This window comes from Ixodes scapularis, unplaced genomic scaffold (genome assembly GCF_016920785.2).
Source record: "Ixodes scapularis isolate PalLabHiFi unplaced genomic scaffold, ASM1692078v2 PGA_scaffold1__304_contigs__length_218370807, whole genome shotgun sequence".
Taxonomy (NCBI): domain Eukaryota; kingdom Metazoa; phylum Arthropoda; class Arachnida; order Ixodida; family Ixodidae; genus Ixodes; species Ixodes scapularis.
Window position 1 is genome coordinate 106,983,087 of NW_024609846.1, and position 144,179 is coordinate 107,127,265.

At 48.0% G+C, this 144,179-nt stretch overlaps 1 protein-coding gene across 1 annotated transcript; it reads right to left on the bottom strand.

Moving 5' to 3' along the window:
• Window positions 1–2,040: 2,040 nt before the first annotated feature.
• Window positions 2,041–75,566, bottom strand: LOC121047015 (sodium-dependent low-affinity dicarboxylate transporter 1-like). The gene is made up of 8 exons (XM_040501820.1): window positions 75,438–75,566; window positions 75,074–75,362; window positions 73,952–73,988; window positions 53,841–53,960; window positions 47,449–47,565; window positions 17,489–17,563; window positions 14,059–14,166; window positions 2,041–2,371 (listed from the first exon to the last, which is right to left on the bottom strand). Exons 1-8 carry the CDS (start codon window positions 75,564–75,566, stop codon window positions 2,044–2,046), a joined length of 1,203 nt encoding a protein of 400 aa, XP_040357754.1. The 3' UTR covers window positions 2,041–2,043.
• Between the last annotated feature and the right edge of the window lie 68,613 nt (window positions 75,567–144,179).

Sequence of the window (144,179 nt, forward strand, 5' to 3'; positions counted from 1 at the left end):
AGGATTTTTATCGTGCTGATATATTTGGAGAGATGAAAGGGAAGCTGGCTTTGGTACCGTTTCAAACTCAGCCTTGACTTTTAGTCAGCACTTCTTCTGGTGACCTTAAGCTGACAAATAGAGTTTTTAAAGGGGTAGTGAAACGAAATTTTAGCGCCGATCTTGTTGCATAAATATGGGCTAGGGACAGGCACCACATCGGAAATATAAATATTGCGCTGTAAAACACAGGAGAACTAATTTTAAACATAATTAAACGATTTCAAATTCTCATCTGGTGGATGGGGGGAAGTTCTCGTGACATCACTTGTGCCAAAATAGCAGCGCCGTTCTGCGGCAATACGGCGTGCCGGCAGAATTCGCCTGGGCCTGAACGCGTTTGCAAAGCCTTGGCGGAGAAAACCAAAGCGTAGTTGGCCACAGTGAGCTCGTTCTCGTTGCGGCTCTTTGCACGACACGGCCCGAGCATGCTTCTGGCACGGCCTGTATTAGTTGCTGCGAGTCGCGAGCTGCAAGCCGACGTTAAAAAGGATATGTTTGAACTACGAGGGTGTCAGCAAGAGCCACGCAAATGCCAAATACCTGTTCACACTCGGAGCGGACACCAGCTAGCCTGCACCCTCACCATTGCTTCAGGACACGCGCGTTTGATCGAAGTGCTGGATTCGCTCTGTTAGACCGCGTTTCGGTAAGCGCTTCTGGACCGATCTTTTACGATTGCAACTCGATACTGACATGACACTCGGCAAAGAAAGGTTAGACCGACATCGCGTAGCTCCCACAAACTGCTATAGCTCGACACTGACGTAGCGTCGAGTCAGAATAAAAATGGCATACTAATAACAGAGTGTACATACCGAGTTGCCAAGGTAATCCGTATGGCGTTTATTTGAGCTCTATATCACACAAAACAAGGAGATAGAATCAATGAGAGTCCCTTTTCGACGACAGCGTTCGTCACCGCTGTCTCGGAAAACAAGGAGATCGAGATGACAAGGGGAAAATATTGACCTCTGAAATTTAGTTCAGGGATCAAACTACTCATCCGGTAAGGGTCCACAAGGGTCGAGCGGGCATATTCCATTCAGCAGGCCAGCCGGTCATGGACAGACGGTCTTGGCCAAGGACCGCCGGAGCAACGGTGCGCCGAGTCGATGTTGCTGCTAGGCCTACTATATTCTGCCGAGCTCGTTCGGTCGGCAGAATCGTGGCTGTTGTAGCTCTTCTCGTGTGTTTGTGGATCCTGCGTTCTTCATCGTCGTGGTCTGTTTTGAGTACTCCTTCCTTTTTTTCTTGCTGGTTGAAGTCGGGACGCACGAGAAGAGCACGAAGAAAAATAAATGTCCGTTGGTGGCCGATACCAAGTAACTGAGCGACGCTGTCGGCCTTGTTGATTTGATCGTAAAAAGTGCGTAAGACAGCTTCGGAGCTGTCGTAGGATTCTGTCGTAACCTGTGCAAAGGTTACGACAATTTCGTTTCGAGAGCACGGGTTTTCTCTCAAATTTGTCGTACGCACCTTTTTCGTCGTGAATTCGCTTTGAGAATCCGGCCTCAGAGCTGGTTTTTGTCAGTGCTGCCGTGGTTGCCGACTTGCCGTGGTCCCGTGGTGCAGCGTGCGTGCAGCGCTTGCACATCTCAAACGGCCACGTTGTCACAGGTCGTAAATCGTCGACGCGCCACCAAGTGGCAACGCTCGTAACCACAACATTCACGCCGTAGCCTTTCCCGACTGGCACAAGTGACGTCACGAATGCGCCCAATATCCCAAGACGCATCGCGCTCTCCGATGGCCGATTTTTGAGCGCGCGCCCAATCGGACCCATTAGGGTGAAAAATATAGCCATCCGTTCAAAATACAAACGCGCGATTATGATTTATGAATATCATTGATCATATTGAACCTATTTCTGACCATAATAGGTGTATTTCAAGTTTCGCTTCAGTATCCCTTTAATATAGAGGTATCGTAGCTCATTGCTCAAGGGTGACAGACTTGACTGTCTTACACTCCGTTTCACCTTACAGTGGGCCACGGAAGACGCTAAGAGCCATCGAAGCCGATCACGTGACCTTCGGGCCTCCGGGAGGGGCGGAGCAATGCACAGGGAACGTCGTCACGTGATACGTTCTCAGCGCTGGATATGTTGCGATGGTTCGTAGCGTCCGTCATGAGGAAGAAACTCACCCTCACGATTTCGGTGAGTGTGGAGCCTCCGCCGACGATGAAGATGATCGCCCAGGGCATGTTCTTATGTATGAACTTCCACTCCATGAGCCTGTGCTCCAGCGAGAAGTTGTATCCCTTCGCGGGCATCATGAAGGCGATGAAGGTGATCAAGAAACCCACGGATGAGTCGGTCACGTAGTTCCTGGATGGCCGTGCAGTTTCATACTCTCATTGCACCGTACAAGTTACTGGCTCCAAGCTAAAAGGGATACTCAAAACATGCCTGGAAAGGTGCGTCAGCAATTAGCTCGGAGACGCCTGTTCAATAAAAATAAAATAAAAATATGGTATTTGCTTGCACGGAGGAAATAATAAGTGAAGGGAAAACACGTGGCTTCCTGTACCGTGAAACCTGTCGCGACCGTTTATAACGAAGTCAGTTATAGCGAAGTAGCGGCTCTAGCGAAGCGATCACGATTTCCCATTTCCTTTAGCACTTTTTCAATGTATTTGTGCTTTTAGTGAAAAAAAGAATTGAGCGGCTCCCGTGAATATGGCGAAGCAAAATTCTCTGATCATAATAAAAAAATAATTCTGAAAGTTTATCGAGTCGCAGATTGCCGCTCCTTATCTGGGAAGCGGGTTTCAGCATCGCACGCGGAGAACGCGGAGACGTGGCGTGTCGATAGGGTCGTTCGGAGCACCAGCGACAACGTACCCATGACGTTTTAATAGAGACGACGGGAAGAACCTAGATTTAATGGCGGACGTTTCCTGGCAGATCTTCTCAAGTGCATCTGCATTCGGTTCTCTCGTGGCCAGCGTGGCGAGGAAACCGAGCGGAGAAGCGGACACGTTTGCAGACGGTGAGCGCCTTTGACTCCTTGCAGGCTACAGCTCGTTTTGCAAACGCGGCCTACAAACCACGTGACCCCAATTGAGCGGTGTCCCTCTTCCTTATTTCTAGACACTTTATAACGACGAAGCTCGAACTTTAGCCCGAACTCGGTGCCTTGCGCGCTTTGTCTGCTTCGTGTTCTGTGTCGGCGTCGCTAGTCGGTGTGGTCACTCTACCGATTCGGCGACTGATCGCCACTCAACTATGGCGAGTCCCGGCACCGTCGGCACCTTGACGGATAGACGAAGGCAATCTTCTTGAAACAAGCGTGCCGCCATCCTCGATGAAGTGCGCGTCAACGTAAAGAATGCCGTCCGCCGCCGGCGTCCTCCGTACCGGCCGTCGCAGCTTTCAATAGGGCTCTGGACGCGGTCCGTAGGTAGCTTGCAGGAGTTCGCTTCGATCAGAGCTTCTCGCAGTTGGCCAGAAGTGGCTACGATCTAGCAGAGATCGCGTGCAGGGAAGCCTCGACCGCTTTCTGCAGGCACGATGAACATGTGCCCGTGACTCTTTATGTTATCTTTTTTTCTTTTTTTGTCGTTTTTGTGTGTTACCTTTATCGAGTCTAGATATAACGAAGAAGCGGATGTAGCGAAATAACTTCAGATTCCAGTCGACTTCGTTAAAACTGGTTTTCAAAAGAATACATTTTTCTGTAAATTTAGTTTGACTTCTTAATTTCAGGATTGTATATTTTTTCCCTTTATAATTATGCTGAAGCCAAAGCGAAATTTATCGTTGCTCAAATATTTAACTAATAGCATTCAACCTATGCTCAATTGAATCGAATAAAACTTAATAAAAAAATGAAGGCGGTATAACTGTGGAGCTTTACGTTTTTCTGAAAACGAGCACTTTGAGCAAGCCCCGTAAAAAATGAGTCCGTGGCTTCTTTTTTTGTGATCAGTTTTTATATGAGTTTCGATACTCACCTTCACCTAAAGTCCATACGCAGTCTACGCTGCTAGCTGACGGAACCAATCAAACAGCGTCAAAAGCGTACCATCATGTTGTTTCTCATGTTTCTGTACGTGTTTCATCATCGCTGAACCAATGATAAACAGAAAATGCCCAGTGAATTGTGCTTTTGACGCTGCTTGCTTGGTCCCATCGCCTCCTAGCATTGACCGCGTCTGGCGCCCCCTGCATGCAAGCACGTGCAGCATGCACGTCAAGATAGCCTTCGCAAACCCGGAAGTGCACGTGCTTGCTCAGACGAAGAGCAGCATGGTGGCCGCCAGATGCCCTGTTTGCAATCGTCTATATACTAAGTACCCTATGAGAATTCCGTTTAAAGAATGATCCACCCGCTTAATTTTCCGCACTTCGAAATATAAACGTCACCCAAAAGACCAATCCAGATATACACTGAATACAAACGTATTATTCTTACACAGTTGGGTGTAGTCGCAATGCGTACACTCTAAAAAAAAAAGGGTATCACCATACACCCTTTTGTCCCATATAATACACCCCAAAACTTCATTTTGACGTACAGCGCCCTATAGTCGAACAGACGGCACCAAATTTTACCAGGGGCTTGATAACGGTGCGATATAATTTATTAAATTGCTAAAGTACGTATCAAAGACCAAAGAAAGAAAACACGGAGCTTTTGCAGTACGGCCAAGAAAACTCCGATAATCTTTTTTGTAGTCAATAATATGGACATCAGCTATCTTAATAAGTTGTACCACACGGCTATCAAGCCCCTCGAAAACTTTGGGGCCGCCTGTTCGATTACGGGGAGCTGTACGTCGAATTGAAGTTTTGGGGTGTATTATATGGGACAAGGGGTGTAATAATACACCTTTTTTTCTGAGAGTGTATGAAGGTGAGCACGCGATCGTCAACCGCTTCGTTCTGGCAGCGTCACTAATAGCCGATTTAGACTACGGACTGATCCGCGGACGGATTGATCAAGTGACGACTAGTCCGCGGTTCGCCCGTCTCCCAAGCTCATCCACAGGAGGGAGCAGACGCCAGCGAGGACAAACCGAATACCCCCTCATACAATGCGTTTCATTTAAAATGCCTTTGAGGTACAATGAACTAAACAATAAACACTAAACCTGCTTGCCACCGCAAAATGCCGCGAAACTCTAACACCGCACCGTGGCAACGTTGTTCAAATGAGAAATCAACGTACGCTTCCCTTTTGTATCGGATGATCAAAGAAACTTTGGATTCTGGATCTAGTCAGCGGTCACCTCTCCCACTTCCCCTTTCGGTGCCTCTTCCGTCTGCGTCTGCTGTTGTGCGACTCGAGCACGTTCCACCGTGCGTTCCGCTTCCCGTTGCCGTGTCCTGCCACCATAATTCCTATCTCGTGTTCGTCACCTCCACCGCCGAGCGAGTGTTCTCCCGCCGCGCTCTGGTCGTCCCCCCTGTTCCTCCAGTACCTCAGGCTTTTCCTGATCCTCACCGCCGCTCCGGCGTAAACCTAGGCCGAAAAACACTGTACCGTTTCCAGACTAAACGACTTTCAAGTCAGTCTCTCGCTGAAACTCCGCGAGTGAAAAGGCGCTCGACTTTATCAGCCCGGCCGTTGGCGGACGAAGGTCGGTCCGTCGTGTGAATCGGCTATAAGCGGCAGCCGTGGCGGCTTCCGCGCCTCGCATCTTGACACGCTTGGTTCGTAAAAACTCGCATGCCACCTTGGCAGCAGCTTAATGACGCTGCCGGTACGGAGGGGTCGACAATCGCGTGTTACCTTCAAATAAATCGCTTCTAATACTTCCCGTTTTCCTCAAGGTTCAGACGTTTTTGGTGTAAATTATGAAGGCGATATTGTTTTTAGTTATTTAAATCAAATCGGTAAGACTAAAAAATTCCAGCAAAAATTATCACAAACGGTTTCTTAGCTTTATTCTGCTGCGTCCAGAATAAAGTACATAAAGCAATGGGGCAGCTAGTTTTTGTCTGCATGCGCTGGTTTTATAAAAAAAGAAAAAAAAAAACACTTCTGTGGAGGAGAGTTTTATATATTCCTCAGCTACGTGTTCTCCACAAACGGAGGATCATGCCCCTCATCAAAACAAAAATTATAAAAAAAAAATTTTTTTTCGTAATTTTCTTAGATGAGTTCGCGAGAGCTAGTGGGAAAACAGAAATAGAAAGTAGACAGAATTACCGCACTGAATTATCGCTTCGAAACCATAGACGCAACAGAAAAGTATCGATGACGTCTAAATAGAAAGTTTTAGCAGACCGTTTCGATACCTGTGATACCCCCGATAACGATACCCGAGAACTATATACGAGGCATGCACAAAGACGGCGTCGGAGTATCGGCTATCTCTATCGGCTATTGCTAAAACTCTCAAGTGAGATAATCGTCCCAGTTGGAAAAGGATCGTCCTGTTCTCCATTGCCAACTTTTTTTTTTTAATTGTCCCTTTAAACTAAAATCTGGGGGATTTCACTAAGGCCTGGTGTCTCTCACAAAAACAAGGAAAAATAAAACACCACTTCTCGATCTAGGTCATGATAAAAAATAATACATTAAAGGGGCACTCAAGTCAATTCTGAGATCGGTGGTGACAACTAAATCTAGACACTCTAAGCATCCCAACCAACCCGAAACCGCAACCGTGCGTAGTTTATTTCATCGTTAAAAGCGTGTTCAAAGATCGCGACACGCCCCTTTTGGGAAGAATTTTCTTCCAAGTGAATTGGTCGACGAAGGGCTCTTATCAACGAGTTGCAAGCGATGGCGTCGCCCACGTAGAAAAAGAGGAGTCTTATCTGAATGTGTACCTATCAGACTTCCTTTGAAACGAGTTATACTAAAATCATTCGAAATCTGCGCGTATTGTAGGGCTTTCATTGGTCCGCACAATGTAGTCCGCGAGAGAAGAGAGTCGACATGTATTTCCCTTGCCTTAAGATGCATAGGCGTTTTTTTTTTTTAATATAGGACTTGGTATATGGGGGAACTAACACATTTAAAACAATATAAGATCAAAAACGACCTTTTTTAAAAAAAATTACTTCAGTGCCCCTTTAAAAGCCGCTATTTCGCTCTATGAAACACTATACCAATTATATTAAAACTATATTGTTTAGTATACAAATAGTGTATTGAATGTGTTTACTTAGTATATTGTCACGAATGACAAATGATGAGGCGAAGAATAACGAAAGAAACTAAACGTTTAATGAGGCGAACTTGTGCCCAAATAACAGAACAGAAAAAGGATAGCGTCACAGAAGTCGATGGCAGCAAAACAGCAGGATCGAACGCTAAGGCGAGACTGACTCCGGCTTGGCACGCGGAACAGCTTTTGTAAACGCGTGTGCTTCTGGAGCATTCGGCGTAAAGGTTCGGCGCGTAGAACATTCTAACCTCGAATCAACAAGACGGTTCTCGAATTTACCAGAACCTAGTGTCAACAAAAATGTGTAACCGCGGCCGGGACTCGAACCCCGGCCTTCTACGTGAAAGGCAAGCGCGATAACCCTTAGGCCACGGGCGCGCTGTCTTTTCGGCCAGCTGCGCTCGTGGCATTATCCCCGTCTTTAAAAAAGAAGTGCATCGTCCCGATGCTGCATAACACAATAATAAAAAAAAAAAAAAATCCACAACAAAAGGACAGCAGAATCGCGAGCCGCAGTTCACAGTTCACTCGTCGACAAGAGTGGCAAGTTCTATCGTTCGTAATACGGCTTCAGCCGGACGACGTGCGCCACCTCGGGTCGCGGCTGACGTCTTGCGGATGGGCGTGTTCCGTCGGGAAGGACTTCGTAGTTCAGATCGCCGAGGCGTCAGATGATCTTGTAGGGTCCGAAGTAGCGTTTCAGGAGCTTCTCGCTGAGTGCGCGGCGCCGTATTGGTGTCCAAACCCATACCCGGTCTCCGGGTTGAAAGTGGATGTCCCGGCGACGAAGGTTATACCGGCGTGCGTCGACTCGCTGTTGGTCTTGAATCTTGACTCTTGCCAGTTGATGAGCTTCCTCCGCGCGCTGGGAGATCAGTTGGGCGCCGTCGTTGCCATCACCGGTTGGCACGTGAGGCAGCATGGCGTCGAGCATCGTGGTAACCGTATGGCCGTGCACCAGTTGGAACGGTTTCATTCCCGTGGTTTCTTGAACCGCTGTGTTGTACGCAAACGTGACGTACGGCAACAGCTCGGCCCATGTCTTGTGCTCTACGTCGACGTACATGGAAATCATGTCGGCGATCGTCTTGTTGAGCCGCTCCGTTAGCCCGTTGGTCTGCGGATGATAAGCGGTTGTTCGTCGATGTCTGGTATGACTGAGCCGAAGAACTTCTTGACTCAGCTGTGCCATCAAGGATGACCCGCGATCTGTAATCAGCTCTTCAGGTGCGCCGTGTCGAGGGAGATTGGACTCGACGAAAAATTTAGCGACTTCCACGGCTGTTCCCGATGGCAGGGCTTTCGTCTCGGCGTATCGTGTAAGATAATCGGTCGCGACGATAATCCACCGATTTCCTTGCGTCGATGTTGGGAACGGCCCAATCAAATCCATTCCGACTTGCTGGAAAGGCCTAGTCGGGGCAGGTATCGGCTGCAGGAGTCCTGCTGGCTTCGTCGGAGGCCTCTTACGTCGTTGGCACTCATGGCACGACCTTGTGTACAGATGGACTGTTTTCGGGAGTCTCGGCCAGTAGTACTTGTCACGAATCCGGGCGAGCGTCCGGCTGTAGCCAAGGTGTCCAGCCGTCGGGTCGTCGTGGCATGCTTGAAAGATTTCTTCTCGCAGGCTGGCCGGAACAACCAGCAGTCAAGCAGGGTTGCTCGTTCCGAAGTTCTTCTTGAAGAGTACACCTCGCCGCAGAACGAAGCTTTACAAGTCTGGGGCCAAGACTCGCGGAACTGAACTTCCTTGGCCTTCGAGGTGTTCGATCACGGCGCGAAGTTCCGGGTCGTCTCGTTGAAATGCTCCCATGTCGGCATCTGTCACTGCACCGAGAAAACGGGCGTCGTCGTCGTCGTCAGTGCTTTCGGGAGGAGATTCGACTGGGGCCCTAGACAAACAGTCGGCGTCGTTATGCTTGCGGCCAGACTTATGCACAATGGCCACGTCGAATTCTTGCAGTCGCAGACTCCAGCGAGCGAGGCGTCCTGACGGGTCCTTGAGGTTGGCGAGCCAACAGAGAGCGTGGTGGTCCGTGACAACGCGAAACGGGATCCCGTACAGGTACGGGCGGAACTTGGTTAACGCCCAGATGACAGCGAGACATTCCTTGTCGGTCGTCGAGTAATTTTTCTCTGCCTTAGACAGTGCCCGGCTTGCGTAAGCGATCACCCTCTCTGCTCCGTCTTGTCTTTGGACGAGTACCGCGCCGAGTCCGGCGTTGCTGGCGTCCGTGTGAACTTCCGTTTCCGCTGATGAATCGAAGTGTCCGAGGATAGGGGGCGACTGGAGTCTTTCCCTCAGTTCGTTGAACGCTTGTTCTTGCTCCTCCCCCCACTGGAAGTTCACGTCGTCCTTGGTCAGATGCGTGAGCGGGGCAGAAATCTTGGCAAAATCGCGAACAAAACGCCTGTAGTAAGCGCACAGTGCAAGAAATCTTCTTACGGCTTTCTTGTCTGATGGCTTGGGAAATTCTGCAACAGCAGATGTCTTGGAAGGATCAGGGCTTACACCCTGAGCACTCACGACATGGCCCAGGAATTTGAGCTCGCCGTAAGCGAACCGACATTTTGACGGCTTTAGTGTCAGTCCAGCATTCTGGATAGCCTGTAGTACGGCTCGCAAACGTCCCAGGTGCTCGTCGAAGTCGCTTGCGAATACCACGACGTCGTTGAGATAGACGAGGCAGCTTTGCCATTTCAAGCCGGAAAGAACGGTGTCCATTGCACGCTGGAACGTCGCCGGTGCTGTGCACAGACCGAACGGCATCACTTTAAATTCGTACACTCCGTCCGGCGTAACGAAGGCAGTCTTCTCACGATCCTGTTCGTCGTCCTCGATCTGCCAGTACCCATACTTCAGGTCCGTTGACGAAAAGTATCGGGCATGGCGCAGCCGGTCCAGGGTGTCGTCGATGCGTGGCAGCGGGTAGACGTCCTTTTAGAGCGCAGCTCTTAGGGGCCCGTTTCCGGCTTGAGCGGCGTCGGCGTCGCCGTCGCCGTCGGCGTAACCGCGCGGTGCATTATGGGTAAATTTCTCCGCTAAATCTAGATAGATTTAGCGGAAAAAATTCCCCGCTAGATCTAGCGGAAAAATTTCTCCGCTAGATCTAGTGGAAAAATCTAGCGGGAAAAATTCCCCGCTAAATCTAGCGGAAAAATTCCCCCGCTAAATCTAGCGGAAAAATTTTCCCCGCTATATTTAGCGGAAGAAATTCCCCGCAAAATCTAGCGAAAAAATTTTCCCGCTAAATCTAGCGGAAAAATTTCTCCGCTAAATTTAGCGGAAAAATTTCTCCGCTAAATCTAGCGGGAAAAATGCCCCGCTAAATCTAGCGGAAAAATTAACCCGCTAAATCTAGCGGAAAAAATTCCGCGCTAAATCTAGCGGAAAAATTTCCCCGCTAGATTTAGCGGAAAAACTTCCACGCTAAATCTAGCGGAAAAATTTCCCCGCTAGATTTAGCGGAAAAAATTCCCCGCTAAGTCTAGGGGAAAAAATTTTCCCGTTAAACCTAGCGGAAAAATTTTCCTGAAGGGTCCCCCTCCCCCCCCCCCCTCCCTCCCCCCCCCCCCCTCCCCCCCCCGCCCCGAGAACAGGTAACCCTCAGTACCGTTCCCTTCTCCTCAAGAGCTGCGCTCCAAATCGGTGTTACAGGGAGTTGTAAACGGCTTTCATTTTTTGATTGCGGCATTTAGTCGGCGAGAGTCCACGCAGAACTGAAGAGTCCCGTCTTTCTTCTTCACCAGGACTACCGGTGAAGCCCACGGACTGCTTGAGGGCTAGACGATATCGTCATCGAGCATTTCTTGGACCTGCTTCTGTATGACTTCGCTTTCTTTGACAGAGACACGGTACGGCGACAGATGGACAGGAAGCGCGTTGTCTTCAGTGACAATTCGGTGTTTCGCAACGGTCGTTTGGCGTACCTTTGACGACGTGGAGAAACACTCATTGAACTCGGCGAGAAGGTCACTGAGTTGTCGTCGTTGTGGGGTAGGCAGGGTTGGGTCGATGTCAAACTGCGAAGGCGCCGTTGTCTTGGGTGGCCACGAAGAGAGGTCTTCTGATATTCCCGTGATTGCGGCTGAGCCCGGGAGTTCCTCGGCGTGACCCACGGCGGTGCCTTTCGTGAGGTGCTGGGCCTCCTGTCGGAAGTTCGTTACGAGTGCGACAGTGTGTCCGTCTTGCAGCTCCGCGACGCCTCTTGTGATGCCGATCCCTCTTCCTAGAAGCAACTGGAGGCTTCCTTCGAGCAAAACGTCGCCGCAGAAAGTCTCATCGACCCCGACGGGTACGAAAACACTTGACCGCGGCGGTAGGTTCACGTGGTTTTCGAGGACTCGTACCGCGGATGACGTCGCTTTGGAGTCCTCCTGTGGTGGAGCAGGTTTTTGAAGCGTCAGCCGGTTTGCTCCGAGATCGATAACGGCGCCATACTTGCAGAGAAAGTCCATTCCGAAGATAACGTCCCTCAAACAGTCTTGCAGAACGACGAACTTGACAGGGCACGTCTCACCGTGGATGTTGACGCGAGCAGTGCATCTCCCGACCGGTGTGATGAGGTGCCCTCCGGCGGTTGGTATTTGAAGTCCATCCTACAGCGTCGTGACTTTTCGAAGGCGGCGGGAGAGCCTCCCACTCAAGACTGAATCGTCTGCCCCGGTGTCCACGAGCGCTGATGCGTCGTGGCCGTCGATGACGACGTTTAGGTTATTGGACACCGGGCGTCGTTTCGATCTCTGGTAGCGTTCGAGTGGGGGCCCTCCGACGTTCGTGGAGGATCTTGGCGTCGGTCGTCTTCGGCAACTCCACCTCCAGGGGTTGCCGCGCCTAGTTTCCCTGGCGAGGAGCGAAGGGTGACAGGCTTTCACGTCGGGGTCGGCGCATCGGCGAAGCTGGACGTCGTGGCGACGGCGATCGGAACTCTCTGCGGGACGCAGGCTCGGGGGACTGAGGTCGTCGCAGGTACTCGTCGATCTCCCGAGGTCGTTCACCATAGCGGGGCCGCGGGTCGTTCGGGTGGAACCCGCGCACCCCAAGTCGTCGGTATAGGTATCGGCGGTAGGTGTGGTCTGCTTCCCCGCATTGGAAGCTCAGAGGGCGTCGGTCGGGCGTTCGCCACACGTCGGTTTTCCGGGGTGCGCGAGGCTCCGGGCGGGCGTACTGCACCGGGTCGTCGTGGTGTCTGTCGTGTTGCGGCGGAGGAGACTGACGTCGGGGCGGCGCGACGTAGGTGCGAGGAGGAGGCGGTGGCCGTCGGGCCACTGCGGCGTAAGTCAACGTGGGCTCCTCGGTGGCTGCCACGACGACGGGAGCCTCTGGTTGGATGGCTCTCTGAACTTCTTCCCGCACGACCTCGGCGATGGAGAGCGAGGCCGGGCGTGCGGCAGCGGGCAGCAGCTTTTTCAATTCCTCCAGGACGACATCACGGATAATGTCACGGATGCCGGGGAGGGTGGTGCCCAGGTCGGATCCAGATGTCACCTGAGTAGTTACGCCAGGGTGTCGTTGGTAGTGTCTGGCGCGTGCTAGCAGGGCCCGTTCCATATTTGTCGCCTCCGTGACGAACTCGTCGACTGTTGTCGGTGGATTGCGGATGAGACCGCCGAATATCTCGCTTTTGACACCCCTCATCAAGTGGTGCAGCTTCTTCTCCTCGGTAGCCTGAGGATCGGCGCGGACACTCAGGCGGAGAACATCCTCGACGAAGCTGGTGATGCTCTCATTTAGGCCTTGGGTTCTTGTTCGCAGGAGATCTGCCCTCTCATGTCGGTGTTGGCAGGCAAACGTCTTCTTCAGTTCTTGCTTGCACAGCTCCCACGACGTCAAAGAAGCCTCGTGGTTTTCCAGCCAGTGCCTCGCAGTTCCTTCCACCGAAAAGTAAACGTTCTGCAAGCAGTGCTCAGCTGACCACCCGTTATGGCGGGCCACTCGTTCATAATGTTGCAGCCAGTCCTCGATGTCCTCGTGGGCTTCTCCGTGGAAAGGCGTCGGAGTTTTGGGAGCGACAGGCAGGTATACGACGGCAGAAGCGGCTGGGGTCTGCGCCTGGTTGGCCATTGTCGTCTTCTTCGGCTTGGGCTTGTCCAGCAGCAAACCGTATTCAGGATCCTCTAACTTGGTTCGGCGGCTGGTCCGAGTTTCAGGTTCCGCGTAGAGTGGTCTTCTCACCGGGTTTGGAATCGGACTGGCACTGCGGGCTCTTGGAGGGGAACGCTGCACGGGCATACTGTACCCAGCACCTCCACCAAAATGTCACGAATGACAAATGATGAGGCGAAGAATAACTAAAGAAACTAAATGTTTAATGAGGCGAACTTGTGCCCAAATAACAGAACAGAAAAAGGATAGCGTCGCAGGCGTCGATGGCAGCAAAACAGCAGGATCGAACGCTAAGGCGAGACTGACTCCGGCTTGGCACGCGGAGCAGCTTTGTACACGCGTGTGCTTCTGGAGCATTCGGCGTAAAGGTTCGGCGCGTAGAACATTCTAACCTCGAATCAACAAGACGGTTCTCGAATTTACCAGAACATCACATTCTAGTGTCAACAAAAATGTGTAGCCGCGGCCGGGACTCGAACTCTGGCCTTTTACGTGAAAGGCAAGCGCGATAACCGTTAGGCCACGGACGCGCTGTCTTTTCGGTCAGCTGCGCTCGCGGCAATATGGACGCCTTTTGTTCGCAGATAGGTGGACCGCCGCGGTAAAGTACGAAGTAAAATATAATAAAAGTATATTTCAAATTTTAAAAGAATACTAAAACACACTTTAAGTGCACTAGTTTTAATAGAAGTCTGGACTTAGTGTACTTTATCTAAATGCGTCTTGTTAAATTTTTATTAACGGAGTATTTTTTAAAGGAAAACGGTCATGAGAGAAGGACTGACTCGTTCAGGCCCAGGAGGTCAGACCATCCATGTATGAAGACTGGCCTTCTGGTCGCCCACAGCAGAAGACAGAGACCGAAAAGGAACGTGGACAGGACTTCGGCATGCCTGCGACAGTAAAGAAAAATTTACACTAGTAGAATTGCAGGACCAGGCATGCAGGCAGATGAATCAGTACAAACGAGACTCTACATTAAACCCAACGCTCCCCCCTCCCGCCCTTTAAAACACAACAACAACACGGATACTGGTCTTTAAAAAAAAAAGCAACAACAAAAAGACTACGAGATATCGATTGCTGGTTTGAATCGCATGTCGTTCAGAAAGAAAGGTTATTGTAATATGTCTGGTACATGCATCACAAGAATTCAAGTGAGTCTGATCTGAAATTTGTATAGGGTGTATTCACTAGCGGTCATAGCTGAGCTCGCTGCTGCTGTCGTGCCACGGGGGAAGAGAGAGAGGGGAAAGCTGCTTTTGTACGAATTTTGAGTGAAAGTTAATCTTCTATAATCTTTTAGAGGGAGAATAGCGACGTCTGGGGAAGGCCTGGGACATACAAAGGAAAGTACCGGTGAGAAGAGAATTTCTCCCCCCCCCTCCTTCCCTTGTGATTGCCCGAGAGCTGACGGGAAACTCCTCCCGAGCATGCGCTGTCAGCAGTTACCTCAAATATGGCGTCCAGTGAATACTCTCTATAGGCTACTCCATATAAATGCCTTTTTTCGTGTCTGGCTTAGCTCAAAGACATTATAGACGGATATGACTTTTGTAGACGAAATGTATCTGCACCTTTCAACGTTTATCAAATGCCAACATTTCCTTTCTAATTTGAGGGGTCATAAACTTCCAGACTTGAGGCCATCCTAAATAACTGCTGTACGGGCCAGAGAGCGGATCATCTTACTGGTCTCCGCTGACACGCTCGTTCAACTGTCCGTCCCCGCTTTTGTTATGTTACACTCCCGCGGTGCTTCTGAATCGTAACGAAACCGCAGCGGGACTTCAGGCAATGACAAACGTGAGAAGAACTAAGTTGTAGCCGATAGAACAAATAAACACATGTTTTTATAACCACGAAAACGGAAGCCCCAATCCCATAATTTGTTCCCTCCGACTATCCGTCCGTGCATTTTGCACAAAATTATGCGGGGAAATTGACGTCTCGTGACCCATGCATCGGTTCACTTCTTCGCTAAATTTAGCGGAAAAATTGACGTCTTGTGGCCTAAACACCAATTCAGTTTCCCATCTAAATTTAGCGGAGAAATGGACGTCACGTGACATATACAGCATATCACTTTCTCCGCTAAATATAGCCGGAAAATTGACGTCAGGTGACCTATACACCAATTTAGTTACGCCGCTAAATTTAACGGGGAAGTATACTTCACGTGACACCAAATCCCTTTTGACGTCATGATGGCGCTTAAGACGAGGACAAAAGGAAGACAGACAACACGGAGCGCTACTTCAACTGTTTATTTTTGAACAATAGGGGGGGGGGGGGGCATATATACACTCACACCGCTTCACCTCAGCCAATCCCGGGCCTCACCGTCGCTCGCAAAAACGCTATCTCTTTGTCTAACAGCTCAACGGAGGCAACGCTGACACATTGTGCTCCAGACTGTTTTATCAGGTCTGCTTCTATTATTTCCCTGAGCGTCTTATCCTTGTGTCTGGCTAGAATCGCGCAGGTGTTGAACAAGGGCCTGCATCCACAATCGTGACAATGAACTGAAATATGACCGTCACGGTGGTTATTAAGATTCAAACTGTGCTCCCGTAACCTATCATTTAGGCATCTGCCTGTTTGCCCGATGTACTTTTTACCGCAGGACAACTGAATCACGTACACGACTCCCTTTGCGCACGTGATTCCGCGTGCGCAGAGGGATCGAGTCGTACACGTGCGTGTACGTGATTCAGTTGTCCTGCGGTAAAAAGTACATCGGGCAAACAGGCAGATGCCTAAATGATAGGTTACGGGAGCACAATTTGAATGTTAATAACCACCGTGGCGGTCATCTTGCAGTTCATTGTCACGATTGTGGATGCAGGCCCTTGTTCAACACGTGCGCGATTCTAGCCAGGACGGTCAGGGAAATAATAGAAGCAGACTTGATAAAACAGTCTGGAGCACAGTGTGTCAGCGTTGCCTCCATTGACCTGTTAGACAAAGAGATAGCGTTTTTGCGAGCGACGGTGAGGCCCGGGATTGGCTGAGGTGAAGCGGTGTGAGTGTATATATGTCCACCCTAATGGTCAAAAATAAACAGTTGAAGTAGCGCTCCGTGTTGTCTGTCTCCCTTTTGTCCTCGTCTTAAGCGCCATCATGAGGTCAAATTCCCAGTACCAACTAGCCCAACAATCTGCATTTACCAAATCCCTCTTCCCCATTTCCTCTCCTCCCTTCTCCCTCCTATGTTATCCTACCCATTTTTCCCCTTTTCCTTCCTCTCACTCCCACTCTATTTCCATATTTCTCCCTCCCTCCTACTGTACCCTTCCTCCCCGCTTCCTCTCCCTGCCCCTTCCTTGGTCATGTTACACCAATTCAGTTTCTCCATTCCTTTCTCCTCCCTTCCCTCTCCCTTCTTCTCTAAATCCTCCCCTCAGCTTCCAACAGTGCCCTCGCCCTCCCTGGTTCCACAAGTGATAAAAAATATTGGGTCTTGTTACATTTCCGGTGATTCGACGACGGAACGGTTGTCGAGGAAACAGAGTCTCGGCTGCTATATACAGACGTGGGCTCCCCCCAAAGCAAAAATAATTATAAGAAGGGTACAACCGAGGGTGCGCAACAACCTTATTAGGATGCCGAAATGTATCCCGATAACACGTGCCACAGAAACGTTACAGACTTCACTGACGCAACGACTGTTAAATGTCTACCAAACAATTGAAACGATTGCTGCTAACACTGCATTCCATGCATTGAAAGTAAAGGTTGCTGCCATTTCTTTTTACGAAAAAAGAAAGAAGACATTACGTTGTTACGGGAACAGTAACTTCGTAATTGTGTAACTTGGGAGTTTAAGGGCTACGCAAAGGTGTCGATTGAAGCTAGATGTAGCTTAAAAGGACAATAAGGTGGATTTCTAGATCGTACTTTTATGGCGCGATCTCAATGCACCATCCTAAGTATCGTAAAAAAAACCAAAACGACAATCACGCATGGCCTTATTCGGCCTTAAAAACGCCACCAAACACCGCGACACGCTTTTTTCTTTGAGATATCTAAGAAAAACGAGTGTGCCGCGGTGTTTGATCGCCTTTTTAAGTGCCAAAAAGGTCACGCGTGATATGTATTTTGGGTTTTCTAGAATGCTTGTGGTGGCATGGGTTGAGTTCGCGCTAAAAAATATGATCTCAAAACCCACCTTATTGGCCCTTGAGTTGTGCTACGAATTTTGGTCATACTTACGTTCGGGGCATATTTTCAAGCTTCGTCTTTACCTTTTCCTTCACCTCTCTCACGTCCACTCTTAATTGATTTTCACTGCATTGACAAAACAAAAAAAAAGGATTAACAAAAAAAAAAGACACTCGTCAAACTTAACAAGAGGAAAACCGATGTTCCTAGTAGGAGTGGATAGCGGCACCGTCAAAACGTCTTGTTCCGGAAAAGACAGTGCCATTGCCGAAACGTCGTCATCAGCTCGTTTCGGATGTCCACATTTTATTTCCATCAATTTTTGCATTAACGTCTCGTGATTAATTAATATTTCTTTATTTTTTCAGTACTTTCTGGACAACAGTCGCTTTGAGAACTTGCGGGACGAGTTAGGAAGACATGTTCAACAATCCCGTGGCTGTTATTTTGCTAATACGCTGAGTAATTACGATCCTCAGAAGTATTGGAGCTATTGGAGGAAAGAGGAAAACAAAACCCGAATTCATGTTGACATTACGGCGGTTGCTGATGACTCAGCGATCGCACGTCATTTTATTGGTTACTTTCAGTCTGTATTTTCCGACACTGAAACATGAACCTGAAACCTGTATGTGGTCATTCCTGAACACTGATTTTATATCTAACTCAATGCTATTAAATTAAAAAAGAAATCCTCTTGGTCTTGATAGGTTACAAAATACCTTTTGCGTCGTTTCGTCAAGTGCGTAGTTCACTTTTTAACAGTGATTTTCCGTGCCTCATTTCTGCCCGGTGTTCCGCCGAATGATTGGCTCCTCGCACGAGTTGTGCTGCTGTTCACAAAGGGTGACCGCTTGTCTCTAAGCAGCTACAGGTCAATTTCGCTGACAAGTACATACGTCGTCTAAGCTGTTGGAACATGTTATTTCTATCATGATCAGTTAATTTCTCAGTAAAATAATTTAAACACAGAGTTTCAACATGAATTTCGGAAAGGATATTCGACAGTGACTCAGCTAGTTACCGCAGTACATGAAAACTCCGCCTGTTTTGGATAAATCCGGCCAGATAGATTGTATTTCTCGACTTAATTCTGGCTTTCGATAGAGTACCACACGGGAGGTTGCTATATAAATAGAAAATTATTGGTCTTGACCTAGCCATATTAAGATGGATCGACTCGTATTTGCATATCTGCTCACAGATGCTAGATGTGAATCTCTGGTACCTCAGGGAAGTGCCCGGGGGCCGCTATTGCTTTTAATCGACGTGATATTACTTTTATTGATGTCCCGAGCGTAAGCATGCGACTCTTTGCGGGCGATTTCGTATTATTTAAGGATATAACATGTACTGACGATGAAATTGAACTGTATACGAGTTTACATTATATACAGGATTGGTGCGGCCATTGGAAGGTGCCCTTAGATCTCGAAAAAACTCCCTCTTAGATTCACGAATACAAAAAAGCCTCTATCTTTTCAGTGTGATACTAGGAATTATAATTTCGCTGAGTTAGGTCACTACAAGTATCTTGCGCTGACAATCGACAAGCGTTTAAACTGGTCAAGACACATAGATAACATTACATCTGCTGCTTTAAGAAAGCTTGGTTATGTTAGGCACAAACTAAAGAATGCACCCATTAACGAATTATTAGCAATACCCCTGTGAGACCTAAACTATACAAGCATACTGTGGGATCCTTTTATTAAAAAAAGACTCAGATAAGCTTGAAAGTGTTCAAAGGCGGGCAGTTAGATTTATTCACAGTAAATTCTAGCGGTCCGTCTCTCTTTCTTCCCTGATGCAAATGAATAACATTGCGTTGCTGCAGGAAGGAAGGAATATAGCAAGGCTTAAGTTTCTGTTTGTTCTTGCAAATGACAAGCTCTCTACTAATCGCAACGCTTATCTGAAACCCATCACCACTCGACAGACGAGATATCACCAGCCACATTTACTCACTCCTTACTTTTGTCGCACCAACCTTTTTTAATTTTCCTATTTTCCAAAGAATAATGTCTGGAATTTCCTTTGTATTGAGGAACAAACGTTCTCTTCTCATTTGTTTTTGTTGCATTTTTGTCTAAGATTGCGTGGTGTATTTTTTTTGTAAGGCGGACAATATATTTTGTTTCATAACTTCTGTTTGGATTGTCATGGTCTGCAGTATGTTATAAATAAATAAAAAAAACGTCTGTTAAATTTGCTTTGTTTATTTGGTTCTTATAGTGTCCGCAACTTGCAAATGGTTCTTTGAATAACTTTAATTTTATACTTGATATGTGTGCTCTATACCCTTTTTCACCTTGCTTAGGTGAACAGATTTCAGTTTGTTTTAGTTACTCAGCCGCCGTGTATGTGCTCCAATATTTACTCATGTGTAGCGTTACATATAATTATTTTTTTTGTCTATGATTTGTTTAAAAAAAAGTGAAAGCCGTTTACAACTCCCTGTAACATCGAATTAGAGCGCATTTCTTGAGGAGGAGGAGGGAAGGGTACTGGGGGGGGGGGGTCAAGTGATCTGGGGGGGGTCACGTGAGATTGGGGGGTCACGTGACGATGCCGATGATGCCAGCAGTGACGTCACTAATGACGTCATCAGTGACGATTCCGATGCGGATTCCGATGACGTCATCAGTGACGTCACTGATGACGTCATCCGTGATGATGACGATGCGGATGCCGGTGACGTCATCAGTGACGATGACGTCATCGGGGAGGTCACGTGACCTGGGAGGGTGTCACGTGACTTCGGGGGGGTCACGTGACCTCGGGGGGAGGGGTCACGTGACCTTAGGGTGACCTTGGGATGACCTTGGGGGGTCACGTGACCTTGGGATGACCTTGGTTACGCCGACGCCGACACCGCTCAAGCCGGGAACGGGCCCCTAAGAGCTGCGCTCTAAAAATACAGGAGGACACTCAAGACTGCTTAAGAACGCGTAATACAGCGGGTGAAATGTTTTCGAGTAATGTAGTGCAGTACTGCAGGGCCTGGGGCGAAGTGGGCTACCGACAGGACGTCTGCCCGCACCCGGACACAAACCAGTGTCCATGATGCGGGGAAAAGGTGACCCCGGAGGGCCACGAATGTCAACCCAGGTGCAAGATATGTGACCAGTCATATGAGACGGCGAGCAAGGAGTGTAGAAGAAGGCTCAAGCTTGACCCCCTCCTCTACACGTGAGAGAGAAGAACGCCAGTGGAAACCGACAAGTGACGTGGAACGCCGACACCGGGCAAAAGGCGCATGAAGCAGGGGCATCAACGCTGGAGAGGGGTCGAGGAAGCCGGCTGCGATGGGTTGACCACACGACTGGAAGAAAAGACGATTTCCCACAGCTGGAGAGAGGGCGAGGGAACAAATGCGATAAGAACTGTGAGAAAATGATTGAGAAACTCAAAAGACAGGATGGGGAATTACTTAGGCGGTTGGATGAGATCGAGAGAAGAGCTGAGGCGAGAGAGCAGGAATTAGAGAGGAAGCTGCAGTAACTGATAGATAAGATGCCCGGACAGTCGGTCCAAGGCCAGCCAATGCAGCAGAAATAGCAGGATGCACGAGTATAGGTTGTGCACGGACCGGAGGAGACGATCTCCGCGGGGTCTGGCGATAGTGAGTCGGCATCACCACCACTGAAGCGGAGGGCGCGCGTCACGGCGCGAGCGAGAAGAGAGGCACGCGAGGCAAAACCCGTTAGCGGGGACGAAGAGAGCTTCGTGAAGAAAAACATGTTAAAGAGCGCGATCACGGTGTGCATGGAGAGGATGCTGACCGTGTTGCAGAGCCGCTGCTCTAGACTGGCACAAAGCACGCCAGACCCGTTCGACCACTCCTGTAAAGTACTTAGGGGTGCCCCTTGAGTATTATCGTGTGAGTGAGGAATATTGGCGCAGTCAATCAGTAGTCCTTCGCGAGAAAGCCGAAAAATGGAGGGGTAATGGGTTTTCGATGTTTGCGCGTGCCACAGTTTGCAATTTATTTCTTGTGAGTAAACTGTGGTACGTTTTGCAGGTGTTACACTGTTCGCGTGTTAACGTACAGAAACTGCATCGTGTTTTTGCGGTGTTCATCTGGGGCTCCTCTTGGGAGCGAACAAGCAGAATGAACCTTTTCCGAAGAGTTCGCGAGGGAGGACTAGGCTTATCGCACCTGTTTTTGCGCCAATTAGTAAACCGTTACTGTTATTTTCGCGATGTTAGTGATCCGTTTTTGCGTACGGTTTGTCAAGTAAGATTAGGTCGATGTTTGCCTGAGTTTGTTGTTTCCTCGTCCAGTGTGCCCGGCGGTATTCATGGGTACCTCAAAGAAGTAGTCGCATCATGCCGCTTTTTGGCGGCCCGTTTCTCTTTGGAATATTTGAGTGTAGTACCCCGTAAGCGGTTGTATAAGGATGTTTGCGATGCTGTTTTTCCTGTTCCATTGTACAGGACCATGTACTCTACAGGCCCAGGACAGGACGTCTTGAAACGTGTGAAAAAGATGTTAGTTCCACCCGGGGTCAAGTCCTTTTTCTTTAAATTGCATACCGGTACATTACCGGTTAAAACGTGGATGGAAGAGAGGGGCTTGTTTGTCCCGTGGGGTGTTCATTGTTTCCTATGTAAAAAACCAGAGACTATTGAACACGTCTTCTTGGAGTGTTGGGATGGCGTCTTTCTTTGGGATGTCCTACAGCGCACCTTGAAGAAAGACTTTCCACTTGACTCTCACGGGATTAGGTACCTGCCGGTAGAAAACGAGGGTGGCGCCCCATTCGATCTTGTTATGTTGCTGGGCCTGCATGGTATCTGGAGGTCTCGGATGGCTGTCCGCCATGCAGACCGTGATATGCGTGAAGCTAAGGAGTATTTCCGTGAAAGTATTATTTCATTTATTGAAGTTCATAAGGCTCAGAAATGCGCGCCTGAGTGGCTTCCTTGCATTGAAAAGCTGGTCAACATGAGCAAATTTTAACCCCGCACTGCTAGCCGCAAGCCGGCTGGCAATTTTAGCATTACCTCTTGTATGCGTACTGTCTGTGACTTTAGTTACTGTGTACAGTCCAAGTCCGGCAACAAAGGAAAAAAAAAAAAAAAAAAAAAAAAAACTCCTTGTTCAGTTGGCGCAGGGGTAGAACATCGCGCTACTGACCAAGTGGTCAACGGTTCGATCCCCAGGAAAGTGGTTTTTTTTTTTTTGTATTTTTTTTTTGTAAAGTTTTTTTTTTTTTTTTTTTTGTTTACCAAAACACACATAAACAAACCCAGACCGATGAAAGGAACATTAAAGTCCTTATTATTCTCCGAGACGTTTTCCTCCTCCAGGCAGACCGGAGAAAGCTTTCGCCCTCCCGACCCATCTTCTTTCGGTTTCGTTTTTCGAGCACATCGCGCACGTTGTTTAATAAATTAATGTTGAGTTGATTGAGCTTCAGCGGCAGCGAAGGCCGCCTGTAATTCCGTCTTCTAGTCCAAACGTGCAGAACATTTCGGTTGCATTGACGTTTTTACCACTAATTTTATCAAATGAGCTAACGAAGCCGCTAGAAACAGCGAAGTTCCAGAGCAGTGCCAGCAGTGCTACATACACTGGGTAAGACGGCCGCGGCCGTCTCCAATTTGCGGGACACACGCGGAACTACAGCAGCGAAACCACGAGGAACTGTGTCGACGTTTTCGACGTTATGGAAATCGCGGGAACTGCGTCCAAGGAAGGCAGGTTTTCCTGCCGGCTGCCTGGGTGCCTTCCGTGCTGAGTTCGGTTCCGTTGTCCCGTGCCGAGTGCCAACCGGCGTTCAACGTGATTCTTCTGCGTGTCAGCAACATCGTCAACGTGGTTCTGTATTTCTTCGTGTCAGCGACATCGTGATGGCAGTGTTGTGGGTTGTGAACAGAAGACTGGAATTATCGCCGATGTGACCGTGTGTTCGCGTATCAGTGGTGTAACAACAAGATGAGATGACGTAAACTGTCGGGCATTGATGCCGCTGGTCGGGCCGTTATCGGAGGGGCCGGGGTGTCGCAGGATGACATTCCGCTTTACATTAAAGAGTTTAAAACCACTTGAGGGATTAGGTGCAGTCGATCGACGTGTGGATAGTCATGTTGGAACGCTAGTCTGAACGGTAAGCTCCTATCGTACAGTGGCCAATGTGACTGTCGGTCCCCGAGAGCGATTGCGCTCTGGGGAAAAGACAACACTACGAAAGTATTACGGAAAGTACGTATATTTATAATGGAAGTTTAGCATAAAAAAAAAGACAGGCAAAATCGAAAAAAAAAAAAAACGCTATCCTTTATTTTACTGTTTAAATATATTACGGTTCCTGTAGAAACTGCCCTCTAAGTGGCGCGCTGGGATGAGCGCTAGAAGTTTTCGAGCTCGCAACGGCGCAGCTCCGTACACTTAACAGTTGTCGGAAGTCGCGGCTTTGACTGCATTCAAGTTGATCGAAAAGCGATTTCTGTGCCCGTGAAGCATCACTTCCAGCTGAGTGGATATCCGCTCTACAGAGATTAATTCAAGACGGCAATTGCAGCTTTGCGCGAACAGCACAAATAGGGAAACGAACACTACAATATAAATACTGGCTACGAAGGGCCATGCGGGAAAACAAACTCATGGCTTGGAACCACATTGGAGCGGCTCGATTTATTGGCTTTCAAATAATTATGGCATGATTGAGCATCTTCTTTTTAATAAGAGATTCATCCCCTGAGCCATTAAAAATAGCCTCAGATGTATGACATTGCTGGAAAAAAATTAACATGTTCGGAATATTTTTTTTTGCTTAGGGAGTCACCGAAAAATTCCGCCCGTTCGAAACGACCACTATAAAAGACGGAAACGCAGGGCTCGCTAGTAGTGATCGGGGTAGTGTGCTGTTGTATTGATGTTTGTATGTGCGATGCCTGTGTATGCGTTCAATATATGTTGACCTGTTGTTTGTAGTGTGCACAACGTGTCTACATGTGTTAGAGATTCCGAAGAAAAGGAAACGCATTTGTGGCGTAAAAAAAATAAATATATTTTTTTGTAAAACATGAATTGGGCGGTACCTAGCGCCACCTAGCCTAGCTACGTGCGATTACTCTGCTTGACCCTGCCATCTAGTGGCAAGCGATTTAACATCCTTTTACGCTACGCGGCTACGCCATAATTTCGTGTTACCGTGCTGAGATAAGCCAAGAGGTTGCTTCGGATTTGCTTTTTTTTGAGAGCGGCTTTTGGGTTTGCGGGCGGATGATTTTCACTCCTCCGTGATGTGCGGTTGACGCTACGGTTGACGAAGGAATTGTGGCTCGAGGAATAGCAAAGGTAGGACATAAAGTGCGCGAACTGAGTGCCGGTTGTCTCCGTTGAACATCGCAGTGCTGACGATGAGAAGACTGAGTGACTGCATGCTTTCGAAACGTAAGTTTCTTTACCTGCAGGGGTAAAGAAACTTCGGAAATAAATACAGTTCGCGGAAAGCTCGTGTTACGTTTTTATTTCCTGCTTTTCTCGCTTCGTGCAATAGACTTAGTGTTCCCGTTAAGCCTTACCGAGCTCGATTTGCTCGATTCGTGGCCGCCATAATGAGATGCAGTCGACGGAGGAACTTTTCCTCCCCTGCTTAAGGGACGAAAGTTTCTCCCTTTCTGAAGGAACATATGTGTCAAGAGCGTTCCTCCCTTTAGGGAGGACTATACTGACCCTTTTTTCTAAGAGTGTGGGGCATGGCCAAGCTCTCCGGCCACAGGGCATACGGCAAGGATGCCAAGGAGAAGACACGGGTCGTGACGCTAGTCAGAACAAACCTACCCGTCATCGAGCACGACACCGGGATCTGGACGGTGGACCAGGTGTTGATCGAGATCATGTCTAACACGAAGAGGGACGGGCGCAGCGTCTTTGCGCTCAACGTCTACAGCAGCCCCGCCAAGCGTCACAGGTTCGCCGGACTTTTCCGGGCGACTCTGGAGATCACAAAGCAGCAGGCCCTCGTGGTGGTCGGCGACTTCAACGCGCCGCACCCGGACTGGGGGTACCTGACGTAGACTGTGAAAGGCAGGAACCTCTGGCATGACGCCCATGACGGTGGACTGACTCTGATTACTGACCCGGATCAACCCACCAGGGCCCGTTTTCTCGAACGCGAACCGTGGTTTAAAGTTAACTATGGTCCCTAGAAGGGGGAATTCTAGGTCACGTGACTGGGAGAGCAGGGGCGCCGAGGGAGAAGCAGTACCTAGAAGCAAAATGGCCGCGGCGTCGCTTAATGAGGGCTAATAGTTCTGTTTGGTTCTGCTGAACATTAATTTCGATCCGGCTGTTATATTAATGACGCACCATCAACCTATTAGCACGTCAAGCAAAGCGATAGTTCAGAGGGACTACTAAACTAACCGACGGCAGCATTCCGCGAACGCATCACTCTTCAGCAGTCTGGGATCCAAGACATATGACGGTACATAAGCCTTGCAAGTGTTTTTATGGTGAGTAAAAAAATGTTTTGCGAACGAGTGTTGGTATATATTTATACTAACACGTTTAATTTGTTACACTATGCACGCCCACTCGTGAGCAGCGATTACTTTGCGGAGAAAGGGGGTTATCCTCAATAAAGTCTTCGTTTCGGGTGAACAGCTGAGACATTGTACTGTTTTTTTTGTTCACGGTGCGCCGACAGTATGCCGACAGCATCGAGGTTTCTACATATCCCCGGTGGCCAGCAATTCAACGGTGACTAGAAGCTTAGCTTCTTGTCACCGGTGGATCGGTTGGGCAAACGGAAGAGAGGGCAAACAGTTGAGATCAGCAGGAAGAATCGCAGAAACGTGCGTCGCAAGGAACAAAAACGAGACTACAGCACCGGCGTTGCCAGACTGGAAGGAACACGGGAAAGGTATGTGTTGTTTATGGCGAAACATATTCAAGGGAATGTTTCTTACATTTTCGAATATTCGTCGACAAACTGTAGCATAGTAGCTAAAATTTCTTCGTACCATCGGGAGCAAATAAATTGGTATTCAAGTACAACATTACTATATTTTGACTTAAAATACCATACTAGATCGATGACAACCAGCGGAAAAAAGAGGATAAACAAAATGACTGGCTTGTTTCACCGATAGATGGCGCATCTTATTGCCCAATCAAAAATAATTATTGTTGTTCTATATTGCCGCGCGCAAGGCTGAGAAAGAAACGCTCGGTCACGGTCCTCCAGAAAGTTCCCGTTTATTCATGTACCGCACGTAACTTCTATCATTTATCCCTGCTTTTGTTTTCTAGAAAGTACGTGTTCATTCTCGCCCCGATCACGCGACGCTCGAACCGCTTTCGCCGAATCTTCGAGATAGCGGCGCACTCTAGATAAGAGGCCGCCCGCGACCTTGTCGAGTCAGTCTCGCCCTAGCGCTCGATTCTGCTGACACGCCGACTTCGACGCCCGCGACGCTCTGCTTTCTTCTGCCTCCTTCTTTATTTTTGGCACAAGTTCGCCACATTAAACGTTTATTTATTCCTGTCTATTTCTTGTTTATTAGTCACCACCCGTGACATTTTGGTGGAGGTGCGGGGTACCGCATGTTCGTGCAGCGCAGCCCCCCAAGTTCCCGCACTGCAAGTCCGAACCCAAGCTCCCGAAAACCCAACGAAGACCAGATCGAGACTCGATCAAGTCGCGGAACCCAAGGGCTACACCCGGAATACGGACCTTTACCACCCAGGACCAGGCAGCCGACGATGGCCAACTAGTCGCAGACCCCCGCCGCTCCTGCCGTCGTCTACCTACCCGTCGCTCCTCGGACACCGGCTCCATTCCACGGCGAGCAGTACGAAGACGTCGAAGACTGGATTGACCAGTATGAACGCGTTGCCCGCCACAATTGCTGGACAGACGAGCAGCGCCTACACAATGTCTATTTTTCGCTTGAGGGGACTGCCAAGCACTGGTACGAGAATCATGAGTCCTCCCTGACGTCGTGGGACATTTTCAAGAACGATCTCAAGGCTACCTTCATCAACCACCACCGCCGAGAGAGAGCCGAGGACCTACTGCGAACCAGAACCCAGGGCCCCAACGAGAGTGTCACCGGCTTCGTAGAGGACGTCCTGCGCCTGAGCGCCCGCGCCGACCCTCGGGCTACAGAGGAGAAGAAGCTACGAATCCTCATGCGGGGCGTGAGAGAAAACATCTTTGGTGGCCTTGTCCGCATCCCTCCGACAACTGTCGAAGACTTTGTCGCCGAGGCAACGAACATCGAGCGTGCCCTGCAAGCCCGAGCCAGCCACTACCAGAGGCTACCCGGCGTCAGCGCGGTTCCGCCGTCCGCTTGCGACCTTGGGTCCAGCATCCCAAGCATTCGCGAGATCATTCGCGACGTCGTCCGGGAGGAGCTGCGAAAGCTACTACCCGCCGCGGACCGACCAGCTTCGCTCTCCGTCGCTGAGGTCGTGCGGGAAGAGGTGCAGAGAGCCATTCAACCAGAGGCTCCCATCAGCGCAGCAGTCTCCGAAGAACCCGCGCTAACTTACGCCGCAATGGCCCGACGGCCACCGCCTCCTCCTCGCGCCTATGTCGCGCCGCCCCGACGCCAGTCTCCTGCGCCGCAGCACGACCGACGCCACGACGACCAGCCCCAGTACGCCAGCCAGGAGCCCCGTGCACCCCGGAAGACCGATGTGTGGCGAACGCCCGACCGACGCCCTCTGTGCTTCCACTGCGGGGAGGCAGACCACACCTACCGCCGATGCCCATACCGTCGACTCGGGCTGCGCGGATTCCACCCAAGCGACCCGCGCCCCCGGTATGGTGAACGCCCTCGGGAGATCGACGAGTACCTGCGACGACCCCAGTCCCCCGAGCCTGCGTCCCGCCGAGAGTTCCGGTCGCCGTCACCGCGACGTCCAGCTTCGCCGATGCACCGACCCCGACGTGAAAGCCTGTCGCCCCTCGCTCCTCGCCGGGGAAACTAGGCGCGGCAACCCCTGGAGGTGGAGTTGCCGAAGACGACCGACGTAAAGAGCCTCCACGAACGACGGAGCGCTCCCACTCTCTCGACGATACGCATCGCAACGACGCTCCTGCTTCGGTGTCCAACAACTTAAACGTTGTTATTGACGGCCTCGACTCATCGGCACTCGTGGACACCGGAGCAGACTACTCAGTCTTGAGTGGGAGGCTCTCTCGCCGCCTGCGAAAAGTCATGACGCCGTGGGATGGACCCCAAATACGAACCGCCGGAGGACATCTCATCACGCCAGTCGGGAGATGCACTGCTCGCGTCGAGATCCACGGTGAAACGTGCCCTGTGAAGTTCGTCGTTCTGCAAGACTGTTCGAGGGACGTTATCCTCGGAATGGACTTTCTCTGCGAGTATGGCGCCGTCATCGACCTCGGGGCAAACCAGTTGACGCTGCGGAAACCTGTTTTACCGCCGGTGAAGACCAACCCAACATCAACCGCGATCCGAGTTATCGCCGACCATGTGAACCTACCGCCGCGGTCGAGTGTTTTCGTCACCGTTATGGCCGACGCCGCCATGCACGGTGAAGCTCTTCTGGAAGGCAGCGTCCAACTGCTCCTCGAAAAAGGAATTGGCGTCGCAAGAGGCGTAACGGATCTCCAAGAAAGACGTACAACTGTTCTTGTGACGAACTTTCGAGAGGAGCCGCAGCACCTAACGAAGGGTACCACCGTGGGCCACGTCGAGGAGCTTCAAGCGCCAGCGGTGGTCACCGCAATCTCCGAGGAAACCTCGTCCCCACAGCAGAAAAGCACGACGCCGCCGCCGCTCGACATTGACCCCGAGCTCCCAGCTACGAAGCGCCGGCAACTGATTGATCTCCTTGCCGAATACAGTGACTGTTTTGCCACGACATCAAAGATTCGCCAAACACCAATGGCGAAACATCGCATTGTTACCGACGACGACGCACTTCCTGTCCACCAGTCGCCGTATCGGGTCTCCTTAAAGGAAAGGAAAGTGATTCAAGATCAAGTCCAGGAGATGCTCGACGACGACATCATTCAACCCTCAAGGAGCCCATGGGCGTCCCCAGTCGTCCTTGTGAAGAAGAAGGACGGAACCCTGCGGTTCTGCGTGGACTATCGTCGACTGAACGCCGTGACAAAGAAGGACGTCTATCCGCTCCCCCGCATCGATGATACGTTAGACCGACTGCGCTACTCCCGATATTTTTCGTCGATGGACCTGAAGAGTGGTTATTGGCAGATTGAAGTCGACGAACGTGACCGGGAGAAAACTGCCTTCGTCACTCCCGACGGACTATACGAATTCAAAGTGATGCCGTTCGGACTTTGTACAGCACCAGCCACCTTCCAGCGCGTCATGGACACCGTGCTGGCAGGTCTGAAATGGCAGAGCTGCCTCGTCTACCTGGACGATGTCGTGGTATTCTCACGAGATTTCGACGAACACCTCAGACGACTTCGAGCCGTGCTTCAAGCCATCAAGACCGCCGGCCTGTCACTCAAGCCAACAAAGTGTCGGTTCGCCTATGGGGAACTAAAGTTCCTTGGCCACGTCGTGAACAACAAGGGTGTTCTACCTGACCCCGAGAAGACCCGCGCCGTAGCTGCATTTACGCCGCCGTCTGACAAAAAGGCCGTGAGAAGATTTCTCGGACTCTGTGCCTACTACAGGCGCTTTGTTCGAGAATTCGCCAAGCTATCCGCACCGCTGACACACCTCACGAAGGACGCCGTAAAGTTCGAGTGGACAGAAGAACACCAGAGGTCATTCGACGAGCTCAAACGAAGACTCCAGACGCCCCCGATTCTTGGCCATTTCGACCAGTTTGCTGAAACCGAGATCCACACCGACGCCAGTAACACCGGACTGGGTGCGGTACTAGTCCAAGTGCAGGACGGAGCCGAGCGAGTTATCGCATACGCAAGTCGGACGCTGTCTAAAGCGGAGAGGAACTATTCAACGACCGAAAAGGAGTGCCTCGCTGTCGTATGGGCAATAACAAAGTTTCGCCCATATTTGTATGGAAGTTCTTTTCGCGTAGTCACAGACCACCACTCGCTCTGCTGGCTAGCGAATCTGAAGGACCCCTCCGGACGCCTCGCTCGGTGGAGCCTACGACTGCAGGAGTTCGACATGGCCGTGGTGTACAAGTCCGGCCGGAAGCACAATGACGCCGACTGCCTGTCAAGGGCCCCAGTCGAGGCCGGTCCTGCCTGCACCAAAGAGGACGACGATGAGTGTTTCCTCGGCGCTCTGGATGTAAGCGACATGGCAGCACGCCAACGAGACGACCCTGAGCTGCGAGCACTCATCGAACACCTAGAGGGGCAAGGAAGCGCCGTTCCCCGCGGTTTTGTTCGAACACTGCCAACCTTCTCCATCCGACGAGGCGTACTGTACAAGGAGAACTTCAGCGACAGCAACACGGCGTGGCTGTTGGTGATCCCTTCCAGTCTTCGAGAAGAAATTTTTCAAGCCTGCCACGATGACCCGACGGCGGGACACCTTGGTTACAGCAGGACTCTTGCGAGGATACGCGAAAAGTACTACTGGCCCAAGCTTGCGAAGACAGTACACCACTACACCCGATCTTGCCACGAGTGTCAACGAAGGAAGAAGCCACCGACGAGACCGGCAGGACTTCTTCAGCCTATTGCGCCGCCATCTGCCCCATTCCAGCAAATCGGTATGGATTTACTGGGACCTTTCCCACCGTCGACGCAAGGAAACCGATGGATAATCGTCGCAACCGATTATCTCACGCGGTACGCCGAGACAAAAGCCCTTCCATCAGGAACGGCTGTTGAAGTCGCCAAGTTTTTCATCGAGTCCATTGTCCTCCGGCACGGCGCTCCCGAAGTCCTGATCTCAGACCGTGGATCATCATTCATGGCCCAGCTGACGCAAGAAGTCCTTCGTCTCAGCCACACCAGCCATCGTCGCACCACGGCGTACCACCCGCAGACCAACGGGCTGACGGAGAGACTCAACAAAACCATCGCCGACATGATCTCCATGTACGTCGACGTGGAGCACAAGACATGGGACGAGGTGTTGCCGTACGTCACATTTGCCTACAACACGGCCGTACAAGAGACCACCGGAGTGACACCCTTTCAACTGGTGCATGGGCGCAAAGTAACGACCATGCTGGACGCGATGCTGCCCCATGAGCCAGATGACAGTGAGAGCGACGACGCCCAGGTGGTTGCTCAACGGGCCGAAGAAGTCCGCCAGCTCGCCCGACTCAGGATTCAAGACCAGCAACGCGCCGACGCGGGCCGCTACAACCTTCGTCGCAGGGACGTTCACTTCCAGCCCGGAGACAGGGTGTGGGTTTGGACGCCCATCCGTCGCCGCGGCCTCAGTGAGAAACTGCTGAAACGGTACTTTGGACCATACAAGGTACTTCGTCGCCTCGGCGAGCTGAACTACGAGGTGATGCCCGACGGAACACGAACATCGTCACGCCGCCCACCACGACCTGAGGTCGTCCACGTCGTGCGCCTGAAGCCGTACTACGCTCGTTAGGACTGTGGACCTTTTGTGCTCCAAAAGACTCTTTAGTTTATTGTTCTTTTTTATTTTGATTTGTTTTACACTGCATCGGGGCGATGCACTTTTAAAGGGGGGAGTAATGCCGCGCGCAAGGCTGAGAAAGAAACGCTCGGTCACGGTCCTCCAGAAAGTTCCCGTTTATTCATGTACCGCACGTAACTTCTATCATTTATCCCTGCTTTTGTTTTCTAGAAAGTACGTGTTCATTCTCGCCCCGATCACGCGACGCTCGAACCGCTTTCGCCGAATCTTCGAGATAGCGGCGCACTCTAGATAAGAGGCCGCCCGCGACCTTGTCGAGTCAGTCTCGCCCTAGCGCTCGATTCTGCTGACACGCCGACTTCGACGCCCGCGACGCTCTGCTTTCTTCTGCCTCCTTCTTTATTTTTGGCACAAGTTCGCCACATTAAACGTTTATTTATTCCTGTCTATTTCTTGTTTATTAGTCACCACCCGTGACAATATCCAGCCGTTTATTACAGTACCTAGGTACTTTTTCCTTCCTAGGCACCGTGGTTTACCAAAATGGGTTTACCATCGCTTCGAGAAAACCGGCCCAGGAGGGGAGATGCAAGGCACAAGGACACCACGCCAGACCTAGCATTCCTCCGGTATGTGAAAGGAGCGGAGTGGGTCAACACTTGGGGGAAGATCTGGGCAGCGACCATTTCGTGGCGGCGGCGACGGTCATAGATGGCCCGGGGAAACCGAAGGGCAGGATTAGGATTAGGATAACAGAGTGGGACGCCTTCAGAGGATATCTGGAATAATTTGAGAAAGAGGACATTGAGAAAATCGAATGAGTGGACGGAAGAGCTAAGGGCCTGCGCCGAGTACGCGACCAAGACCGTGCCAGAGGAGGCGAACGTGCTGACTGCAGACAGCAAGGTCCTGCACATGTGGGAGGCGAAGTCCAGCATGCAGAGGAGGTTGAGGATACAGAGACACAACCGCAGCGTTCGGCGTAAGATCGCCAAGTTAAGTAATGAGATTGAAGCCCATGCCAACAAGATCACCGGATAGAAGTGGCAAGACTCCTGCGACGGCTTCGACCACCAGCTTGGCGCTCCGAAGACTTGGAACATCGTTCGGCACCTCCTCGACCCAGGTGGCACCAAGACGGCCCAGAAGAACAAGATGAGCGATATCCTCTGTTGTCATGAGGGGACCGAGGGCGACCATATGGAGGAGATCCGCAAGAGGTACATTGGAGACAGCTCACCCCGAGTTCCCACGGAGTACGACGGCGAGAGGAACGCGGCGTTGGACGTGCCCATCACCTAAGCGGAAGTGAGGGAGGTCCTGCTCAGACTCAAGACCAAGTCGGCCTCGCGTCCCGATGGGGTGACGAACAAGATGCTCCGCAACTTGAGGGATGGAGCCGTTACCGGCATAACGCGATACATGAACGCGTGGTGGGAGCGGGGCTCTATTCCCCAGCAGTAGAAGACCGCCAAGGTGGTAATGATCCCCAAGCCGGGCAAGAGGCCGCAGCTGGACTCTCTTAGACCCATTTCGTTAACTTCCTGCGCGGGCAAGCTCATGGAGCACGTCGCTCTAGGGAGGCTGAACAGGCACATGGAGGAGATGGAGCTCTTCCCGCGCACCATGGTCTGCTTCAGGTCGTATCGGTCCACTCAGGACGTGATGCTTCGCCTGAAGCATCAGATAGTGGATGGAACGGGGAGCTCCCCCCTCTACACCAGACAATCGTGGGCCTGGACCGGACCAAGGCCTTCGATAACATTATGCACGACGCAGTCCTCGACAACCTGAGGGCACTGGTCGTGGTCAAGCGAACGTATAAATACATCCAGGACTTCCTGAGTGGGAGGAAGGCGAGATTGGCGGTCGGCTGGGTCGAGTCTGAAGACATCTGCCTTGGGGGAAGAGGAACGCCAGAGGGATCGGTGATGTCCCCGTACCTCTTCAACGTGGCGACGATCTGCCTGCCCGCGAAACTTGAGAAGTTAGCCGGACTGCAGCACAGCATCTACGCCTATGAAATAACGCTGTGGGCGACAGGCGGCAGCAACGGCTACATAGAGGAAGTACTGCAGGAGGCGATCCGGGTCGTAGAAGAGTACGTAGCTCCCAGGGGACTTTCGTGCTCTCCACAGAAGTCCGAGCTTTTGCTGCTTAGTCCCAAACGCGGCGGGAAGGAGGAGTTGAACATCGAACTCTTCGCGCGAGGGCACCGCATCCCTAAGGTCGAGAGCACCAGGGTACTAGGCCTGCCCATACAGGCAGATGGAAAGAACACGGAGATTACACAGGCCCTTGAAGGGACGGCCTATCAGGTAGCCCTGCTCATCGCCAGGATCTCCAGCAGGAGCTATGGGATGAAGGAAAGCAACCTTATGCGCATTATAAAAGCTTTCGTGATGAGCCAGCTGGCGTACGTGGTTCCCTTCATGATACTCGGAGCGGCCGAAAAGTCCAAGCTGGAATGTATAGTGCGGAAAGCATACACGCGAGCCCTAGAGCCGGACTCGACGCCATACGAGGAACTGGCGGCCCTGGGGGTACACAATACCATCGACGAGCTCATCGACGCTCAAAGAACGTCCCAACTGGCACGGCTGGGAGCGCGACTAGCAGGCACATCCTCAAGAGCCTTGACGTCTGGTAGGAGACGCAGAGAGGCGAGAAAGTGGACGTTCTTTTACACGTAAGGAAGATGCTGCAAATTTCCCCCATCCTAAAGCACGTGCATCCCGTACACGACGCCAAGAGAAGGGAGGCGAGGGCCCATGCCCCGGGAAGAACGTTAAAAGAAGAGGAGGGAGTCGCGTATGTCGACGCGGCCGAGTACAAGGGAAGAGGAGCCATGGCAGCGGCGGTGGTGAACGGTGACGGACAGCTTGTCGCGAGCTGCAGCGTGAAGACCGACGACCCGGAGACGGCGGAAGAGGTGGTGGTGGCACTCGCGCTAAGCACGCCCGGAGTCAGGACAATCGTGTGTGACTAGCAGAGCGCGGTTCGCAACTTCGCCAAAGGTAGAGTGTCGCCTAAGACTCTGCGCGTCCTCAGGGGTGCGACGTGCTTCGATGAAAGAGAAAGAGCGAGACTCGTGTGGACACCAGCACTCGCGCCGCTTCGTGGCAACGGGGAGGCTGACGACGCGGCGCGTTCGGGCCGGCAAAACGTATGGGGCCCCCGTCGCGTCGTCTGGGAGAGACAGGCTGGTGACCTTTTGAGATATTCTCGACCACTACACGGACGGGAGGACGAGGTTTTCCCCCGCGCACTCTCGCTGAACAAGAGACAGTCTATGGTGTGGAGACGTCTGCAAACGAACACCTATCCGTGTCCGGATTTACTAAATCGGTGGTACCCAGACAGATACACGGGCGCGTGCAAACTATGTGGGCAGAGAGCGAACTTGAGACACGTGGTGTGGGAGTACAGTAAGATAGACAGGGGCGCGTGCGCGAATAAATTACTGACGCAGCTCAGAGATGAAGAGAACTGAGACACCACTCTGCTCAACTCGGACCCTCGCATCCAAGTCTGACTGGCCGAAGACGCCGGCGGGGTCCAAACTATCTGAAATCGGGCGGGTAACTTACGCCACCTAAAAAGATTTCTAGCAGCCAATAAAAAAAAAAAGAGTTTGTTAATTACGCTGCGAACGATCACGAGTACACAGCAAACCTATGTACATCGCGGACAACACGAGTACCACCTATTGCACATCACCGACATATACACAAACACAACAATCCTACACAGCGCCCGACACTTCCTACTCAACGTGCTTTTCTCCCCGCGGCGTATATAAGCTTGACATGTCGGGTGAGCTCTTGGGTCACTGACCGATACAGATTTAAAGAAGAAGACACAAAAAAGGCGCAGTGGACAGCCGTATGTAAGAACTGTTCGCATTTAAAAAGCACGAAGGAAAAATTTATAACGTTAGTCCGTTGCAAAAAAATAGCGACCTATTAACAATATATCTTAAACCGGTCATGAAAAAGTTCAAATTTTTGTTACTTTTATGCTTGACCAGTGTTATGAACAGTCCGACAAGCTTGAATCAGATAGAAAAACAAATTATTGGGATTTTATCATTATGTATTCAATATTAAATGGAAATGATCCTCGCGCAAAGCATTTTTTTATATATTCTTGAGAAGGACATCCGCCCAACACTTCACTTCTCTAGTTGCAGTACGGGAACAGACGCCTTCACTTTTGGAGCGTTTTGATGCAGTTTGTTGTCGTTTGTCGTGTCGGTGTCGAGTGGAGCGGCGGGGCCTGGGAGTTTGCGAGCGGTGTTATTCGTAATCACTGGTGTTGCGCTGATACGTCTTTTTTTTTTTTTATACTGCCACCAACCCGAATTTTGAGGATTCACGGGCCCGTAGCACTGCATTATGCTGAATCGCGAGCTTTTTCTCTGCTGACGTCGTTTTCCTGGTACCACTCGTGGATACTGCAAGCGTTTAAACAGTAAAGAGTCAAAGTACAGGCTAGCTGGTGGAAGTCAACCATTTCGTCGTTTACCCTGAGACTGGGGTTTTTTTTTTGAAGAGCAGAAGAAACAGAAAAAACAGACAGGTTGAGACCTGTCTGTTTTTTCTGTTTCTTCTGCTCTTCAAAAAAAACCCCAGTCTCAGGGTAAACGACGAAATGTTTAAACAGTGTTCATCGTCTCGCCTACATCCCCGGTGACGTACTCGACCTGTTGAAACTTATCTTTTCCGTCATTTTGAGTACGCAAGCAGTTATCTCGTTGATCTGGCTTCGGTTATAAAAGCAAGGCAAAACGCTCGTAGTCCCCGCCGTCAGTACACGTTAAACATCTTCTAAACTTTGACACCGGATAACTGGATGAACGAGGATTTACATTTACTTCAGAGGTCACTCTCGCCGCTTCCTCACCGTTGAGCAGCAGGATCAGCTGGCGACAAGCCGCGGATGAAAGGCTTGAGCATCAACCGCCCAAGTGCACTCGGTGCCGATGCGGGCGATGCGGGTTGCTGTCAACCGTTAGGCCAGCACAAACAGTGACCGTTCCAGCTCTTCGTCATGACACGGTGTTGCAGAGAGCAGGGTAAAATACAATTACACGGACCACCGAAGCAAGCGCACTGTTATCGTAAATCTTGGCTTGTGATTGCGCATTTGTAGATCATCTTATTCGTTTTGCTGGAGAGAGGCAAACGAAGGGCGTAACAAAATCGCTTGCAGATTCCGCATACCTCGCAAAAGCATTTACCCAGTCACTTTCCGAAAACCATGAAACGCGGAGTCCGTACCGTTCTGACTTCTCTTCTCTTTTACCTGCTTTAGAGTAGTTTGTACCTGCTACTAAAACTGAAGCTAGCGGCAGTGCCAGAAGGAAAAGGGACCAAGCTGGGAAAGCCTGCTCGCTCCCCCAATTTCTGAACTCTCAAGTGATTGTACCATATAATAAATGCACCAACGCCTCTTCCCAAAATAAAGAAAAAGCACTATGTTCACTACGTAGAAGATGGTCTTAGTTCATTCATATGCGGGCAGGCAGGAAATCTTGCCGTAATTTATTCACACCGCATGATGAGTGCAACAAACTTACACGAGATTTACAGGAAAATATTGGTGGTGACTTAAGTTTCCCTGAAATTCTGCATAACCGGTCGTTTGCAGGACCGAATCATCTACTCAAGCGCGGTGCGTTGCTGTGCAAACACGTCGCTGTGGAAACGCAGTCCACTAACACGAAGCATAAATCGGCAGATTTAGGACAACCATCCGGAGTCCATTGTTCAATTAAAACGACGTAGTTTTGTTGAAAACGCCCGCAGCTTTTTACTCATGGTATGCGTCGGGAATAATCCACATTTTGAAACGGAACGAAGAAAGATTTACTTTTAAAAACGCTTGCTGAGTCCTCCCGGACCAGCTGGACCGGATCAGTTGACGATGACGGGACTGAACCCGTTGAACCTCAACACAACAACAACCAATTTGAGCTCCCTGTTAGTGTGGGTTTCCACATTTAAGCACCGCACCACACACCACGAACGTTTCAGCTCTTTGTCGCATCGCCATGTGGCACCAAACAGAACGAGATCGCCGAAGTCAACGCAGCGCTGTCATGAACCTTGGCTTGTGGTTGCGCATTTGTGAACCCTGTGACTCCCTTCGCTTTCAAAGCCAACACGACGTTTACAAATGATACTTTCCGTCTTCCGGGAACATCACAGGGGCACTTCTCCGTTCACGTCTTCGCGATATATGCTCGCAAACCGACGAGCTTCTCGCGTCCCGTCAAACCAAAACAATACCAGCGCCATGTTAAACGTGCGTTGTTGCCAGATTTTCTCCGACCAAATAGAAACAACGAAAGCAATCTGCAAATCGGCTCTAGCTTCCAGGGTACATCGGCGTTGCGCCGTGACCAGATTTTCTCTGTCAGCTCTAACTTAAAGATGGTCTACAGAGGGAGCAACACTCGTATAATGTTTTAATATGGCAGCCACCACGGAGCGCCGTAAATTCCAAGGACGGTGCATGGGAAGCGGCGGCATCAATTCGCTTGCAGCTGAAGGGTTGAAGCCCAAAACGAAACCAACTTCAATGTCACGTGTTCAGATCGAGGGCACGCTTTTTATATCCATTTTAATTGTTTAGAACGAGTAATTAGACCCATAACTTTATGTGTGGTGTGTAAGAAACTATTGTCATGACCCCTAAAATAAGTACAAACATAGGCGACAGAGGGAAGTCGCATTGCCATCGATCAGAATCAATGGCAGCGAGTACGGTAAGCGCGGGGTTCTCCCCGTCCCGCGGCATGGCGTAATTGCGTTTGGTACATATCTGTCCCCGAGACATGTTTCTTTCCGCGGCGTTTGCCTCGACGGTCCTTTCTAGGTGTGTCCCCAAGCATTCCGGTGCTTCGACAGCCGGCAATGCTGCGGTCATCGCCGTGAGTTTTGCTTTTTTTCGAGGTCGGCTACACGGCTATGCGTGTAGGACCGAACCAAAACACGTTCTTTACAATCTCGCATGATTTTTGAACCAATTATCCGTTACTCAACGCTGAAATATATGGTAATTTGTGTAAATAGCGTGTTTTTCACCCCAAAATACACGGGACTTGCTAACAGTGTGGTGATCAGCGTGAATGTGACCATCCTAGCCTGTTCGTTGATCTTGCGACGTCGCCGCGCTCTGAAGGGAAAGAGGCGCAGGTTTTGGCTCCGGCTGAGTTGGTGCTACCGAAACACCGAAGGAGAGGTCAGCGCTTTGCTGCCTCGGCTGCGCACCAGAGGTGAAGTCTACTTTCGAGAGTGTCACCAAATCAACACTCATCCGTCACAACTCAGGCCACATGCAACAAGTGCCACAGAGAAACTTGCCTGTAATCCCGAATTCCTCTCCTATATAAAGAAACATATAAAGAATGTGTCTGGATCAAAGTGTTATCAAGTGGCGGTTTTAACTTTCTTATTGAAAACTTCTTTTTTCTTCCTCTTTTTGAGCACAACAGTTTTATTGACCACTTTAGAAACCTTGAAAAGAAGATAGATTTTCCAAGATACCGCGTTCAAATATACGGTGATTTTAACCTCCCTGGTATAGACTGGTCATCTAACACTACCAGTGGAAACTCGCTATCGACTAACAAAGCAACTTTTTTACATGATTTTATCCGGTTTAACAGTTTTTGTCAGTACAATCAGCTGACAAACAACGTAGGGAACGTTCTTGAAATTTTTCTATCCAACAATCCTATAGAATGCTTCGATTCCATCAGCGATGCCCTAGTACGCCACGATAATTTCTATCCCCCCTTCTTTCTTTTTAACATTTGCGTGACAACTGTATTCGCCAGTATTATCCAAGATACAATTACTGTGCCGGTGATTACATGGGACTCTACTGGTTTCTTAGGGATTTTGACTGGTCGGCAGTATTAAATGACGAAAATGTAGACACTGCGACAGACACTTTTACTGATATTATTAGGAATGGAATGGACATGTTTATTCCGAAGCGAAACGTGAAGCACTCAAGGCATCCACCTTGGTTTTCTAAAGAATTGAAATACTACATACACAAAAAATACACTTTCATAAATTGTTTCAAAATAGTGGTTTGAAATTATAGTAGACTTAGTTCGGTGTCTATCGGAAACTTGTAAAAAAAAATTGTTCAAACATGACAAACGGGCCTATAAAGCTAAAATCTAAACTTTTCTCAACCGACAACCAGAGGAGTTTTGGAAATTTGTCAAGCAGCACACGCGGGAAGCAATTAACACTGTATGTTTACGGACTGACACTGGTTACACATCTTCTCCTTTAGAAGTCGAAGTTGCAAACCTTTTCCAAGGACATTTTCAACAGTGCTACCCTTCAATTGTATTTTCAGGTAGTGCCGAAGTGAACAATCTAGGTTGCCAGGATTCTTTGGTAATCGGTCATGTTGACACAGATGATATTTTAAAAGCAATAATGAAACTAAAGTCAAAGTTGTCAGTTGGGATAGATATGATTCCAAACTTAATTGTAAAGGGTTGTGCAAATGTCATAGCTCCTCTTTTAGAACACATGTTGAACCTCTCTTTGGGAACTGGCGTTTTTCCAGCCTCACGGAAAAGGTCGGTTGTTGTTCCGATACACAAGGGTGGCGATGGGTAAGGGGAACTACAGACCTATATCTTTATTGTGTGCTTTTTTAAAGGACTTTGAGATGGTATTTACTGGCATGTTCCCTATTATTTCCGACCGAAGTTTAGCAATTTACAACACGCCTTTTAAAAGGGTCGCTCTGTGTAAACTAACCTGCGTTCGTTTCTTGAAAATACAGTTTTTATAGTTCATTCCCGTGGCCAGGTCGATACATGTGTATTTCGACATGACTAAGGCTTTTGACAAAGTGAACCATGCTTTTCTTTTGTATAAATTATTCTTGTACGGAGCATCACTCGGATTCTTGAGTTGGTTCAGGACCTATTTGACTGAACGTCAGAGCACTGTTAGGACTTCAGACAGCTATTCTGATACTTTTAAACCCTCAAGGATCGAACGCTGGGGTTCCTCAAGGATCGAAGTTGGGGCCTCTTTTATTTCTCGTCTTCGTAAACGACCTGGAATCGCGCGTAAAAAATTCACATTTATTAATGTTTACTGACGACATCAAGATCTTTATGAATGCACCGTCATCCTACTACGGCAGTCTTCTACAAGCCGATATACTACGTGTATAGGAGTGGTGTTCTGAAATTTTTTTTTGCGTCTTAATCTAAGCAAAACAAAAGTTCTGTCAATGTCTGGAAAACGCGATTATTATCTTACAATTACGTACTCCAGTCTGCCACAGTCCCACGAGTCGCTGTGGTTCGTGACCTTGGGATCTTTTTTGGTGCCACACTTTCTTTTTCTTATCATGTCACACAGATTGTCTCCTCTTGCTGGGTTTATTATCTCGCTTATCTCGTGACTTCAAGAATCCTGTATGCATTGTTCGTTTATTTTCTTGTCTAGTACGTACTAAACTTCAGTTTGCTAGTGTGATATGGAACTCGCTGACGGCCTCTGATGCGTCACGAATAGAATCCGGGCAGAAACGGTTTTTTCGCATTGTGTACGACAGGCATTTTAATAAAAGGTGTTATTATGATTACGAATATATTCTTACCACTTTAAGCTTCCAAAATTTATTGACACACAGACTCTAATATGATATAATTTTTTTTTACACAAGGGGATCCACGGTGTATGTAATGCTGACATGCTAAGCTCTGTACATTTTCACGCGCCTGCTCGCGTCTGTAGAAAGCACTCTTTATTCTACCCGTCCCCGAAGGACACACTCACACCGTTAATTCGCATGCAAATTTCAGCGAACGACTTAGCGTCATCATCTTTTGATATTTTTGGTGCCTTATTTGCTTCCTTCAAGCGTGATCTTGACATACTGCTGTACCATGCCTAAAACAATATCTCATTGAGTTTATTTTTTTTGTGTATGTGCTATTACATCAAAACCTCCTGGTTGTTCTGGGGCACTAAAGAAATAAACGATTATTATTATTATTATTATTATTATTATTATTATTCCTTAGCGTTCTTATCTAGGTTGTCTGGCTGCGTCTTGTCATATGAAAAGGGAAACAGTCGCACGGTTTCGAGGAACCGCTCCATTGGGGAACGGCATTGGTGGAAATAGGGATAGCAGACGAAACGAAACAACGTTACGCTCCTTTCGCAACGTGAAAGACGCGCGGAGAACCGGCTTGCGCGTTACCATGGCATCGCAACGTCACCATCTACGCCACCTCCCATAGGCTGCTTTCTTCTGCGGCGAGGAGCGGCGAGCTCTGAACCGCGCAAGGACCTGTTGGCTTGGGTGTGTTGTCAGGCACGCCGCTGAAGGCGAAAACTTGTTTTAGTCGGCAGCCCGCGGCGGCCAGCGCCGAGCGGCAAGCGTCCTCGACCATAGGCGTAGACTACGGGGGAGCATCGGGGCTCGTGCCCCCCATGGTGAGATCCGAAGGGCGGGGGGGGGGGGGGGGGGAGGGCAGAGCCCCCCCCCCCCCCCCCCCCCCCGGGCCCGGGCCATGATCCTTACGAGACGCTGTTTACGTGCCATGTAACGAGTTTCTAGTAGAGGCATGTAAACAAATTAATGCACACATTGCCTGTATTGACAAAATACATGAAAAATAAAATCCCAGCGTGTTTCCGGGGGGGGGGGGGGTGCTTTTCCGATAGCGGGGAAAAGCACCCCCCTTCCCCCCCCCCCCGTGAAAATGGAAAGTCTACGCTGCTGTCAGCGACGCTAAGGCCTGGTTCACACTTGCGAATCGGCGGGCGAATCTGCAAGAATTCGGCCGTCGAAAGTAGCGTTCACTGTGCATTGCCGCGGCCGATTCCGCTTCGGCGGCGGCGGATTAGCTGTAAGTGTGAACCAGGCCTAATGTGGTCGGGCCTTTAGGCGCCCGTTTCCGGCTTGAGTGGCGTCGTCGTCGTTGTCGGCATAACCGCGCGTTGCATTATGGGACGCTTCCCATATTGACGTCACACGTGACGTCACGAGCGTTACGAGTGACGTAACGTGTGACGTCACCCTCGTGACGTTACACAGCGCCTAGATTTAGCAAAATTCCTGCTAAATTTAGTGAAAAAATTTGCCGCTAAATTGACCGGAGAAATTGTTCAGCTATATTTAGCGGGAAATTTGGCAAAAATTTTCGGGTAAATGGGAGGGATGGGTACGGCGGGGGGAGGAGGGGGCGGGGCATACCTTCCCTTCCGTACCCTCCCCTCCTCCTCCTCTTTCTCAAGAGCTGCGCTCTAATTCGGCATTACAAAGAATTGTAAACGCCTTTAATTTTAGAGCGCAGCTCTTAAAGGAGCGATGCAACAATTTTTGTACTTTGCACAAATACCGCTTAAAACGGATCCCTAACGTTAATGACTTATGAAACACGCGTTCGTTTTTCACCCCACGCAATAGAAGTCCCAGAAAAAAATTAAAGACAAACGAGCAGCGTTCACCCCCTCAACTCGCAGCTAGTACAAGCGGCCACGTGATCTGAAGCCGATTATATGCCGCCAGTGTTGATCATAGCCACGCGCTGGGGTTGGCAAAGCGCAGGACACGCGCTGAGTTCCAGACATTGTTATGGCTCGGCTGTTGTCGTCGTTGCAGCGATTGGACACGGGTCACTACCCGAGGTAGCGATTATCACGAGCCCAAGTCGAGTGCCCACGCAATGCTCGGGACCAATCTATGAACCGCATTCAAACATCGTCACTTGGGTGTACTGCGATCCCCACGGTACGTCACCAAATTTTGCGAAGGAGAGATTGAATGAAAATGATCGCTTTTGTCCTTGAAATTACACCGCAACAAAGGAGTTTCTTGGCCAGTGGCGTTGCGTGCGAGTATCCTTGAGTCCCAGGTGTGCCAGTAAGCTCGTGTCAAGTGAAAAACATTTCAATTGAATATCGTTGCACAGCTCCTTTAAGGCCTGACCACACTAGCGTGAACGGCGCCGCCGGTCGGCGCCGCCGGGCGGCACCGCCGTCCGGCAACCCAACGCGAGGAGCCCACATTGGCCTCCGTTTCGCGGGCACCACTTGACAGCTCTGACTCTCGCAATCGCGCGCGCGCGCCTCCCGTCAGATTTCCCGCTCTTTCGTCGTCTGCTCCTCATTAGATAGTTCTGTTTCGGCCTCATCTTTCGCATATATCAGCATCAAAACCGCACTCGCTGCCTGGTGTCCATGATGATTTGGTGATCAGCGTGAATGTGATTATCCTAGCCTGCTCGTTGATCTTGCGACGTCGCCGCGCTCTGAAGGGAAGGAGGCACAGGTTTTGGGTTCGGCCGAGTTGGTTCTACCGAAACACCGAAGGACAGCTCAGTGCTTTGCTGCCCCGGCGGCGCGCCAAAGATGAAGGCTACTTTCAAGTGTCACCAAATCAACACGACATCCGTCAGAACACAGACGACATGAAACAATTGCCACTGAGAAACTCACTTGTAATTCCGAATTCCTCTGCTCTAATTTCCCAGCGGTTGTTCTTTATTATCTAGGTAGTCTGGCTGTGTCTTGTCATATAAAAAAGGAAACAGTCGCACAGATTCAAGGAACCGCTCCATTAGGGAAGGCATGGGGGAAATAGGGATAGCAGACCGACACAAAACAACGCTACGCCCTTCGGAACGTGAAAGACGCGCGGAGGACCGGCTTGAGCGTTGCCATGACATCGCAACGTCACTATCTATGCCACCTCCCATTGGCTCCTCTCTTCTGCGGCGAGGAGCGGCGATCTCTGAACCGCGCAAGGAGCGGTTGGCCCTGCGGCGCTGTACGTCGCGCCGCAGAAGCCGAAAACTGGTTTCGGTCGACAGCCGGCCGCGCCGACCGTCGCGCCGCAGGCCTCAACGACGCCAATGTGGTCGTGCCTTTAGGCGCCCGTTACCGGCTTGAGCGGCGTCGCCGTCGCCGTAACCGCGTATTGCATTATGGGACGTTTCCCATAATGATGTCACATGTAACGTCACGTGTGACGTCACGAAATCACTCGTGAAGGTTACGACGAAAGTCACGACCTTCAAAGTGAAAGTCGCGGCCTTCACAGTGAAGGTCATGACCTTCACGAACGACGTCACGTGGGTCACGGTTGACGTCAGGAGGAGGGATGGAGGTGGAAGGGAGGAGAATGAGAGGAGGAGGAGAGGGAACGGAGGAGGAGGAGGGGCTTACCCTCCTCTCCGTACCTTCCCCTCTTCCTTGTCTCCTTTCATTTTTTAAAGCGCAGCTCTTAGGCGCCCGTTTCCGGCTTGAGTGGCATCGCCGTCGGCGTAACCAAGCGGTGGATTATGGGAAATGTCCCACAATGCACCGCGCGAATACCCCCCGGGGTCATGTGACCTCCTCAGGGGGAGGAGGTCACGTGACCCCCTCCCCCTGAGGTCACGTGACCCCCTCCCCCTGAGATCACATAACCCCCCCTCCCCAAGGTCACGTACCCCCCAAGGTCACGTGACAACCCTACCCTCGAGGTCACGTGACCCCTCCAGAGGACATTGAAAAATGAGGTGAGGAGGAGGAGGGGTATACCCTCCCCTCAGTACCCTTCCCTCCTCCTCCTCGAGCTGCGCTCTAATTCGGCATTACAGAGAGTTGTAAACGGCTTTCACTTTTTTTAAGAATAACTTGTGAAGCCTAGAACACGCACATGCACACAGACATACACGCTGAGGGGCAAAGAATTGCAGAAACAGCTGAGTCCCGTTTTTAGATGGTATCACTTTGTCAACGGGGCTGTGTTCCTGCGGTGCATCGCTGCAGGTTACGTCGAAATGCGACAGCATTGCGTTTGTCTAGCCCACACGTCGCTCTTAAACCAGATCCGATCACACGCTCCGCACGCCACGAACAAATCTTTGACAAATTACCCTTTGAAGTACTTGTTGACCAACGCAAACCTTTGCGAATGGGTGCACTGCTTTTTTTAGTACGATCTTTAGTCAGATTCTTGTTCCTTTACACGACCTTCTGTCGCAGCAGAACGAGTACACCTTAATTCTCCCTCTCGCTCTCTCCCCCCCCCCCCCCCCTCCCCTTTCGCGTCTCATTGACGCTGCGAAAACGACCATACTCAGCACGTCGCCGCTTCTGTTCAGCTATCTCTTCTCCAGTTCTATCCTTTCGTTTGAGAGGGACTGCGGCACATTCAGTGAGCGCCTCGTTTTACGACGCGCATCTGCGCGCGGTATGGAGAAGAGAACGCCACATGTACTTCATATGCGCTTATTTGTTGGTTTATCGCACAGGTTCCCTAGATGGATAATATGCACGAGAAAGTGTTAAATATTGCGGTAGCTGGTTACAAAAAAACTAACCGAGAAGTTTATAAAAAAAGCTTTAAACAACTCAAGCTTCAGGGTTTTGTTTTCTTTTCTGATAGACGGCGCCAGTGTATACTCTCTCCTCGTAGAATCTCGCAAGCGATAGCAACGCCCTCGATCACACACAAACGGAAGCGGGAGCGTCGAGCCTTTTCGCATCTCTCCGAATCCACGAGCAAATTTTGCAATAACGTTTGTCTGTGAATGGCGCCCTTTAAATGTGTACTCCGCACAGGCCACGCAGCCTGCAGCATTTCGAAATATTTATTGATACCAGTCTAGCGTAGGGCTTATCTTTTATAAATTAAAATATAAATTGATAACGTTAAGGCACTCGGGGAAATGCTCCGCTGCGGTCTTTCTGCTCTCAGAGCAGCCGTAACATACATAGCACGTCTTCATAACCGCATTATACTAATCACGTGACTATACGCCGACGCGCTGTTTACAAACATGTAGGCGTTTGCCCACACTATGGAAGTAGGAAGCTTCTGGACGCATTGGCGTCATGTCACCTCCAGAAGCTTTCTGCTTCCATGGTGGGAGACTTCCGGTTTGGAGGGGCACGCCCCTAACGATGACCAAAACCAAAAGACGCCATGTGGAGCGCAGCTACTTCTGCCTCTTGCGCAAGGTTTCCGATGATGTCAGAACGCCAAGCTCTTATTGGCTGATTGAAAAGAAAAAACAGTGAGTCGACCGCGAGGAAGCTAGCATTAGGGCTACCGACCATCCGTTATATCAAGGCCAATCAGAGCTTGGCGTCGTTCTGACGTCATCGCAACTCTTCCGCAAGAAGCAGACGACTTGCTCTTGACTTTGGACGAACTTGGGCACCCTTGGGGGCGCTCCTAGCGACCGTGACCTCTACTTCCTGCTTCACCTGCGATTTTCTTGTTGGGCTGGCTTGGGCCGGTCTGTCTCCTCCTTTTATTCCTACCTCCATGGCTCACATCAAGTGAGGGCAGTCACTACACATGCGCGGAAACCGAAATCGCGTGCAGTGAAGCGTCTGCGTATCCGCCATTGCGACCGCGGCGCCACCGCATCGGCCTGACGTCACAGAGGATGGGTCAGTCGTGACAATGTTTTGGTGTACGCATGGCGAACTCACTACTCCCTCAGGTAGACGGTGAATAGGAACATCCAGCCCATGAGTGTCGTGAGGAAACCGACGGGTAAGCAGTAGAGCATCCAACTGAGCGTGGTGAGCCACTTCTCGGTTGCCGTCCTGGAAAGGAAACGGTCCTTTATGTAACAATTGACTTGAAGGACAAAAATTTTATGTACCTGACGAGGTGGGTTCACACCATCTCGATTAATTACTGAGACTGGGGCGAAAACTCAAAAATATCAATCCCGCTTGAGAAAGAAAAAAAAACGTGACAGGAGGTCAAAGTCTCAAACGCAGATAAATATGTATCCTGGTGGTGCGCCGTTTAGGTTTTACGTCACTTAGGTTAGCCTAGTCCCGAACAGCTGGCGTGGGGATGAGCGAAGGAGATAGAAGTGGACGTCGTTGTGTACCAAAGGTCTACAAGTTGGGGAACCTTACCCCTATTATCGCGGAGAGGAAGGGATGCCAACCAGCACATAGAGAGAAGTCAGTTTCCTGTGGAAGTGGGGCAGTGTATGAAATTCCGTTGGCCCATGGTTGCGAATACGTGGACCGAACTTCCATATGTCTAAATTACCGATTAACCGAGCATAGATAAAACTTCAAAATAAAAGCTCCCAACTCGGAAGTAGCTATCGCATCCCCGGGAAAACCGTAATTGTACAATCCAGTGGGTAGAAACAGAAGTCGTGCACAAAGGACGCAATGACATGAAAAGGGGGGTGAGAGAAATGGTTAGCATAAAGGCGATGGGAAATAGTATAAGTCAAGCCTCTTTGTAACTCAGTAACGCTTCCAAAACCTTCCTTCAATTATCTTTTTTTTTTTTTGGGGGGGGGGGAGGGGGGGAGGGGGGGAGGTTTGGGGAAAGGTGAAGTGTCGATGTGAAGGTCGATGACGCATATGTTTTGCGGAGGGCGTCCCGGTTGTCTTTGCAGCTTAGCCTCGTCTGTTTGTCTCCCATATGTCGTCTGCATGTCCTCCATGTCCCTTTTTCCTTATCGTAACTACCTGCACCCGCACTCACCCCGCACCCGCAAATAGGTGTTATTTGCGGATGCAGGTGAGACGCGCGAAAACTGAATTTGTTCCGAAAAGGAGAAACAAGTGGCAGGGCCGAAGTGGTTTGTGTTCGCAACAGGGCCTGAGATGGGTGGCGCCCTTGGGGGGTAGAATGTGCATAAGAGACCTGTACTTTAATGCCTTTTGTAGCTGAGTTGGAAACCTTGTCTTCCTAACACATTTTCTTCTTTAAGATTGACGTTTCAATGTTTTCACCCCTGTCTTGTGTAACTCATCCCGATGGTAAATGTTCAACAGCTCGTCTACGCTGTCACTGTAATTTGGTGGTTCACACATCTGCGGTTGAGACTGAGTCATAAATGTGTTGCAACGGCATGTGGCTGCTTATGATCAGAAAACACGCTTACTCCATTAATCGGGTATAGTCATGGAACATTTCTGATCTGCGTATATTTCCTAATTCGCCACGCATCGTGGTTTCCTTCAAGGGCTTCAAATAATTTTGACACTTTATAAGTGACCCTTCTTATAGATAGTGCGTAGATTTTAATCTAGAAAATGCTGCGAAATCTTCAGTCCATAGTTCTACGCGGGATCCGGACAAAATGATCCCGGACAAGATGGTCCCGATCAAAATAGTCACGGACAAAATGGTCCCCAAGCAAATTTTCAGACATAGTTTGCTTGTTTTTCCGGGATTAGTCGATTGTTTGCACTTCCTGTAGATTTGACACAGAAAAATAAATGTTTTTATGAATACTTGAGATATGGAACACTAACCATTTTAAAGTTTACATATTAAAATCAGATTGCATGCCAGTAGCTTTGCCAACACTAAGGGAAACGTATATACGATAGGAATAATATACAAGAGCATGTATGAAATCATGTGTCTATAATTGATATAATCAGCACGAGAAAAAAAAACGTTGTTCCAAAACACGCCATTACAATATATATACTTGACGTTCGTGTTTATACAGTGTAAGTCCGGTCTGCCCTTGTGGAGTGGCGGCACTGGTTTACGCTGTGGAGGAGAAATTTTGCCAGTGCAGTACGCCTGGGGTCTTTAACGTGCATCACGCAGTAGCGATACACGACTGCACGCACACCATCAGAAATGTAGAGTATGGGCACGATAATGTCTGAATCATCAGGTGTATACGTTTTGTTTTTCAGCGCCATTGCGCTAATTCGAAATTATATATATGGAAACTACTATATGATGTTTGTTTAATTTTCTTCCGGCCCCTATACTACGTTTTGCTAAAGTCGCAGTGCAGCCGAAGCTACGAGCTGATAGTACCAATCAGACAGCGCTGAAAACAAAACCTACAAATGCCGTTCGTCGACTTTTTTGTGCATGCTATTACCGGCTAGTCCAATCAATCGCAGAGTGCATCGCGACCTTGCGCTTTTAGGGTGTGGGTGTCTATTTGTAGTGACTCCCAAGCTCCAGCTTTGTAGTGCTCTGAAGCGAATAAGAGCCATAGAGCCAAGTGGGCAATAATATAACTTTTAGACCTCTTTAGTTGTTCGCTCAAATGTATTACAAAAAACCTAAATATATTAAAATATACATTAACCGCGTGAGGAAAGTAATCCCTGGAGAAGGGGAACAAGAGGGACAAGGGACAAACATAAATCTCCAAAAACACAGCTAGGTGACTGGTGAGCGACCGAAAAAATCCGCCTGGTCCGGGTATCGAACCCGGGACCTCTCCATTACAAGTGGAGCGCTCTACCAACTGAGCTAACCAGGGGTTAGACGTCAGTAGAGCAAACGGGTTTAATCAGCTGCCACCAGTCTAACACCAACAAGGGTGAAGCTTGCAATTTAAGGTTATGATTATAATGCAATTAAATGCAAGGGGCAAGCGAGCTGGAGGGTGTATTCAACACCGCGTGTTGAATACACCCTCAGAGTAGCAGTTCACTAAAACTTCAAAGAGCGCCTAAAGTGTCAACAAATCATGTGAGACCATTGTATCCAGGTTGGCACTTGGGACCATTCTGTCCGTGACTATTTTGCCCGGGACCATTTTGTCCCGGAACCATTTTGTTTACACCCGTTCTACGCAGATTAGAAATGTTCTAGGGCTGGCTGATAAACAGAACCAGTGTGTTCTCTTCTCGTAAACACTCGCAAGCGTAGCAACACCCTCGATCACACTCAAACGGAAATGCATCTGAAGTTGGTGACGGGCTTTGTAGGCAAGGGAGGTAGATGGGCTTAGAGCGATAAACAGGTATCCCGTTCACCAAGCAAAAGTGAGCCCCTCCCCCCCCCCCCCCCCCCCTTTTTGGCTGCAGCCATGTTGTACAATTTTGGCCACTACACAGGTGACCTTACCAACTCCTGATGCGTTTACGCAAAACCGAGGCGAGAGTTGTATGGCGATCGCTGTAAACAACATGTTAAACTATTGTTTCAATACTGTTAGCCCCAGAGATCAGTGTCTAGCTCCGATAAAAACACAAAATACAGCACCGCAGCTGACGGCACCTAGCGGAGCCATATCGAAGCTGCCCGAGTTTCTGTCGTAAAAGAACATTTTGTACTAAAAACAAGGGAAACAACTTATCTCGTCGGTACTGTTATTAAATATCAATAAGAAATTATTTGTGCGCTTTCCTTTGTTAAAATCTGGACGTAAAACTATAAAGTCACGTGTCTAGTGGTAAAAAATGTCCAACATGACGTCGGCCGGTTGGGAGTCACATTCAGCTGCCAGTTTACTCCTCTATCTCGTTCTGTTTAGAGTACAGTAACAATGACACTTAAATAAAGGGAATCTTGAACCTAATTAGGTAGAAATTTTGTACAGGCTGTTGCACGAAACGTTGGAGGGATTTTTGCTGCGAAAAATGGGCATCCCAGAGAAAAAAGCTAGGTGTCGTATTCCGACCTAGTCAGTTAGGAAAATTATCAACGTTTACGAGAGTTACGTAATCAATTCTTGTTAAGTAATTGACTTTTGAATAAGTAAGTTTAGACGTATTTTCAGTCAGAAAGTTGCTCAGCACTTCTCGAAAACCATTAAATCGGCCAGAATTAGAAATATATGTCTCCTGCAACTTTTTTTTGGCGCGCCGAAAAAAAAAAGAGCTTGGCGTATTTTTAGGTTTCGGTTTTCTATCGGAAAGCATCTTTGCACCAGCTGTCCTGCTCCCCGTAGTCAAAGCGCGCAACTACCCTGTCCTGCCATGTTTTCCTCGCATTACGGAGCTGAACCCAAGAACCAAAGCTTAATATTGCATTGAAATTCGTACAGCAGTATTTTATTTCGCCGAGGTAGTATAAATTGCGCGCCTTTGACGCGGGGAGGAGGACCCCCGGCGCAGGCTTAAAAACGCGTTTAAATGGAGTTTGAACGGTGCGCGTACATTAGAGTTTTGCAAAGTTTGCTGATTGAAGGGTATATTTTTTTTATTTGTTTCGCGGAAAGCTCCGCGTAGGGGTCAGAGATAAAGGCTTGGTGCCTGACAGGGCCTCTGCCCCCCCCCCTCCCCCCCCCCCCCCCCGTACAGTTCAGGAGTGCAGTAGAAAAGCACAGTGGAAAATACATCAAAGGAACAAAATGCGCCATTTGCCAAATCGACCTGTTAGTGGTAAATAGACCGAAGCATTTGTGCAACATTCTAAAAATATATAAACAAAATTAGAGTTTCATATACCATGAAAAATAAAATAAAAAAATAAAGACACTGATCATCGAAAACGACCAGGGACAAAACATGGTTCCGTTAATGTGATGTATTGTATACAAGTATACAGTACATCACATTAAAATTCGCCACCACAAGTGGTATTAATAAAATTGAATAAAAGTTTTTTCTCTCACACTTAAACAACAAGAAACAAGGAATGGAAATATGCACAAAAAGCTAAGACATATTTATAACACTCATGAAGTTCACGTCACTAACAAAGATGAAAAAGCAATTTGACTTGCCACAAGCATCCTTCTACAAGCACATTTAAAGCTATTAAAAGTTTGATGGAAATCTACGGACATATCTTTTCTATTCAGAGCTTTATTTATCTGGAAATTTAGGCTTTGTCGGCCGTATTCAGTTCTTATTGCCGGTATCTTCCTTATTGGGTTTCGAATATTGTACATGCTCAGATTGTATGTTGGCGTAGTGTGGAGCTTGTCTCTGTGTATCAATTGAAATAATTTGAAATAAAATACTTGATCTGCTTTTAGCATATTATATTTATTAAAAAGTGGTTGCGTGCTTAAATTTCTTCTGTCCCCTTTGTCCCCGTTTCATACATACGCAAGATTTTTTTCTTGAAGATAATTAGTTTGTTGTAATTAGTTTCTGTCGTAGTTCCCCACACTAAGATGCCATAGCTCATTTTGGAGTAGAATAGAGAATAGTATAATGTTTGTTTAAGCCAGGTCGGTAGTAAACTGTACACTTTGTATATGCTACCAGTAACTCGGGACAGTTCAGCCTTGAGCTAATTAACATGAGTTGACCAAGAGAGGTCCTCAGTAAACCACACCCCCAAAAAGTTTTGCTCTGTAGCTTGCTCCAGCGACGTACCTTAACATGTTGTGTTGATAGTGCTGTGATCGCGTTTGTTTAGCGGCTTAAAAATAACATATTTTGTTTTACTGGTATTTAGACCTAACGATTTGTTTCTAACCATTTTGAGAGTTTTAAAAGATAATCATTGGCTAATTGTTTTACGATCTGTTTTGTCTCACCAGCAAAAAAATACATTTCTGTCGTCTGCGTACATTATCAACTGAGGGGAGCCAGGTATTTCCGTTATATCGTTTGTATAGACAAGGAATAGCAGAGGCCTTGGGGAACGCCATGTTTTATTTTCATTTTGCTGGATGACCCATTATTTCAGCATACATATTGGTAGCGTTCATTTAGATAGCTTTTAATTAATTTTAGCGCTATTCCTCGTATATAATATATATTAAGTTTTTAAGTAAAATATCGTGTTGCACAATGGCACAGTTGCGACGCTGCCCTTAACGTTTGTGTTTCAGACCATACCTTTACGTTGAATAATTAAAAAGTTAATTACTCGAAAGTAATGAATAGCCTAATTATTCTAAACATTAGCAATCCTTTACTCGTTTTGGAGAGGGTGAAAGTAGGCGAGGTTTTCTTAGCCTAGTTGTCGCCCCTGTCTCCTTCGACAGGGGAGTGAGCAGGGGAGGAAAGCAAGGGAGGGGGGGGGTTGTTCTTAAAGGTTGACCCTTTAGCCAAGACGATATCAAGCTTTTTTCTGTGCCAGGCGCGCTTCGTGCGAAAATCACATGCATGTTTCTTGCAGGAAGGATACTTGGGCCGGCGTTGCGTGCCCTGCGCAGCGACGTTCCGACTCGTCTCACCGGTTAATGTATTCGACCACCTCGATGTTGGCCTGGTGTCCTGTAACAAAGGACATTCCCCCGAGCGTTGCGGAGTAACCGATGCTGAGCAGGAAGGTCTTGCGGAGCTGCTTGCTTTTCCTGTTTGTCAGTCGTCAGCGGAACGGGAGAAATACGAATGAGAGCGGCATAACCAAAAGCCATTGCTTGCCTCATCATGATTACCGTTTCACTTTGAATGATGCTATAACTGAGAGCACCGTGTTTGAAGCTCGTTTTGTAAAAGGCTTATTTGGTGCGGCGCCTTAGACGTGTCTTTCTCCGTTTAACCGTATCTTCTCGCACAGGAATATATCTATCTAAAGTTTGTGCCCCGATACATGGACGGAGCTTTCATTCCGGTAGACGGAAATTTTGAAAAGTATGCCCAGATTGTACGAACCCAGCCTCGCCACCTTTCAGATATCAGGTCGGATCAATTGGTATTTAAGGGCAACCTTCATAGTTAGCCTTTTTAATGCGAACGCATTAACTGTCCCATGGAGCGGAGCCGGCCGCGTCTGTAACCGCGAAAAACGTGCGAGGAATCCCCAGCGAAACGGCTCCCAGATAGCCATTGGCCGCGACGCGTATATAGTTCCAAGGAACGGCACCCCATAGAGAAGCCCTCTTCCTGGCGCTGCGGCCTGGACGCCGGTAAAAGGGAGAGGGTGGAGCGCGCTCGGCCGCCGCTCTCGTGTCAGGCGTTGCCGGAGGGGGGTGGGAAATGGCTGGGGGAGGGGGCGGGGGTGGCTGCGGCCGCTTCTACTTCCCTCGGCGCCGAGGAGCATGCCGGGGCCTGAGGCATCCATACCGCCGGCGGCCGCAACCTGGGCAGTAGCGTAACGTGGCCGTCCACGCCAGTACGCGGCAGGCGAACTAAGGGAGCGGAAGAATGACATACATGCTTTCGCACACACAACTCATAAGAAGTGCTTAGGTGTCCTCGGATTTTATTTTTTTTATTATTTACTGTCGTTTCTTTTTTGGTTTCAACGCTTCCTTAACGCAATAAAGAAAGTCAAATTCGAAGTGCAGTACTGATTTCGGTGTGTAATATTATTTAAAAGGCACTGTCGTACTATTACACAGCAGATATAGTCGGTGATCACAAACAAAATGTATTCATTCGTTCATTGATTCATTCATTGCTTTATTTCCAATTTTGTTTCCAATTAATACACAAAAAAGTGAAAGCCGTTTACAACTCCCTGTAACACCGAATTGGAGCGCAGCTCTTGAGGAGGAGGAGAGTAGGGTACTGGGGGGGTGGAGTGACCTGGGGGGGGGGCACGTGACCTTGGGAGTCACGTGACGATGCCGATGATGTCATCAGTGACGTCACTGATGACGTCACCAGTGACGATGACGATGCGGACTCCGATGATGTCATCAGCGATGATGACGATGACGCTGCGGATGTCGGTGACGTCATCAATGACGTCACTGATGACGTCACCGGCATCCGCATCGTCATCGTCATCATCACGGATGCGGATGACGTCACCTGCATCCGCATCGTCATCAGTGATGATGACGATGACGATGCGGATGCCGGTGAGGTCATGAGTGATGATGACGATGACGATGCGGATGCCGGTGACGTCATCAGTGATGATGACGTCATCGAGGAGGTCACGTGACCTCGGGGGGGGGGGGTGTCACGGGACTTCGGGGGGGGGGGGGGTCACGTGACCTCGGGGTCACGTGACTTTGGGGGTCACGTGACACCCCCCCCCGAGGTCACGTGACCTCTGGGGGTCACGTGACCTTGGGGTGACCTTGGTTTCGCCGACGCCGACGCCGCTCAAGCCGGGAACGGGCCCCTAAGAGCTGCGCTCTAAAAACTGTTTGGACCCATAGCCGTTAAGGCTAGTCCGGGGTCCAATCGTAATATAGGCTAAAAAGGCGGCAGCATACAGTAGACTCATGCAATGCGCAATGCCGCGACGGGAACGTCGCGCGCATTTCACGCCTCGGAAAAACAACGCAGAGAAGCTTATGCCAGGACATCAGAGTTCCCACATTGCTCGAAACCTGTGAAGCGACAATCTGTGAGTGTACAGTCTTATTGGAATATGCCGGTGGCGTGCTGCGCACCGGAGTGTCGACTTCGTAAACGGTCGGGGCCAGGCACTCAGGTGAGACATTTCTTCAAAGTCCCTTTGGATGAAAAACGACTCTCCCTATGGTCGAGAAACTTTCCTTGGCGAGACCTATCGCACAAGGACGTCCTCTGTGATTTGCACTTGAGAGAACAGGACATCCTGAAGTACTTCAAGCACGAGATTCGTGGAGAAGTCGTCCTAACGCCACGGGGTAAGTGGAGCCTGAAACCCGACGCCATCCCAAGCATACTTGCGTCGTTCCCGGACCATTTGCCGCCTTTTGATACGAAGCCTCAGAGTAGGCGGTCAGGCGAGACGCCTCTGTGTGAATAACTCTTCGGGAGGCGCTCAGCCAATGTTGCCTGGGGGCGCCGCCCTGTCTGGTAAAGATCCCTTAGAAGGCTGTCCCAAAGCTACTCAGAATCTCTATCAACCGGAGAAGGACCGAGAGAGCATCGAGCTGCCGTGACTGAATGACAGCTATACGTGCCGCTCGCGCACTGCTCTCTTCAAAAATGCCACCGAAAGAGCTCCAGGTAGGCAGAGAATCGGGCGTGCTGAACCACGGCCGGACTGGAAGCGCGCGCTCTCTTTCTGTTCTTACGGCCTTTGCAGTTGGGACAATCGCCACCTCCCGCCGCAATTCGCGGGGGGCGCTGTCACCTCACCCTGGAGCCTATACAGGAACTCTAACCCCTGGTAAAGCCCCTCAAGCCTGGAAAAAGTGGCGCCATTCATTGTTGTAGAAATGTTCGAGGTACGTGCCGCGCGCCACTTCTGGGAAGAACATGGCGTCTGAAATCTAGCTCAGTGCTGCGCTGTGCCGCCATGATCTTCCCAACGGCTGCACGTTACACGTGTCTCGTGCATCAACACACCTTGCGCTAGGTTTGAAACATGAAGGGGCTTTAACCCTTAGCCGTTTGCACAGAGCGCGTCTGACAGTGTATCTCGGCGCTGTCGCAACTTGCGGCCGAGATGTTTATAGCTTTTGGCACCTGATCCTTACGTTTAGACCCTCAGCCACTATCTAATGCGCTTCTGATGATCCCAAAACAGTGAATATTTGACGAACATCTGCGAGAGATTCGGGAGTAAAAAGGAGTAAGTAGAGACAGCGAATGCGATTGCGGAAAAACTATACTCGTCTTTACCTCCAGGACTTCTGTTGCAACTCAAGAACAGGAGGAGACGGACCCCTTCTACGTGGAGGATCCTTAAATGATAAATAATTCGTACTCACTCGTGAAATGTAAGCAGGCTCAACCTATCTATTGCCGTGGTCTGCATCATCATTTCATAGGCCGCACATGCAGTCGGTCAGCTTCTCCAGACAAGGGTGTAGCAGTCTGCACAATTTTCGCAAGTGCATAATACAGCCTAAAGTGCTTCTTCGGGGGATTGCGCACATATCCAGCTGATTTTTCGTTCCTGTCCGTGACCGTCTTCGCATGGTTAATCAGAAGTATTCTGATGAACTTGTTGCAAATTAAACCAGCCAAGCGCTTTGAGTGACTGTTGTCAATGCCCGATGGGCAACTTAGGACTGGCGCGTCTTCGAGATAGGGTGCAATGAGTTGCACTTTATCTAGTTGCAGAACTTCTTGCACATTTGTACGCGGGAGGTGCTTAACAACCTTTAAAAAAAACAAAAAAAACAACAATGTTGTCCAGAAGTGCGAGGAAGCTTTAGTTTGGATAATGAAGTCCGCTTTTATCCTGGCCTTGCAATAAGACGAACTGAGGATCAACTCGTAGTCAACAGCATAACATAGGCGTCACACCCAAACTCACTAATGAGTTTCACCAGATAGCCACCGACGTACACCAGACCAAAGTTGCCAAAACAACAACCTACGAAGCTCGAACACCAGCGCAAAGCAGCTCGAAGGGACTCTCCGAGTGGGGTGAAGTGGGGTGAGGTGGTTGCGCCGCTGGTGGCAACCAAGTGAACTACATTCGTAGAAAAAATGACATTGACTCCCGGGCGATTGCAAAGGCCGTAAGAAGAGAAAGAGAGCGCGCGCTTTCGGTCCGGCCGTGACTGAACTTAGCTCGTCCTTCAAATCAGCGTGCCCAACATAATAACGGCGACAGAACGAAAGCAATGCTCCAACGCAATCGAAGCGTTAGGATACTTACGCTCGTATTGGTGTGCTGCGATCACGGCCAGCAATGGAATTGCCTTGGTAAGACGGCACATCTACTATTACAGCGTGTACAAACTTGCCCTGATTGTAGCCACAGGATTTTGGCGCCAACGAATTTGGGTTGTTCGAAACGCTTCGCGCTGTCAGCACAGCTAAGGCGGCGGCGTTTTGAAATAATACAAAGCGTATGCCATCATGGTCCTACCGCTTATCAAGCTCAAGTTGTATCTTTACTGGCGAAAGGGCGAAAACCAACCGTAAACCATGCTGGCCGCCGAGGATTCGGGTTGGGACTCGCAAACAGTTGCAGCGGTTGGCAGCCGCGGAGCAGTAGCAGACGAAAATGCGCCGATTAATGCGCCAGCAGCGCTACCTCGCCGCAAAAGAATCGGACACGGTTTCGGACTCCCTCCAATGTACGGCGTCCATGGAAAGTTCCACAACTGAGTTGATATAATAACGGTGGGAAACACTTCATCCACAAGACAGCAGGCAAGAAAGAAATCCCGAATACCTGCACCACAGCACCAGGCAGCAACCCAAAATTCTAACGAGCCGCCGGTGTGGATACAACTCATACAGCAGCAACAGCAGCAAGCACAGCAAATGAAAGAAAAACAGCAGATGCAGCAGCAAATACAAATGCAACAACAACAAACGCAACAGTTCCTCCAACAGTTGACTCAAATGGTCACACAACAAGTCGCTCAGATGTTCTCTCCCATACTTAGCCAATATGGACCCAGCATGCACCAGCCGCAACCAGCAGCAGCTCGGCGCACCCACCGCCTGAGCGTCCTTTCGACCTCGTGCAGTGGAACTGCCGCTCGCTACGTCAGAGCGCTACGGAGCTCGTCGAGCTCTTCCGCTTAACCGGAAGGCCGGCAGATGCTTCTGCTGCAGGAGACACGGGAAACGAGTCCGGGTATCTCGGGCTTCAACGGATACATCCAACCAACGATTGAGCAGGGACTAAGAGGCGGATCAAGTGACACATCTCAGACCATTAAAGCACAAGCTGCGGTGTTTGTGCGCAAGGGCCTCCCACAGGCACAAATAGACACGACGGCCTACTGTAACCCGTTCCAGGAGGTGGTGGCGGTCCGCTGCACGCTTGGACGTCACCGGGTCATCTGAACTTCCTACTACGCGAGACCTGAGTCAAGCTGTTCCAGGCGCGGCCACGCCGGCCGAGCCGGCTTCCAATGGCTGATGGACCTCCGGCAGCACTACTCCGTGACCGCCTGCTCGTGGCGGGCGATTTTAGCGCGCACTACCCGGACTGGAGGTACTCGATGGCTAAAGCCAGGGGCGCGCAGCTAAAGGAGGCAGCAGAGTTGGCGCACCTCACTCTGGCCAACGACCTCGACTACCCAACGCGCCACGGACTGCACGAGGGACAGCGAGACACCACCAAGGACCTGACCTGGGCGGACTCCCGACTGGTGACCGACTGGCGGTGCGGACCGGACCCTATGGGGTCCGACCGCTATCCCATCTGGCTGGAGCTCTCAGCCGGCGGCAAAGCAGGGCGCAGACGCTTAACTCAGGTTATCGACTGGGACGCCTTCCGGAAGGCGGTGGCCACGTGCGAAGAGGCGGTTCTTGTAACCACAAAATTACTGAGGGCAGCGCAAGCGGCCACACGAAATCTGGAGGTGGGAGACCAAGACCCAGTTTCCGACAAACATCTAATCAACCTGTGGGAGGCACGCAAGCGGCCCCACAAGATATATCTTAACAACGGCAAGCGGTTCAAGGACCTAGTGCGTTTGCGCAACAAGACGGCATAGGCACATAGATATGCCAAACGCCTGGTTCGCTCGAGGTGGCTTGAAAACTGCGCGACGTTTGACGAACGAACTGGCACCCGCAAGCTATGGCGCGTCCACAGAGCCTTGACCGGCAAAACCAAGGCTCCCAACACTGCTCGCAACATCCAGCTAGCCACCGACCAAACTGCGGAGCAGTTTGAAAAAGCACCCCCAAGACCTTTTTCCCACAACCTGCTAACGATCCGGACCTGTGCCTCTACGAACTGCGACCGCTGAGCAACACAGAACTAGACGCTCCGTTCACGATTGAAGAATTGACACTGACCTTGGACTCTGTCAACGAGCGCAGCGTCCCCGGCAATGATGGAATCACGTGGCGCGTGCTGTGCAATCTGGACGAGCCGGAGAAACGAAAGCTCCTGAAATATCGTGACGACGTTTGGGCGTCAGGAGTACTACCGGCCGACTGGAAACATTCAGTGGTGTACCCTATTCCGAAACCAGAAAAAAGTCCGGATCAAATACAGAACCTCCGACCAATCTCACTTACGTCTACGCTATGCAAGCTAGACGAGCGGATGGTCCTTATGCGACTCACTTATGTCTTGGAAGAAGCCAGGGACGACCCTCACTACGACGCTGCGCAGACTGGTTTTCGCCCCGGACTGTGCACCCACGACAGCCTACACCTCCTCCGAAACTTTGTGGGTAAGAGGCGCCGAGGAACCAACAAGGTACCCGGAGTTCTGGTGGCAGTGGATCTCCGTAAACCTTTTGACACCGTTGAGCATTCGGCAGTGATCGAAGCACTCGAAGAGAGCGGCGCAGGCAACCGCATAATCAATTTCGGGAAAAGTTTCCTCAAGAATCGTGCCTCTGAGATCAGCTCGGGCGCCCAGCAACCTCGCATATTCCGGAATTTTCGTGAAGTACCTCAAGGGACCATCCTTTCACCGACCCTTTTCAACTTGGTCATAACCAAAATAGCAAGAGTGTTACGCGCCGTCCCACACCTTCAGCACACAACTTATGCGGACGACATCACCCTTTGGGCGGACCCCCATAACACAAAGCCCGACACTAAAGGAACAGTCGTCACCATGCAGACGTCTCTAGATGCCATTGACCAGTGCCTGCAAACTACGGGCATGCAACCTTCTCCAGAGTAGATAGCCTTCCTCATCGTCGGCGGTCTTGAGCACAACAGAGCTCAAATACACCTGACCCTGGCCGGCCAGCCCATTCAGCGCTCCCCCGAACGTTGGATTCGCATATTGGGAGTTCCACTGCACGAACAAGGAGGAGCGCAAGAGTGGATCAAGCAACTCAAACCCAAGTGGCGACAACAGCTCCAACTCATTAAGAGAATGCGCAACCGCCTCGGTGGCGCGGGCACGCGCACCATCTGCTTGCTTACTCAAGCAGTCCTGACCTCAAAAGCCTGCTATGGAGCCGCATGTTTCCTCCTGACCAAGGCACAGCACAAGCAGCTGGAAATATTGCATCGTGAACGCCTGCGTGCAATCGCGGGTCTCCCAAGACTCACTAAGACGGAAGAGTTGTATCGGTACTCGAACCTTCCGACTCTACAAGCCATCATTGAGGTCCGCGTTGTCGGCCATCAGCGGCGCCGGACATCGACAAGAGCCGGTAAACGACTTCTGGAACTACAGGGTTGGCGGCCTCCCGTATGAGAGGCCCCGCCGCCGAAGAGCATACCACCATGGGAGGACATTATGGTCAGAAACTCCAAGCCGCTCACTCGCAAACAACACCGCGAAGAACATTCGGAAGAAAGAGCTGCACTCGCTGCGCGGGCAGACCTCATGGAGCACGCGGTCTTCACAGACGCCGCGTGGTGCCAAGAGACGAAGCGGGCCACACTCGCCTACGCTACCGGCCAGGACCAATACGCTCAGACACTTCAATACGACAGCGAACCTAGCACGAGCCGCCTCGAACTTGATGCAATACACCTGGCACTATCACGAATAAGAGAGACATTCGACCCAGTGGAAGTACCTACCTGTGTAACCATCTTCACGGATTGTAGGGAAGCCCTTGCCCACCTGGGGAAAACTCCACGCGAAGGGACGCTCTGCCAACGAATCAAGAGTCTGTGCTCGTATTTGAAAAACACCAAAGGTATTGAGGTGAGAGTGGACTGGGTCCCGGGACACGCGGGTGGCACCGGTAACGAGGCCGCACACGCGTAGGCGAGCGAGCACAAGGAAGACCGCTCCAACCGAGAGATCTTTGTCCCCTTCGCGCCACCGGCCCCAGCCCCCCCAGAGAAGAAATCTACGGCCCGACAAGAGGATCAACGTCGGCTGCGAGACCAAGCACCCTACAATCCGGCACCGTTACCCAAGGGTTTACCAAGAGCGGCTCAAGGGTTAATACACAAGGCCCGCACCGGAGCTGCTCTCGCCGAAGACATACTCGCTCGATGGCGTTACTACAAACCACGGAGGGCCCGCCCACCCGACCAAGCGCCCTCGGAAGGGTCCGAGCCCACTGCACTTGTCGTCTGCACTACGTGCGCCGCCGGCGAAAGCCCGACGATCCGACACCTCCTCTGGGATTGTGCAGGCTTGCGAGACAAAAGAGCCGAAACCCTGGGCCGGTTTGCTCATGTTGCGGCTGCGGACGCGGCCGCGGCCAGGAGGGATTTTTACGTCACGTGACCAGCTCCATGGGGACAAGGAAGTACCTAGCGTCCCTGCCTAATGGCGGAGAGATCCGCATCGCTTCAAGCACAAAAGCCTAATTTCGCTCGCAGAAACTGATTGGAGGGACTTTCAACTGGAATCTAATTGACCGCCCCTTTATACTGTAGGAGCGGCAGGTAAAGTTACGGCCAGGGAGGGCAAATAGGAGCCAAAATAAAGAAAAAACCACACGAGATAAAAGCGGTAGCAGTATTTTTATATACCTCCGCCGGCGCCGCGCCTCGCGCCTTCTGTTGTGGTCGAGAGGTTAAAGCGTCAGTACTTGTCGTCAAGGCGTGAAAGTTCCAGGTTTAAATCGCGATAGGGACTTCTTTTTTGTTTTTGTATTTTGCGCGTGTCTTACTTTTGAACTGTGATCCTTTTTTGGAAATCATCCACTTGCACTACTGCGCCTTATACGCTTTTACTGTTAGTACCACCTGTTCAATCGAAATACCGGGAAGGAGAAAAAAAAGATCAACGCAAGTTAACGCGCTAATGCAATCATTTCGTAATGTTCATTAAAAGGAAACCAAGCAAACAGCATCAGTATGGCTTTCACACAAGCGGAGCCGAAACAAGCATCCTTTCCCCAGCGTTTACAATTTTATCTGTTTTCAAATAACGCTCTTGCTACGATTCCTTTCAATAACAAGAGACGCCTATTTAGGACTAATAAAAACTGCAGTTGTAGCAATTTAAAAAAAAAAATAAAACAAGCAAAAAAAAAAAAAAAAGACTAGCAGCTGTGGATACATTGATTGAGCGAAATCCTACAGGCAAGGCAGCAGGTCAAACGTCTGAGAAAGTAGTACAACTGAACTAAAAAGATCATACTTTTACTTGCATGGAATGAGATAAAAAGTATATTTATACTCTTTACATTTTGTTGTGGCAACCGTTTTGTAATATTAACACATTACTTGTTGAATTTTAGTTAGACTAGCAGACGATCACGACCAAATGCAAAAATGAATCAGGCATCGGCCATCGCAAACCCTCTCTCTAATGCAAACACCTAAAATGACTTTGATCAAGAAAGGAAATTAATTATAATTAATTCCATTTGTTGATCCAAAGTCAGTTTCAACAAGTAATGTGTTAATATTACAAACCGATTGCCACAACAAAATGTAAAGAGTATAAATATACTTTTTATCTCATTCCATGCAAGTAAAAGTATGATCTCTTTTAGTTCAGTTTTACTACTTTCTCAGACGTTTGACCTGCTGCCTTGCCTGTAGGATTTCGCTCAATCAATGTATCCACAGCTGCTAGTCTTTTTTTTTTTGCTTGTTTTTTTTTTAGTTGCTACAACTGCAGTTTTTATTAGTCCTAAATAGGCGTCTCTGGTTATTGAAAGGAATCGTAGCAAGAGCGTTATTTGAAAACAGATAAAATTGTAAACGCTGGGGAAAGGATGGTTGTTTCGGCTCCGCTTGTGTGAAAGCCATACTGATTCTGTTAGCTTGGTTTCCTTTTAATGAACATTACGAAATGATTGCATTAGCGCGTTAACTTGCGTTATAAAGGGGCGGTCAATTAGATTCCAGTTGAAAGTCCCTCCAATCAGTTTCTGCGAGCGAAATTAGGCTTTTGTGCTTGAAGCGATGCGGATCTCTCCGTCATTAGGCAGGGACGCTAGGTACTTCCTTGTCCCCATGGAGCTGGTCACGTGACGTAAAAATCCCTCTTGGCCGCGGCCGCGTCCGCCGCCGCAAGATGAGCAAACCGGCCCTGGGGCCTCACATTGTCACTTTAGAGGCCTGGATCACACCGGTTAACGAGGCACTGGCCAGGGAGACGCTACTCTCGCTATGGGAGTCCGCGCGCTCGACAGGAGTTCACCGCCGAATGTAAACCTTTCCTATCTATGTTCCCCTTCCCCCAAGGAAGCTATGGCGCCACCCGTTTGAAAATAAAGTTAGTCATCCTCATTCCTACGCACTGGTTGCGGTTAGGGAGATAGCTATTAAAAAGCTCCGACGTTTTCCCCCGAAAACCACACTGATGGAGTTTATAAAGCAAGATTATATGATTTAATGTGTCAAATGTTTTTTTTATTATTTTTTTTATATCTAAATATACAGCAACGGCAATCTTACTTTCATGTAGAGCTCTGTTGAGATGTTGAGTTAGGACAAAAACAGGTGGGGACGTGGATCTATTTAGTCTAAATTCGTGCTGATTGTGGCAAAATATTGAGTATTTAGTTATGAAGTCCTTTATACGTTTGTATATTATTTTTTTAGGAACTGTGTTAATTGTACTTAAACTGAAATTGGTCTATAGCTGGACGGTGCCGAAGAATCTTCATCTTTAAAAATAGGTACTACTTTAGCTATATTCAGCTCATTAGGATATACTCCACTCTCTGACGTGTGATTAAACAGATGCAAAAGATGAATACCGAAACTATCAATATTATCTTTTAATAGTTTAATATGAATTGTATCTAGTCCTGCGTCTTGACCTGTTCTAAGATTCCCAACTACTGATATTATTTCATTAACTTTAATTTCTTGCATTACAAAGCTATTTGTAATGGGCAACTGAGCTGCTAGTAGAGGCCCTATATTAGTAAAATGATCATTCAATGTGTCTACCGTGTTCTGTTAGATTAAATCAGGTAATACAGGTTTATTTGCACGAAGGCCACCAACATCATGGACTATGTCCCAAATTATTTTATTGTTTCCATCCGCTTCCCTAATTTTGGTTGAGTAATATTCTTTCTTTTTCTTAACATAGAAACTGATATGTTCCTGAAATGTTTGAATTGGTTTAAATAGTAATAATTATTTTTGTGTTGTGTCCATTTATAATACCATTTATCTTTTTCCTTTAGTACCACTAAAACTGGGCTGGTCATCTAAGGACAGACCGGTACATTGTATTTATTAGACGTCGTTCTTAAAGCACTCAACGTTATCGCGCTTTTGAGACTAGTAAGGAAGTTGTAGTATTCTATGTGAACGTTTTAATTATAAGAGGAGTGTATATCAAGTCGTTCTAATACCCTGCGAAGCTGCGCATAATCTATTTTAGTGCGCTGTTTAGGACGACAACAGTTTCTTTCATGAATGACCTTTTTTTTGTAAAACAAAAAAAATCGTTAAGTAATCAGCTATCAAGCTTGGGTAAACACCAGTATGGACATCCGTATCAGTATTGCAAAGAGCATGATAAATTAATGTACTGGAGATGCTAGTAATGCGAGTAGGTTCAGTAATGAAGTTGCGCAAGTTGAAAGATCCTAAAAGCAGCGTACAGCTGTTATGCGTATCACTAGCCAGATCAAAATTAAAGTCACCAACAACTACAAGTTGATCATTCTGTCCATTAGACAATGCCGTAAGTACTGCCTCGAATTTTAAAAGAAATGAGTTTACTAACGATCTTGGAGGTCGATACACTACACCAACTATTACGCCACAATCAAGCTTTATAAAAAGTGCTTCCACGACCACTCGATTAGGACTCCCAGGAGGATCGAGTGGCCGTGGAGCTTCAATGACATCATCACTAATAGTGGCAGGCGATAAAACCTGAAAAACAATATTTCTTTTTTACAAAAAACGCGACGCCTCCACCTCCCGTATGGGCATCACGTGGAAGAGATGATAAATTGTAGCCATTCATAACAATGGTTTCATTGTTTTTTAACCAAGATTCACTTACTGCGATTACATGAAAACCAGGCACATGCTGGGAAACATGCCCAACTAAAGAGTTAAAGATTTTTCGTAAACTACGTACGTTGCAGTGGAAAATCAAAAGCCTATCTTCGTTCTGTATGAATTATTCAACATGCTGAAAAGTGAAAGACATGACAAACGTAGTCACACAATTTTTTGCGTCAGGTTCAGAACAGTTACACCACCCTGATCAAATCCCCTTTACACGTGATGTGCAAGAAAGGCGAGCTATCAGTCTTCCGCATAAGGATCTTGCCCTGTGACACTCAAACATATTTCCAGTTTTTCTCTCGCGGCAGTTTGATACTTTAGACCCATGTTCCGGATAAAAAAAACAGGACGCGGGATGGCCAAAAAAACCTGCTTTTCGTGCAAGGCTCGTCAAATTATGAGGCGCTGGAGAAATGCAGCCTTCTGCGTTAAGTCCTTATTTCGAACTCTTTTTGTTCGCCTTCCGCCCATTGAAAAGCATGCGGCCAGGGCCTTAGAACGCACCTGGTATCGCTGCGCCGCAGCGTTCTTCCGCATCAAAAAGTTCGTCTGCTTTCCTCGCCGTCACCATGGCAACGAACGCCGAATGAATAGAAGCACGCACGGTACCGCCGCGTGAAGCCAGCAACAGCTGACGCCATTTTACGAACGCCGTCTGCTAGCCACATCCGAACGCGGTGTGTCAGATCAACCGCCTCCGCCGGTGCGCCGCTAGCAAAGACGACGAAGCTGAGACACGCCGACGGCGAATGGGCGAGCAACCGCACCGCGGGACGACTGCAACGGCGGCATTTATTGGGATCAAAGGCGCGAAATAAGCAAGAACAATTTTTATTTGAATCATAACACCCGATATCCAAGTTGGGGACCACATACCTTTGCTGGGTCTTTCCTGTGAACTTTTTACAGAGACAGGGGGTGCCGCATTCAAAACACAGCTCCGTTTGCAAAATATGGGGGCCCTGAAGAGGACCGTTGAGACCGCTACCAGAACCTATAACTGACGTAACGAGCACTTGACGAGCGGTTGGCGCATAAGTCGTCTTTACGCATGCAGGCGGGTGACGGGCTCAGCGCAGCGGATCCCCCGAAGTCACCGGGGCCGTCAGAATCCTCGCCCTGTCTGCGTCGGGGCTCTAGATTTTGGCGGCCGCGGCGACGAACGACTGGAATCTATCAGTGTTTCCGCGCCTTCTCTCTCCTCCAAAACATGAACTTTGCAAGGTGACCAGTGAAATGGTGGCTCTCGCGCCGTCCACGTGGAAGAGAGTTTTTGACGTGGGCCCAGGTGCCCTCCACCGTATTGGTGTGCGCACCAGTGTTCGGGTCGACAAAGTGCAGCTTGTGGTTAACGGTGAGGTGCGTGAAGCGAGCGTCATCTGCAAGCTTGCGATAGCCAGCCCAACAATCTGTGATTATTCTTGTTCCAGGGCGGACCCACTTGGCTATTAGCCCTTGCAGGGTTTTAGCGTCACGGGTCTCCACGGGAACAAAAAAGCAGCACCCGCTGCAACGCGCCACACCACCGAAAACCCACTGGCCAGGCCTTAAATACCTGCGATGGTACTTGTGCCGACCGATCATACTCTCGTCTAGTTCTACAGTCACGCCTTCGCCACCAATCATGTCTGAATTCTTACAGACGGCATTTACCACAACCTCCCGACAAAGGCTCGCCCAATCAGTTATTGTCTTACTTGCGATATCAGCCTCCCGCTGAATGACGGCGCACGGTAGGTTCTGGCATCATGAGTTGGAGAAACGTGAGGTGCGTGCGATCCTTCGAAAAAGGAACCGCTCCGTACCGAGACCTCGCCCCGGCACTGAACTTTGACCGGCTTCCTCTTGGGCACCTCACGAGTCATCCACACACCGCACCCCCCCCCCCCCCCCCCCCCCCCGTGTAGCCATCCGCAGATCTAGCGCGGACTTGCAGCTTGTCATCGCAGCTTCGCACTCTGGACACGCACGAAAACCCAGGAGCAGGCCAACGCGCTGAAGCAAATTAATTGCTTCAAGAGGGTCTTTCATGGCGCCAAGAAGACGGCACAAGTTGAACGCCATGGCACTGCGATGCTCGCCTCTTGAAGAATAAAGCGCCGAAGGGGAACTGCGCGCTTCTTTTCATTTATTATATTTATTTCATCCGCCATTTTATAGCACGTGACACAATTCTAACAAACTCATTGGTTGGTCTGTCGGACCACACCATCGCGTGACATAAAAAAAAAAAAAGAAAAAAAAGAAACGCCAAACGTATGTCCACGGACGGCATCGTCACAGAGAAGGGAGCAGTCGAACCCAACAACAAAATGAAGTAACAAAGTGAATAAAAATAAAAATAAAAAAATAAGAAGGGAGTCGTTGGAGTTTCGGACGGCGTCTTCTTTGATGAGAAGAGCTGCTCTGTCCAGAGCGGCCAGAGCAGCCGTGCTGCTCTGGCTGCTCGGAATGTTCCTTTTTTATTCTTTTTCTTACTCTACTGGGTGCCACGACCCTTATTTGAAGCTGATTTGTTAAAATAATAGCAAACAACGCGTTGGAACGAAGGAGGTAGAGAGTCTTGGCGTCAGAATTTGACGTGGTAGAAAAGAAAAGAAAATAACGAATGCACAATACATACCGTATGCCAAGACCGTTATACTCCGCACTTGGCGAGGCCTTCTGACGCAGCCGACGACCGTTAGGCTATTTATTTTGTTTCTTTAGATTTTTTATCGTGACGACTACTCCACTGTGCCTCGGAGTCTCTAGCGGAGATCCGGCAGTTTTTAATTATTATTATTAATGTCGTTTGAAGGGTACTCTTTCTATGCTGCTTCGTTCCTGACGCCATAAAAATATGGGGCGGGATTACTTTGCACCACGTATAAAAAAATAAAAAAAATGCATAAAGACGACTTATGCGCCAACCGCTCGTCAAGTGCTCGTTACGTCAGTTATAGGTTCTGGTAGCGGTCTCAACGGTCCTTTTCAGGGCCCCCATATTTTGCAAACGGAGCTGTGTTTTGAATGCGGCACCCCCTGTCTCTGTAAAAAGTTCACAGAAGAGACCCAGCAAAGGTATGTGGTCCCCAACTTGGATATCGGGTGTTATGATTCAAATAAAAATTGTTCTTGCTTATTTCGCGCCTTTGATCCCAATAAATGCCGCCGTTGCAGTCGTCCCGCGGTGCGGTTGCTCGCCCATTCGCCGTCGGCGTGTCTCAGCTTCGTCGTCTTTGCTAGCGGCGCACCGGCGGAGGCGGTTGATCTGACACACCGCGTTCGGATGTGGCTAGCAGACGGCGTTCGTAAAATGGCGTCAGCTGTTGCTGGCTTCACGCGGCGGTACCGTGCGTGCTTCTACTCATTCGGCGTTCGTTGCCATGGTGACGGCGAGGAAAGCAGACGAACTTTTTGATGCGGAAGAACGCTGCGGCGTAGCGATACCAGGTGCGTTCTAAGGCCCTTCCCGGATGCTTTTCAATGGGCGGAAGGCGAACAAAAAGAGTTCGAAATAAGGACTTAACGCAGAAGGCTGCATTTCTCCAGCGCCTCATAATTTGACGAGCCTTGCACGAAAAGCATGTTTTTAGACCGGAGTTTGGAGATAGTTTTTTTTACAACAACATGGGTCTAAAGTATCAATGTGCCGCAAAGGGCATCGAGGCGCGCGTGCAGCGCATGAGGGGCGCTTGGAGCCCGCTGTTTGAACGGCTTCGCCGATGACGTAGCGCCCGTTTGTGCCTACATCCCTACGCCAAGCTAAAATGCTTTGCAGATTGTCCCTAGGCGTCCCGTTGACGCCCCAAATCCCTCCAAAGTTTGTGAAAAAAAAGTGATTAGAAACCTCGTTTGTCGAAGTTGTCGCTGACGTCAAAGTGACGTTTCCGAACTTTACGAGAGCCGTGATTTGAGCTCGAAATCTTCGTTCGGATTGAGCCGAAGTTAAACTTTGTTAACATGGCGGTGCCGTACGCTGCGGCCGAGCTTATCTTCCGCCACCGTCGGCGTCGCTACCGTCGGCGTCGCTACCTTTCAACTCCCCGACGTCGAATTTCGGCGACAATACCGGCTATCAAAGCCGTTGTGCGTTGACTCTGCGACGAGCTTCGTCCGGCGCCCGGACTTTGAGGCGGCGGACAATCGCGTCTACCATGACCGTGGAACAACAAGTTCTCTCAGCGCTCTGGTTCTTCGGAACCGGTAGTTTTCAAGGCATGGTGGCGACTGACGAGAACCTGTCAGTCTCCCACATGACTGTGAGCCGGGCTGTCAGAGTGTTTGCGGCTGCCATCGTTTTTTTCTTTTTTTGTAATATAATGTAGCTGGTATACAATTTAGAATGTTGCAAAACAAACAAGAACCGGGGTAATTCTTGGGTAGGGTCGAGTCTCCCGGCAGCTGGCAGAATTATTTCCCCGAAATTCTACTGGCAGTCGTCACTCGTTGGCGGCCAAATCAGTTCATCGAACGACGTGTCATCGACAGATCGTTTCATCGGCACGCGTTGTAATCACATGAAGGAACTTTTCTTCAGTTAGAGGTATATATTCATTAAACATTTTCACACCTTTGTACATGTAAGTGGGGTGTCTCATAACTAACACCCTAATAAGTGTAGCAATACACGTTTTAAAAAAAATGTAAACCTCACACCCTTAACATGTGATTTTTTAAACACGTTTCTTAAAACGTGTGATAATCCACTACACATTCATAAAGGTGTAAAACTACAATACCCCTAACTGCGTTTTTTTTGTTTATGCGCACATTTGAAAACCTCTGTTATAAAGTGTTGTTTATGCTGTATGGTAAATTGTATAACGCAGCCTTATATTATGTGGACGCGTTTGTGTTCATGTGTTTTGCCGTATGTATTACTATTATATTTATTATGTATGCTATTTCTCCTGCTTGGGCCCATGTGGGGCCTGCAGTATATGTAAATAAAAATAAAAAGGTGTAATTACCACAGTACACTTCTTTTTTGGGGTGTACGCAGTGGCCCGGGACCCAATAAAATGACTGAACAAATGAATTACACAAACGAGTCGCCGAACCAGCACGTCGCTACTTGGTCAGTGTCGAGGCAATTTCGGCCGAACACCGGCTCCAATATTGGCCGGATGTACGGTTTTGCGCCTCGTCCCGATATCCGGCAGGTATGGGCGTACTGATGCAAATAAACGATTTATGTCTAATAGCACTGGCACCACTGATCTTTCAGTAGGCTGGATCGCGGATAGAGGCCTGTATTGCTGGGGACGAGCAGCACTGCCGGCAGTCATCGCTTGACACGTGCTAATGCATGCTATAGGAAATAGGAGAAACGGGAAAACTGAATTTTATTACGTTAGTAGGTTGTTTTCGACCATGAAACTTCTATATTGTTTTCCGCAAATAACAGTTAATATTGTGGGCAAGAATATTAAACGCGTTAGAATACCCATCATTTTTAGATAGATGTTGGGTGGTTGAGGGTCTAGGGCGACATTGTTGGGCGTTAACTGTGATTTGTTTAATGAGACAAGGGTTACCGAGAGTTATTGTGGAGTCATACGGTGATCTCAGAGTCATCAGAGCTCAGCAGACGATAAGCTAGAATACCTTTACTGGAACATTTGCATCGTTTTAACCGCTTGTGTATAGTACTTCCGGTGAAAGCTTTCTGTTTGAACTGCTCTGAGGGTTTCCGTGACAAACTTAAACTCGGAGCGTGCCGTTCCGTCGCTGAACGTGTCATTTATTTAGCAACCGAAGCAAGCGACGTCGGTAAACTCGGCGGTGCTCCGGCCAAATCTTTTTTAATCAATGTTTGAACGTTTGACGAATGTCTGTTTGATCTCCAAGCACCCCAAATAAGGATCGCAGCACGTCATAAAATACTCGCCCTCGAGCACCGCGTACAACCTTTCTACTTTTGCGTGTTTCTCCCTTAGACTTGCGTGTACTGGCTGTTGTCAAGCAATGGCCGCCGGTGATGCCAGGGACCGGCTCCCGATCCGCGATCCAGACTTTCACTGTGAGAGTTCTAAAGCATTGCACCCGCGGAGTGCTGCACGGAAAACCGGCCCCGAACGAACTTGCCGAATGCACCGAGTGCAGACTGATGCTGTCGCCATAGATGTTGTAGGAATGTACCGACCTCAAACCGAAACTAACGCCTTTTTGTTCGACGTGGTGGGTGGGAATGCGAGAGTACCCAGTCGCTGCCATCGTTTATCTATAAACGTTGGTTGCTGCAACGTGGAACTTACATTTGCGATGACTTCCAATTAAGTAGCTCGGCGTCAGAGATATCTACAGACGGTGTAAGTTTCCGCAACCAGCTGACTACAAAACAGCATACACTGGAGAAAATTGATGGCACTGTGCGCGCAAGAGCTCGCTTCGTTTTAAGCATGGTATTATGAGTGAACTACTCAAAGGATACGGCTTAAATCTAGTTTGTTGGAATATCTAGAAATACGTTTCGTAAGACTTTTTATTTCCCTGGTGTGGGCGCTCAGAACGAGAACTTTCTCAAACAAAATACGACGGGGCAAGATAGGTGCCGTTCAAAAATGACTTTGCTCAAGCCTCGGGCAACGTCTCCATGTTTAGCCTTCCCGGACGCTGAGTGAATGAATCACAGGTTTCTGCTGTGGGAGCTTTGTCGACAAATGTTCCACTTTTCACCCGCACACTGATGATCTCGCGGCCTCTGTGTTTGTCCTGAGCCTTTCAGTACACACTGGTAGGTTTTAGCGTCTGTACGGCAACATAGCGACTCCAATTTTGCAAATAAAGCACGGGTCGGCGATTCCTCCCTTCGTGAAATATCAGACGCTTACAATTTAAGCTCGCGTTTGAGTTTGTGGTTCGCGGGACGCGATTTTGAGCAGAAAATCTACTTTTTGTTTCGGTTCTGCTGTGCGAATGCCTCATCCACTCATCGTAGCAGACGAACTCGCGTCGTGTGCTCTCGCGCCTCGTCTGAGCGAGGCATGACAGTATCGAATTTCGGCCCAACGGCGCTACAGAGCCCAAAGACAACGCACAGCGAGTGGCGTGAACACTCGCCCCCCCACGCTAAGTTGTGCTCTCGTGCACCACCTAGGGATCGCGGGGGATTTTTCGTCAAAAGTTGCGAAGTTGACCGCGCGCCGGGAGGAGGAAACTTTGCGGCGTTCTTTTGGTCACTCCCCCCGCTGCGTCAGAAAGCAAAGACTGTTTTGTTCCACGAGTTTAGCGACCCTGGAGTAGCCGAGAACTTCTTTTTTATTTTCTTTTACTTCCGTTAGGTTTTGGCGAAAGCCCACATCATCCTTCTTGACTTGCTCAACATCCGCGTTCAGGAATGTGATAGATTCTCGTATACCAACGAGCTCGGCATAGATTTCAGTGTTCAAACTTGACACATTCGCGACGTCTTTCTTATGCCTGTCGCAAATGCATCTAGCTTAACTACTAGGTCACTTAGGACTGACGATTTTCTTTATGCTATTAAGTGGCTTCTCTCCCATAGCCTTGTAAGAGCAGTGTAGGTACAACTGGAGCAACGGCAGGAGTTCCTTGATTGGTGGTTCTTGATAACATCGTTGCAACCTCCACGCTGCGTTCTTTCCATCAAAGCTAGTGATATGGTGCAATTTTATGAGAATAGTGAATTTATGGTTCCCGATGGCAGACTTACACTGTTTCAGTGTGCAGCACTTCCTCGAGGTCGATATCTTGAAACGAGAAAGTTAGAAAACATCCACTGCAATAGTCCGCGTCTTTGCTTCAAATATGCAACTCACTTGGAACTCTGATATCGTTACGTTATTCTGTCTATTCAAAATTCCGGGTGAGGTATGAGAACACTAGGCAATAAACTGTACAGGGTGAGGCTCAGACATCAGTTCTGGCGAAGTCTTGGAATATCAAGCACATTTCACGCAGCCAAACCATCATTGAACAAACCGTATATGTACGGAATATCTAATTCTAGTTCGAACATATTTCGAACCTGCACAAACACAATATCGAATTTTGTTTGTGCAGGTGAGTTACAAATACCTTACGAAAATTTGTTATATAATTTTTTAATCCCTGGAAACAAATACTTGGTTCCAATTGGAGACTTGATGAGCGTCATCGAAAACTATACTAACTCAGCCGATTTTATAAAAAAAGAAAAAAAATTATTGAAGCAAGTGGGGAGCGCAATACCGCGCTAACGTTCCACTCGTACAGCGGATACAGGGCCAGCGGTGCCAAAACGTGGATGCTACGATTGTCATTCGCGTTTTCCACTGCTAGCATTGTGCCTGTTGCACAAGTGCGGGAGTTTTACGCGTTCCCACGCTTTCCACGTGCATCAAGTATCTCTAAAATCGACTGATTTTGTAGTTTTCGATGACACTCATTGCACTACTCTGAAATCTTGTTTCATTATTTAAAAAGCAATTACCGCATTTTAGTTAATTATTTGACTTATTATGAGAATTAACCTTCTATATTATGTCCCCCTGGCCATAAAACTCACCTGCACAGACAACATTAGTGAAGCTTTCACAGATTCTAAAAAATGAATTTGTTCGTTTTAAAATTGAGCGAACTTCTTGAAACGGGAATGCGTGAGTAAAAAAGCTCAACGTGAGAAATCGACCCCTTGCAAAGAACTGTGCAGTCTATGAAATTCCGACGTCATGTTGATCTACATACGTAGGGCACACTTTGGAGTGTGTTAATGAGGGCTAATGAGCGGTTGTTAGGTTTCCCAGCGTTGACACAATATCAATAGAGACTAACAGGGTGACGAAGAAGCGCTTACTGTCGCTTTGACTCCCTTTGCGGCGAAGCATCTCGTTGACGCGCTTGGTCAGCTTGCTCTGGGAAATCTCGAAGATGAGCGTGTCCACAATGGTCATCGTGATGCTGGTGACGGCGACGTTGCTGATGAACATGGACAAGAAGAAGACGATCAGCATAAACCACAGCATAAGCCACTTGACTCGGGGTCCCACGAACAAGATGAGGTTGTACGAGATGCGCCGGTTCAGGCCACAGTTCTGGGCGATCAGCGCGACCGTGAGACCCGCGATGCAATTGGCGATCGGCTCCTGTGGCGGACGAAGGACGGGGAAGCTACAGGTATACCTTCTTTTTTTTTCCTTCCTAGTGCGAGTTCTTCTTACATTAAAATAGAATCGTGCGAGTGTCTTCGTGTCAGTTAGGTTGAGCATGGGGCCCGCAATGAGTGGAAAAAAGGAAGTGATCTGGTACGGCACAGGCTCGAAGACCCACAACATTAACATCGTTGCCATGATGTACAGGCATTTGACGGGCTGCAGAATGCAAGGATTGGTCAAGTTGTGCCGCTGTTCACTCTTAATTGCCGTAGAATGTTGCGTTCATATTTTTGCTGCTTTGTTTGAAGGATTAAAGCGTGCACAAACCTTGGAGCCGAAAACGAAGACCATGGGCAAGAGGAAGAACGGTGCGATGTAGCCAATGGCTAACTTCATGAATCTGTATGCGCTCTGACTTCGTGCGCCATAGAAATCTCCGTCCTGACGCGACAGTTCGGTCCCTACTGTGTCCGGTGGTCTCATTGTCCTGGAAGCATTAAATGGCACGCGGGATTTTAGGTACTTCCCGTGTTACAACTTAGCCCGAGACTGGGGTATGAAATAGAAATTTCAGCGTAGAGGGGGCAGAAACAGGGAAGAAGAGACGTTTAAATGAAGCCAAAAGGTTTATTCAGTTCCACCTCCTTATATACACCACCACAAGGTCTTTTTGCTGGGACACAATACATTAGGACACACAAAGGAACAACCAGAACAGGACAAAGTCGCTGGAAGGTCAATGGAAGAGAGGAGGCGGGGCAGGGTATACAGATGAGTTCATCTAAAGGCATTTAGATCTACACACGAAGGAGAACAAAAGGAAGGAAAAACACGTGAGAAAGACTACGGCCGTGATCCCGTATTTTCATGGAATTCATGGAATTTATGGACTTGAAGGCGTGTGCTAAGCAGTTTAATGTGGAAAGAGTTTTTAGTTCTGATTTCTGGTTTGGTGGACTAACTCCTTTTGAAACAGGAGTGCAAGAGGGAAGAAAAGCTCACCGTGAGAAATCGACCCCTTGCAATGAAATTACGATAACATGCGGATTTGCATATATAGGGCATGCTTCAAGGTGCGTTAATGATAGACTAACCGAACCCACGAGAAAATTAGGGATTAACTCAAGCGATTTGGAAACATCAAAGCACTGCTTTGTGGTCAGGAACGGAAATAAGACATAGAGAAGCGAATGACAGTGAAAAGGGAAACTGTTCGAATAAAATCATTTGGTAACTGTATTAGTCAGGCATCGCTGCAGTCGGGGAACGGTGCTAAAGCATTTGTGAGACTAGCCCATTTTTTATGTAGGTGTTTGCGTTTGTTTTTCTTTTATGTGTAATATATTCTGAAGGCGAAGCGCGACAGCACTTTCCTAGAGTGAGTCCAGAAGCCTCTGTCTTTTGAAGTTTGTGCTCCGGATTGGTAGAGTTGAAGAAGTTTAAGTTTCTGCCCAGTTTAATTTTGCTTTTTAGCGTGTTGGTCTTTGTATTTATCTTCGGGGTCAATATTATTCGCGGGTGTAGTGCCATGTTCTACAACGCATAAATTTTCTTCTTTGTAGAAGTGGAGTGTCCCAAGTTGGTAAGGTTTGATGTAGGTCATCTATTTTAATCGTGGAGGGTTCGCTTCTTTGTCCTGTTGTGGTTGTTCTTTTGTGTGTCCTGGTGTATTGCGTTCTAGCGAAGGGCAAGATGTGTGGTTGGTGACCTTCCGGCCGTGTGTAAATGAGAAGTTAGGACTGAATCAATCTTTTAGCTGCGTTTTAGACGTCTCTTCTTCCCTGTTTCTGCCCCTTCTACGTTTAACTTTGTAATTTATACCCCAGTCTCGTGTTAAGTTCCAACATGGTAAACATCCACCAGCTCGGCTGTACTATAACAGTTGTTTTCTTTAGGGGTGTAATATTTGGTGCTTGGTGGCGCCCTTAGGGGGCGCCACCAAGCAGGGATAGTTGGAAAACGACGACGAGAAACGATCACGTGACGCGTGACATGGGTGTGGCCCGAGTAGGCGTCGACATTGCGCATACCATAGAACGTCGAAAATAAACCAGGAATATTACGTGGTGTCAGAAGTGTAAGAGATAAAGGATCCACTGAAGCGCCGTGAGTACCGAACACGGCAATGCAGAATCCTCCAGGAACATCGGGAGTACCGAGCGCGACCAGGCAGAATGCGTCGGGATCGGGAGTACCAAGCACACACGCAAGTATCCTGACAAGCCTACTGCCGTTACCCCGACCGTTGGATTTGAGCGGCGACCTGGAGCAAGTATGATAGATGTGGTACGAGGAATTCACGTTGTACTCTACGGCTACAGGCAGGCTCAAGACTCAGCAGTACAATCGCCCACGTTCCCGGTAATCGTTGGCGATGACGCACATCGCGTCTATCATACATTCACATTTGCAAATGAGGCGGACCGACACGACCTGGACACTGTGATAGAAAAGTTTCACGCACACTGCAAGTCGACAGTAAACCAAACGTGCCGGGAGCTCGTTTTTGGAATGCAGAATCAGAAACCAGGAGAGAAGTTCGACAACTGGCTGACGGAGCTTCGCACGCTTGCCGCGAACTGCGACTTCGGGGGAATGCACGGCAGGATGTTGCGCAGTCGAGGCATCCTTGATGCACTTAACAAGAAATTACAGCAGAAACTGATCAACGAAGATCTAACGTTGGAGAAGGTGATCCAACAATGCAGCACGGCAGAAAAGGGAGTTGAACAGTTTCGAGAGATACAATCGCTGACAAGGCTGCAACAGCGACGCCAGAAGTGTGCGCTCCTTCAGGAGGAAAGCAGTGTTTTCAGTGCGGGTACACCACACACAGAAGTGGAACATGCCCAGCGAAAACAGCCCGAAATGCAAGGTATGTGGACGCAAGGAACATTTCGCGCGGGTGTGCCGTACGACAAACAAATAAGATTTCCAAAAGTCTAAACAGAAATCTGCTCACCAGAATGTCAGGCAGCTACATGAACAGGACAGTGACGATGATGACACCTTTGTGATTAGTTCTGTAGCACACTCAACGAAAGCCTGAGAAGTGGAAGTGTCCATCGAAGGTCAGCCTGTGAACTGCCGAGTTGACACAGGGGCAGACTGTTGTGCAATCTCTGGGAGACTGCTTCATATTCTATCCAAACGCTCAGCTCGAGAATGCAGTGTACACCTTAGTTCTTACTTCAGTCATGTGCAGACTGCAAGTGGCAAGATCACTTTGCACGTGCAGCACAAGGGGTGTGTGTCAGATGTCGACTTCTACGCTGTAAAGCAGAACGTGCCTACGACTCTGAGTGGAGTGGTATCGGAAGAACTACAGATCCTTCGACGAGTTGCCTCCGTCCAACCATAGAAAACTGATCTTCTTAAAAAGTATGAAGATGCGTTTGAGGGACTGGGAACAATCAAAGGCGTGAAATACAATATGAAGCTAAAGCCAGACGTGGAAGGTGCAGTTCACCAGCCAAGAAATGTGGCTGCTGCGATTAGGGATGACCTAAAAAAAGAGCTGGATCGGATGCTCAAAGAGAAAATAATCACACCAGTGTCAAAACCTACTGAATAGGTTCATCGGATTGAAGTTGTAAGAAGAAGCAACGGCAAGTTGCGTGTTTGCGTTGATCCCCAGACACTGAACAAGGTTCTACAAGGGGAGCATTTCTACATGCAAACCTCAGAAGACATCGCAACACGCGTGCATAAGGCGAGGTATTTCTCAGCACTTGATGCCTCGACAGGGTTTTGTCAAATTCAGCTGTATATAAAGAGCTCCTACTTGTGCACCTTTGCAACACTTTTTTGGCTTTTTGGACGCTACCGTTTCCTCAAGATGCCCCACGGTATCTCAGCTGCACCTGAGGTTTTCCAGAAGACGATGCTTCATGTCCTCGAGGGACTTGAGGGCGTTGAGGTAATGATAGACGACATTTTGGTATGGGGAGAAACGGTACAACAGCATGATGAGAGACTGCAGGTAGTTCTACAGCGGTGCAGGGACGTCAACCTAACGTTGAACAAGGCAAAGTGCAAATTCCTTCAGACCGAAATAAGATACCTGGGTCACATCTTCTCAGACAATGACATACAGGTGGACCAGGAACCACTCGGTGACATCCTCAGCATCACAACGCCACAAAACACCAAAGACTTAAAAAGTTTTCTTGGAGGCATCACCTATGTGAACAGTTTCATTCCGCATATGGCGGAATTCGGTGGTCCACTGCGAGAACTTCTGAAGAAGGACGCGTCATGGAGCTGGGACGAGCACCATGAGAGCACTTTCCAGGCACTTCGGGAAGCACTGAAAAAGGCCCCGGTGTTGCGATTTTATGACAAGCAGAAGCCTCTCACTCTTTCACTTGATGCCAGCTCTCATGGACTAAGAGCGGTCCTACTTCAAGGAGGTCAACCTGTGGCCTACTGGTCACGGTCTCTAACAGAGACACAAGTGCGTTATACGAAAATTGAAAAGAGACCCCTTGCCGTCGCCCACAGATGCACACGTTTCCAGGATTACGTCTTCGGACAAACCGTCCAAGTTGAAAGTAACCACGAGTCACTAGAAGCAATCTTCCAAAAGCCACTGAACCAGTGCCCGCTTCGAGTGCAAGGGATGCGGCTAACCTTGCAGAAGTATGACATCCAGGTGAAGTACAAACCTGGCAAAGCACTCTACGTAGCTGACACCCTATCGCGATATCCATCAAGTGGAATACACCACGAAGACTACGAGGTGAACACACTGGAGGTCCTCCCAGTCACAGACAAGAAGCTGGAGGAGTTCCGTGGGGCAATCGCGGAAGATGAAGACATGAAGATACTGCTACAGTGTGCAGCGACTGAGTGGCCAAACGAAACGATGCAGGTTCGTGAGAGGTTTCGATCCTACTGGTTCTATCGGGACGCGGTCTATGCTGAGAAAGGACTTCTGCTTCGTTCCAACCGGCTAATAGCCCCAAGAAAACTTTGACCAGAGGTGCTCCGCCTTCTGCACGCATCGCATGGGGGTATCGTGAAGACCAAACACAGAGCCCGAGAAGTGCTGTATTGGCCAGGACTCGACCGGGACATTGGCCAGGACTCGACCGGGACACCAACAACCTCGCGAGCCTCTACGGAGTCATCCAATCTCAACGGGACCCTGGCAGAGCATTGCTATGGATATATTTCAACATCAAGGGAAGCACTACTTAGTAGTGGACTATTATTTCTTTTTCTACCAACTCCATCTCAGTAACAAGACGAATACACAAAGTGTGCCCAACTGCTATGCAGCTACCTTTTCCCTACGTGAACTGCCACTACCAGTCATCACGGACAACGGTGCTTCGTTGAACAGTTCTGCCCTTGCCAGCTATAGTGAATACCACAGTATCTCTCATGTGACGTCAAGCCCTTACTACCCAAGATCAAATGGGATGGCAGAGAGGGGAGTACAGGAAGCAAAGAAGTAGATGAACAAGCATCGTTTTGGGACTCAGGACTATATAGTATGCCGCACTGCTGAAGTGGCGCAACACTCCGAGGGACGGAGTTCTAAAATCTGCGGTACAGCGTCTCATGAACCGCCACACGCGAGCGCAAGTTTCCGCAGATCCATGCTTCTTGCAGAAAAACTCACCGGATCAAGGAACAGTAATAAAAAAAATTATTCGAGCACAGAAAGAAACAAGCAAAGTGCTAGAACAGGGGAACCGCACCACTGCCTGATCTCAAGCCAGGAGAACCTGTGAACGTCAGAAATCAATCAAGCCACCAGTGGGCAACCGACATCGTCCTCACAAGGAAACAACCTCACTCGTACATTGTTCAGGGCGAAGAGGGACTATTACATCAGAGGAATAGGGTTGTGTTACGACAGAGTACCAGAAGAGTAAAACCTCCTGCGCGGTACACCGACCCGAACTTCACGACTTAAAAGAAAGAAGAGAAAAAGGGAGATGTAAGTACCCTTAGGGAGCGCCACCAAGCAGGGAAAGTCGGAAGACGACGAGGAGAAACGATCACGTGACGCGTGACACGGGTGTGGCCCGAGCAGGCGTCGAGAAGGCGCATCCCTACTGAAAAAAAACATTTTGCGCCCATATGAAAACAAACGGGTCCATACCGGTAACAGTGTAACCATACCGGTCACCAGTTTGTCAAAGGGGTCGCCCGTATGGCTCAAAGGGGTCCCCCATATGAGCCATAACGGTCACCTATTTGGACAAACAGGTCACTCCTTTGGCAAACGGGTTGCTCGTCTGGGCAAATGGGTCGCTCGTCTAGGCAAATGTGAGACTCGTTTGGGAAAAGTTGTCGTACGTTTGCTCAAACCGGTGACCATGTTGCAAACTGCACCGGTTTAATCAAACGGCTCTCCGGAGCCCGTTTGATACTGAACGTACAGATCAGCGGCGTAGGCACGCCTAGCGTTTCAGCCGTGGCAGCGAATGTTTCCGGAAGGCTGGGAGCACCGGCTCATCGATTTCAGATCGTCCGCGTAATGCAAGTAATTATATTTATATTACAATTGCACTGATGTTCGCTTATACTGCAACTAAAACTAACACTTTTTTTTTACGTGAACGCGCGACGTTGGTGAGCTGATATTTTTGACAGAACTTTAAAGCTTTGTCCATCTTTGTTGCCTCAATTTACTTATTCAGCTCGAATCTCTCTCGCAGAAGACGCGACCGCGTGAAAGAATGTACGTCTAGACTCCGTTTCACCTTAATTCAAAACGCAGCGAAGGTAGCACGCGTACACGCGGCTGCAAGAACATCGAGCATTGCGAGAGCACGCCCGCCGTTGCAGCAGTAAAACTACGAGCTCGCGCTGAGTACTTTCTTTGCTCGGGCGCAAGCCGAGCTTCTGGCCGCCCCGCAGCCATTTTCAAAATTCAAACGCGCTAAAATGCGCGCGCGCGCGCGCGTTTTTTTTTTTTTTTTGAGGTTACAAAAACACATCTTTCTGGAATGCCTGGGGAGAGGGAGAGGGGCTGTACCTGTGGTGCTCGCCGCTCCCTCCTCTCTTGTCACCCGAAAAGCCGCGCGCGAGCTACACGCTGATAAGCATAGAGATCCGGAAGGGTGCGCCTAGCAGCCGCTTTTTTCTTTTTCTGCTTGTCAGTTCCAGCTCGAACTTCGCGCGTCCACCTGCTTCGATCTGTCGCCTAACCCTGCGGTCTTATTAGGATGTCTCTCGACAACGTATTGGATGTGCACCAAAGCTATCAGTGTTCGAAAAGTCCTACGTCTATATCGACAACAAGCAATTCTTCAAAGAAGTCAGGAATTCTTGCGGTTTGGTTGGGTTTGGCAACTGACAGCTTGTGCGCCACATCGTGTTGAAACTTCCAAAAAGCCGTTCAATCTCATTTGTGTTTGTGTGGTTGTCCTGCTTTGACCGTGTCGACAAATATCACGGATTACATCTTTCAAGTCCGCTATTTTAATGGTAAGTGCACTGCAACCTACATCTTGGCAACGATTGACCGTTCTTCTACTCGTACTCTTCCAGATTATCTATATAATTATGCAGCCACTATTCTCGCGGCAGCCGGGCGAATAATTTCCCGAAAGTCTACCTTCATAGTCTAGAATTACCTCGGTTCTTGTTTGGTTTGCTATCTTCTCAGTTGTATAAAAGCTTAGAGTGCCTCTCACATTTCACAAACGGCTTGCACGCTTGTACTTGTCTACAGAAGACGTAATAAACTTTGAGGAGAATTGGAAGCAGTCTTTTGTTTCTGTTTTCCGGTCCATTTGCAAGCACCTACGTGAGTACATTTGTTCTACGTGTTTCCTCCATGTTGTAAATAGTTTTATGAGTTTCGAAACGTCTTAAATAAGTTTAAGATAACCAACGTACCAGACGATCCCCGTTTAGGGCTAGCGCATAATTTCCCGATTCGAATGGCACGTTCAAACGTGTGGTCACGTGCATGGTCGAACGGGCACCTGTATCAAGCGGGCACCCGTATTAAGCGGGCACCTGTATCAAATGGGTACCGTTTCGAGCGGGTACCGTTTCAAACGGCTACCCGTATCCCATAATCACGTTTGATCCAAACGGGTCGACAAGTTTGCACCCGTTTGATTTACCAGTTTGCCACCCGTTTGATTTTCAAATGTTTTTTTTCAGTAGGGATACCATGAAACGTCAACAATAAACCACGAATATTAGAAGGGTATGACTGTTTAGTTGAGCTAAATTTGGGCCAAGAAGACACCTATCAACCTGAGTTGTCATTCGTGTTAGCAAAAAGATGCACTTTTTCCGAAGATTTTCTGTAGCGCCTGTTGGTGTTTTTCAAACCAGCAACACGAGAACGATCGTTAAAAAAGATGTCGAACTTTCGCCACGTATTACTTGCGCATGCCCAATCCCGAAAATGGGTGTTTTCATATAAGTTCAGGCATGGTTTATGGTCGAATTGTTAGCTTATATATATATATATATATATATATATGTATATATATATATATAAATATAAGTTGGTATTCACTGGACGCCATATTTGATGGTGATGTTTAAAGCGCATGCTAAGGAGTTCACATTATCAGGCTGCTACAACCGGCAATTTTGATGGTGCGATGGGGGATCGGTGGCCGAGTGGCCTAGCGCATACCAGGGGGGCTATGTTGCGCTTTTTGGACTCCCAGGAGACGTGGAAGAGGGAAGTGACGTCAACGACTAGAGCAAATGCAGATTGGATGTTGACAGAAGAAAACGAAATCAACACCCAATCTGCGTTTGCTGTGTCATTGACGTCACTTCCCTCTCCCTAGTCTCCTGGGAGTCCAAAAAGCGCAACATAGCACCCCTGCTCAGAGCACGTAAAGCGAAAGCTCGCAATGCAGAACCCAGGATCCTGGGCTCAATCTCCGCCCCTGCCCGTTTCGATCTAGATGAGCATCGTACCGGCGTATCACTACTGCGTGATGCACGTTAAAGACCCCTGGGCCGGTTTGCTCAACTTGCGGCTGCGGCCGCGGCCGCGGCCAAGAGGGATTTTTACGTCACGTGACCAGCTCCATGGGGACAAGGAAGTACCTAGCGTCCCTGCCTAATGGTGGAGAGATCCACATCGCTTCAAGCACAAAAGCCTAATGTCGCTCGGAGAAACTGATTGCAGGGACTTTCAACTGGAGTCCAATTGACCGCCCCTTTATACTGTAGGAGCGGCAGGTAAAGTTACGGCCAGGGAGGGTAAATAGGAGCCAAAAGAAAGAAGAATCCACACGAGATAAAAGCGGTAGCAGTATATTTATCTACCTCCGCCAGCGCCGGTGCCTCCCGCGTTCTGCTATGGTCGAGAGGTTAAAGCGCCGGTACTTGTCGTCGCGGCGTGAAAGTTCCGGGTTCAAATCGCACTAGGGATTTCTTTTTTTCTTTTTTTTTGTATTTTGCGCGTGTCTTACTTTTTAACTGTGATCCTTTTTAGGAAATCATCCACTTGCACTACCGCGCCTTACACGGTTTTTACTGTTTGTCCCACCTGTTCAATCGAAAAACCGGGAAGAAAAAAAAGGATCAACGCAAGTTAACGCTCTAATACAATCATTTCATAATGTTCATTAAAAGGAAACCAAGATAACAGCCTCGCTATGGCTTTCACACAAACGGAGCGGAAACAAGCATCCTTTCCCCAGCATTTACAGTTTTATGTTTTTAAATAACGCTCTTCCTACGATTCCTTTCAATAACAAGAGACGCCTATTTAGGAGTAATAAAAACTGCAGTTGTGACAAATAAAAAGAAACAAAAAAAAAAAACAAGCAAAAAGAAAAAAAAAAGGCTAGCAACTGTGGCTACACAGATTGAGCGAAATCCTACAGGCAAGGCAGCAAGTCAAACGTCTGAGAAAGTAGTAAAACCGAAATCAAAATCATAATTTTACTTGCATTGAATGTGAGAAAAAAGTGAAAGCCGTTTACAACTCCCTGTAACGCCGAATTAGAGCGCAGCTCTTGAGGAGGAGGAGGGAAGGGTACTGGGGGGGGGGGGTTCAACTGACCAGGGGAGGTCACGTGACCCTGGGGGGTCACGTGACCCCCAGGTCAGTTGAACCCCCCAATGCCGATGATTCATCACTGACGTCACTGATGACGTCATTAGTGGCAATGACGATGCGGATACCGATGACGTCATTAGTGACGTCACTGATGACTTCACCAGTGATGATGACGATGACGATGCGAATGTCTGTGACGTCATGAGTGACGTCACTAATGACGTCATCAGTGATGATGACGATGTGGATGCCGGTGACGTCATCAGTGACGATGACGTCATCGGGGGGGTCACGCGACATCGGCGGGGGTCACGTGACCTCGGGGGGTCACATGACTTCGGGGGTCACGTGACCTCGAGGAGGGGGTCACGTGACCTCAGGGGAGTCACGTGACTTGGGGGGGTCACGTGACCTCGGGGGGGTCACGTGCCCCCCCCCCACGAGATCACGTGACCCCGGTGGGGGGCTCGCGCGGTGCATTATGGGACATTTCCCATAATGCACCGCGCAGCTACGCCGACGGCGACGGCGACGCCGACGCCGACGGCGACGCCGCTCAAGCCGGAAACGGGCGCCTAAGAGCTGCGCTCTGAAAGTATATTTATACTCTTTACATTTTGTTGTGGCAATCGTTTTGTAATATTAACACATTACTTGTTGAATTTTAGTTAGATTAGCGGACGATCACGACCGAATGCAAAAATGAATCAGGCGTCGACATCGCAAACCTTCTCACTAATGCAAACACCTAAAATGACATTGGAGCAACAAATGGAATTCATTATAATTAATTCCATTTATGATCCAAAGTCATTTTAGGTCCACCTCTATAATGCAAACACCTAAAATGACTTTGGATTAACAAATGGAATGAAATGATTGTATTAGCGCGTTAACTTGCGTTGATCTTTTTTTTCTTCTTCCCGGTGTTTCGATTGAACAGGTGGGACTAACAGTAAAAACCGTGTAAGGCGCAGTTGTGCAAGTGGATGATTTCCTGAAAAGGATCACAGCTAAAAAGTAAGACACGCACCAAATACAAAAAAAAAAGAAAAAAGAAGTCCCTAGCGCCGCGATTTGAACCCGGAACTTTCACGCCGCGACGACAAGTACCGGAGCTTTAACCTCTCGACCATAGCAGCAGGCGCCAGGCGCCGGCGCCGGCGGAGGTAGATAAATATACTGCTACCGCTTTTATCTCTTGTGGTTTCTTCTTTATTTTGGCTCCTATTTACCCTCCCTGGCTATAACTTTACCTGCCGCTCGTACAGTATAACGGGGCGGTCAATCGGACTCCAGTTGAAAGTCCCTGCAATCAGTTTTTGCGAGCGACATTAGGCTTTTGTGCTTGAAGCAATGCGGATCTCTGCGCCATTAGGCAGGGACGCTAGGTACTTCCTTGTCCCCATGGAGCTGGTCACGTGACGTAAAAATCCCTCTTGGCCGCAGCCGCGGCCGCAGCCGCGACCGCAGCCGCAAGATGAGCAAACCGGCCCTGGCTAATGGTTGTACTGCAATGGCTAAATTGCTCATCTACAGCTGAGACACGAGACGCCCAGTGAGGCAGACTAACTTCCCGCTGTATAAACATACACACAATAATGCGTCACGAGAGGGAACCGTACGAGGGCGCCACCGAAGCATCTCGCCGCTAATAGGGGGTATTCACTGGAGGCAATATTTGAGGGCGATGTTTAGAACGGATGCTGAGAGCAAGCTCACGGTATAGGCTGCTAAGATCGGCTGTTCTGATGGTGTGTAATGCACGTTGGAAAAGGATTATGGAAGCTCGCCATTCGAACGCGCTCAGTAGTCGCGCAGACAGTTATGGCCGCCAGCGAATACTTCCTACAGTGTGTGTTCTACCAAGGGTTTAAACCGACTAAATAACTGGTTGACAAAACGGATCGGCATAGTTCTATCATAGGATTGTTAGCCGAACCCATATTTACGTTTCAGTGAAAATTCCAGGAACACATCTGATAAATTGTTATCCTTTCCTGTACACGCGGGAATAATATTGAGTTCGGGTGGTTCTGGTTTTAACGTACATTACACACGATTCCTCCATAAAACAGCATACTAGATTACACATTACCCATGTATAAAAGGCGAAAATATTTCAGGGTTACCTTGGAAAATGTGCCGAGCTCTTGTCACGTATTTTCTAGGCACGCTTCTTTCTCTTTTTCTTTTTTATTTTCTATCAAAGAAGGCCTTACGTCCGATGCTACAAGCGCGAGCGTGTGGCCCCGAACAACACTGTACCCGAGCGGTGCTTGCACTGCACGAGCGTGCGGGCTTGGCAGGAAAGGTGAAAACCTGGAGCTCGCTCTTGTAGGTTTTGCTACGCTCAACCTGAAAGTGAAACAAGGTATAAAACAACTCAGTTGGGAAACTGCTATAGAGCCTGCTTTGAAAAAGTGGCTCCGATTCGTACTCGAGAGGAGGAGATAAACTTACGGTGCTTGTACCGCCCCTCCAACGTTAGCCTGACGACTACCGGTACAGTGCTGAGTGTGCTGCCCGTACTCGAGAGCCGAACTAAAGGTGATCAGAACGCCGGCATTTCTCAGGCACCGGCCACTCTGGGAATTGCACGGCTGCACACATTGGTTCAGACATAGCCTCCTTTATACTCCTTTATAACAGTATAAAGAAGGCTACGGTTCAGGTCAAGTGGCGCAAGGGCCGGTGGCGTTATCTTGCAGTGCCAATTCGCAGTAGCTATATAAATAAACTTTCATGTTTCTTGTAAATCAAGGAGGACGACGAAGTTAACCAAACTTGGGACGCTGAACCTGTACCTCTTCAGAAATTTTGGTTCGAAACGGTTTTTACTGGTCCTTAGGACCAGATATCCTGTGTGGATATCAGCACTTAAGCCATCCGCAAGCCGCCGAGCTTAAAGGTGAACGCAGGTGGATTCTGAGATCGTGTATTTACCGTCATAACTCAATCAATTGCCTCTAAGCATCCTAAAAAAACGAAATTACATTTGAGGGCAGCCGATTTCTCTATTAAAAATCCAATCAAATATCGTGTCACGCCCCTCTTTCTACGTCAATTTCCTGTTGCCTTCCCAGACGGGAAGGCAACAGGAAAGGGCACGCGACAGCCAATCACGGGTGACGGGTTCCCGGCGGAATGAATTTTCGTATACGTGAGCCTTCGAAAACTCAGTCCGCCGGGAAGCCGTCACTTGTGATCGGCTGTCGCGTGCCTTCCCCTGCTGCCTTCCCGTCGGTGGAGCCCCCTGTCTCCTGCGCCACAGCGCAGAAAGAGAGACGAGGCACAATTTTTTATTCGACTTTTAAGAGGGAAATAGAGCCGCTCTTAAATGTGATTTCAGGTTTCTTAGAATGCTTGTAGTACCTAGATTGAGTTATGACAAGAAATACACGATCTCAGAATCCACTTTAGCGCCCCTTTAACGTATGTCCACATAAGAGGACAGCAGCACCATTACAACTGGACAACGTACAGCGTGCAGTTCAGAACAGGAGCCAGCCCTGGACAGCAAAGATCCGGCATGTTCGGAGTCTTCATCGACGCCCTCCGTTACGGAGATTGTTAACATGGGCAGCGAAAGCTCCTCTAAGGGATGAAACCTAGTCACCAGAAAAAAGACAAAAAGGATGTTTTCGTGGTAAGCACAGGAACGGTACGTCTATGAAAGCGACATACCGAAGATTTTACCATCATCTTCGTGCCAGTTAATCAAAAAACAAGATTAACATCTGTCAGTACCCTGAAGCTTACAGAAGCACTGAAAGACATATATCAGGAATCTGCCTGTCAGATCCGGTGAAACGACCGTCTTAACCTGATCGCGGTCGACGTTCCGAACGGACAGGCTGCACAGGCGCAACTGAAAAGCACGGACTTATGTCATATACCGATTCCACCTTCCTTAGTCTTGTCTGGGCCCATCTCAGTCGGCGTCATCCGGGACGTTGACATGCACGCTACTGAAGAACAATCTGGAAGATAACCTCCGCTCAGAGAGAAAGGTCGCCGACATCAGACGCCTTGGAAAGTCACGCGTCGTGGAACTCACATTTGACTGAACGCCGGTACGATGCTCATCCAGATCGAAAAGTGCAGAGGCGGAGATTGATTGTGTCCTTTGCTTGGAGCTTATTGGTGTTGGTTGTCTCTATTTGTCACTGTATGAAACTAGGGCATAAAAAACAACAATCATTTCTGCCTTTTTTTCATTTTTCACTGGGAGTAATATTTGGGCTGCTCCTTACTTGTTCATGTCAACTTATTTTGTAGCGAAAGTGGACGTCCGAAGGAAATATTCTTTCAGTGTACGGGAGAACAAAACATAAGGAGTCGCAGGTAACGCTAAGGATACGAACAGCGCTTCTGGCAAGCTCAATGGATCCTTTCGAAAGTTTGACCTTTGTTGCAAGCTGTGGAATCCCTGCGCAATGACGGACACAAGCGTCAGCTATATGTGTTCAATTGCACGTCGGCTGCAACAGTACTCGTGCAGCGGGAGCTCAAGCCATAGGTACAAACAAGCTTGCACTCGCAGCATTTCTGATTATCACCCAAAGTTTCAGATTCGCACGTTCCGCAATGTCGGTTGTTCCGCCGTTATGCAGTGGATCAGCCGACGTCCACCTAAGTCTAGTATCGTCAAAACAAATAGAGCTAACGTTGTGGACGTAAGTCACATCTATATAAATAAACTACACTTAACAGCAAAAAAAAAAATAATAAAAAAATAAGAGGCTATACTGTTTTATTTTCTGCTGACAGGTTTTTTTTTCACTTAAATAAATCCTAAAGCTATCCACAATGAAAGTACTTGTTTTGACAATATTAGGCTAAGGTGGACGTTGTTCAAAAACAAATTTCTTCTCTCGTTTTTATCTTTTGATTTAGTTTACGCCCCCCTCTCAAATTTTCGCGCTCTATTCAAACTGCTGGCGTCCCATTCTAAGAGTTTCATCTTCCCGCGATTCGTAATTTATTTACGCGGGCCAAAAAACAAGATTTTATTAAAAACGTTACTAAGTGCATGCAGAGCACGCGTTCATTTCTTCTATATAAGTAATTAGATGTAGATAATCAACAGAAGATAGAACTGTTTGAAAGCAAAATAGATTTTTGCATTCAAGCAGATAGAAGACTGTAGATTCTAACACGCGTTGCACGTGTAACTAGACGTCAGCAGACTCCTTGCGAAAGGCGCGATAAGGCTCTGAAGGGAAAACTTTGTTGATTCTATTTTTTTCTTGTATGGTATGTTAGCGCGCATGGTCAAACGCTTGCAAACGCTATAAGCGTGGCTCGTAAGCACCCTAAAATCGTGCAGGGTTGAACAGAGACTATATGTATTTGGAAATAAAACAAAATAGTTGAATGCATTGCCAAGACGGCTAAAATACTTATTCTGTACACATTTGTTTTATGAAAGATTATTTGAGATATTTTATTCTCTATAGACCTGGTTGGGTGGCTAGTGGATATAAAAAAAAGAAGCGTGATCCCTATTATTTTAAACTATTACAATATATTTTCTTAACCAACAAACAACTGCTTATTGTAAGATGAAAATTGAATTTTCACGTTAGCGTTTTTGGCGCCCGAAACAATTTTTTTTTTCTTCTTTTAAATTGAACACTTTTCGTTTTGCGGATTGGGAAGGAAACTAAACGGGCCTTCAGTATGTAGGAAGTACGTTTCTACCAAAGGTGATGCGTAAGTTTCCGATTTGATTTTTTCTGTTTTCCTTTCTTATTTTTTGGCGAAATCACATGGACCTCTATATCAGTTTAATGTCTTCATAAATGATCTCGCGAGTTCACTATGTTCTTGTTCGTTATGAAAACCTCTTTCAACAGTGATATTACAACCCAAGTGGAAATTTTTGCAAGTGGTACCACTTGAAAGTGGTTTATTGAACAGGTACCACCAGGAAGTGGTACGACTAGCAAGTGCTACCATTTGCTAGTGGTACCAAGTTGTTGTCATAGAGCAGGGTTTCAGCCGCGATCAGTTGCTTGTTTTTATTGTACACCTGCAGTGTTGGCTTCGCTTCAGCGGCTTGAAACCACTGGAAAACCTCCGTCTGACGTACTCTGCTTCTCACGCACTCCAACCTCTAACTTGTCACTACCTCTAAGGGTTCTGCAAAGAAGCCATATTTTTTGTAGTTGATAGAGACGCTTCTGCCACCTTGTTCGTGTCCCAGTCATCTGAGTGTGTACAAAACGTTTTTCGGCCCATTGGTTTCGATCCATGTGGCGGAGTCGTACATCATAGCGTGTCTTCCTGGTGGCTTCCCTGGCTTCGAAGCTAGACCATCCTAGGTCTTCCTGCACGGCTTCGTTAGCCACATTTCCGTGGCAGCCCAGAGCCTGTCGTCCCACTGCTCCTTGTCGTCGCGCCAGAACTTCTCGTATTTCACTCGGGACGCACACGACAGCATTAGCGAAAGTTAAGCCTGGAACTATTACTGCCTTCCACACTTCCCGTGTAACTAGGAACCTATTGTAGTTGCAGAGATTTCTTTTTCGGAGGACGTTGGCCCCCTGTTGACTGGCAAAGATGAGAAGATGAGCGTGATGCTCTCGAAGGTATTCTGAAGTGTTGGCTAGAATGACACCCAAATATTTGCACCAGTCCAGAAGTGGCACCACCTCGTCGCCCTACTTAAGTGTATAGCAAAGCGTGTCTTCAGACCCTGAGAACTGTAGAAACGCAGATATTTTTTTTTTTTTTGCGTTGAAGTCTACACTTTTAGAAAAAAGGGTATCGATAGTCCTCCCTAAATGGATGAACGGTCTTGTGACCTATGTTTCTTTAGAAAGGGAGAAACTTTAGTCCCTGAAGCAGGGGAGCAAATAGTTCCTCCGTCGCCTCCATCTCATTATGGCGGCCCTTAATCGAGCAAATCTAGCTCAGTGAGGCTTAACGAGGACGCTACGTCTCTTGTACGGGACGAGAGGAGCAGCGAATAAAAGCATAACACGAGCTTTCCGCGATATGTGTTTATTTCCGAAGCCAGATTCCCCCTGCAGGTACAGAAACTTACGTTTCGAAAGCAGTTACTCAGTCTTCTTGTCGTCAGCACTGCGATGTTAAACGGAGACAACCGATACCCACTTACTTCGCGCCCTTTACGTACCTTTGCTGTTCCTCGTGTCACAATTCCTTCGTCAACCGCACATCACGGAGGAATGGAAAACCAATCCGCGAAATCAAAAGCTGCTCTCCGAACAACAAGCTCGAAGCCGCTGTTCATCGCATAGCGTGAAAAAAGGTTAAATCGCTCGCCACCAGATGGCAGGGTCAAGCAGAGTGATTGCAAGTAGCTAGGCTAGGTGGCGCTAGGTACCGCCCAATTCATGTTAGACAGAGAGAGAAGGGGGTGGGGGTGATGACAGTGAACAAGGAGGATATCCCTTCCCCGCATTTTTTATATAATTCTCTGAAGTGTTACAACTCTCTGAAACACGTTTGCAAGTACAGCCTGAGGGTGCGCCTCCTTGCTCAGTTGAGGTGGGCGTCATAATCCGATTACGAAGCCTTAGCAAGGCGTCGTAATCGGATTGTGACCCGCACAGGCGCACCCCAACTGAGCAAGGTGGCCACACCCTGAGGCCGGACTTGCAAACGTGTATGGACCCTTTTGCTGTTTACAAACGTGAACATGCCGCTTGAGTCCCGAGCGACTTTCGGTCGCACCGGCTTTGCAAGCTTGTTGAGCTTGCTTATGTCACCAGTGCTAGAAAGCATAAATGCTACACGGACAACGAAGCTAAAGATTTAACGAGGGCCTTCGGCTGTGCAATATTACATTTTGAAGGAGGCAGCTAGTTGGTTTACAAGAATGCTTAAAACATTTTAACAGATCTCGTACTCCTTCCTTCTTTTTGCGTGTGATCCCCCCCCCCCCTTTACACATTCATTCCCCTTGCCCCCCTCTTTTGACGCTGTGGGGGGGGGGGGGGGGGGGATATGAATCACCCCTTTCCGTCCTCCTGTTTTAACGCCCCTGCTTAGAGGCGTTCCAACTGAGGGACGACGGGGAACAGCACAGCGTGTAATATTCGAAATAATAGCTCTAGAGATACACGTACTAGAGCGTGTTGGATACAGTTCACACAGAAAGAATAAAAACTCTGAATATCTACGAAGGACAGACACTCACAGTTCTTTCACTAAAGAACTGTGAGTGTCTGTCCCTCGTATATTTTCAGTGTTTTTATTCTTTCTGTGAACTATGGTTCTAGAGGTTCTGGAATTAAAGCTGTTCACGTTGCATAAACTCACGAGCGGCCACGACATAATTCCAAGCGAAAGGCTCGTGCCAGGACTCGTAGTGTGCAGGCGCGTTCAGTGACGTCCTTTAGTAGTTCCTGCCTTCGACGTCAGGGTCAGGATATCAGTTGTGAACGGCAAATTCGATGGTACGTGCTCGAATCGACTGTGGCATGTTTGATTGGGTACGATAGAAGCTTGGTATCATCACGTTCTCAACACATTGCTGTCAATATTGACAACCTGATATTACTCTTATTTCCGTTCATGAACGCAGAATTAATCCCAGTTTGAGTAGTCTTGAAAAGCCTACCACGAAATTATTTTATCGCGCCAATAAGGGGACAACTTCCCGGAGGCAAAATACGCCTGAAAGTGGACAATGCTACCCGGCTGGTTCTGACCTGGCCACTTCGGGCTACATACATTTGATCCAATCCAAAAGGCCGAAAGAAATAAAAGGAACGGCGAGGATGCTTTTCAATAAATTCTGCTTTATCAAAGGAAATAAGAACGATATCAGACTATCAACTTCGACGGTGTTGATTTTAGAATGCAACTACCCAAGCCTCCATCACCAGCATTTATGAACAAACTACCTTCTAGTATTCTAAATTTAAGAACAAAATACAAGCTCAAGAAAGCCCTGAGAAATTTTAGATCGTAAAGTGCTCACTAGTTTGCTTTTGTTATTCTGATTTTTTGTGTGGATTTTATTTTACATGTTTCCTTTTGCAAACGGCATGGTTTCACTGATTTTAAGACGCTGCCAGTCAAGCCCAATGTGGCTTAGGCAGGTCAGACTTAACATACGTTATGTTCATTTGCAATAAAATTATTATTATTATTATTATTATATAGAGACTATCAAACAAGTGGGTTGCAGCTGATAGTCTTTGTCGTGAAGTCACACGTATGAGCCACGGTCGTCTCCGCGCGCTTTTTTGTGCTGATCTTTTTCGGCGCCTAGAAAGTGGTTGGGATTTTTCGCCCCTTCAATGAAAAACGTCACGAAGATACACAAATATACGGGTTTGTTAAAATAGAAAACTTCGCGGCAATCTTTAGGATCCTCCCCCCACTATATCGTAACACCAAGAATCTTTGTGCTTGAAGAGTTCAGCGACCCTGTCCTACACCTTCCGCTATTTACAAAGATGAACTTTAGAATTTAGATCGTCTTCCTTGCCGAAGTTACGACGAGAGGCGGGGAGCACATTTCGCGCTGCTGGGAAATCGCCGATCGGTGACCGAGTGGGCTAGCGCACAGCCGACACCAGCTCGGAGCACGTGAAGCGAAAGCTGGCGCTGCAGAATCCAAGGATCCTTGGTTCAATCACCACCCCTGCCCGTTTGGATTTGTATGAATCAAGGGGGCTGAATGGCGCTTAGCCGCGCAAGCCACTGTAGCCAAGCTTGGAGTCAGGCGCGAGTGAAGCCACCGGAAGTTCGATGTTTGTTTCGGAAGTCGAGTGTCTGCTGGGTTTTATAGTGCATTTGACGTTTTGGTTCACTTTTCCTTGCACTTTTGCGTGGGTTTCAATACTTCCTTTTAATATTTATTATTGAAAACTAGGCAATTGAACGTGGTGCATGTACACTTAAATTTAATCGACTAGAATCTCGAAATTCTCACACCTCAAATCGCTTCCAAAAAGACTTCTCGGGCTTGCATGAGCTGTTATTGCGCCACAAGCAGGTTCTCTCTTGATATAACAAAAGAAAATCAAGAGCCTTGGAATATGCTTGGACCACCGAACGTCAGAGTGGGAAAGCCTGTTAAGCGCTTACTTCCGAGACAGGCGGCTTACTTCCGGTGGCTTCATACCTGTCTGCTCAATGCGCCATCCAGCCCTCTAGTGGAGATCAGTGGGATGAACATCGTACCGGTGCGCGGTCGTGCGTAGAGCACGTTAAAGACCCGGGCTAGCCAAGGCTAGCAGTCGTACTGCAGTGATCATTTATAGTGAGTAACAACGTCGCCATGTTCTGGCAGAGTAAACTCCTGCGGTATAAAAAAAAAAAACTACTAATTTTTTTTTTTTTTTCACTGCTCCTAAGTTTCGCAGACCGAGGACAATATTTTGTACTGTTTGGTTTGGTTGCGAGTGCCACTAAGCGTAGAGGTCTCTACCGGCGAATGCAACGTAGAGTGCCTTCATACACACGCGGGCTTTTGCTTGAGTGGTGACGTCTCAGCCATTTTTCCGCCCAGTCGTTTTTTTATGCATTTTGAAGTGCGCGCAATCCGGTGTCCCTCAGCTCGAGCGCGTAGCTTTGGCTAATGCATAGACGCCATTTTAGCGCCCAAGTCACGCACCGAGTGCGCGAGAGCGTCACGCGCTGGCACATTTAGAGCAACAATGGATGTCTTCACCCTGAGACGGACAGACATGTAGGCACCCTAATGCCACGGCCAGTGCGCGGAAAATCTCGGGGGCCTTGAGCGGGTGTGTGTATTGACGATGAGGAAGAAATGCCAAATGTGCCGTCTCGAGCAGTTCTATTTGCACCTACCCCTCTGTCATCGCAGTTATACAGTTATCTTCGTTATGCTTTCTGAACATATCGAAACGAGCGATGTCAACGAGTACTTCCCAGCTGGACCGAACGTCAAGGTACCTCTCAATGTTAACAGTTTTTTTAAACTTTTGATGGATTGTGAAAGCTTAGATCCGAAGCTCAATTTCCTCATTAAATCGGCGGAGATGATGCAGACTTCAACAGAGGAAAGAACAATACTGTCAACGAGATCTTTCGGTGGGACCATATTAGGGTTCTATACCCGTCAGGTCACGACCAGGATGATCAGATGGGAAGGGCAGGTTAAAAGGTTTCTGTGGAAGTGGAAATTTGGAGTTCGAAGGCGCCGTCTGCCATATATCATTCTTAATTGCGCAGAAGAAAGCAGAATGTGTAATACTAAAGATCTTATAGGAAGCGTTTGCTCAATTGTGGAAGGCCATCCAGGGCGAAGACGTTTATCGCCCATGTTGCCAATAACAAATACGCTGTCATAGCTAACGGTTTTTGAAACGATGACTGAACGGACGTTTCAACTTTGAGCCTAGTTTACCAGAAAAGAAGGAGGCATGCTTAGAGATTACAGGCAGTGTCTCTGTATAGCCACACGCTCGTACCTATCACAAATACAGAGACATCGCCATAGTCCTGCGTTGTTTTGAAGCGCGTCGCTGACAGCGAGATTCCTCCCTGTCCATGTCATGCCATGTAGGTAGGAAGCTTCTGAAAGCGACATGACGACACCAGAGGTGAAGCTGGAGGAGACTTCGGTTTGGAGGGACACGCCCCCAATGATAACCAAAAACGAAAAAATTCTAAAACACCCTATTAGACGAAAGGCACACCCTGGAGCACCCTTGGGGGCTTTTCCACCGACCGTGACCTCTACTTACGGCTTCACTTGGGATTTTCTCGTTTGGCTTGTTCGAGCCGGTATGTTACCTCCTTCCTACCTCCATGTGTCAGACTGTCAGCGTTGCTAATGATGCTGGCAGGTAAGTTACCTTGCCTGCACGTTCGCTAATAACATTTCGTGCAAACCTTCCATGTAGGACGATGTGGCGGGAGAAGCTCCTGCAGAATCCCCGGTCACCCAGACCGGGAGGGAACGAGCTCTCTTGGCGCTCATACTCGTCCTTTTGCTTGTCCTCGGCACAACCCTGATGCTGGCGGCTCTTCGGTCGCCGAGCTCCGGTGTTCCAAAAACAAACCAGGAGACCTTTCTTGATTTTCGCGTGCAACGACAAACCGCAGACCCATGTGAGGATCTCTACAGCTACTCGTGCGGCAACTGGGACGTGTTCAAGAAAAATGACGAGGACGCCTACGACCGACTGGAGAGGATAGTCATGGAGACCGGCCGCAACTGGATCATGCAGACGCCCGTGTCTTTGGACCAACATCGAAGCAGGGACAAAGTGATGGCGGCCTACAAACTCTGCCACGAGGTCTACTTGGGCAGAAAGGAGAATATGAACGACGCGAGGCAGTACCTGTCGAGACTCGGCCTGCGCTACTACAACGACTCCTTTCCTGTCACCGGCATCGTGGAGTTTATGGTCAAGCTGACCATGCGCCACGGCATTCATACCCTATTAGCCATCCAGCCCAAGTATGACCTCGGCAACTTGGGTGACTCTGGCAACACAACGCGGTTAACCATTTCTGGCCAGAGCCTTATCGTAGATAACTGGATCGTGGTGAGCATAATTTTTTTACAAGATTCTTTTTATATCACATGTTGGAAGCACATTCCTTTTGAACAGCATAAATACACACTGACTTATTTCTGCGTACCTGTAAAGAGGTTCTCAGGTATTAAAATAAATAAAAATAAATTGGCTCTTTTCCCGCACTATAGTGGCACGGACAGTGGTAGCAAAATTGAATGTATATTTTAAGGAGATGTGTGTGAACGCTACGACGTTTTATACTTGGCTGCCATCTTCTGTATCGGGCCTTCTGCGCATAAACAAAACACCCAGCGGCAGGCGTCCAAAGTTGCTCTTGGAGGCAGCTGTCATGAGCTCGTTTAAAATAGCACCGGTGTAAGAAAGCCCTATCAAAGCAAGCGCTCGAGCGGGAGTGTAATGTGCAGTGCACGTATTTTGATACTGTACACCTCAGCAGTATGCGCTTCCCATTTTGTCGCAAGCATCCTGTAAACTCTCCCACCATATGTGCGACCGCACTCGCTGCCTTCTGATGACAATTCGAACTCGCTGTTGCCGCTTGATAAGGCCATATTTTATAATGTAGAAAAAAGGCGAACGTATATTCTGGTTTGAAGGAGCGGTAGTTTATGAATTTTGTTTAAGAAGCGTTCTGCGAGTGCGGACACCCTAGCGGCGAAAGCTCGAACTGCGTTTGCCGTCTGAAAAGGGAGTGGCGCCACCTCTCCCGCCTCCTTTGCGACTCACGAGTCGCTGAGGAGGAAGAGAACGCAAAGTCACGTGTCCCGTGAGACAGTCTTTTCTTAAAGATTCGCGAAGTGATTGCCGTGCGGACGACTGCTTGTTGAATACCTAAGGAATCATAATCCACGAAGGCTGATTTGACACGGTCCTTTGTGGTTTCCCCTAGCTGCTCGACTGTAGAAGTCGAGAGTCATGGTATTCGGCACTGATCTCTGTGATAATTTGCTGGATCGCGCATTCTCGCTTGGTCGCTGCAGCTTGAGCGCGGCCACCGGACGACCATCTTGCATGCAGCGAATTCGCGTTTTTGCGAGCGTTGCAGAGGCTGGCGGCAGCATGCTAAAGACGTTTTCTACTCGTTCGTCGTTATTCGCCGAAGAAATTTCTTAAACCCTTGTGAAAGCGGTGATACTTGCCCTTGGGAACACGTGGAAATTTATACGGAAGTGCAGCGCCGCAGGAAAAGGGCACAACTCGTCGAAAGCAAATTTCGCCAAACTCGCGGCGTGATGAAAGCTTCCTTGGCACCCCGATGTGTTGCTTCTTTGTGCCTTTGTACGCTTGTATTCCGTTCAAGAATCGACGCCGTGTGGATCTGTTTTGCGTGTGCCATGTACGTGAAAGTGTATGTGCCTCTGGAGCAGCGTGTTACTTTACCCCGATGACTGTATGTGCAACTTGCGGCACTCGCGGTCTAGGAACGAGCTTGATCCAGTGCAAAGGGGTGACGGAACAAAAAAAAAAAAGGGGGGAGGGGTGCGGCGGCTGCGGCGCGTTTTCTTATTTGCTTTGTTTGCTAGGCGCTTATGATAATCAGTTCAGTTGAACAAATATGTTTATATTCTGTGCACTCCGCCCCCCGCCTTTCCTACCAAATACTTCCGACACCCTGGCTCCAATGTTCAAAGGGGGCGATTTGATTTGGACCCTTCAGGAATTGTGGTTTGACAACAGATTGCACACGATCCTATGGGCCGCATTTCAAATATTTTCAATCTCACCGCCTTGCACGTTTGCCTACGAAAATCTTCCTTGCTCCACAGTGTTGCTCCATTTGTTCTGCGATATTTAGTAGATTTGGAACATGGCCATGGTTAATAATGTATAAGAGCAACGGTACAGATTTTCCCCTTTTTATTGATTGCAACTCGCCGGAATATCCGGATGACCCAGAACTCCGTGGCCGATATATGACGCAAAAACACCTACGCGGGACACGCCTTCAATACTTTGCCGCGGCGTCGATTCTTGATCGGTATCCAAGCGTGTGAAGGCATAGAGAGGCTGGCCAGGCTGGCCTCTGGTCGAATCCACCGATATCGGCGAAGGTACTTTTCTCGGATCCCAATCGAAATCTGGAGTGGGAACTGATCTAAAACCACGAGGGGAAGACGTCCGTCTCGATCCTGATCGCCCGGTAAAATAGGCGCGCTCCAGAAAAGTCGATCCTGGCGAGCTCCGAAACGACCGTGCAACTCACGGCGTGACACCGCTCGTAAAGCCTACTCCTATATATCCACTCGTATTCTACAAACAATCGTTATCCTTTGTACATCTACTGCACTCGTCGAACGCATTAGAGCGCGGAACGCCGGCGTCTGGCGTTTGGCTTTCGCGTTCCAACGCGTTGGGCAAATGCAGTGGAGATAAACGCAGCTAGATAGCTTTACGTCTACCCACTAATCATTCCAACCAGAGCTCGACGTTTTGACGTCCCCGCGCGCTCTCGCCTTGTCCTCTCGCTGAGTTTCTGCCGCATAGATCATAAACTTAGAACAGTCTATCGTCAAACTCTTCTTTTTTGCCAAACCTTTAAGACCTTCCTTGCGCAAGAGAACGTGTGTGCACGTTGTGAAGCCTTGGCTGACACATACCGCGGAGTCTGGCAGCCAAACTATTTTTGATTGTATAGCTGCCAGAGGATTTGCCCAATGTTTTCCTGCGTACATTTGTGATAAAGTATAAGTGCATTGACTTCTTCGAAGAAGTCTTCGACATACCTATGCAAGGTAGCCTACGCCAACTTGTCGGAGGTGCAATTTAGGGCTTGCTAAAAAGCGAAGCCAATATCAATCAAGTAGTACAGGAGCCAAGTCGTAGATCACATAAAGGCACCGCCCGTGCGAGATGGCCTCCTTGAGCTACCGGTGTGAACGTTCCACCAATAGCTGATGTCCTGAGCGGCTCTGTCGGAGTAGCAAACAAAAAGCAGCAAAAAGCGTTCAATGTACGTCGTTACGGTGAGCTGCCGAATGGAGCAATCCAGGTCCTTGATGGTATTCTTTCGCTCAACAGGGATAACCACCGTACGTGCCGGTGAATACACTCATTAAAATGTGCTCCATCGATACGATGGGAGTCTCGCCCACGATGTCATTGGGCATGCGGTCGGATTATGCACCAGGGGATGCAAATGGCTTCAAGCATGTAAGGTACGCCTCCTTACTGTAATATGCTGGCGCTGCCGACAAACCTTTGCCCAACTGCGGACGTCAGCAGTCATTTTTGGCCGTACGAATGAGGCGGCAATCATCCGTGGCAAGGCCCGGGTGCCTAGATATCTTCCGGGCCTTTGCGTGAAGGCCATTTAGGTGTTGTTATGACTTGCCGCAATATACTACTCCGAATAAGATAAATCCTTAGGTTCTCATTTCAGAGAGTTCATATGACTTTGTCACTGTTTATACGAATGCTCGACCTAGCTAGTGAGTGCCTGAATTTGTATCTTTCTCTCCAGGACATGACGGAGGAAAGCATTATGGGAGTTGCAATCCCGTTTGCAGACGCTTCCTTCATGATTGACGTGCAAAAGGTGGAGAGGCTGTTCCGCATATGGATCAACCAAGTACCGTCTTCTTACCGGACTCCAGTGATTGGGGTGTTCGACGCCATAGCAAATAAGACACCCAACATCGACAAGGCCACTTGGAAGGCCAGCATCAATAAATACCTCCTGACGCCTTTCGACGAGAACCTATCCCTCATAAACCTACATAATATGTGGGGACTGCTCATTATGAGCAACTTAAAGAAGGAGTTCGAAGCCAACACCAAGCCGGTGTACCACTGGCTGACGATGATGGTGCACTCGTACCTATTCTCAGCCTCGTCCTTCGAGTACGTGCTTTTGAGCCGATCTCCCACGAGCAAGTGCGCCAGCTACATCCGGCAGGTGGCGCCGTTCGCCCTTCAAGCCCTCTTCGCCCACAAGCACGTATCTACGGACGACGTGGCCCTTGCCAAACGCATTCACCGAAAGTTCGTCTCCCTTAGCTCGAGAGTGTTCCCCTGGCTGGGCGGTGACAAGTCGGCACAAGAGCGATTTCGGAATGTACGAGTCATTTTGGGCATCCCCGATATCCTGTACAACCCGCTGACCATGGACAGGCACTACTCGTACCTGCCGAAGTTCGATGAACCAGTTGTCCTCAGTATCCTTCTGGCTTTCGAGGCGAAGGCCAAACATGACATGCTAAATTACCAAATGGGGATGTTCACCAGCGGCGTTCTCGCCAATCGGTACCGATTCAAGCCTCTGCGCGAAGATGGCGTTGCGGAAAATTTCTTCCTCGGCGCAACTCCATTGTACGTGCCCTACTTCTCGGTGTTCTTCATCCCACCCGTACTGCTGTCGACCACATTTTTTGCCGGCTCTAGTTCGGTGTCCCAATGGGCAAGCATAGGACGCCTCATAGCCCGCGGGATGGTGCACCCCTTCACGGTGTAAGTCCACTTTCCTCAGCGCGTCAGCAGCGCGTTCGTGCTAAAACGGGTGCCTAGAGCCTCGAGAGTGGAATCTTGGCCCGTTGAAAACTTCCAAATCTGTACCAGCAAGCCTAGACGTTTCTGATGTGCGCTAATTCTGGTGGTATTTTTTCTATGGTTGTGCTGGCGCGTTAATTCCAGGGGGCCTAAGAGTAATGTTATGATTAATGGCTCTTGATAAAATGCATGCATCGAGCTTTTCCCAAGTAGCGACAGCCATAGTGCGAACGCGCCAAATACGTGCCTCTAGCGAGGGCTCCGCCGCCATTCGCTTCCAAGGGCCACTCATTTCACTCCTGCACCACCATACGCTTTCAAGAGCTGCACGAGGCATGTACCTCCTGCTTTGGCCCTATTGACGCTACTTGCAAGACAAACATACATACACCAGAGGGCTGTAGTTGTAATGATAAATGTGATTAACTAGTAGCTTTGTTGCATGTTGTCATAATAACTATGGACAACGACAGAATGCGGTGGAGTGAATTAGCGTGGAAGTCAGTCAAATGAGCTTCACCTCTGAGTTCGCAGCCGTCACCTGCGAGATTAACAGTCGACTATGAAAGAAACGTATGCAAATATGCAAGATGTCAGTACGGAGCGTAAGTGCGTCGGCTTCTTGTGCAGGAGTTGCAGTGACGCCTGTACACGCCGAGCTCTGATTAGCTTTGATGAGAAATATAGGGGGTTGACCTTAATGCTATAGCTGGGTTGACCTCAATGGTAAAGCTGGCTTGGTGTCTATACACTATCCTTTCAGTCGAAGGCAATCAGAGCTCGGTGTTTTGACGTCACCACAACCCCTTCCAAGAAGCAGACGAATTTGCGCTCCGCATATTCTCACGCGATCAACACGCAGCTATGCAATTTTGTTTTCTATATAAAAGCCCGAATATTCGCGCTTGTTTGAATTATTACAACACGGCGGCAAGCCCCTTAATTGTTTCTTAAACTCTCAGTGACTACAGAAAAAAAATACATAACGTTATCGGATATACATCCCTCTGAAGGCGGGGGACGGCTCGCCATGTTGTCGTCTGATAATAATGGAACTGTATCATCCGCATAATTAAATATAACAACACTAGTTATGCTGATTCACTTACATAAGTACACCAAACATATCGGGCCATCCTCCAGGGTGGCGGAGATAGAGCACGATCTGCAAACTGCCTAATTCCTCAAGACTGCTTTAGACTGCTGCGTTGACTGCGTTGCATGGCGTCGACTACTACTACTACTCGTAGTAGTAGTAGACGTGATACGCGGTGCATCTCGCACGCAGCTGTCGGTTGTCATGGTCAGAAATGGCATCGCCTCATCCTTAGCAGTCGAAAGCCGCCGTAAGGTAGTCAGCTCTACTCATAACGCAGATATATGAACCAGCCTTTAGAGTGCTGATGGGAAAGTGGAAAAATAATGAGTCCTTTCACCTGGTTTCTTGCCTTTGATTTTATTTGTTTATTTATCTATTTTTACTTATTTATACTACTGGTCCTTGTTCAGGACCATTGTAGGAATGGTTACATTCATGAGGTTACCAAATCGCCATCAAACAAACAAACAAACACAAGAACCAAATGACACTAATATGTCACGGAAGGAAAACACGCAAGCAAATACAAACACAATCTTGACTCAACATTGAAATGTTTTCGTACATAATCAAGAAATTAAATTAGGAAACTAGAGCTCGTTATTTCAGCGGGTAAGTTATTTCAATCTTTGAAAGTGCGAGGAGAAAAATTAGTAATGGAAAACATTATTTCACGGCAACGGCTCAATGATATAATACGGATGTTAGCTACGTGTATTGGAGCGTGCAGAAAATGATATATACTTGTCCCGATTGATGTTGATCATGCCATGAATTATCTGGAAGAGCAGTTTCAATCTGTTAATAATATTTCTCGTGCTAAGGGTTGATAATAGTGCTTCATTAAGTAACTCACTAACTGAAGCATGCCTGTTATATACCCCGTAGATGAATCGAACCGCTTTTGTTTGTACCATTTCCAGCCTATTGATGCCTTCTTTTGTGTAAGTGTCCCATATTACACTCGCGTATTCCAAGATAGGAAGAACAAAAGTTTTGTACGCCAATAGTTTCGTATCTGGAGCTGCCTGCCGTAATTTGCGTCTCATAACCCATAGTTTTCTAGATGCTTTGTCTATAACCGCGCTGATATGTTTATCCCATTTTAAATTGTGTTTTATGTAGTCCTAAATAAGTATATTCATGAACACGGATCAGTGCTTGGTTATCTATGTGGTATGTTTAAAGTGAGGGGTGCTTTTTGTGGGTAATAGACATAAACACAGTTTTCTCTTTGTCAAATACCATTTGCCAATCTGTACCATTTTCCAACCAACATTTTTTTCAGATCGAAGGCGCACCAATGTGAAGTTGCCACGCTAGCTTTTTCAGCCATATTCACGATCGAGCAAAAATAATTCATGATTTTCTTTTTCTTTTTTTTAATCATAAAATGGTGTTTTTCTTCGAGATACAAATGATAGACTATCTTCTTTTCGTAAATTGTTTCGGGAACCGGACTGTAACATCCTCTTGTCCGCTCCGCTTCTAACCCTTCATCTTACTGTTCATCTTCACGCCCATGTGGCTTAGCGTGACCATGCTTAACGTTTAAATTCCGAAACCAAAAAGAAAAAAAGACAGAACGGAAAGAAGAAAAAGATGTTTGGCGCGTGCCATGAGTATGCATTAAATACTGCAATTTCCCTAAGCTGTTCCGCCCCACCGTTTGTTTGTTTCTCTACAGCGCAAACGTCGAAAAAAGCGACGTCGGGCTCCTCCAGTACTGGCCTTACGACTTCTATTCGGAATACGCACTTCGCATCGCCTGTATGCGGAACCTGTACGACAACCTCATCCCCTCGCGAGGCACTAGGGTGTACGCCGACGTTGCACGTGACGAGAACATGGCGGACATCGGCGGCCTCGAGTTGCTGCTAGAGGGCATCAAGAATGACTCGTGCTACGTGCCGACCAACCCGTCCCGGATTCCCGGCCTCAACCAGCAGAAGCTCCTTTTCGTCAGCTACTGCATGAGTTTCTGCGGAAGCAGGGCTTCCATAGACAGCTATGTCCCGTCAAAGATTCCGCGCCGCGACCATCGCTGCAACGTGGTGGTGCAACAATTTGACGAGTTCCGCAGAGCTTTCAATTGTCCCAAGCGGCCTGCCGGGACTCCCAGGTGCCGCCTCCTTATGTGGTAGGCGTGTGGAATCGGACTTCAGAACATATACGTGGTAGCTAGAAGAGTACCAGAGCAATCGGAAAATTCAAGATGTTTGGGGGTAAACGAAACTGTTTTTTCTCCGCCCCCCCAGAAGAAAAAAAAAAAAAAAAAAAAACGTTTTACGCGTTGCCGAACATTTCCTCTCAGCCCAATTGTAGCGCTAGGAGTCCGGATCAGGTGCCAAAGTGTCCGACCTCATCATTAATTTTACAGTTATAAGCGATTTTCAAAATGTTTTAACGTAAAAATGGCGCCAACGAACCCCACAAATACGTGGACTTAAAGGACGTCTATGACCAAAAATTGGGTGTCGTTTTCTGATTGAAAGTTTCTGTACCGCTATAACTCTTAATGCTAAGTTTTCGGAAATTTGGCGTCTAAACCGAACTGTTAGCGCCATATTTCGGCGGTGACAAAGCAACTGGCAATAAGCATTTTATATTTGCGATAAGAAAACGCGCTTACTCGACACTTTATTATTGTGCATAACAGAAAATTAGTTCGTTTAGCGCGATTTGGAAATTAGTAGACTAAGTATTCTTGTGGCAATTGAATCCGTAAAATACACATTCAAATGAAATGTGAGCTTGCTTAGTCTCTAACGTTTGTGATTGCATTCTGCATTTCGAACATTCTTTACCCGCATACGTTATATATGCACTTCGAAAAAAATATGAGCTGGAAAAGTCCCTCATGCTACTTTGAAGTGCCTGCCAGTCTTTGAGGGAGCTGTGGTCCGGTCGAGGCGTGGAAGACCAAGTTGAAGTCACAGACTTCGGACAAAGTGTTTGAGCCGATTGTACGCGGAGATACACGCCAGGAAGGCTTCTCAGCTGCCCTGCTTTAGCACGAGCTCTGTATTTTTTAGGACATACACGCCAGGAAGGTTTCACAGTTGCCCTGCTCTTGCACGAGCTCTCTATTTTTTAGGACACTTCAGCGTCGATCATGAGCTTGGACCGTGCACGCGTGGCCAAAGCACACCAGCAGGAAATTACTCCCTGTCGAAGGGTGGACATTCGAACGAGATACGCTTTGCTTACCCTGTTTCTCTATAACAATAGGCAAAATACAGACTGCTGTTATCATTTGTAACATATGCCATCCCGATATAAGTAATTTTAAGCAAGCATCGACTGTGCACTATTTCGTAAAAAGGGCGTCGAAAGCGTTGGAAACATGCGGCACGATCCTGTCCCGTAGCTCACGTTGAGAAAGCCGCAACCGAACCTATGGACCCAGAATCGCCGTCCTCTCCTCGGTTCTCGGTAATCATGGAGCTCAACGTTTAACGTTCTTGATGTGTGGGGACGTGCATACTCGTCCGTCATGACGCAAAGGTTGCGTGATTTTTTTTTTGTTTCGTTACGCAGATCTTATTTTTGAGATATGTTCCAGCCGTGTGAAAGGCCGTGCTGTACAATATTGGGCCGGAAGGTTTCTCACTTTACACAAACGGTAACGTGTAAAATAACTATAGACGCTTTGCTGCATCTGATTGACTAATTGAAACGTTTACTCTGTGAACCATACCCTGGCCTAGTTGGTCTCATGTGGCATGGGGGAGGGGAAAGGGGGGTTTAGCGATGACGATGGGTTAGATGTACCGTCCAGTCCCGGAGGTAGGAGATGATTGATGAAAATACTAGTGTTCGGTCAGCAGGTGCTGACGTCCGTGGGTGGGTTCATTCCCGTAGGGTCGTCGGTCGAAAGGGCGGCGGTAGACTGTTGATCGCCGCCACCCGTTCACGAGATGTCCCCGGACCTGATCATACCAGGTAATGACAAGTCGCGGGGACGTCACAGTGCATGCAATTTGGGTCAGGGCCTGTGTCCTGCTGGTCCATTGGTCTGTGGAACCTGGCCAGCCAAACGGGGGTCCCCATGCTGCGACTTGGTAGTCTGTGCAAGGCCACCTGCTCGCATCGTGGAAGCCCTCGTGGGATTGGGTGGGCGTTGGAAGGTAGGAGCGCCGAGAGACGTCCTTTTCGGGCTCTTTTTTCCTAGTTCTTCGACTGAGATGGGTCATAGTCTTCGTCGGGTGGGACATCCCGTTGAACGGGTAAGGGCACCGGGCCTCGTGAGGGCTAAATACTTGCCTCTTTTAGTGCCCTTGCGGCCCCGTCCGCCCTCTCGTTCCCCGGGATGTCTGCGTGGCCTGGTATCCACGCGATGATGATCGTCTGTCGGGCCCCGTCCTGGCGAACAAGTTCTCGAATTGGCGCAACTGTAGCGTTGCATGTGCTCGAGCGCTGAAGGGCGCGCACCGCTTCTTGAGAGTCGGTGTATATACGTGTTTATCTTATTTCTGGTCTTAAAGTGGTCGTGGCAGTCTCACCGGCGAACATAATAACAAAGAGTTCCGCCATGCAAGTGCTCTTTGTGTTTGATGTGAGTTGATGGCTCGTCTCGTTGCGAGTAGGAGTGCCATGCAATCGCAGTGCGACCGCTATCGTGTCTCGCCGCGTCGGTGTAGAAGACTTCTACATGAGCGGCAAGCTTTTTGATTTCACTGCGGTGAATAGCTGCTTGCTTGGCTCGTCGTCCGGGGTTCTCAAGTCTTTGATGACTGGGGAGAGGCTTGACAGGTGTGACCACTTCCGTATCCTAGGGTGGAGTCGGCGTAGGTATTAGTGGGCCTTCGATAAGGTGGGGGCGTCCACTCGATGTAAGAGTGATTCGACCGTGAGGAGTGCGAGGCAGTCGACAAGCCTGGCTGATCCGCATCTCATTGGAAATCTCCCTGATGGTGTTCATTTGTGCGATACGCTCGAGCTGGTCAACCGGTGTGAAGCGGGGCAGCCCTGTGACGACCCGCATGGCCGCTCGCATCATGGTTACAAGAGTCATTTCTTGGTTCTTTGTAAGACGAAGGTAATTCAGTCCATACACAGCCTTAGAGGTAAGGATGGTGCGAACGAGTCGTCGGAGGAGGTCTTCCTGTGCCCCCCAGGTTTTGCTCGAGATAGCCTTCAGTAGCTCTGTGCCGTCTTTCCATTGCGACTTTACTTGTCTGAACCAGGTAACGGCGCTGCCCTTGGTTTCAATTGTAGCCCCTAGAATTTTAATGGAGTTGGTTGTGGTTGTGGCACTTTCATCCAGCCGCAGTTCAATGTCTGTTCGGGCGCTTCGGCGTCGGCAGGGGATGACCATATAGGTTGTCTCCTCCTTCGATAATTCGAGTCCTGACTTAAGAGCGAAGGTTGTGACAATGTTTAGCGCCCTTTTCCTGTTGTTCTGCTGGCTCTTTGCCCCACCTGCAGTCGTCCACATTGTAACATCGTCCGCATAGATTGTAAAACGAACTTCCGGGACAGCTTCAGGGGCGAGAGCGAGGTCCACCAATGCGAAATTGAACAGAAGTGGGGACAAGACCGCCCCCTGTGGGACTCCGGTGTTATTTGTTCTCCACCGGCCTTTAGTTTGACCGATGGGGACCTGGAATGTGCGATCTTGTAGAAACGTCTTGATGAAGTTCAACAAGCGGCCTTGAACACCTCTCCTCTTGGCGGCAGACACAATGGTGCTGTGCGGAATCGAATCAAACGCCTTTCGTAGGTTCATGGCCACGAGCGTACGGGGCTGGCTTTTGAAGAGCCCGTGCTATTAGAGGTCATGGTGAATCTTGAGCAAACTGTCCTGTGTTGAGAGGTGTGATCTAAAACCTGTTTGCATGGGATGGAAGGCCCCCGTTGACTTGAGGATCCATGGCAGGCGGGCGGTGACCATGCACTCCATGACTTTGCAAAGCTTGGATGTCAGAGAAATCGGACGTCTGTGCATGCACTGTGGCGCCCATGCATCTGTGCATGGGCACCGCCGTAATCGATTTTTTTCCCTCTTCTTTTGATCACTTCTTTTCATCATAACCACAGCAGGACAGGTTATCATAATTTTAAATTCAACTCTGTCCTCCCGAGCGTTGCACTTTGTGGAGGCTCGTCAAAGGCCGCTTCAGTAGCTTGGTATCTCGTAAGGCAAGATAAGGCCAGCAATGGGGTCTGTAATCTGGCGCGTGTGAAAAACGTCTATGCTCGCACGCATCGCCATTGACCCACAATTTTACTTGTCGCAGCCACCAGATCACGTGACCGCTTGTTCTGGCTGCGAGTTGGCGAAGCCTCTGTCCGACGGGCTCATTTAGTGCACTTCAACCGAGTGCACTTCAGCTTACCGAATATCACATCAAGTGAATGTTACTACAGTGGTTCAGTTTAGGAACTCGAACGGCATTCACCGGAGGAGCGCGGGCCGCTGCGGTAGCGGACGAAACAGTGGCGCTGCCATCGCTATGAGATCGGCTCTTCCCGTGTCTTCTGCACTTGCTTTGTGTGCATGATCTGCTGCGGGCTCCGCCTGGCCGGCTGCAAATACTCCGCTAGCGTGCATCGGTTCTGTAATGGTCAACTAATCTCAGGCTGTAAATCGACTTTCGTTTTAACCGCCGATTCGAGACGGCTATTGTTAGGGTTGTTACAGTTGGACAGAGTTCACTGGGGCGTCCAACGCACACTTTGAGGGAGTCAACATAGCCAAAGAACACTCCCAATTATTTGAGGGATGATAGCAATTGCTGAGTCGTACATTGACTCCTATATCTTGCCTCTGGCATCAACTTTCCTCCTGTGTTGACAACCAGAAGGAGATCTTTTTTGAATATCACAGCCCTCATCACAGAAGCTACGCCTTGCTTCTCCATAAGTTTGAAGAAAATCATGTGATCCTCGGATGTCCTTTTACATTACCATTTTATGACTGGCGACTATGTTCCTAAAATTTCGAAACTGGTTTCGAAAACGTCGGTGAGCTTGTCTGTTCAGCTACTGTCATCATCGACTGCCTCGGGTTCGTATTTTATTGTCACATTTACCGCACACTTGCTCAGGCTGCAGCCTGAGCAAGTGTGCGGGGACACTCGGAAACGGACGTGGTACAGCATCTATTACTATTGGACCTTGGCCATCAGAACCGTCTGCACATCAGTGACGTGCGAGCAATGACGATGAATGTCGTTAAGTAAATATGCAAATCGCAGTTTTTTTATGTGACAGGCTGTATGAAAAAATAAACATGTAAGACTAAGGCAACATAACCATGAGAGATGTGGTCGTGTTGTCGTTGACTTACCATGTGTATTCTTTCTTCAATATTGACCTCAACCAACAGGCTTATCGTCAGGGGCTCCGGAAGTATATCTGATGTGTGGGTCAGGTTGCAAGAGTGTGAACGGGCCTTAACTCGTATAGAAGCAGCCGCAAGAGCTAACTGCGCGATTGCGAAGCGAGCATCAACTCAACTTCACCGGAAATGTACGGAAAAGTCGCATGACCCGCCCATTCTCGACGTCAACCCGCAAACGCTCAAAAAACCCGTGGCCCCTTAGGATATGCCTCGGCAAACGCATGAACTCACCGACCTCATGAACTCGCGCCCCTCAGCCCGAACTCATGTCCCTCACCAAACTCATGCCCTTAAAGGGACACTGACACCCCCCAAAATTTGTTTTCCTTTTTTGTCACGGGATTCATTATGGTGTCGGATTACTACCCAATTAATATTTTGCTACTGAGTCACGCATTTTTTTAATAAAGCAAAAAAACGCAACTGCTCAAAACCGAAACTAAAACTCCTGCACGCCACAGAGAAGTGGAGAGGATAGAGTGAGTGGCGGAAGTCACGTGGCTACACCCAACCGTGCGTTGTTTTTTTTCTCCGCACGTAGCCGACGAAGTCCGTTTGTCCGCCGCGCGATTCCTTTGCAGTTATGTTTGTTCCGCTCGCTGTTCTGTACTTCAAGATGAGTTGTCTTGTACATTTAAGTGTTGGCAATTAGTAGTGAGGGCCCGTGGAGAATTCCCTTGATCGGCTCCGAAAAGAACACTCCCAAGATGTTGAGTGAAGAGCTGCCTCACATGTCCTGCATCTGAAAGTGGCATTGTGCGGCTGAGTGCACAAGTTTCCGAAAGATCAACGGGTCGGGATCAATGGCTGGCTGCAATTCCTGTAGAACCGTTACGCAAAGCTCGGAAAGCGGACGCTACCCGATTCATATGCTCCTGGAATTTTGTGGAAAGTGACTACATTGAGGGGGATTGGTGGCCGAGTGGGCTAAAGCACACGCCCTGCTCGACCCTCGTGGAGTGAAAGCTCGTGCTGCAGAACCCAGAGATCCTGGGCTGGAGCCCCACCCCTGCCCGTTTCGATCTGGACGAGCATCGTACCGGCGTGCGGTCGTGTATCACTACTGCGTGAGCACGTTAAAGACCCCCGGGTCGCTAAACTCGTCAAGCACAAATTTGTGCCCGAAGTTCGCGGAACGCGCTAATTGGACTCACGCGACGCTGACGTCGTGTCGAGCGAGGTGTCAATCATTCGAACGCTCATTTCTTTGAGAGAGGCAGAATGTAGCAAAGCTCATCGAGACGCGCGTGCGGCGAGTGAGGGGCGCGAGGAGCCCGCTGATTGAACCGCTTCGCCGATGACGTAGTGCCCGTTTGTCCCTACATCCCTACGCCAAGCTAAAATTAATGCTCTGCAGATTGGCCCTAGGCGACCTGCTGACGCTCTAAATCCCTCCAAAATTTGTGTAAAAAAAAAGTGATTAGAAACCTCGTTTGTCGAAGTTGTCGCTGACGTCAAAGTGGCGTTTTTCGAACTTTGCGAGAGCCGCGGTTTGAGCTCGAGATCTTCGCTCCGGATCGAGGCGAAGTTAAACTTTGTCAACATGGCGCTGCCGTACGCTGCGGTCGAGCTCATCTTCCGCCCAACGTTATTAGAACCAACTCAGTTCTCGAACTCCGCTTCGCGGGGGGTCCCTTTGCGTGGCGCGTGTTAGAGGGCGCGTGCTCCGCATTAATACTCGCTATCATCATCATTGACGGTGTGCTTGTGGCCGTTGCCTTAGAGATCGTACATGGCCGTTGCATCTGGCCCATCTGGCCTACTGAGCTTACGGATGTTCGTGGCGCTTTTTGTGACGGTGGCAGACAACTTCCAAATTGTTTCTGCTGCAGTTGGTAGTCATCGGCACATCTACTATTACAGTATGTACAAACTTGCCCTAATTGTAGCCACCGGATTGTGGCGCCGACGAATTTGTGTTGTTCAAAACGCTTCGAGCTGTCAGCACAGCTAAGGCGTTTTGGCATACGCTTTGCATTTTACAATAATGAAAAGCGTATGCCGAAACGGTCGTAGCGCTTTTCATGCTCAAATTGTAATTTTTACTGGCGAAAGGGCAAAAATTAACCAAAACCCATGCTGAACCTCGAGAGGAGTCGGGACTCGCAAACAGCCGCGGAGCAGTAGCAGACGAAAACGCGTGGAATGATGCGCCGGCAGCGCCACCTAGCTGCGAAAACATCGGACATGGTTTCGGACCCCCTCCAATGAACAGCGTCTATGAGAAGTTCCATAACTGAGTTGATCTAGTAACGTTGCTTCCGCCACCATCGGCGTCGCTACCGAGACCACCGCGGACGCCTTTCAACTCCCCGAGGACGACTTTCGGCGACAGTACCGGCTCTGCGACGAGCTTCGTTCGGCGCCTGGACCTCGAGGCGGCGGAAAATCGCGTCTACCATGACCATGGAACCACAAGTTCTCTGCGCGCTCCGGTTCTTCGGAACCGGTCGCTTTCAAGTCATAGTGGCGACTGACAAGCACCTATCAGTCTCCCACATGACTGTGAGCCCGGCTGTCAAGTTTTTGCGGATGCCATCGTTTTTTTTTTCTGTAATATCCAAAGAGGTACTAATAAGCTGGTATACAATTCAGAATGTTGGAAAACAAACAAGAACCGGGGTAATTCTTGGGTAGGGTCGAGTCTCCCGGCGGCCGGCAAAATTATGTACCCGAAATTGTACCCAGTCGTCACTCATTGGCGGACAAATCAGTTCATGGAACGACGTGTCATCGACAGATCGTTTCATCGGCACGCGATGTAATCCCATAAAAGAGATTTTCTTCTGTTAGAGGTATATACACCTTAAACATTTTCGCACCTTTATACATGTAAGTGGGGTGTCCCATAACTAACACCCTAATAAGTATAGCAATAGACCTTATAAAAAAATGTAAATCTCACACCTTTAAAAATGTGTGATTTTTTAACACGTTTCTTACAACGTGTGATAATGCACTACACATTTTATAAAGATGTAAAACTACAATACCCCTTTTCGTCAGGCACGTAGCCAAGGGGGGGGGGGGGGGGGCATAAGGCTCGCCCACCTGAAATCTTCCATTTAGCTGGGGTCTCCTCTCCTCTCCCCCCTCAAAGAGCACTTTGTCATGGGCGCCTCCCCCCTCCCTGGGGGGGGGGGGGGCGCCCATGACTGTGGCCCGCGCCCATGACCGCAGTGGCCCAAGTCACAATAAAATGACTGAACAAATAAATTACACAAACGAGTCGCCGAAACAGCACGTTGCTTCTTGGCGAGTGTCAAGGCAATTTCGGCAGAAAACCGGCTTCAATATTGGCCGGATGTACGGTTTTGCGCCTCGTCCCGACATCCGGCAGGTATAGGTGTACCGATGGAAATAAACGATTTATGTCTAATAGCATTGGCACCACTGATCGCTTATGCCCGTGTCCCACTAGAGCGACAGACAGAGACAAACGACAGCGACAAGCCTCAAACCAGAGTCTTTTGCGATTTGAGAGGTTTGCAGAATAAAGGAGGCTAACCTCAAACACGAGCATCATGCACGCGAGGGTATCTTTGACAGGCTTGCAATCGCTCGGGCTTACTTCACGAGCACCGAACGACTAAACGCCTGCCAAAGGTACCATCGCGAGCATACTGCATAGGTTTGAGGCTTGTCTCTGTCTTTTGTTTCTGTCTGTCGCTCTAGTGGGACACGGGCATTAGCAGGCTGGATCGCGGATAGAGGCCTGTATTGCTGGGGTCGAGCGGCACCACCGGCAGTCATCGCTTGACACGATCTAATGCATACTATAGAAGAAACGGCAAAATTCAATTTTATTACGTTAGTATAGGTTGTTCTCGATCATGAAACTTCTATCGTGTTTCCGCAAATAACAGTTAATATTGTGGGCAAGAAGAGTAAACACGTTAGAATACCAATCTTGTTTAAATAAATGTCGTGTGGTTGAGGGTCGAGGGAGACTTTGTTGGGCGTTAACTGTGATGTGTTTAATGAGACAAGGGCTACCGAGAGTTATTGTGGAGTCATCCGTGATCTCGGAGTCATCAGAGCTCAGCAAGCGATAAGTTGGAAGGCCTTTACTGTGGACATTTGCATCGTTTTAACCGCTTGTACATAATACTTCTTGGTGAAAACTTTTTCTTTGAACTGCTGTGAGGGCTTCCGTGACAAACTGAAACTCGGAGCGTGCCGTTCAGTCGCTGAAGCCTGAACGTGCCACTGATTTAGCAACCGAAGCAAGCGACGTCGGTAAAGTCGGTGGTGCTCCGGCCCATTTTTTTAAAAATCAATGTTCGAACGTTTGACGAATGTCTATTTGATCTCATCGCAGCACGTCATAAAATACTCGCCCTCGAGCACCGCGTACAAGCTTCCTATTTTTGCGTGTTTCTCCCTTAGACTTGCCTGTATTGGCTCATGGTGTAATACGCCAAAACAACAAGGACGAAAACGAAGGGAGAACTAGACAGAACGCGGCGTATTGCCTGTTGTCAAGCAACGGCCGCCGGTGAGGCCAGTGACGGGCTCCCGATCCGCGATCCAGACTTGCACTGTGAGAGTTCTAATGCATTACGCCCGCGGAGTGCTGCACGGAAAACAGGCCCCGAACGAACTTGCCGAAATCATCGAGTGCAGACTGATGCTGTCGTGATAGATGTGGTAGAAAAGTACCAAACTCAAACCGAAACTAGCGCCTTTTTGTTCGATGTGTTGGGTGGGAATGCGAGAGGGCCCCCAGTCGCTGCTATCGTTTATCTATAAACGTTGGTTGCTGCAACGCGGAACTTATATTTGTGATGACTTCCAATTAAGAAACTCGGCTGTCAGAGAAATCTACAGTCGGCCTAAGTTTCCGACACCAGCTGACTACAAAACAGCATACACTTGTGAAAATTGATGGCAATGTACGCGCAAGAGCTTGCTTCGTTTTAAGCGTAGTATTATGAGTGAACCACTGAAAGGATACGGCTTAAATCTAGTTCTTTGGAACATCTAGCAATACGATTCGTAAGACTTTTTATTTCCCTGGTGAGGGCATTGAGAACGAGAGCTTTCTCAAACAAAATACGATGGGGCAAGATAGCTGCCGTTCAAATATGACTTTGCTTGAGCCTCGGGCAACGTCTCTATGTTTATCCTTCCCGGACGCTGAGTATAAGGGTCACAGGTTTCTGCTGTGGGAGCTTTGTCGAAAAATGTTCCACTTTTCACCCACACACAGATGATGCGAGATCTGGCGGCCTCCGTCTTTGTCCTGGGCCTTTCACTACACACTGGTAGGTTTCAGCTTCCGTTCGGCAACAAAGCGACTCAAATTTTGCATATAAAACACGAGTAGTCGATTCCTCCCTTCGTGAAATATCAGACGCTTACAATTCAAGCTCGTGTTTGAGCTTGTGGCTTGTGAATTTCGAGCAGAAAACTAACTTTTTCTTTCAGTTCCGCTGTGCGAATGCCGCATCGTAGCAGACGAACTCTCGTTGTCTGCTCTCGCTCCTCGCCTGGGCGATGCATGACGGGATTGTCGGCGCTAGAGAGCTCAAAGACAACGTACAGCGAGCGGCCTGAACGCTCGCCTCCTCGCGCTCTTTCGTGCTCTCGTGGTGCACGTGGTGCCTAGGGATCCCGGGGGATTTTTCGTCAAAAGTTGCGCAGTTGAGCGCGCGCAGGGAGGAGGAAATTTTGCGGCGTTCTTTTGGTTACTCCCCCCGCTACGTCAGAAAGCGAAGAATGTTTTGTTCCACGAGTTCAGCTACCCTGGTTAGCAGTCGTACTGCACTGGCCAAATTGCTCATCTACAGTGTAAACCAGTGTCGCCTCATCCTAGCAGACCGACCTTACGCTGTATAAATCACTAAACGTCCAATTTGATTTGATTTTGACTACATTGAGTTCTCACCTGTCAAAAATAGAATTCCATACCATTTTGGTTCAGCGACGTATAGTTCACAACCATTGTTTTTTTTTTTTTTTTCAGTGATAATTGTAAAAAAAGGAATGTAAACATCGCAAAATTCTTGACGAAAAAAAGAAAAAAGAAAAGAACAAGAAAGAAAAGAAGGCTACACCAAGGATCGAACCCGTGCGCTGTGCGTGTGAGGCGGGCGTCATTCCACTGAGCTACTGAATTTTGTATTTCTTTATTGGCCACTGAGCTACTGAAGAAACTCTTTCAAGCGTAGTAATGAAGCAGGTTGACTGCATGTCGGAAGTTTGTTGCCGATTTCCCCTCAATACACGCACTCCGGGCTTGAAGTCGGGCAGCACCACGCATAGCCCAGATTCGCACCTCGTAAAGAAACTGTACGCGTGCGTATTCAACTCGAAGTACGCACTTCGTGCTTGACGTTTGAGCGAGCGATGTCTTCAGCCATGCGAAGGGACGACGACTCGGCGACGTCTTCGTGCAATCGGCTTGCTGGTCGGGCGTGTCGTACGGCACGAATAACAGTTCTTTTGATCGGTCCAAAATTTCTCTTTCGAAGGAAGACAGAATTCGCCGGTACCGTGAACGACATTTCTGAAGTAGAGGTGTAACGCCCGTCGTCCGCTGCCATCCGTTAGTCTCATGATACGCGAAACGATTTCATGTTGAGAATTATGCAGTGAACGCACAGAATGCTTCCGGTTGTCTGTGCTACATTTTTTTTAATCAATGTATTTGCAGCTTTTTGGAAGCCACAAAAAATGGGTTTTATATATTTTTCTATTTTTAATATTGACTGTGTGCCTTCAATGACCCACGACTTTGATTAAATTTGGTGGTGGCGTCGAAACCTTAGAAAACGGCCCGTGACCACGGAAAAAAAGAGTGAGCGTGACTCAAACCGGCCAGTTCTCGGTGGGCTGCTTTCGGGCGGAAAGAAACCGAATTTCGAGCCACAAATTTTGTTCTGGGTAGTTGGGCTCTCATATGTCACTAAAAACCTCGGCAAGCATAAATACACTGTCAGTGTCCCTCTAACCGAACTCATAAACTTGCCGAACTAACTGGACTCACCGAACTCGCGATCCTCACTCAACCCCGAACTCATGAGTTTACGGGGCTTATGGACTCGCTCACCCTCACTTCACGCCTGATCGGCGAGGGTGAGTAAGGTCAGTGCGTCCAGTCATGAGTGACTTGTACCGAGGGTTGCCATTGAGACGAGCGAAAACACAAGGACCAACAACAAGCACGATACACCGCCCAGAATCGATCTTAGGGCGACGACAACGCACCTCGCGCGCGCTCTACGTATTTGTGTCAAGCCGGGAAGCGAGTTCATATCTAATGATTTTTCAGACGCGGAAAGAAGAAGGAAACAACTCTGGGATTTTGCGAAAAATCACCTATGCGATGACACTTGTGTGAACCATTAATATGATAGTCTGTACTTATATTATGCGAAATACGTCTATGACGAAGCACTGGGACAAGTTGTTCAGAGTACCCGACAGTGAAAAAACTGTCGGAGCATAAAAAATAAAAATTGATGATTTCAACAATTTCCTGCGTATGAAAAAGTTCTCCGTGGTTCTGGGTACCGAATCGTGGCTAGATAATAGTATCAGTGATGACGAGTTATTTCCAAGACACTGCTTATATGATAGGAAAGACAGAAATTATTTTGGTGGTGGCGTTCTTATATTGGTAGATAATAGCGTGTCTTCTTCTCGCCTTGACATTACTCCTGTGTAATGCGAAGCTGTGTGGTGCCGCAACAGGTTATCGAATAGTAGATCACTATCGATCTGTTCTTTTTATAGAACGCCTGGATCGCTCGGCTGATGTCATCGTTGAATTTTCTGGAATGATACAAATGATTCAGACGGAATCATCTTATAATATCCGGTGATTTTAATATAGTGGAGTTCCCTTGGAAGCAGTACTTGTCGAAGACTATCGCAGTATCTGGAATCGGGAGGGAAATGTTCAACATGGTGCGGACATTTGCGCTCACCCAAATAATAGAACAAGCGACGAGAGGAAATATTTTGGACTTGATCTTAAACAATTAACCAGCTTGGGTAAAGTCTACTCTGATCATACCCGGAAAAAGCGACCACTATGTGCTACGGTGTGGTATGCGTGTATCTTAAGAAGTACAATCAACAACAGCGCGGAGAATGCATAAGTACGTGAGTGCAAACACTGCTGAGGTATATGTCTTGTCCGGAAGAATAGTTTGGAAAATTCGAAACATTATTGGAAACTTTTCGTGTTAATAACCTGTGGTTGCTTTTTAAGTTCAACATTTTCAAGCTGCGCGACCGAGTTGTGCCATCATGGTCATTAACAGCAAAACGTGCCAAAAGTGAATCGTATTTTGATAAAAAAAAAAAAAAAACCGCAGAGTTTTGGAGTTACGTTAAACGAAAAGAAAAAGATAAAGTATGCAACCCTCTACTTGCCCCTGACGGCAGCGTAATAGAAAACAGCATTGCGCAAGCAAACCGCTTGACTTTTTATTTGCTTCCCTACCAAAAAAAGAAAAAACGGTTTAAACATAAACCGAAATGAATCCGGAATTTTAAACCGTCGAATAAGCCCCTAAGCAAACCGTATTTCTAGAAACCGTAAAATGAACAGTAAATGCCCAGTCTCGAAACCCAACCGGAATTGGTCGAAGCGGAAGCTGACCCGTATTTGGCCAATCCGTACACCTTCACCGGAGTGGGTCTAACCGTATATTAAACCGTATCAGGTAACACCGGAATATAATAGAAATAGTTTACTAGTGACATACCTAATGTTTCACCTTCCGATGTACTGCAGCTGATGCTACAGGCCATCCCTTACAAAAATGTAATATCTAGACTTCTAATAAAAAATACAGATATGGTTATATAAGGAATTGGGCAGATATGACCAGATATGCATAATCAGACCGTATCTGGATGGATATAGCCGTATCTGCCCAATTCCTCATATACCATGTATAGACTGCTTTATATGATCCCGTGTTTGGGCCTGGAAAATAGGGTACCCACCACATAAAAGCAATTTTCATGTGTTGCTCCTTCTAGCATCCCATTAAAATTATTGTCATGGGGCAGGTACCACACTTTCAGGTCCAGAGAAGGGATCATATAATGCATTTCTATGATATCCACACAATATACATTTTACTGCTATCCCACACTGCCAAATCTGTGTTTACGTAGATACATCGACAGAATAGGCCACTGACCAATCTTTATTGGCCTGGTTCGAAATTTGTAATTCCGACAAATATGTATGCTACAAAGATAAAATGCAGGCGATCGCTAGTTAGGAAACATGTCATTCGACGTCGGAAAATCACGGCCCTTTTGAGGGATTGGTTGTCGAGGAACCACAGAGAATGGGGTTTGCAAAAAAAAGTTTTATACATAAAAGCGCCAAAACTCCAAACAAGCACTTCCGCCGTTCAAGAAAAAAAAGACAGCGGTAAAGATTTTTATGCTCATCAGAAAGTCCTCCGCATGCAAAACCCTTTCCGGAAAACGTGATTACGTAGTGCGGTTTGCGCCGGAAACGCTGCTTTTACTTCGAGATGTGACACGGCATAGTGGCATCGTCATAGCGTAGGACTCGATGTGCATTAACGTGAATGTTAGCGCGTCGGCTTAACTCCGAGAATGATTAAAGTCGACGCAATCATGTCGAATTTATTTAAATGTGGCAAACCTTGACGAGATAAAAGGGAATTCAATTCGGTAAAAATACTAGGAAGGTGAGCTGGTTGTTAAACGCCAAGCAACTGAGGGAGAAGAGGAAATGAGGGCGCGTGGGGACGTCAGAACGCCGTGCTCTGGTTGGAAGGATTAGTGGATGACTTAAACCTAACTGTCTTTGTCTTCATTGCACTCATCGAATGAGTTAGAAGGCAAAACGCCAGCCTCCGGCGTTTTGCTCACGAATCAAAATGTGCTCAAGACGTGCAGTGGAGACAAAGTCACCTGGCTTTAGGCCTACTCTTTAATGATGCCAACCAGAGCTCAGCATTCCGACGTCTTCCTTTTCTCAGTTTCTTGGTGCATTGGCCATACAAAAGCCGAGACAGGCAAAGGACAAACTCAACTTCCCAAATTGTGTTTGTCCTCGTTGTTACCTCTATCTCGGGTTTTAGTATCTTGAGTGACATAGAAAAAAATTCTCCTTTTTGTCAATGTGTAATAAAAAAGAAAAAAATTTTTTTCTAGTACCACTAACCCAGTTCTTTGACGCTTTATTACCTTTTTTTCTTAATACTTGTCATGACCTCGAAATACAGAGATCATGGCAACATTTTGTCCGGCGAGTGTTTTGCGGATATAATCGAATACAGGGAACTGTACTGCTCGGCAACCAAGCCAAACAGTTTTTGTCCGACACAAATATCAATATAAATCAATCCGCCGAACATTACCAACAATTTTTTTTTTATTTTGTTCAACGCAATTTTGTTTTTACAATAAAATAGCATAGGCACATGGATGCGGTTCATTTCACTTGTCTTTTCGACTGTTTTGAGATTTTTCGGGGAGCGGAACCGTAATTTTATGCACAAAGCCAAGAGGCATTCACGGGAGTCACTTAGGCAAACCGTCGTTTGTACATAGGTAAAACCAAACATTCCAATCTAGCAACAAAACAATAACAACAACAACTTTGTTCTGCTATTTATTAAATCGACCCAGGCCGCAGGGTAATAGTAGCACTTTCCCTTCTCAAATAGCACGGGCCCGCAGTGTTGAATATTGTGCCCTCGCGATAAACGAACTCTTTCTCCTTTGGTGATAAATCTGGAGCCGGTGGAGTGCTCGCCGAGCGACCGTGTTTTCAGACCACGCTACTCGTAGATGGAGCTCGCGCTGCCACTTACATGCATGCTCTAAAGCGCGCGTGCGTAGAGGTAGGGGACCTTTTAAAATGATCTACTGAAACTCTACTTCCAACTGATTCGCGGGAAAGTGGCGGAACGCGGCGAGCGACGCACGGAAGTTCTCTTGGCTGCCTTTTTCGGAAGTGTTTGATCTAAGGTCACTCGCAACATTTCAGTTTCAATATTTGTGTAGGTGGGTGATTCCACGTCAGTTAATGCAATGATGGTCCGGGCCATAATTTAGATATATTTGTAAAATATATATGAAAGCCATCATCTATGGAATAACATTCAGCTATATATGAACGCCGTAAGATTTTTTTTCGCTAAGATATAAAATAGAGCTCGAGGCGTGGAAATTGAGAAGATTTCACAATGCTATCATGCGCAGTCGTCATTTCCTTATCGAAGCATTCACGTCAAGATAAATTTTTCAATCCATTTCACAAAAGATATACAGCACATACACAAAAAATGAAAAATAGCAATAAAATATTTCTATGCAAAAAAGAAAAAAAAATCAAGCAGGCATAAAAACGTGTTTTAGAGACATGCTCACAATTAGTTTTCAAATAAACCATCTTTAATAATACTTCACTGAACATATCAAAATGCTTGTTTTCAAATATTAGTTACAAATATGTAAAACGGATATGCCCAACATTAAATGTCTTTTTGTTATTAACGCGGAAACGCAGCTGATTTCTCAAAATGTGGCAAGAGTGGGCGTCGATATTTAAAAAAATCCCAACTTTTTTTTTTTTTTTAACTGCCCTTGGCACTTTGCAGTGGCTTGAACTAACCTGTGATGGCAAAATATTGAGTAACATATGACCTCCAAACGGGAAAAGCTACGACAAACCTTCACTCGGAGTGAGCCGACGTCTTTGCCATTGCGGCTTTTGCCGCACAGTACCAAACATTTTGAGCGTTAGTTTTGGCATGTATTTTATATCTATTAATTCTTTTTTTTTCAAAAGGGGTTAATATAACTGACGCGAAAAGAGATTTTGAGCTGGAATACCATTATTTAGCTTACAAATCACGAAAGCAAAACAGCCCCACTTTGCAAATTCGCTTACTATGCATAGATAAGCCTCAAACTCTATGTTTCGCACGTGGCGATGCATGCATCCGGCTTGTCCAACCGCACTCAACGAAGTACGGTTTGAAAAGCTACAGGCTCCACGGTCAGTGAACGAATCTGACCTTTTATTCCAAGATTGATACAAATACCTCAAGAATGAGATTACTTATCCTCACAACGTGAGTACATCAAACTCCTCTTTTCGGGACTCTGATGAAATTTTGGCTGAAGTGAGTCAAGCCTTGAGTGCTGCTAGTCCATTGGTAACCCCATGGAGACCACGGAAAACCATAAAAAAAAGCTCGAAGCGTATTTGAAGAAGAGCTTAAGTGAGTTCTTCCATTAGAAGAAAGCTGTCAAGCGTTTATGGCTTGAAAAGCGGCGAAGACAGTTGGGAGCTTTGACGGAGTGATTTGACGCTTTTCACGAAGCGCTGAAGGCATGCAGTTTGCACCAGGAACGCAAGCGATTGTACACGCGTCTGTCACCAAGCATCTAGAACAAAGAAATATTGCGTCTGGTACCAGAAGCGACTGCCGACATGATTGATCAAACGAGAAAATTGAAGCGTAAAGGTGGTGCATTGGCAACCCCTGATCTCTACATGGCAAAAAAGGCGATGCAGAAGACGTGAGGGTTGCAATTGAGGTCTACTCACGCGATGACCTCGCATGCTCTATCCAAAGCCCCAACAAAAAGGACGTCGTCAAAGCCATGATCAACGACAACAAGACCAAAGTCGTAAAAAGGTTTATGACCCGCTCTACCAAGGAAGCTTACCAGCTGTTTAGGAAGGACCATCCCCATCGAGAACTAGGCATCTCGAAGTTCTATTCCCTACGACCAAAATGGATAAAAAAGAGCCCCGAGCTAGAGGCGTGCGCATGCATATAGTGCGTCAATTATCAGTTGCTTTTAGCGGCAATAACAAATGCCTCAAAGAAGACAGTTCCTGAAGACGACCTAAAGCGGATCTACATCTGCAGCGCTCCACAGAACGATTGCCCCTGCGCCGTTGCGAAAAGTGCTCAAAATCAGAGCATCTCGCTGCAGTCGCTCGATTTCGACGAAGACGAAGAGATCAGTTTCGCATTATGGGACGCCGGCAAACTTGTCAATAAGGTTACGGACACTTCCGCCTTGCTGCGGGAATGGGAGTCATGGAGCAAAAACTATATGAGTATATGAGGCATTCTTACATGCGTGATCTTCAACGAAGCCGGATACGTGATTTAAGAACCGCCTCACCACTCAAGAGAGTGATGTTCCCCTTCGAATTTGCGGAAAATTGGACAGTAATCTTCCCAACCGAAGTGCAGATTTTTCATTTGAAAAAAACTCGAGTGCCTTTCTTCACATGTGCTTAGGTCCACGCAAGGCACGCAAAGCTTTGACGTTGCCAGCGATGACACGACACATGACACAGCTCACGCTCTTCTATAGTCAGTTACAGGTTAAGAAGGTAGCGGCAAATGCTCCTCAAAGGGAATCGGATATCCCTCCGCCACCTCCGCATCCAATAGCGTCCCACCGTGTCCGTGACGTCGCGGCCAACGCGCGAGGAGGGTCTTGCCTTTCTGTACATATTTGCTTTATCTTTCGACTTCGACTTAGCATTGTGGAAGCCACGAGAGGGAGATTAGAGTTCTCCCCCACCGACGGAAACAAATACGACTTTCGGGGATTAGCTTCCCCCCCGATGGATACAAAGGCTGCTTTCAGTGGCTCGGTTCCCTCTCCGATGAATACAAAGGTCGCTTCCTTAAAAAGTGGGATCGGAGACAAGTGGGAATCCATTGAAGCGGAACAAGGAGCGTTTTTAGTGAACTCTTCTTTCGACTGCGGAGAGATTTGAAACGGGCGCATCACACTTGTGGGAGGAGCTTCTCCTACCTTCTTGACTTGTAACCGACTATAGCCATAGAAGCCATTTCAAGAATCGCTTTTAATTTTACTGTCTCGGAAACCGCATTCTTCAGAAAGATGGATCTTTTCAGTCACTAGACATGTAAAAAGCGCTTCTGATTGAGTACAGTTGGTGTTTTTAAACACCACGCTCCGCTCATTACTTTGACATCTTCGCCCAACTCAACGATTGCCACCGCTAAAGGCTTTGCGGAAGTGCTACGTGAAAAAGTAGCAAAAGTCTGCATGTTCCACCTGTCTGCGGAACGGGTTCACGAATTCTGTGTGGTGAAGCGAGCAGAGCAGGCCACCGTAAAACCTGTGAGAGGAATCCAGGCATCTGATCTGTGGAAGTCGTCATATGCCGAGAGGCCGGATGTATAGATGGCCACTCGCAGAACTGAGCGTTTAACCCATTACTGCACAGCTTTTTTTTTTCACAATTTTATTTCAGCAAAAGTAGAATACCACAGTGATCACAATACTACCAATAAAATAAAGTAGAACGTTTCGAAAAAAAATTATATGGGAAAAAGAAAGGTATGTTGCATATTTGCAACAAGATGCAAATAGGGGACTATTTATAGCGGAATACTAAAAATGCTTGAACCAGAGCCAAAGTTGTATTTAAAGACGTCAGCGAGAGATTTCGCATCATTTGCTTGTGTGATACAAAATAAAGCAGTTGTTCTTGCTTGTTGAGCACAGGTGAGTGCCACACTGGGAGCAGTAGCTCATACAAATACCCTTGCATCCAGGAAATTCGCAACGTTTGACTCCAAAGCACCCAGTGGCCAACCTGAACATAGAAGTATGAACTGTAAGGTTTGTAACACAGATTAATTCGTCAGTGATAACATCTGATCAATCCTGACATCTTGAGGTGGACACGGTGCTGAAGGACCTGTTTTCCTCACCTGGATGCCTTGCTCTACTGACTCATTGCTGGGCCTTCCCCTTTCCTTCAGTTGATTTTTTCCTGCTTTGCAGAGTGACGTGGCAAGGTCCATCTTGAACTCTGCTAAGGGGATGAGCTCACGTGTTCATTGATTGTAAGTAGTCTCGGCATTGCTCCTGCAGAGCAGCCAGTCATTTACTCTCGAAAAGCCAAGAATATAAAGAAAAATACAAAAAAAATACATAACATTTCTTAGATCGGAGGTGGACGCGGTACAGGGAGATCAGGGAGTCTAAGAGATCCCCTCCTCCCATGCGCTCGTTGTAAGCGCCTGTCACAAACGGACACATTATGTCCCGCCTCTTCTTTTCTTTTTGGCTCCACCTTGGCGCAGTTAGGACAGGTTCTGCCCCAATAAATGTGGACAGAAAGGTGACGACTTTGTTGTCTTGCCACCTTGTGCACGACAGCTGAATTCCATCCAGGGTCGCTACCTTCTTTTTCAAAGCTTCCCCTTCCTTTCTGTTTCATTTCCTTGTCAGATGGCGTGCTGACTCCCGTTACTCGGTTGATCCGGACTGTACCAAAGCGGTGCACGGTTTCTTTTTCCAGGTACACTTGAAGGGTTGGACAGTTGAAGTAGTTATCAAAGTGCACCTTGTGGTGGACTCCTCTTGGGATTAACCTCCACAATCGAACAACAATGTTCTCGCTTGCTCCACAGTCAGGCTCTCCTGCACGTGTAGGCTGCACGTGTACAATTCTAGCTTGTACGAGAAGCCTCTTACTTCTGAGAGAACAAATGCTTTGTACCGCATTTTTTGTTTGTTTCGGGGACAGCACTTTTTTGTGCACTTGCGCCTTTGAAAGGTATAATCTGTTCATTCATAGACAAGTGCTCTTCAAGCGGTATCTGCGACAACTGTTCATTTGCAGCATCGACCAGGGGTCGTATCTTCGCAAGCCGGTCTCTATCAGGATCATCTCTTGAACCGGGAGAGCTGTTGTCCACAAAGGGATGGTTCTGCTCCTACTATTCGAAGCGTGCAGAGTGAGGTTGCCAGCTACTTGGCTACTTGGCTTACTCCGGTAGCTTCACTCCAGTACCACCTAGTGTTCTTCACTTGGTGGTTAGTGGTACTTACCTAGTGTTCTTCAGCTGAATTATAGACATCCACATACAGGCGCTCAGAAAAAACTTCAATCTCCTCTGCTCTGGTGTAGAGGGGCTTACTGGCATCCTTCTGGACTGAGTACAAATTGTTGTCGTTTGCAATAAGCGAAATAAGAGCGCCTAGGACGATGAACTTGAAGTATTATAAGGGTGTTTCAAACTCTGAAATTTCCTGCGGAAGTTCATTTTGTCCAGTGAACTTGACTGTTTTAAGATCCCGCATCAGGCTTGCATTCTTCCAGGTAATTCTTCTCTTGGATTGAGTTGACGATTGATCAGCTGGTTGGCTTCCGGGAGCTTCCTCTTCGTCAGAGCTTGTACTCACCTCGCTTGAACTGGCACTACAGTTTGCAGTGGGATGGACATCTGGGATACACAAAATAAAAACGTCTCATACAAAGCATACAATGAGCGGTAAAATAAATAATTTGGAGAGAAATTCTATATTGTAGAGGGGATTATCTTCACTGGTGGTTCTAAGCGTGCGCTTTGAAAACATGAAAACAAACCTACAACTTTGCAATTGTTGTGTAGTTACAGGTGACAAAGGATGGTCTCTTCCTAAAATCCCTGTCAATCAAGCCTACACTCCTTGTTTTTTTTCTCTACATGAAAAAGAAAACGTTGAATTTCTAGAAATACTTCAACTTGCAATCAGAGTCATCGTCACTGCTGGAGAGTTCGCTGTCCGCACTATCCGAAGGAATTCCACGGCTGTCAAACCGTTTGGGGTCCATCGTGTCTGCTCTAGGAAGAAAAAAACACCCTGGTGCACATTGTTGCATCTGTGCAGCGTAGCTATTTTTTTGCTTCCATAGACAATATTCGTCGATAATCTTAAGGTTTTTAGTATTTACATAATCAGCAGGACATAGATTTGAGTGGCAAATATTTTGTTTTGAATTACACTGTATAAAAAGTAATATGCAGTAGCCAACACTTACCTGTGTGAATATAAAACACATGCCAAAACTAACGCCCAAAATGTTTGGTGCTGTTCAGGAAAGCCGCTATGACGAAGACGTCGGCTCGCTCCGAGTGAAGGTTTGTCGTGGCTTTCCACGTTTGGAGGTCATACGTTACTCAATGTTTTGCCATCGCAAGTTAGTTCAAGTCGCTACAAAGTGCCAAGGGGAGTTTGAAAAAATAAAATATGAAGTTTTTAAATATCGACGCCCAATCTTGCAGGATTTTGAGAAGTCCGCTGCGTTTCCGCGTTAATAACAAAAAGACAATTAACGGTGGGCATATAATTTTTAAATATTCGTAAATAATATTCAAAGACGCTTATTTTGGTATGTTTTGTGAAGTATTATAAATGATGGTTTATTTGCAAAAAATTGTGAGTATGTCTCTAAAACGCGGATTTATGCCATGTTTGATTTTTTTGTTAGCATAGAAATATTTTATTGATATTTTTCATTTTTTTCGTATGTGTGGTCTAATTTTTGTGATATATATCAAAAAGTTATGGTGATGTGAAACCGTCGATGAGGAAATGACTACTGTGCAAAGCAGCCTCGAGAAGTCTTCTCAAACACCAAGCCTCGAGCTTCTGTATTTTATAACTTAGCTAAACAAAATGTTATGGCGTTCAACTATAGCTGAATGTTACTCCCCAGAAAAGGGCTTTAATATATATTTTTAACAAAAATATCTAAATTATGACCCGGGCCATCATTGCATGAACTGACCTGGAATCACCCAGGTGATGTTATGGCAGTCACCAAAGTGATTACGCTGGTGGCACTTCACAATAGAATGATACGTGGATAACAGAGGTATGCAGTGCTGTATCAAGCGTCGTTATGAGCTGATGGGAAATTGGCGATGCGATACTACACGGTGCTGTCTCTCAACCACGAAGACGAGTTCGGGTCCCAAACGAGCTCTCACTATTTGCCAGAACGAGCTATAGGTGAACGCATTGCTTAGCAAGCCCACGGCAACAATGTAACACTTCGGAGTGTACAAAGAAAAGTGCTCTGCTCACCGGCCGTTGCAGTTTCCGTAGCCGTCCCGCTGCCAGCCTACGGTCAGTGACTTGACGCGGCATCGCGGCTCATCCCAGACACGATTTGACACTTTAGAACAAAGTACTAGTAAGAAACACCCACCATGATAGTTATTAGAAGCATAAAGAAACACGAACGCCTAGCATAAAATGGCGATCACAACCAGGTAGGACCACCATGAGGAGAGCAGCCACCTGCCAACTCTCTACTGACAGCTATCAAAAATAAAGGATTAAACGGGTCGATTTTGGGCGGTTAATAGCCCCAGTTGCCCCGTGCACCATGTTTTGGTTTCGGTTTCGAAACCAAAAAAGATAAAAAAATCGCGTTATCAGATGCATATAATACTTAGAAACACTAAAATCATCGGAACCTTGATTTGAAAGGTAGATTGGAGAGAATACTGCATCTTGTTTTGGTACAAAGTCAGTCTTTAAATGTTTTTTTTTTAATGTGATTTTTTTTTGCTGCGAAATTTGCCATATATTTGAACAGAACTATTTTTGCACTTGATTAAATAAAAAGATGGCTACTTTAATTCACAAAATGACTGAGGTTGGTTGTGTACCTTAACTATGTCCATTTAGTTGTTGATATTTCGCGCACATGTTGCGCCATATCGAGATAAAAGACAAGACAAAAGATAAAATAAATAAAACACGAGACGTTACCCGAATTTTTAGAGATGCTGATTGCCATGAACCCGATCACTAGACTCGGACATATGACAAGAGAGTACGTCACGGTATCACGTGATGCGAGTTGAGAAGGCGTGATGCGATGTCACGATGTCAACAACGCCAATAAATCTAGTGACGTTATCGATTTAAGCCGACTTGACGCAGTGAGTAATGTGACCTCGTCACGGAGTCACGTGACGTGACATTACTTGGTGGCATGTCCTGACATTATGACGTCACGTGACCACGTGACACATGATTTATTATAGTGCCAATGCAAAGCGCCACGAAAACCCCCAATTTCTCACAGGTTGCAAATTGGTATACGGCAATATGTTGACCACATAGAAATAGAGCTGCCAATTTTTTATCTCTCCAACAGTACTTTTTAATAAAAAAATACCGTGAGCCCTTTTAAGTGGAAAACGTTATATTGTTTTCCGCCTCGGTTCCGGTTCAGTTCCAAGTTGACTGTGAAGAGCTCGGGCCTGTTCAGTTCCGGTTCCACTAAAAATAACGGTTCGGTTCAGTTCGGTTGCGATTCGACACTCCGACCAAGATACCAGAACGATTAGAATGTTAAGGCGCTTAGCGACGTTTTGACTGTCGAGCTGCTGAGAGCACCTCTTTTCCTGGGTACGTGTTGTTACAATCAGGATTTACCGCGACTCGTACCTAGGACTCGGAAGCGTCCGTCGAAGCAGCGTGTAACAATGAACAGGTACGCAAATTACTTGTGCGCCGCAACACCGTTCTTTCCTGAAGCACATCCATTGAGAGGGTCCCCAGAAGGGGACTGTGAAAGCAGGTGTTTGGAGAGTGGCGTCTCCACGGACCCCGAGCCACGCAGAGGGCGCCTGCACCTTAGGTGCCGGCGCCCTCTGCGTGCGGGTATCGTGGGCCACGATACCCGCACGCAGAGGGAATCTGCTGTAGGGCGTGCTTGAGTGGCGTCACTACAAACCTCCAGCCATGTAGGTTGGCCCACCCACGCCTGGCTCTGCATTGCTCAACCCGTGTTCGGGGAAAAGGAAATCCTTGTGGTTGAGCTGAGCCAGGTTTACGTTTGGACTCTTCAGGCCCCCCCGGGCGAGGCAATATACCGCTCCGGTCCCTGCTTCTCGTAGACGGGTGTCCTAGCTTGGCCCGACCAGGCTGATTCAGTCAGTCGCCTCTTCTACCCTCCTCTTCCTGCTTACATTTTTCCTTCCACCTATTTCACTTTTCTTCTACACTCTCTTCCTTACTTTTTCACCTTGCAGCAAGGGCCAACCTTGAGTGGAAACAGGTCCTGTCCCTGCAACCACACTCAGGTACAGTGCCCGGGCAGCACTGGAAGAGTAATTGTGTCAGCCAAGCCTATCTCGCTATGGCACATTGCCTACCCCCTTTTTGGGCTCCATGGTGGCCGGTTCACCCGGGCACTGAATCCTTCTCCCATTTCAATGGGTTCTAATTCTAAAACACTCTCTGATCGGGCCCAAAAGGGGTTCGGACTGAAGTTCCTGTAAAAAACACTACATAACCTCCTCCTACGTTCCCCAAATTTTCGGTCATGCACTAAGAAAATGACACTGCACTTTCCAAGATGTCCCCCTCTTTTGTTGCAAAAGTTCTAGACAGTGCGGCGGGGGAGAACGCTAAAGCCACTAAGGTGCCCTCAGGTGACCTACTTGTGGAAATTGAATCCAGACTAACAGAGCACTGCACTACTTGCGTTGAACTCTGTGTCTCATCAGAAGGTAACCACTACACCTGATCGTACACTTAAAGTATTCTGGGCATTCTCTGAGTTTGACCTGATCGAGACTTCCGGCACTGAAATACTTGATGGGCTCTCTGACCAAGGAGTTGTAGCTGCGAGGCGCATCTCCCTGTGTGGGGATGGTCAAAGTCTTAAGCTTTGATTCCCCCAAGCTCCCCGAGGCTGTTATGGCTGGCTATCTCCACTGGAGAGTTAGGAGCTATGGAACTAATCCTCAAAGATGTTTAAAATGCCAGAGGTTTGGCCATGGTTCTCATCGTTGCCGTGAAAAAGCCACTTCTGCAAAATGTGCCAAAACTAACCACCCCACAGAATCCCACCAGTATTTGATTCTGTGGGATTCTGTGGGATTCTGTGGGTGTGGGATTCCCACCCCACAGAATCCCACCAGTGTGCGTCTTTGGTGCACAGTGTGCACCAAAGACGCACACTGTGCAAACCGCAGTGATCCCCACCCTGCAAACTCTCGATCCTGCGGAAGGTGGAAGGAAGAAAAATAACCGCTAACTCTTAACGTCGAAGAAAACCTTTCCTACCCAGAGTCAAGCCGTCGCTTCAAATTCTTGCGCAAAGGCAGCTATGCGCAAGTGGTGCAGCGGGGACCTGCACAACTGCTGGTAGCAGTGGCGACCCAAACGTCCTTTCTTGACTACGGGAAGCCGCGGCAGTCCCCCAGCTCCAGCTAAAGATTCAGCTTCCGCGGCGTGCAGTCTCGGCTGGGCGGTCTACCGACCCTCCAAGCCAGAGTGCTAACCCACGCACACCAACAGTGCAACGGCCTTTGTCTTCTCAAGCTGTTTTCGAAACCCAGGATGGGCCGCTGGCTGCCGCAACTGTCCCTCCTCCGGAAACTCCTTTCAGGGAGAAGGGTCGACAATCTCGCCCACACAACCTGAAAAGAACATAATCGAAGAAGCGGCATGGCTCTCGTTCCGCTCCTTGTCGCTTAAAGGGCAGGAACGGATGGGCTGGGGTGACGCCCCGCCCAACACCTCACCCGCGCCTTTGGCTCGGGCTGGTTGTAGACGTGGCATGGCACCCCGTTCCTCGAACCTACTTCAACCTGCATTAAAAGCTGGGCATCAGGAAGCAGAAGTGATGGATGAGGGTACAGGAGTCTCCACTCATGCGTCTGAGCAAGACGACAGGGAGAGTCAGACTTCTAAATATAAACACGCACACACGCAAAAAACTGAAATCCATCCTAAGTGACGTTCATTTTTGATGGCAAAATGCGGAAGATTTTTGGCTTTTTACATATTCTTGAATATTTATATGTTTTTGGTTTAGCAACGTTTTAACTTTTATTTAGATGTCTAACGAACTTTCAATTTATGCAATGGTAAATGCCGCGGCCATTTACGTAATATTGACGATGTTAATTTTTTCTTTGGACGAGGTACGTCCCATTGCTCTATCCTTAGAAGAGACTCCCTGCATTTAATTCATCGCGTGGAGTGGCTGTGGTTGGCCAGAATGGGGTTGCCTGCTCTCAGGTTCCTGTCAATACGCGTAAAGAGGCTGCGGCTGTGCACCTCCTTCTTGGACCGCCTTATCACTGTCGTCTATTTATATATCACCAAGCATTCCACTGCATCTTGATAATCTTCAAAGACTTGTTACACAGTTTCCTCACCCTTTTTTACTTTTATGAGATTTTAATGCTCATCACCCCTTGTAGGGTAGCGCCCGTCAAGATTTGCGTGGAGCCTCCTTGAGCATTTTTTGTTATCACCTGGGCTGCGCCTTATGAATAAGAGAGAGCGAACCATCTCTAAGGCAGCTCACAATTCATTTACATCTATCAATCTTTCATTTTCACCCTCTCATTATTTTCGTTTTTTACGTGGAAAGTTTTGTATAATCCTTTCGGAAGCGACCACTTTCCAGTCGTCCTGGAGAGTTTGGTTTCTGTACTAAGGCTCATGAAACGTACCCCTTGTTGGAAAATAGAAAAAGCAGATTGGAGCCTTTTAGTCTTAACTCGAACCTGAAACCTCGTATGTCCCAGTCCTTAACGCATGATGAAGCCACGACATACATTAGAAAACATAATTAATGCCGCGTTTCGTTCCATCCCTCAGACTTCCTGTAAAATTACCAGAAAATGTAAGCCATGTTGGAATGATCACTGTTCCACCACCAAAACAGCAGGATAAGGCGTGGGACATAGTTCACAGATATCCGACATGTGTGAACTTAATCGAGTTTCAGATAAATAGGGCTCAAGTTCGTTGGACTAAGAAGCAGGCCAAGCGGAAGTCTTGGAGACGATATTTGTCCTCTATTTGTTGCTATGTCCCAGCAAAGGAACTGTGGGCCGTTTTCACAACGTCGAAGGCAGATATTGCCGTTTGACAGTTCCTCTCTTTCTATCTGCGTCGTCATTGCATGAGCAGGCTAATCTATTAGATGCACATTTTGCAGCCGTTTTAAGCCCCTCGCACTACTGTTCGGTGTTTTTGAAGTTTGAGACGGATGTAGAGCGAACGAGAATCAGCTTGGCGGGAGGAGCTTCTGCACCCTACAATCAACCGTTCACAATCGCGGAGCTCCAAATGGCTCTGAATACCAGGAAGCACTCTTCCCCAGGTACTGATCGTATACAATACGAGATGATTCGCCATTTATTGGAGGAATCACTCTCAGCTGTACTCATTATTTTAATGGTGTAGGAAGATGCATATTTCCACGTCGAATCAAAACAGGCACAAGTTATTCTGCTACTAATGCCTGAAAAAGTCCCTTCCCGCCCGCCAAGTTACAGGCCGATAGCATAGACGAGTTGCCTGGGAAAAACGTATGAAAGGTTAGTTAACAAGAGACTTGTTTACTTCCTTGAACAAAATAATATTTTGGATGTAAACCAGTGTGGCTGTCAACTTGGACACTCCATGACTGACCACTTAGTTCGGCTAGAGACCGTTGTACGGGAGGCATTTGTGAACGGGTAGCATTGCGTATCGGTATTTTTCGTCTTGAAGAAGGCTTACAATACCACTTGGAGACATGGCATCCTGTGCGACCTTTTTATGTATTGCTTAAAACTGCATTAAAAACTTCTTATCTGATCGCTCTGTTCGCGTACGGCTAGAAACAGCACTTTCTGATTTGTTTGTTCAGGAGGACGGGGTTCCTCGTGGAGGAGTCCTGAGTGTTACCCTCTTCGCTGTGAAACTTCATTCTCTATGCCGCGTCATACCCTTGGTCGTATTGTACAATTTTTAGGTAGATGATATTCAAATTTGTCTAGCATCATGTAATACGTCTCGTTGTGAAAGGCAGCTACAGCTATCCATAAATAATGTGACTAAATGTGCAAATGAAAATGGTTTTAAGTTTTCTACAGGGAGAAAAGTCTGCGTACTTTTCTTTCCCGCGTGGGCTTTGGTTAAATCCGATCCTTACTTTATATAGAAATAACACTGCAGTTAGAACAGAGCATAGGTTCCTGGGAGTGATATTAAACAGCAAGCTCAACTTCCTATGCCACCCAAAGTGGCTGAAGCAGAAATGTTTACAGGCGATGAACATGTTAAAGTTCTTTCAGACAAGTTCCGGGGTTTCGGTTGGGGGTTTTTTCTCCGTTTCTACTCTTCTCGTGTGCGATCGCGCCTTGAGAATGGTGCTATCGTTTATGCGTGTGCCCGGCCGTCTGTCTTAAAAATGCTTGACCCTTTGCATCACCTTGTGTTGCGTCTTGCAACCGGTGCTTTTAGGACATCTCCTGTTTTAGGCCTGTATGCTGCCTACAATGAAATGTCCCTTGAAAAAGGTGGCAGCATCTAAGTCTGGTTTATGCTTACAAGGTTTTTTTTTGTTACCTTGACGATGGCGTTTGAATCGCAACCGCGAAGCGGTTCAGCTTGTTTTCGTCATCAAATCCACGTGAACCGCCTCGCAAATGCGGTTCAACCACCAAATGTGAATGAGACATTATTGCGAAGCATGAAGCTGCTGCCGCGCTACCGACCTTTCGTGCTCAAGAACGACTTTCAAGATTCGGCAAATCACTTTGTGTTTATTGAGTATAATTCCCAACACCTGCTCCTTCGCAAAGGTGAAAGTAAACACATATTTTGCGTCAGAAAGCTTAAATGACGCGTTTTCTGGCATTTCACAATATTCCGAAATATTCTCGTAGCGACATGCCTTTAATCAGTATGATTCATGGCTGTGTGCAGAAAAGATCATGCACGCATGTCGGGTTGACATTTTTGTTTTTCTTCGCATTATTATATGTTATTCTCCAATGTGTGGAGGGAACAGAATCTCAAAAGGTTTTGCGAGAAAAAGTGTATTTCTCGAGAAAACAAAAACAAAAAAGACTAATATCAAGGCGGCCAACCCATTTTGGCGTTTTTTCATTTCTGCCAGGGTTTACAGCACATAAAAAAAATTCCCAAAATTTGGCACAAATAGTAGTCTATAATTGAAATACATAAAAATATAAAATTCTGTAAAATATATATTGTGCGTAAAAAATACACAAACATGGCTACTTTGTCGTTTTTACCTAATGTTTGCGATTTGTTATCTCGTAAAGTTCTTAAGATGTATCGTTTTATTTTTTTTTCACAGGTTCTTCACATAATGGTCTATCGTCTATATTTAATGTGTCGCTCTGACTTATACAAACAAATATTATTAATAATCTATACATCGCTGAAAATGAGAAGTCCCGTAACTTCAACATGCAAAAAAAAAAAAAATAACCTATCCTTGATTTGTTTTTTTGTTTTTTCATTTCTGTGAATCATTTTGCACTATATCGCCCTCTGTTACCATTAAAACGTTTTGCATTATTCTGTGTCTGTCAGAAATATAGCACTTCGAAATGCAGGAGTTTGGCTGCTTTCACATTTTTAACTAATATCGGTTCGCTGTTATCTCGAAAGGTTTTTAAGCTCTATTATTAATTTTACTCATATATTCTCTTGAAAGAATCTATCAAAGATGTATAATTTGCTCTTCTCGTTTTTGATTGAAAATATTTAGAGCTCTTCAAACATGTCTCTGTCTAAAATGCTCTGAAAATTCAACGTGCTACTAAAAAAAACACAAAAACAAGCTGATTGTTTTGTTAAAGTATGCTGCACCACATTGCCATGGTCGTCATTAAAATGTGTGTTGCTTTATTTTGTCCCGGTCGAAAACACAACGCTTCGAATTGTACTAAGTATACCCTCCAGATCAACATTTTTTTTGCTAGCTGCCGCAGCCTCAATTAATCCCACGTTCTATGAAAAAATCTTATCATAATTCTATACTTTGTTCAATTTGTGGCCACGTTTTTGTTTGAGATATATAACTGTCTAAACACATCAATTATGCAGTAGTTCACAGTTCAACTGCCTCCTTCCAGTGATGAGCCAATCCATCATGCTTATTTCAAATGACGCTGCTTGGTAAATGCGTGAACTGAAACACAACGCCCAAGAAGAAACGAACACAACTCCTCGGTTTGCGCCCTCGAGGTATGTTACCGGACGCAACACCTCAGCGTTTCGAACATTCAGCACGCGGACATTTTCTTGGTCTTGCTCGAGTCAGCTTTCGCCGCTCGTTACAAGACAACGCGGGTTTAGAGCTAAGCAAAGTGCGTAACTTGTCGAACTTTCGCCAGGTTGAAAGAGCGAGTCCCGCGTGACCGGACGACTGGAGCAACATGTTGTCACGAATGACAATTAATGAGGCGATGATAACTGAAGAAGCTAAACGCTTAATGATGCAAACTTGTGCCAAAAATAAAAATAAAACAGAAGATAACGATACAACGTCGCGCGCGTCGATGTCGACGTAAGAGCAGGGTCGTACGCTGGGGCGAGATTGACTCCGCTCGCTATGCGGAGCCCTATGTACCCTGGTGAGTTTCTGGAATATTTGGCGTAGAACATTCGGAACTTGATCAGACGAGAATTTTCTCTAACTTACGAAAACGCCAAGTTGAAAGAATAAATAAAAGGACAGTCCGCTGACTCGAATCGAACCTACACCTTCCGCGCGACAGTCAAGCGCGGTAACCAATCGGCCACCCACGGGCTCACTCGCCGACGGACGAGTGAGCCCGCGGGTGGCCGCCTGGGACCTCTCCATTACAGGTGGATTATTTTCGTCATCCTTGTCCAGCTCGCTTGCACGTTTGCATTTAATCACATTAGAATGACACATAGTGTAAGCATGGTTTCTGTTATTTGTTTTGACGAAAGTGAAGTGTTAATTGTATGACCCAACGGAAGTGTTATATCAGGTTCCTACCTCGACTGGGCCAACCGAGATTTTGAGCTCGTAATTTGTGTTTCAAACAAAATTGGCATGTACTGCAAAGGTGTATAAAGGACGGAACTTGAAACTGACTTTTCTCGGACCGTACAGCTCCCATTACAACAACAATTTCTTTATAACTACTGCTTTAACATGCTCAGTGCCGACCGCGTTTATTATATTGCATTTGTTAGCGAGTGAAGTTTTAATTTTTTATCCAATAACGTGTGTTCGATTTGTACCTCGAGAGTGCAAGCCGGGCTGTTGTGTTCCTTAGTTCCAGGGAAGTTGTAATAAAGGTAACGCGTATACCGAGCAGCGACATTTGAAATAAACATTAGGCGCGAGCTCGTCACAGGACGGTTGCAGTTGAAGCTTTGAACTACTGCTTAATTGATTTGTTTATAGCGTCATATATCTCAAATTTGAACTTGGCCTTAAATTAAACAAAATATAAAACTATGATAAATTTATTTTATAGAACGAATGAGTAATTAAGGCCGCGGCAGCTATCGACAAAAAGTGTTGTTCTGCAAGGTATTCATGATACAATCCAAAGCTCTGTGTTTCTGAGCAGGATAGAATGAAGGAACACACAATTAAATGAAAAGCACGGCAATGTGATACAGTATACCTTACCTAACAAAACACCTTGTTTATTTAGCTGCATGTTGAATTTGCAGTGCATTTTACAGTGAGACATGTTTGAAGCGCTGTAAATATTCTCAATTGTAAACAAGGACAACGATATATCTTTTTGAGAAGAATAGATGAGTAAATATTGGGTAGTAAGGCTTGAAGCTCTTAAAAGATAACAGCGAACCAATATTAGTTACAAATGTCCAAGCCACATATCTGCATTTTGTAATGTTGTATTTCTGACAGAGACAAAATAATGCAAAATTTTTTAATGAGAAAACTGGGCGAAATAGTGTAAAAGGCTCCACCAAAATTTAAAAAAAGCATCGAAGATTTTTTTTTTCAGTTACAGATTGAAGTTGTGGGACTTCTACTTTTCAGCTATGTTTAGAGCACTGTAAATAATTTTTATACGTGAAAGCGACACATTATACAAAGACAATCCAACCTGATCTGAAGAACCTGTGAAAATAGGTTAAACGATATATCTTAAAAACTTGACGAGATAACAAATCACAAACATAAGGGTAAAAACGTCAAAGTAGCCATGTTTCTGCATTTGGTACGCACGATATATATTTTCCAAAATTGTGTAAATAGTTTTATGTGTTGCCATTATGAAGAACTATCAGAGCAAAATTTTGGAGTTTTATTTTTGTTTGTTGTTTTGTCTATTACGTTCCGTCAAACCTGGCAGAAATTACAAAACACCAAAACGGGTTTGCCGCCATGGTGTAGACTTTTTTATTTATTTTTTTGAGAAATAAAACGTTTTTTGCACAACCTCTTGTGATTCTATTCCCTCCACAAGTTGGAGAGTAACATATAAAATATGAAGAAAAACAAAAATGTCAACCGGACACGCGTGAATGATGTTTTCCGAACACACCCTCCTCTATTTTTGGGTGAACCTCATGGTAACCTTCTCTCAGGGGTCAAAACTGTTGTGCGATAATCGGGAATTATATCGTTCGTTATCGGGTAGCGAAAGCTTCCACAAAAAGCCGCGTTGTTGTGAGAGGCCCCCGATCCAGACCTTCCCTATCGAATCCGACCGGCACCGGTGAACGCCTTGAGTATCGTCGCCACGTGGCTCCGGTCAGCTGTGCCCGGAAGCATAGCCCGAGATGCCGGAGATAGCGGTGTGGCAATCAAGCCAGGATCCTGACCGCTCTGATCGGCACCCGTGCGACTTTGGGATCAAGCCCATGGCGCCGTCGCAGGAGTGCAAGAGGCCCACCAAGGGGGGTGGTGACTGAGATCTTCTTCGACGAGATCAATCAGTCCTGTCTGGTGCGGTTGCGGAGCCCGGCCTCCAGACCATTCACGGAGTCCGGGTGCAAGGAGGACATCGACGAGTACGCGCCCGGCAGCATGTCGTCATCGAGGTTGGAAGACGGGAGACCAAAAGCCGGCCATCCCGGGGGACCTACAATTGGCGGCGGCTGCGCGGGCAGGGGACCCACCGGGGACACGATGGAGCCCGGGCGGGACAAAGCAGACCCGACGCAAGTGCGCCTGAGGACGTCGTCGTGTTCGCGGCAAGGTGGATCGGAGAAGGAGAACTCGGATGCCATCATGAGCCAGCGACCGAGACGCAAGAGGAGCAGGCAGCGCCGGATCGGCGTAGTACTATCTTGCAACAACACTTCCTCCAAAGAGCGCCCAGGAAAGCGCGGCGATCGCCACTTTAGAAAGAAAAAGCGGCCCTCAAAGCTGGGAGGGGGAAAGCTCCAGGATCCCCATCCCAACGAGCAGCGGACCCACAGCTCAAGTGCAAGCAAGGAGCCTGGAGGAGGATACAACGAGCCTGGAACGACTCAACGAGGTTCGAGGCGGAGTCACAGCTCATCGCCCATGGTTTAGTCAGGCATCACGTTGGACGGGGAAACCAAGGAAGATCTCCGGCAGTGCTACGTCGCGCCTGCACTCAAGTCCCAGGAGAGGAACTTGAACTGTCTTACTGACACCAAGAACAATCTGGGCGTGGATTAGATGCAAATGAGGACTTCTGAGAGAAAAGGGAGGGCTAAACGTGTTTTTTTTTAAATATTATTTAGTCGACTAGATTATTCGGCAAGATTATTAGATTTTCTTTTTTCGGGAGTCCGAGTTTTGCGCTTTGTTTTCCTTTAGCTCGTTGCGTTGGCGGTAAAGTTCATATAAAGCGGTTGTATACTCGGTATAGTTTGCTTTATGAAGGATGCTCGAATTTAATAGGGATATGTCCTTTGTGAGTTACATTAGGTTTCTAATGTGGTTTTCTTTTTACTAAGGTTCGAGTTTATTTGTGTTTTGTTCGGGTTTAGCTCGTTGTGTTGGCGGTAATGTTCCATTAAAGCGGTTTTCTCCTCAGTATAGTTTGACTTATGGAGGACGCCTCGAATTTAATACGGATATCCTCTATGTGAGTTACCTTGCGGTTTGTACTGTGGTTTTGTTTTCACGGTAGTCCGGTTTATTTTAGGTTGAGCGTTATAGGGCGTTTATTAGGCTGCAAAATTTTCTTTGGCTACAGCAACTTGTCGGAGGAAATGAGTTTCTTTGTGCATGTCTTTCGTTGATACGATTGCACGGAACTTTCGCGAGGCATTTTTTTTGTTGTTGTTTGTTTTGGTTTTACGGATTGTAGAGATTGGGCGCTGGGCGCTTGCCTGCGCGGAGTGCGGTTCTGTTTTGTGGGTTTTGTTGCTGCCACTTCCCAGTGTGGACTCCAGCCTGGACCTCAGTCGTCAGCCCTGCCGTGAGACCGCGTCTTTCAAGGGACCAGTGCGGACCGCTCCCCCTGGAGACACTCTTCCCGGCGGCGGAGGAGCTGTTGTGAAAGGCCCCCGAACCAGACCTTCCCTATCTAGTCCGTCCGGCACCGGTGAACGCCTTGAGTATCGTCGCCACGTGGCTCGGGTCAGCTGTACCCGGAAACGAGGCGAGAGGCGACTTGGGGATACCGTGTTGACGTCGCCACACCTAGGCGCGAGGCTGAGCCGGACCCTTCTTTCTGGCTGCGATTGCGCTGGCCCGAAACGGGTAAGCCGACGCAGGAACCGGGGGGATTACCGGGCGAGGATTCCGGTTGACGGCGCGCCAGCTGCTGGACCTCCGTGAGGGTGTGTTTGGCTTGGATTAGCTTCGGACGCTACTTGCGACTAATCCGGCCAAGCCCTTTCTCGTGCCATAACGCCATCTAATGGAGGGATCAGCACTATCTCGGGCAACGTCGACTCCCGGGAGGACAATCGGCCCTTTGTCGTGGCGTCCTCCGCGCGGCTTATCTAGGGAGAGAGTACCTTGGTGCAGGAAGGTGATTCCCGGCCGCCGCTGCAAGGTGTGAATGTGTGTGTGTGCGCGTGCTCGGAGGATGGGTGGGAGCGGGGAGTGAACATGACGCTTGTTGGCAGCTCGGCCACCATTGGCCGCCAGCCGCGAGAGCACCGAACAGCGACCAGATAAATGGAGGAAACAGGGGGACGGAGGTGTGCTCTCGGACGATCCCATACAAAAATGATCTATGGACGTCTATAGAAAATCCTATGGTGAGCTATCACCTTCTATGGCCCTCTATGGTCAGCCATTAGAAACCATAAAACACGCTATAGTCACCTATAGAAAAATGTATGTCTTCAAAGCTTTAGAATCTCGACCATTCCGATTTCTATACCTGGCTATAGAATAATTTTTGACTACGCAGCTACAGACTCGCGACTATTCAATATTCTTTAGCGAGCTATAGAAATTTGTATGTCCTTGATGCTATAGATTCGCGACTATTGAATGTGCTTTAGCCGGCTATAGAGTGGTGTATGTCCCTAAATCTATAGAATCGCGAGCATTGAATTTTCTTTAGCCTACTCTATAGCGTTTTATGTCACCAAAGCTATAGGCCTTTGACCTTTCAATGTTCTTTAGCCGGCTATAGAGTGGCGTATGTCCTTAAATCAATAGACTAGCGACCATCGAACTTTCTTTAGCCGTCTCTATAGTGTTTTATGTCACCAAAGCTATAGGCCTCCGACCATTCAATGTGCTTTAGCCGACTATAGAGTGGTGTATGTCCCTAAATCTATAGAATCGCGACCATTGAATTTTCTTTAGCTGACTCAAAAAAGTTTTATGTCACCAATGCTATAGCCTCCGACCTTACAATGTACTTTAGCCGGCTATAGAGGCATGTATATCTCCCGAGCTATAGACTCGCGACCATCCAATTTTTTTAGTCGGCTCACTGGTTTGCTTAGGCTATAAGCCCGCGACCCTCTTTTCTTTTTTTTTTTACTGCAGATGTACGAAAGTGGAAGAGAGTCATTCATGCGCTCGATCGGGGCGAGAATTTTCTTCAGCCAGGTTAACGAGGCGAGCGAGGTGATCGCGGCTATTGGGGAGGAGGACAGACCGTGACGCCCCAAGCGGTTAACTTTACAACTACAAGGATGGGGACAACAAATACATTGACTCAGCGCTCGGCCGACATAACCGAACGCGGCGTCAGCGTTCGGCTGGAGTTCGTGTTCTCCGGTGAGGGGGAGGAGGGGCTCTTTTGTTTCCACGACGGCCCGCATGAACAATGCAGCATGCACGGTCCCAGCTCAGCACAAAAGCCGAAGTGGGTCAAGCTCGCATTCTCTGAGGATAGATCCGGCACTTAGCGTCGCTTCGTCGATTGTTAGTATTTTTTACATTAAACTGTGCCCCGCACTCTATTGTAGAAGATGGCATGGGCATGTCCATAAGGCCTGTTGGCATGTGCGCAGGCCTTGTGTTGAGTAAACACCGAGCGTGGGGAAAACAAACGGGTCAGAGCGCCCCCTATAGTTCGATCTCCTGCCCAATACGACCGCGATCACAAAAGCGTCCTTAGCTGCCTATAGGACTATTGCAGTTTTGCAGGCTGCTTTCCCTGCGCATTGCCTTATTTCAGCGTTGACGTCATCTCAATCTTCCGTTTTTTAGCTCTAATTATTTGTCGTTTCCAGTGTATTTTGTAAGTATATGTATTTCGTAGCGCGCCTTCTACGTTGTCCGTGTCCCTGCCATGTTTGTATTTCTTTCTGCCTGCTGTGTTAAATATATTTAATGTTTTTTTGTGTGTATATTTCGTCGTTCTCGAAGCGGCGTCAAGAACGCTGCTTACGCCACTACAGAGGTGAACTCTTGTCACGACGGTTTATCGCGCTATAAAGCCGTCTATTGGACTCGTATAAAGTCTCGAGAAAGCGGTTTTGAATGCCGGTGCACATGTCATCGGTGTAGGCAAAGCAACGACGTAGCAATCGCGACGCGAGTGCAGACTGCGCCTCGATCTGGCCGGCCGCGCTCGCTCTGTGGAAATGTAAGCTTGGGACTCTCGAGCCCCGTTACCTTACTGAAGATGCAAGACACTACTTGGTCGTCGCGAATCCTTTGCCCTTCGAATGGCTTCGAAGCCGTTCCAGCGCCCGGCGTATACCCTACGCAGCGTCCTCCAACAACCGTTCGCACAGCATCGGAACCCTCCGTCTGCGAGCGCCGGCGGCTCGCCGTCGTGGGGATTATGTTCGCGGGAGTTCATGTTCGCGGTGTTTCATGTTCACCGCAGGAGTTCATAAAATGCTTCCATTCAAGTCGCAACGATAAATCGCCGGCGCTCGCAGACTGCCAGGAGGCTCCAGAAAGGTTGCGATGCTGCGCGGGCGGTCGCTGACAGGCGCTGCTGCCTAGGGTACGCCGAGCACTGGAACGTTTTCGCCGGCGTTCGCAGGACAAAGAATCTCAACGACAAAGCAGCGCCCTGCATCATCAGCAAGTTAACACTGCTCGAGAGTCCCACGCACGAGAGTCCCACGCAGTCGTCTCTCATTTCGCGATTGCTGCGTCGTTGCTCTGACTAAACAATTCACAGTTCTCTCGAGACTTCATGAGCGTTAAATCGACGCGCCTATAGCGCGATAGAGTGTCGTGATAACAAAAAAGCTTACCCCGGCAGGGGCGTAAGCAGCGGTGCAATGTCAGTCAACGCCCATGTCGAGAACGGCGAAATATACAAAAATAACAGCCGAAAAAAAAATTAATATCATTAGGCACGCGCCACCCTAGGTGCGTCCTATTATCTTTCTGTTCTGCGAATTCAACAAATCAGCAAGCGCTGTG

Excerpts from the sequence above, each read along its gene's own strand:
- LOC121047015 (XM_040501820.1), bottom strand. The coding sequence starts at position 75,566 with ATGGCAACGATGTTAATGTTGTGGGTCTTCGAGCCTGTGCCGTACCAG. Across the intron at positions 73,989-75,073 it reads CAAAGGGAGTCAAAGCGACA|ATATCGACCTCGAGGAAGTG; the intron begins GTAAGCGCTTCT and ends TCTCGTTTCAAG. Across the intron at positions 53,961-73,951 it reads GTGCTGCACACTGAAACAGT|GAAAAGCAAGCAGCTCCGCA; the intron begins GTAAGTCTGCCA and ends ACTGACAAACAG.